Source organism: Chiroxiphia lanceolata, chromosome 15 (genome assembly GCF_009829145.1).
Source record: "Chiroxiphia lanceolata isolate bChiLan1 chromosome 15, bChiLan1.pri, whole genome shotgun sequence".
Lineage (NCBI taxonomy): Eukaryota > Metazoa > Chordata > Aves > Passeriformes > Pipridae > Chiroxiphia > Chiroxiphia lanceolata.
In genome coordinates this window covers 18,242,737-18,381,560 of record NC_045651.1, presented here as the reverse complement: position 1 = coordinate 18,381,560, position 138,824 = coordinate 18,242,737, and the positions used below count along the sequence as shown (strand labels likewise).

At 48.4% G+C, this 138,824-nt stretch overlaps 7 protein-coding genes and 1 long non-coding RNA gene across 12 annotated transcripts; 4 read left to right on the top strand and 4 right to left on the bottom strand.

Moving 5' to 3' along the window:
* The first annotated feature begins 10,026 nt into the window (after window positions 1-10,026).
* SHROOM1 (shroom family member 1) lies at window positions 10,027-21,129 on the top strand. The gene is made up of 5 exons (XM_032702975.1): window positions 10,027-10,148; window positions 16,294-16,845; window positions 17,226-17,373; window positions 18,559-18,831; window positions 20,519-21,129. Exons 2-5 carry the CDS (start codon window positions 16,526-16,528, stop codon window positions 20,771-20,773), a joined length of 996 nt encoding a protein of 331 aa, XP_032558866.1. The 5' UTR covers window positions 10,027-10,148; window positions 16,294-16,525; the 3' UTR covers window positions 20,774-21,129.
* A 1,422-nt stretch (window positions 21,130-22,551) lies between these two features.
* Window positions 22,552-36,016, top strand: LOC116794364. Of its 3 annotated transcripts, none has more exons than XM_032702977.1 (6): window positions 22,552-22,659; window positions 23,127-23,221; window positions 23,321-23,454; window positions 27,795-27,862; window positions 33,132-33,289; window positions 34,944-36,016. In XM_032702977.1, exons 1-6 carry the CDS (start codon window positions 22,577-22,579, stop codon window positions 34,997-34,999), a joined length of 594 nt encoding a protein of 197 aa, XP_032558868.1. In that variant the 5' UTR covers window positions 22,552-22,576; the 3' UTR covers window positions 35,000-36,016. The 3 variants fall into 3 exon arrangements, 2 of the variants coding, with proteins under 2 accessions (XP_032558868.1, XP_032558867.1); XM_032702976.1 differs by lacking the exon at window positions 34,944-36,016 and adding an exon at window positions 33,467-34,935; XR_004359765.1 differs by lacking the exons at window positions 22,552-22,659; window positions 23,127-23,221; window positions 23,321-23,454; window positions 27,795-27,862 and adding an exon at window positions 31,801-31,943.
* Window positions 28,291-31,532, bottom strand: SOWAHA (sosondowah ankyrin repeat domain family member A). Its single transcript, XM_032702974.1, has one exon. It carries the CDS (start codon window positions 31,472-31,474, stop codon window positions 30,062-30,064), a length of 1,413 nt encoding a protein of 470 aa, XP_032558865.1. The 5' UTR covers window positions 31,475-31,532; the 3' UTR covers window positions 28,291-30,061.
* A 1,461-nt stretch (window positions 36,017-37,477) lies between the features above and the next one.
* On the top strand, window positions 37,478-77,886 carry SEPTIN8 (septin 8). Its single transcript, XM_032702515.1, is given in 11 exon segments — window positions 37,478-37,608; window positions 54,136-54,250; window positions 56,239-56,434; window positions 57,083-57,269; window positions 60,968-61,129; window positions 62,541-62,637; window positions 62,946-63,114; window positions 63,365-63,497; window positions 64,115-64,219; window positions 64,221-64,306; window positions 77,639-77,886. Coding segments are annotated over 11 exon segments (1,446 nt in total). The 5' UTR covers window positions 37,478-37,578; the 3' UTR covers window positions 77,805-77,886.
* LOC116794143 lies at window positions 76,750-81,358 on the bottom strand. Its single transcript, XR_004359708.1, has 4 exons — window positions 80,989-81,358; window positions 78,882-79,022; window positions 77,625-77,851; window positions 76,750-76,854 (listed from the first exon to the last, which is right to left on the bottom strand). It is a non-coding gene; the product is annotated as an uncharacterized LOC116794143 (long non-coding RNA).
* Window positions 81,359-81,798: 440 nt separating this feature from the next.
* Window positions 81,799-101,971, top strand: KIF3A (kinesin family member 3A). Of its 3 annotated transcripts, XM_032702512.1 has the most exons (19): window positions 81,799-81,898; window positions 83,265-83,547; window positions 85,096-85,240; window positions 85,475-85,559; window positions 86,031-86,136; window positions 86,905-87,044; window positions 87,688-87,885; window positions 88,170-88,344; window positions 89,403-89,504; window positions 91,097-91,168; window positions 93,027-93,035; window positions 94,629-94,785; window positions 95,624-95,804; window positions 96,066-96,176; window positions 96,971-97,096; window positions 97,725-97,778; window positions 97,919-97,987; window positions 98,202-98,326; window positions 98,830-101,971. In XM_032702512.1, the coding sequence occupies exons 1-19, from the start codon at window positions 81,893-81,895 to the stop codon at window positions 98,876-98,878; spliced, it is 2,193 nt and encodes a 730-aa protein (XP_032558403.1). In that variant the 5' UTR covers window positions 81,799-81,892; the 3' UTR covers window positions 98,879-101,971. The 3 variants fall into 3 exon arrangements, with proteins under 3 accessions (XP_032558403.1, XP_032558404.1, XP_032558405.1); XM_032702513.1 differs by lacking the exon at window positions 91,097-91,168; XM_032702514.1 differs by lacking the exons at window positions 91,097-91,168; window positions 93,027-93,035.
* A 963-nt stretch (window positions 101,972-102,934) lies between these two features.
* Window positions 102,935-105,076, bottom strand: IL4 (interleukin 4). Its single transcript, XM_032703381.1, has 4 exons — window positions 104,924-105,076; window positions 104,674-104,721; window positions 103,191-103,322; window positions 102,935-103,033 (listed from the first exon to the last, which is right to left on the bottom strand). Exons 1-4 carry the CDS (start codon window positions 105,074-105,076, stop codon window positions 102,935-102,937), a joined length of 432 nt encoding a protein of 143 aa, XP_032559272.1.
* A 12,785-nt stretch (window positions 105,077-117,861) lies between these two features.
* On the bottom strand, window positions 117,862-137,584 carry RAD50 (RAD50 double strand break repair protein). The gene is made up of 26 exons (XM_032703087.1): window positions 137,569-137,584; window positions 136,202-136,381; window positions 135,721-135,804; window positions 135,325-135,476; window positions 134,344-134,532; window positions 133,987-134,191; window positions 133,480-133,608; window positions 133,072-133,237; window positions 132,199-132,392; window positions 131,445-131,651; window positions 130,386-130,568; window positions 130,034-130,191; window positions 129,320-129,495; window positions 128,980-129,217; window positions 128,294-128,483; window positions 127,297-127,423; window positions 126,332-126,525; window positions 125,928-126,038; window positions 125,271-125,363; window positions 125,077-125,190; window positions 124,206-124,333; window positions 123,190-123,414; window positions 120,996-121,081; window positions 120,427-120,569; window positions 118,975-119,108; window positions 117,862-118,630 (listed from the first exon to the last, which is right to left on the bottom strand). Exons 2-26 carry the CDS (start codon window positions 136,328-136,330, stop codon window positions 118,432-118,434), a joined length of 3,954 nt encoding a protein of 1,317 aa, XP_032558978.1. The 5' UTR covers window positions 136,331-136,381; window positions 137,569-137,584; the 3' UTR covers window positions 117,862-118,431.
* Between the last annotated feature and the right edge of the window lie 1,240 nt (window positions 137,585-138,824).

Sequence of the window (138,824 nt, the reverse complement as noted above, 5' to 3'; positions counted from 1 at the left end):
CTAAAGGTTTAGGTACCCAAGGGCAACTGAAATGAATCTCAGCTCTGTTGTTTTTACAAAATCTCTTGTTTGTTTTTACTCTTGGCCCTGTTTATTATTGTTACCGTGAGTTTATCAATATCACACCTAAGTGAGCTTTGTGGCTTGTAGATCCCCTGAGAACACTTTGGTTATTTCCTAGAGCTGATGAATGGGTGGTGGAGTGCTCGTGGCTGACACAAGAGTGAGGTTTCTGCCGTGGTTCTGCCGTGTTCTCTGACACTAATGCATTCTAGTGGTTTTAATTGCCAAGAGCAGCTGTAAATTCTCTCCTTGGGGTGTCCCCATCCCATCTCATTCAATCATTTTTAGTCATTAAACATCTTACCATGTAATTGAATCTGAGGATGGAGCAAAGGGCAATTAGTCAGCCCAAATCTACAGCACTTCGTGTGAAGTCAGTGGGAAGGTTTAATTGCTAATACTTGTAAAACATGGATTTACTGTGAGAGTAGGGCCCTAAAGGAGGGCCCAGTGTTCCATGTGTGAGTGTGGCTGCAGAGCCCTCCTGGAATGACACTCAGTGAGTCCCAGAGCCTTCCCTTGGGTTAGGAGGGGATTGTTTTCAAAGCCCCACAGTTTGTAATGGGTTTATCCTGACAGCAGTCTGGTAAGAAGAGTGCTGTTGATCCCCAGTTTACATACAGGAGACTCTTCATTTAAGGGCTCTTGAACCTGAATGTCTGCAGAGTTCTCTCACAGAGGCAGAAGTCAGGCACTGTGCTGTGTCTGGAAAAGTCTGGACACTCAATTTTGATGAGTTGAAATGGCTTTAAAAAGTCTCCCAATATAAGAGCCAAACCTTACAAAGATCTGTGTCAAATCCCAGAGCCAAACCAAAGTGTCTGCAGGGAACAGCCTTGCTGCAGGGTCAGGGAGAGGCAGGAGCTGGTGAATGAACCCTCTGAGGTGCAGGGTGGGAACACGATGGCTTTGGCTTCCCTGTTTTCTCATGTGCTGTGTTGGAACCTTGATCATTCCTGTAGGACTGAGGTTGGTTTGTGTGCAGTGCTGCACCAAACCAGCCATCCTCTGACAGACCAGTGGCAAAAGGGATGTACAGCAGTTGCTGTGCATGGAGGACACCAGGAGTGGCAGCTCTGCCCCAGAGCAGAGCTCTGCTCATCCCCTGGCAGGACGATGGCTCAGCTTTGCCTTGGTGGGCAGAATTTTTTTCCTTCTCATTTCTTGCACTGCTGGAAACGTCCCCTCACTGCCTGTGGCAGAGCAGTTGATCAGATACCAAGTCACTGCTGGGTGAAAACAGGATTTAATGCAATGACTAAACCCTGAGTGAGTTACTGAGTAACTTCCCAGGAGCCCTGTTCCATATGCAAAGTTACTGACCACCTTATGTGCTGGTGAAAAAAGACTGGGCTGAGGGAGGGCCTGTTTGTGTGCAGGATTTTGAAGAGAAGCCTGGGTGTTTGCTCACAGAAGAACCTCAAACATGGATTACATGAATCATCAGAGGATAGTGTTCCAGAGGCTCTTTGTGCACAGGAGATGTGGAGTTGAGACTTTCCCAACACAACAATCCCTGTGCTCTCCAGATTCCCTGCATTAAACCCCATTCCAAGCTCTCTGGGATGACTCTGGCGTGGCCTTGCAGGAGAGTGGGGTGAGGGCAGGCACAACCCACAGGCTCAGCCTGTCCCCCACTGGAGGCCACTTTTCTCCTTCCAGCAGATGAGAACAGCATAACCACAGGTGAGCAGATTATTTCTGTAGGAAATGTGGGAGGAATGCCCAGTTTTCCCCTGAGAGACAATACATAACAAATTACAGAGCATGGCATTATCCAGTTGGCAGCTTAGTTTGAGGGGAAAAAATAGCGGCACAAAATCGGCTTATTTTTTAAGCCCAGCTGGGAAGTAGCAGGAATTCATCTCACTGGATAAGGACATTATAAAATGTTTGTATGAGGCTTCATCACATGTATTTGGAAGCAGAAAACATTTATTGCAGAGGTTTGAGTTGGTTCAGAGTCACACGAATCAGGTGAAAGCCTCAATCTGTGTGCTTTCTGCGCTCTTTTATGAGAAAAAACACTTAAAAATAATTAAAAGGCCACACAAAAAAACCCCTGCAGTGTATAAAACACAGCTTCAGAATTGCCTTGATCTGCATTAACTTCCACTGTACAACCCTTTTTCTCTCACCCTCAGGAAGCAGGGCATAATCTTTTAAGAAAATCAAATCTAACCACTTTGTTGAATTAAATCTAACTACTTTCAGTTGAATTTAATTAGTTTTTGTTAGCAGTGCTTCCCGACTGCCCCAGAGCAAGGGCTCCTGTGCTCTGTGACCCCGGGCTGGGGACAGCACAGGCAAGGCACAGTGAGGGGGGAATGGGGCAGTGCTGTCCCGGTGGGATGGGAGGGATGCTCCTGGACTGGTGCTGTCCCATCCTGTCCCGGTGGGATGTGAGGGATATTCCTGAGGCGGTGCCGTCCCGGTGGGATGTGAGGGATGCTCCTGAGGCGGTGCTGTCCCTGTGGGATGTGAGGGATATTCCTGAGGCGGTGCTGTCCCAGTGGGACGTGAGGGATGCTCGTGAGGCGGTGCTGTCCCTGTGGGATGTGAGGGATGCTCGTGAGGCGGTGCTGTCCCTGTGGGACGTGAGGGATGCTCGTGAGGCGGTGCTGTCCCGTCCCGTCCGGGTGGGATGTGCAGGAGTGTGTTGGGTCGCAGGGACCTCACCCTCTCTCTCCTCTGTGGCCTTGGCGGCATATTCATGGAATTTTTCAGCCGTGCCCACGTGGGAGCCGTGGCCGCTGGCCAAGGGCTCGGGCAGCAGCAGCGCCGTCGTTAATGATTGACTGGTGAGATAATGGGATAGCCCAGCCCACTGTTTGCTCTCCTTCCCTCCCCGCTGCCACCGCTGCTGAGCGGACAGAGCCCCGGACAGAGCCCCGGACAGCCCAGGGCAGCTGCCCGAGGAGCCGGAGGGTGCTGTGAGTGCCCCTGGAGCTGCTCGGGGACATCCCGGCCCGGGACCAGCTGAGAGACGGGACTCGCCCCCCGCGTTCTGTGAGTGCACTGAAAACTTTGCAGGCTGTGAGACGCGAAAGTTCTGCTTCGCTGACTGTCAGATCTTTTCCGAGGGCACAGCTGCAGTCTGGAACCAGAGCATTAGCTTCTGATCTATAAAGAGAATATTGGAGGCAGAAGGTGTGCACTGTCTATGCTCGCTGTGCCCTCACACTGCCAGAGGTGACTGGTGACCTGGTCTGAGGGAGCTGTCCCTGCCCGTGGAACTGGCTGAGCTTTGAGGTCCCTTCCAGCCCAACCACTCTGTAGTTCTGTGGGTCTCACTAAACCAAACATCAGTTCAGTGTGTGTGTGTTCTAGATGCCTGTACCTGGTACATGCTGTCCCCAGCAGTTGCTGTGCTGTCTATCTTTATATTTGCTTTATGCAAGAAAAGAACGAAAAAGAACATCTGGTTACTCTGTTGCTTATGCTGTGTTTGCTGTGAGTCTGGGGAGCAGCGATTCTGCTGGTCCATGGTCTGACTGCTCCCTCAGCTGTGGATGGGGGGTGTTTGGAGGGGGGGATTCAGTGAGGCTGAGTGTGCAGAGCTCTAGGGGCTGCAGTGTCTGTCCGTGCTGTGCTGGGGGGATCTCACCACTCCATCCTGACAAGCAGATTTTCCTTCAGCTCAGCAGTGTCCCTGGAGCAGCTGGAGGACACCATGCAGGTTCTTGGACCCACAAGGTTCAGTGCAGAGTTGGTGATCCATGGGTTTGGGTGCTGGAGATGCACCAGCTGTGCCAGCTGCCCGTGGCTCTGTGCCAGCTGCCCGTGGCTCTGTGCCACACGGGCTAACCTGGGAGTGCTGTGGCATTGTGGATCTGTTCACAGGTGGCTTGGGAGGTCTCAGCAAAAGAGGAGGTGCAGAGGGTGCCCAGTCCCAGCTCAGCAGCACAGAGCAGGCACAGCCACTGGTCCCACTGGAGGGATGGTCAGATGTGCTGCAAGAGCCTGTCCAGAGCCAGGCAGGAGCTGATGGAAGAGGCAGGAGAAGAAAGCACAACCCTGGGAAACCAGGTGTCCAAGTGCTGTTTTCTATCCCTCCTTTCTGCCCAGCAAGGACTGACTCGCTCTCAGGTCCCTTGCAGAGCATGTGCTCCCAAGGTCCAGGTGCTCCCAAGGTCCAGGTGCTCCCATCTGTCTGTGTTCCCTCCTAGAACAGCCCAGAAGCAGAGGAGGGAGCAGGATGTTCCTTGGAAAATATTAAACCCACATTTTGGATTGTTTAACCTGGAGTTGAAAGCTGTCTTAGGCACATGTGATTGCACCAGGCCACCTGAACTTCAGGGATCTCTGTGGGTGAGAGATGACATTTTCACAGGGAAATGTGTGAATGTACCCAAATAATTGACAAGGGCAGAACTGAATTTGTACTAGAAAATTTATCTTTAAAATGCTAAAATGATCAGTGTGTTACAGTTTGTAAGGGACCAACCTCATCCCTGCTGTGGACAGGGACAGTCTGGAGTGTCACCTCAGCCTAATACAAACACAGGAGCTCTGCTCTATCCTTGAGTATGCAGATTAGGGGGGGTTTAGAACAAGTAAAATCTAGGTCCGTGTTAAACAGGTGGGGTGAGGGGTCTGGCAGGCAGACATTGTGACACAGGGAACAGTTCCCTTGGTACAAATACACTCAATGATCCAGCCCAGACAGTGTTTGAGGCTGATGCTGAAACGCAGGTTATGGAGGATTTGGGAACTGATTTGAGAACTCAAAAAGGAAGTTTCTGTAGAATAGATTAAATGTAGAAAGGTGGACCTGCAAAAACTCACAGCCTTTTGTTTGGGTGAGAACTAATGGGTTGGAAGTGCCACAGACAGGGAACCCCTCGGTCCCGGGTTGGGAGTGACCAGGAGCTGCTCCCAGTGAGCTGCCACTGCTCTCCCACCCCTCCCTGCTACCAGAGGGGAATTCCTGCCCTGGCACTGCTGCTTTGGCAAAGGCTCTCACTAAAGCCCTGGGTGTTGCCTTTTCCCAGCACTGAAGGAACTGATGCTTTCCCCAGACTTTTCCTCTGGCTTTCCTGTCAGTTTTGTCCGGATGGAGCTGGAGGAGGGTGGGTTTAGATGGGATATTGGGAAGGAATCCTTCCCTGTGAGGGTGGGGGGGCCCTGGCACAGGTTGCCCAGAGAAGCTGTGGCTGCCCCATCCCTGGAAGTGTCCAAGGGCAGGTTGTATCAAAGGAACAGCCTGGGATAGTGGGAGGTGTCCCTGCCCATGGCAGGGAATGGAATGAGATGCCCTTTAAGCTCCTTCCAACCCAAACCAGTCTGTGATTCTCTGATGCTCTTTGCAGACCAAGGGTTTAATTTATGCCCATCATTCCAAGTACCCCCCCATTAAACCTGCACTAATGTAACTATTGGATATTTCCAGATTATTTTTAACTACTAATCCAGTTTCTCATTGTTTGTTGTGGAAACCAGTGATATGTTTAGTGAGATTAAGCATAAACCCTTATGAATCCTGTCCAAATGAAAGCTGTGGGAAAATACTGGAATCCATTATTTGCCAAAGGAACAGAGCAGTCTGATATATTGTGTCTCGTGTATATTTGGTGTTTTCCTCTTGTTCCAGTGGAATGTTCTCTAGTAACTGGATATGACATTACTGTCTGCCCCAGCCCAAAGGCAGGCACAATTATGTTTAACATCTGGATGAATTAGACTGAAAACAGACATCCTCTAGTAAGGAATAGTTTCTGTTTCCTATGTCAAAATAAGAAAGTTAAAGAGCTAATGGATTTTTTTAAAATATCAAGTAATTGATTAACAGGACTTCATAATCCTTAATTTGTCTACAAGAAAATGGGAGTATTGTTTGCTAATGATATTTTAGACTGGGAATGTGCTTTGAAAGAATGGAAAAGTTACGTGATTTACTGAGGGTATTAAAAAGATCAATTTGTAGTTAGGAGGAGTGGTGAGGATGTGAGGGAGCTGGGTCCTCTCCTGTTCTCTGGGAGGATCTGGGTGAGCCAAACTGACCTCTGGGAAGGTCTGGTAGGACTCTCTGTGCAATGTTTTACCTGTAGCTATTCCCAAATGGGAATGACTTTGGGAATACAGTGAAGGGAATGTGTTTCTGTATCATTCATGAAGTTCATAGCACACAGTCTAAAGCTTGCCAAGCTCAGCAAAAAGCTGCTCAGTGCATTTAAGGAGCAGAGAATGAATTGTTTGATCCATCTTTTTTACATCTAAAAGCCATAATCTAAATATCCACACACAGATTTATTTATATAAATAAATAATATATGTATAATCCCACTTTATTAAGGCAAACAAAACATTACCCCTTGCCCAGCCAGTGCCTCTGGATCCATCCTTGTCCAAAACTGGAGCTGCAGCAGGAATGTTTGCTCCCATGGCAGGTTTGTCTGTGGAAAACATCACTACAGCCTGGAGGAACTGGGATCTGCAGCCTGTGCTGTCAGGGCCCCCTGGACTGCAGTGGCAGAGACATCCACAAAGCTGCTGGGAATGGTTTTATGCTGTGGCACAAGAAACCACGTGTAGCTGTCAGAAAACCACAATTCTTCAGAGATAAGATGACTTTGTGGCATTTTCCAGCCTGACAACTGTCACTCATAAACCTGAGTGAGCATCAGCTCTCCCAGAGTTCTGATGAAGCTGGGAAAGGCAGGTTCTGATCTGTGCAGTGCTGGGAATACACTGGGTTTGGGACGTGTGGCAGCTGGTGGAGCTGTCTATAATAAACACTTGGATTTTTCTAATTACAGGCTGTTAATTATGGACATGTTGTTAAAACTCTGCTTGCACAGATTGCTAACCAGCTTCTACCAACTCACAGGGTTCTGGACTCAAACCACACATCAGTGCAAGGAGATGTTGAACTGGATTTCACCTGTTTAGGGTCTGACTTGCTGCCTAAGCTGTGGGCAGCTCAGTGCAGGAGGTCAGGGGGACTTGGAGAATTTTATTTTTCTCTGATGTTTCTTGGATGGCCTTGCTGGCAAGCACACAACAGGTAGAAATGAGAAAACATCTTCATTATATATATTATTTATTCTATTAATTAATACCTATATTAATTCTAAAGGCATATGTTTAAAAATCAACAGTGTCATTAGGTTTTTTTCTTTTTGATTTTGAGTACCTTAGAGCCTGTAAGTCTTTAAAGCCCTTGGATATTTGCGGGTGTTCTTGTAGCCTGCAAAAGCAGTATGGGGTTGTATTTATGGCATCAAATGAACTTGATTAGATTGAAAAAAGAAAAAAGGAAAATTACGAGGAACTAAGGAGGAGTGAAATGGAAATGGTTGGAAAGAAAGAAACACATTTGGGATGAAACTGATTTCTGGAAAAAGCAGCTTTGAGAAGCACAGAGGTAGAAACAAAAATAAGTGTTTGGTGCTGTTTAGTAGATTAGAGACTAATGCTGATGGAAGCCAAGAGAAATTTTTGAGGCTGAATAAGAGAAGTCAGGGAATTGGAGGACAATGGGAGGTATGTGGCGGGTGACTGCTCTCATTAAAGGGTCAGGCTCTGGTGGGTGCCCAGGAAAAGTCTCTCACAGGGCTGTGAAGAATTGCCAGACCTGATCTTCCTCATTAAAACCTTGACCAGAGATCAGGCCATGGCTCCTGGGTCCAAAATTATTTCATTTGGGCCTCAGCTCTTCCTCAGCCCAGTGGGAATGACAGGGAAGTGCCCGTGGCCAGCAGGGAGGTGTCACCCCCTGACATGGGGACATGGGGAAGGGACAGGATGGACCAGTGCTGGCACTGGGGCTCCAGCAAAGCTTCCAGTCAGTCAGGATCCCTTCCTGACACACACACTTCATCCTTGCAGCCATTAGCTACCTGCATGAGTTCTGGAAATGGCATTGAATGAGAAATTTGGGGGTTAGAGTCTTCAGAAACCGTAGTAAGAAAAACACAGATGAGCAGAACGTGTGTTTTTCCAGTTGTCTAAAGGGGATGTCATCTGCTGTGTTTGGCTTCCTGTTGGAAACCTAAAGCTGAAAGTCCAAGGGGACAAAATTTTGATTATAAGCTAGAAAAAAATAATAAAGGGAAAATATCTATTAAAAAAAAAAAAGGCAACTAAGAGAGAAACAGGGACTTTCAAGGTGCTGAAAATCAGGGTGATCAGCCAGACACACTCTCCTGGATGTGGTGTCCCTCCACTTCTCTCACCCTGTCAATAGGCATGTCAAAGTGATGGAGTCTGAAGACTTCAGGCATTTGTCTGGAATTTTTGGCTCTCTCACAGTCTGGTCAAAGGAGCAGCTCTTATTTCCAGACATCTCATGTCTCAGAGATGCAGTCACTGCATCCATATTCTGCATGGGCATCAAGGTCTGTCCAGGAAGACCAGGATGGAGATCTGGGAACCTGTGCCAGATCATCAACCCATGACCTGCTGAGGGTTTCTGGGATACCAGAGACTGGACCTGACTTCCCCAGGATTTTGGACTCTCTAGGCTGCCCTGGGACAGCCCATGGGATCATCTGCTGACACCAGAGTCTCTCAGGTGATCTTTGGGGAGTAGATGGATCAGGGGCTGCAGCCTGTGCAACTGGCTGGAATTTGGAGAATGTCAGCTAATATTTACATCAGGTGTTTACCCTTGGATAAGGAACAGGTCATTCACAGGCATGAACATGACATAATGTTGGTAGGTTGGTCACAGTGTTTGCTTTGCATTTTGCACACTTGTCGCTCTCCTTGAGAACAGTTGAGTGTTGTGGTTTGATCTGGATTAATAGCTGTGGGTTTCCTCTTTATTGTCATGGAGCCATTTGTTTAAAAAGGGCAGTTCTACAGAAAGAGAGCTATGAAGGTTTGAACTCTGCTTGTCTTTATAAGGAAAATGCTCGTTCTTGCTTCCCTCAGAGAAAGGTGATGTTGGTAATTCCAGGGACCTGCACAAGGACACACATGTAGTGTGGAGTGGTTTTGGTGCCAGGGGTTGTTTTTTCTGGGTTGTTGAGGATAAATTAGAGACATCATAAAGAGAATAGCTGTGTTTCTAAAGGGTGATGGTTTGTTTGAGCAAGCATTGTATGTAACTCAGGTGAATTATGGATCAATTCTGGCACCTAGCACAGTCTAAATGAGGTCAAACAAGACCAAAGTGTAAGTAGAAGAAATCCTGCCCTTAAAAGACAGGTAACTTGTTAACTGACTGCAGTCTGGAGTCACTGGTTTTTCTCTGTACAGTTAATTTGCCAGAGACACGAGGCTTTGACCTTCTAAGTTGGTTGCAAAGAATTCCAGGTTGTGCAATGCAAACCACCTTTCCTGAGAACAGAAGAAGTTGATGTGGTGACTTGTATTTAACAGAGATCTGTGAGGGACTGGAGACTTCAGCAGGGCACAAATTGGCTCTCAGCACTTGGGGACTGTTTGATAGTATTTGGGTGAAGAGTTTTTAATGCCAGCACTGGTGTCTGAGCTGAGAAATTGTACAGCACGAGCTGCACAATGGGAACTTCCTGGCATTGCCTTGCCACTACTATTTTGTCTTGTTTTTTCTATCATTATTATGGTGGAAACTTGGAACAAATATTGTTTTGAGCCATAAGACATCATTATCTCAGCCCAGAGTCAGCCCAGCCTCGTGCACGGTGTCCTCTGGGTTTTGTTCTTCCTCAGCCACCAGGGAAGCACTGGACAGGTCCCATTCCCCACAGAACCTCTGATTCTCTTCTGTGTGTTCATCTCATCTCTCTGGTTGGTCAGATGGATAAAGCAAAGAGGGTGTGCTTTATATTTGCAAACTACTTCACACAGAGGGCTGTGCTCTGTGTGGGTCCCCGGGGCAGTACTGGGGTAAATATAATAACCCAGTGGATGGAAGTCAAGTTAACACAAGTGTTAATACACTTCCCTTCATCTTCCACTGGGTTTGGTTCTGAGAGACTTTAATTTAACATTTTTCTTCTTGCTTTCAGTGGTTTACAATGAAAATATTGCAAGCCTGTCTGGAATGTGCACGTTGTATTCCAGCCTTGCCAGAGCATTTCTGAGGCCCAGAGACAGTCCCTGAGGGAGCTCTGCCACCTCCCAGCTGAGAACAATAATGTCATTGTTCTTGTCAGGTGAGTTGTAAGTGCATTAATGATTTTCTCTTACATGGGAAAGAGAAGGCAGTTTTCACACAGTTCTTTAAATCATTGAGATCAATGATTCTGCTGCCAAGGTTTAGGAAATATCTTCTCCAAAAGAAATATGACAAGTTTTCCCTAAGGTGTGTTTCAGTGTCAGTCAGAGGTCCTTGCCTTGGTCTTCTAAAATACTGAAATTATATTTCCTCTTATTTCTGGTATCACCTGAGTCAAAAATTTTTCACTATATTGCCAAATTCACTGTAAATCACAATCAGGAGATTGAAATAAGGAGGAAAAAGAGATGCTGGGAATCACTGGAATAGGAAACCAGGAGAGAACCTTCACTGACAGACATAAACCAAACCACAACTGCTATTTCTGCAAATTGCTGTGAAAAGTTAGAGCCAAATTCTCATTGTAAATCAGGGTGGCTCCATTAACTTCTGTGGATCTGTGCCAGCACATCCCAGACAAAGACTTGGCTCTATTTATAGCACTGTCAGGAACAGAACTGCTTGGAGAGGTTCCACTGGGAGAAAAATTTGATTGAAACAAGGCAGATAAGGATGACAGAGGAATCTGCCTTCTGGGTCTGTTGTGGAATGTGGCTCCCATGGGGTTTGATCCCGGGCCCTTCCCAGCCCCTGCAGGTCCTGCTGAGCATTCCCAGCCCAGGGTGGCTGGTGGGACAGACCCCCAGGGCACTCTGTGTATCCAGTGTGGTGGAACTGTGGCACAGCTGGAGTCTGCAGGGAATGGCAGGGCAACCTTCACCTGCTTTTTTAGCTCTATGGCTTCAGAAAATCCAAGGTGTCCCTTCCACCAGGTACCTAAGGTTTTTATTTCCTTGAAGTCCTTAATGTGCCATGGTGACAAGGATGGGGAATGTCATCATCAGCCATGGATCCTTCATGTTTCCTGTGTGACCCAGTTACTCAGGGACACACAAGGAAATTTCACAGCTGTGGTTTAGATAACCTATTAAGAGGGAGAGAACTTCTCCAGACATCCTTGAGCTGATTTCTTACTGAAATTCCAAAAAAAGCCCAGCAGAAATTCCCACTGTGTGGTGTTAGGCTGTTTTCAGTTCCCAGAAACTAGTTAATTTATTTAGTGTGCCTCACCAGTCCAAGTTTCATTTATAGATTAACTTGTGTGTTTTGGCTCCTATCCAACTCTTGCTTTGGCTCAAAATGAATGATACCAGGACTGTCTTTGAAACAAGGCAGGAATGTGAAGTTTTTTCATTAAAGAGCAACATCACCCCTCAAACCTCTCTTCCTGCCAGCTTTGTGAGGTCCTGCCACAGAAATATGATATTGGAAATGGCAGATTAGGGTCTGGTGAGTTCAACCTTTGTAAAGAAATCAGACATGTAATATTCTGGAGGGCTCTGGAAAGAGTTTGTGTCTCCTCAGAAGGCCTGTCACTGGAGCAGCTTGTTTTCAAGACTGTTTGTTTGCTTTATTTAATAACAAATCAGTCTTTAGAGCTGGTTTAAATGAGATTTACTAAACAAAGTCACTTGCCAGCACCCATCTGGTGCCAGGTTCAGTCTTTTCTGAGGGGCTCGTGCTGCCTGTGGGTGTGTTGGGGGGTTGAAGCTGACAGAGGGGGTCACACTGTTGGTGGGAGCATCTCCTGTGTGTCTTCTGCTGGCTCCTTGAGGGGCTGCTTGTGGAGATCCATTTGTGAAGTAAACCTGGGGGCACCTTGCACAGCCACCAGAGGAACTGTCAAGTGCTGCTGATGAACACGGGCTGTCTTCCAGACTCTGCAGAAGTGGTGTATTTGTTGTACATGAACTCTGAGCTGGTGCTTCTTTCTAATCCATTTGCTATGTTTGCAGGGGGGTTCCTGGCTGCAGCCATAAATATTTGACTGTCTTAAAAGCTGTGACTTTTCACTGACGTCAGGATGTCTCATCAAGATGCTCTTTCAGTCTCCAGGCACTTTCTTTCTATGAGCTTCTGAGAAAAAGTGCAATGAGAATCCTCCCACTGAGTTTTTTCACATTTCTCTTTCTTTTTAGGATCTTCTAGATATTACTGGAATGTGATACAGAGAAAAATGTTCTTTTCTAACGACTCGGTTGTGGATTTTTAATGAGCCTTGGATTTCTGGGAATGCTACAATATGGCTTCAATTGGGAATGAGATAGAAAGGTGGACTCACAGGCAAGGTGGCAGAAGTGGGGAGCTGGCAGAGCCTGTGATCTCCCCTGACAGTGCTCATCATCTGTCGCCAGTGATGTCGATGGGCAGCACAGACCATGCCCTGCACCTCCCTGGGAGGGCAGACTCTGCCTACAGCTCCTTCTCAGGGGGTTCCAACGTGCCAGAGTGTCCCACCCGCTCGTGCTGTGGGGAATGTTGTCCTTTGCCCCCGGAGCAGGCACCGTACATGGACTCGGAGTACGTCAGGGGAATTTATACTCTCAGTGCTGCCCCCTCTGACCTCAGGTCCCTGCAGCCACACAAGGCACCAGCCCCGAGCATCCATCCCAGCTCTCCCAGCCCCCCTGACCGCTGTGGAACCGCTCCCACCAGAGGGACTTTAACTCAGGGACCTCCACCTCTGGCAGCACCTCCACCTTCCCCTCCCGCACGGCTCGACAGCTACAACATCACCAGACACCGGCACAATTCCAGAGGGGGACACAGCTCTGGAGGACACAGTGGGTGTAAGGTACAGCCAGCTCCTGGAGTGCAGGACAGTCAGCTGGCACACAGGGATGTGCCAGGGAGCCAACACCGGGATGAACTCACAGAGCGAGACATCAGGCCTGCCAGGGAAAAGACTCTGGAAAACAAGGGCCTTTCTTCTGATTCTACAAATGAGGCACCTATATCAAATATTCAGGGGTTAAAGACAGGGGCAAATGGAGAGTGGAGCCCACCCCAACAGCCTACAAAGAGAAGCAATCCACACATTTGCAGCAGACCTTCTTCATTCATTTTTCAAGAATATTTAAGGACAGACTCTGTGGCAAATGTGCCCAAAATACTTTCTGCTTATAATTCAGTTCATGGTTATAAAATTCCCATTGAGATGAACTCCAAGTCCTACCACCCAGCACATTCCAACCCCAGCGCTGTTAATGATACACAGGAAGTCAAACAGTGTCCCTGTGGGGTGCAGAAGCCAACTGCCAAAGCAGCTCTGCCAAGCACTGTGCCAGGACCCAGCCAGGGAAAGGGGCCCTTGCCCCATGCTCAGGACCTGCCCTGTGCCGAGTGGCATCCAGACATGGACCAGGATGTGTTTGAGGACAGCTGTGACTTACAATATATGGAGAGTGCTCTCCCAATAAAAAATGCTTCCAGGAAGCTGAACAGTTGTACAGACAAAAATCAGTGCTATGATTCTGAAGGAAAAACTGGGAGAGGTGTCAGGGAGCCAGTCCTGGATCAGCAAGCCAGAGTGCAGAGGTCACTGGGGTGCTGCAGCTGCGAGGCTGTGGGAGCAGAGCACCCTCAGCAGGAGGGGCTGGATCAGGGAAGGAAGCAGTGCTGTGATACCAGCAGCCAAGTGACTTTTTTCAGACCAAAGGAAGATTCCACATCTTGCTTAGTATGTGAATCCCAAGAAGGAAAACAGGATGATAACAGCAATCCTGACCTCAGCACGTGCCTGGAACAAGAGGATCCTCCTGTTCAGAAACACCACCCTGGATTTCAAACCCAGCTCTCCAGACAGCTTTGGGAGGACCGTGCTGGTGAACAGATAACCAGGCAGGTGACCCCCATGCTTTACTACCTTTCAGGGGGGACACCCAGCAGTGTCCCACAGCCCACCAAGCTCCCCCACAGCCAGGAGGACTCCAGGAGATCACTGAAGGAAATCCCTTCAGGCGGCTGTGCTGCCTCAGCACCGTGTGTGGGGAAGCCAAGGGAGAGCCCTCCGTGTGCAGGGCCCAGCCAGCACCCTCGGGGCAGTGCTGAGCAGCTCCAGAGCCCGGATCCCACCCTCGGGGGCCCTGCCTCATTCACAGAGGAGAGCTTCCAGAATGACTACAGAGAGAAACTTAAAGTGGCTCAGAAAAAGGTTCTTAGAGAAACCTCCTTCAAGAGAAAAGACTTACAGATGAGTTTGCCTGTCAGACTGAGACAGAAACCCTCTAAAAGGCCGTCAATTGAACACCTTCGGTCTTTCTCGTTATCCAGTGCAAACGAGGATGCCAAACCTGTCCTTTGCTCCCCTTCTCATCTAGAATCCCTGGAAAGTTTCAATAAAGATGAAGAAATACAGAAGCCACAAACAGGTCGAGTAGGGGCAAGGAAAAGGGTAACCAAAGAGGAAAAGAAACTGTGCTATTCTGAGCCTGAGAAGCTCGATCAGCTAATGGATAAGGAAGCATCTTGGAGTCAAGTTAGGAATGAAATCATTGAGCAAGATATAGTGGCAGCCAGGAGAAGGGCTCTGGAGAATGGAGAAAGAGCACTTTCCAGTTCCAGCATCTCCAGGACAGAGCTGAAACAAATCCAGCACACTGCACTGATGGAATACATGGAGCGAAAGATCAGCCAAAGGCCAGGGGGTTCACAGCACCTCCCACTGCATAAGCCACCCCTGCAGAAGAGGCTGTCACATCCCAAAGGGCCTCCTGGCAAGATTTCCAACCCAAGTGGGAGCAGGAAGATGCAAAATGATGAGGTTTTCCACCAAGTTTTCCCCAGAGAAAAATCACCTGATGTTTTTCCTGCCTCGGCTCTCGCGGCCCCGCCGGGTGTGAGCAGCAGGGCTGACCCCAGCAGGGCTGACCCCAGCAGGGCTGACCCCAGCAGAGGGGACCCCAGCAGAGGGGACCCCAGCAGAGGGGACCCCAGCAGGGCGGACCCCAGCAGGGCGGACCCCAGCAGGGCGGACCCCAGCAGAGGGGACCCCAGCAGAGGGGACCCCAGCAGAGGGGACCCCAGCAGAGCACACGGGACCTGCACCAGCACCTGTCCTGCAGCTGAAGGGTTCCCACAGGCAGGTGATCCTGCATCGGGGAGAGCTCCTGACAGATCAAAATCTACTCCTCCTTCCCCTCAGGTAAGACAGAGATCCCTAAAGGGGCCCTATGGGAAAGTCAGAGAGGGACTTCATGCTTTTTACAAGGACGTGGAGTGGCAGGAATAGAGGGAGAAAGCTTCAAACTGACAGAGGGCAGAGTTAGATTAGAGGCTGGGAATAAAATCTTCCCTATGAGGGTGGTGAGGCCCTGGCACAGATTGTCCAGGAGGCTGTGGATGCCCCATCCCTGGGAGTGTGCACGTGAGTAAGTTAAAGAGCTGCCTCTCCTGCAGTGCCCGTTGTCCCAGTGTGCTGTTTTCCCTTCCAGGACATGTGCAGATGTGCCAGTGGTGCAGCAGCACCGTCCCAGAGCTGTGAGGGCTGTGCCAGCTCCCCCAGGTAAGGCTGTGAAGTGTGACAGCCATGGCTGGCTGCTCCTGTCCTTCTCTCTCGGGATCCCTCCTTGTCCATATGGGAGCACTGCCCATTTGGGACAGTCTTTAAAGCCACTTCCACCGTGTGAAGCACAGGCTGGGAGTGCCCGGTGCCCCTGAGCTGCTATCCCTGCACAGTCAGATCTCTGGGATCACAGCTCCCTCACCCGAGCTCCAGAGAAAACAGCATCTCCAACAGCTCGGGCATTCCCAGGCCTGGAAAGAGTGTGTGATCAGCGTGGTGTGACACGGGCTTTGGGTGTGCTTTTTGAAAGGAAAAAAGAATATTGTGCCGTTTGCACCTCACTAACTAAGAAGTTTGTATTTTAACTCTCCATATTTGCTTTGCTGGTCTGAGGAGCATCAGGGGAGAAAACCATCTGAACTCTGTCTCAGCAAGGCAGTGACGCTGATTCTTGTGTAGTAAAAGAATTTCCACTGTTTCAGTCATTTAAAAATATCCCAATGGTTTCTGGAGGCTTGATTAGCTTAGAAAAAAAAAATTGTACTTTTAGCAATATTTTGAAATTTTTCTTAAATTTCCTAGTTTAGCAGTAAATTTCCAGTTCCTTGCCTGCTGACTAGGAAGTTCCAGACAGAACTGTAGCATCAGAAACATTTAATCATAGCTCATAAACAGTCTGCAAAAGTATCTATAGAAGAGGGAATGTCTCACATAAAAGGAATTGTCTTCTTTCTCATAGTTTCCGTGATCCTGAGAAAGATGGATCCAAGAATCATGGACGTAATTGCGTAACTGGACATGCACGTTTTCAGGATACTAAGGAGCTGACTCCTGAAACCTCTGTTCCTATCCCAAGAAGGGGAAGCAAGGAAGGTGCTGGAGTGGAGGAGGAAGGCAGAACTCAGTGTCCGAGTGGGAATGCTGCACTAAAGCATCCAGGGCAGCATCCTGCAGCTCCTGCAGAGCAGGGAATGTGCCCCCCCTCAGCACTGGCTCAGCCTCTCCAAGGAGACAGAAATGCAGCCAAAGGTTTGGTTGCACAGGAGGATGTTCCCCTGCAGACAGGGACACGCCTGCCCAGGAGGAGGCTGCAGCCTCCTCACCACCAGCGGGACCAGGAACTTGCTCTGGAGATCGTGGCCAAAGACAGGTCTCTGGTGGACATTCTCATGCCTCATCCTGACAGAAAAACTGCTTTGGACCTGATGGAGGGTTTGTTTCCTGTTAACATTTCCATGCTGGATAAATCACACAGGAAAAAGGGACACGTGCAGCATGTGCAGGAGAATGAGTAAGTAAACAAAACCAACTATCTAGTATTTTCCTGTTTTAGCATATGAATATCATGTATATACCAGTAGCAAGATGAAATTGAGCATGTTGTTTTATTTTTGTTTCGTTAACAAAATATTTTAGCTTTCTGACTTACATACCAAGAAATACCTGAGGCTATGGATATATGGTGGAAGAAAAGGGTTTCAATGATGCCTTGTTGAAGGGCCTATGAGAGACCTAGGCTGCAAATCTTTTACTCTGTGTTTTTTAAAAAATTAGAAAAATTCCTACTGTGAGAAGAGAGATTCTGAAGTCAAGATGGATAAAACCATGAACACAATGCTTGAGAAGAAAGCATTGTTTGCTACAGGTGTTTATTTTCTGTTCCAATGGCAGGAAAAGCCATGGAGATGGCCCAGAAGAATATCCTGAATCTGAACATGAAGCCGAGAGAAGGAGCGAAGAATCTACCTCTGAGGGACACCAAGTCCTGACCGGGAGCAGGGACAGCACAAATGACCCCGATGACATCACATCTAAGAAAGTATGTAGATGACATCAGAGGAACCATCAGGACAAAGTTATTGTTATTAATGTCATTATTGTTATGGATATTTTTATGCCAAAAATGTTTCACAGGTAACTTTGAGTCAATTTTTTCCAGAAAGTGAAGTCCTGGCAAATTGGCTTATTGGTCATGAATGGTGGTATTTAAATCCTGCCTGGTTTGATTCAGATCTCTCATCCCACATCCTTGTCTCCATCAGGTCACTGGGGATGGATGTGCCTGGAACAAGCACACAGGGTTGGTCAAAGATTTCCTTGCATGGCCAGCTCCTGACTCCCCATTTAACACTCAAATCTAATCTCAAAATCTGCAGAGTTAATTACAACTCGCAGCCTAAGTAAGAAATATTTTTACTCTAAGAACTGGCAGCAGTTTCTGCACATTCCAGTGTCCAGTTAATTCCATGCATGCAGGAATGGGGTAGGTTGGACACAGCTGAGCTGTGACAGATGTGCAGAGCTCAGAAGGGGGATGGTGCAGCTCTGCAGAGTCAGAGGGGCTTTTTCCCCTGTAGAAACCTGGCCATGCTCCTTCTCAGGTAATGACAACCTGCCTTCCTGGAGCTCCTCCTGCTGTGCACGTGGTGATGTCCTTCATTACCCCTGTCTGACTGTTGCTGCTGTCCATGGTGGTGTTGTCCAGCTTCCAAAGAACTGGTGGTGGTCTTCTCCCACTCTGGTCTCCAGGCCTTGTTCCATATCAACATTTCCCTATCAAACAGTCTCCTCTCCTTGCTTTGCTGCCCAGGCACTTGGACCTGCTTGAATCACCCATGGAACTGACTTTTTCTGTGCATGTAACAAATGAAATTCCAGTCAGTTCTTCCACAGTGTGGTACAGAGCTGTGGCTGCATGCCCTAGATGTCTCAGAGCACAACTCTGTGTAATATTGTAATCTTTGTTGCAGTTCCCTTCTGACAGATTGAAGCTGAGCTAGGGATTATATTGCCCATTAAGGTGATTTGCTTTTCAGAGTTTGAGAATTAAGTATGGCTTAGAAATACTGTATTTTTTTTTTCCCTTTTTCTTTCCTGGAGCTTAAAATTCTTTTAGAAATCAAAAATTTGGCAAAGACGAGGAGAAGCAAATCCATTCTCCAGAACTGATGTGGATTCTCTTGGGCAGTAACAGCTTTCTGGGATGGTGTTTTTCCCTTTGCAGCTGGAGCTCATGGCCAGCCTGCGGGCCAGGCTGCAGAGCCTGTGGGAGGAGCGGGAGCTGGTCCTGCAGGAATCCCGGGAATGCGCCGAGCGGGGCCAGGGGCTGCAGGACACGGTGCGGGACCTGTGCAAGCCCAACGAGTTCGAGCGCTACCTGATGTTCATCGGGGACCTGGAGAAGGTCGTGAGCCTCCTGCTGTGCCTGTCCAGCCGCCTGGCCCGCGTCCAGAACGCCATGAGCAGGATGGACGGCAGCACGGACGCCGAGGAGAGGGTGAGTGGGGACCAGCAGGTGTCTGGGTTGGTGGGTTCCCTTCTCTCCAGGGCAGGCTGTGCTCACCTCATTTGTCTGACAGCTCCCTGAGCTCCTGCTGCACTGTCCCACCCAGCCTGTCCCAGGCAGTGTCTGTGCCATGCCGGGGCTGTGTCCCCATTGAGTGCAGCAGGTCTGCTGCCAGGGCTCAGTGCTGGAGCACAGGAGTGCCCAGTGAGCTCTGCAGAGGGGATGGGGGGCAACAGCAGAACCCTGCAAGGGTCCAGGCCACAGAGGTGGCCTCTGTACCCTCGGGTTGCTCCCTGAGGAGTAGCCCCAAACCTGGGCTTCACAGGGCTTTTTGTGGGTTTGTTTTTCTCCACTGGTAATTTCACTGCAGGAATTACTGCCTTTGAAAACATACTTCACTTAATGGGCTTGTTCTGGAGAGCAGGATGTGTTCATAACTTGAGATAAAATGCCCTGTAGTTTAACTCATCTTTGCTGGAAAATGAGGAATTGTCTCATGTCACCAGGAAATCTTTTCAAGTCTGAAAAGTCTCCTTTTTGCTAGAGAAGACAAGCCAGTTTTATCCCAGGAGTGATGCTTCCCTGCTGTCCTTATTGCCTTTACACATGTTTTTATTAACACCATACCTGCTGTTATCTTTCATTTGGAAATTGGAAAAGCACAGAGCTACAAAAACTGGGATTTTCTGGAGCTGTGCTGCTGCTGACCTGTAGCTCTGGAGGTTCATCATAGTTCACCAGCAGAACTGCACTGAAAAGGTCCTTCCATGCAGTGTGACATGGAGAGTAGGATTTACCACCCCCAAAATGTCAGTTGTGTTAATGTGAATAATTTTGAGCAGCATTTCATCCAGACTTTGGCTTTGTGGTTGGCAGGGAGGGTGTTGTTTCTCTAGTGTTATATTTATACTCTTCATAGGAAATACATTTAAATCATTTATTCAAACATTTGAATAACATGCCCCATAAAGACTCGGTTATGTGCCATCATTTTCACAACCATCTCCTGCTCACTGCATTTGCCCTGATGGCAGCAAAACCAGCAGTCTCCATCTTTGACTCTGTTTTTAGGGTGTCAATAGTAATGATTGATCTGTGCTGGATTTATGGACACTGTCCTGAATTGGGACATTTTCCAGCAGTGACAATCATTGCAGCTGAAAGAGACTTTGCTAAATGTGAAAGGCATAAAAATCCTGTAGAACAAGCAAGGCCTGACTCTTGTGGGTTTGTTAACAAGCCTTTGATGAACAGTTACTCTCTACATCACAGTTATTTTATTGCACGTACCTTTTAATAGAAACCACTCTATCTTTTCAATATGTCATTGGCACTCTGGCCACATGCAACGTACAAAATACAAAGACATGTGCCTTAAAGAGCTTCTAATTGAATGAAGATGGTTACAGGATGCTTTAAAATGCCCAGAATGTTAAGTATATTGATTTCTTTTTCCTGAGGGCAGCATGGAAGAAGTGAGCCTTGCTGGGGTTTACCATGTCTTTACCTTACAAGCCACAAGAATGAGTAATTCAATCGAGAAAAAACTCAAGTGGAACACAAAGCCCACAAGAGGAAGTAATTAAATTAAATCAACTGTGGCTTCCAAATGAAGAACTAGAGCCTGCCAGGAATGCTGAGTCCTCACAGGGTGCTGCTCTGTTCTCTCACTCTGCAGCACTCGCTGAGCCAGCGGCACAAGCTCCTGTCTCGGCAGCGGGAGGACGCAAAGGACCTGAAGGAGAACCTGGATCGCAGGGAACGGGTGGTCTCTGGAATCCTGGCCAAGTACCTGACGGAGCAGCAGCTCCAGGACTATCGACACTTTGTTCAAGCCAAGACCTCCTTGTTGATCGAACAGAAGGACCTCGAAGAGCAGATTAAGTTTTTCGAAGAACAATTAGAAACTCTTGAGCAAAGTCTCCCCCTCTAACGCCCGCCCCAGACCCTGGTGTTGGTGACCTGGCCCTGGAAACCCACAGGCGCCCATGGCTCAGGGCTCACGGGGTGAGTTCTTCCAACCCTGCTGGTGCCACAGCCCTGGCAGGTGCTCAGGTGCTCTGGGGATGCTCCAGGCACACCGTGGACGTGTATCCCACTTGGACAGGCCAGCTCACAGTGTCTCACAGTGGGCAGCAAACTGCCTTGGGGACATGACTGATAGGATGTGTTGCTCCTATTAACTTGGTGTGTGTATTTACCCTTCTTGTTGTCTGTCCGTCTATTCCCAGATTGACACAATCTCAATAAAAGAACCGTACAAATATTTGCCTCCTGTGGGTGGGTTGAATGTTTGAAATGAGAAGCAATGTGGGTGCTCAGATCTGAGTGGGGGATTGCACAGAGCCCTAGGAAATGTTATGGACCATGTCGGTGAAACTCCTGCACTCACTTCTGCTGTTCAGGTGTGTGACACAGGAAAAATACCCTGCAATGCAAGAAAATAATTACTTCCTTTCTTGGCAGTTGCCATCCCTGAGTCTTTCCTGGCTCTGTGCAATCCCAGCGGGCTGTTCAGAGGAGGTCAGAAGAAGGGTGGTCCTCACTGACATCAAAGAGCTGCTCTGTGATGGAGCCAGCTCAAATGAACAGCTTTGGGAATCATAAACTCTGAGCTTATTCCTGCACAGTCATTTGCAAAGTCCTTGCTGTGCTTTTGAAGTGCTTGTTTTTCAAGCAGCACCTTCAGGAGGTTGTTTTTGGGTAGTTTTCAGTTGTCAGCGTGCACAGGAAGCCTGGATGAGGGGGAAGAGCTCTGCTGCAGCGTGGGGCAGGTGGGAACCCTGGGGGAGGTTATTTGGTTTCAGAGAGACTTTATATAAATCCCTTGGCAAACATCTTTTAAACAAATGCTGTGTGTTGAGTCAGACCAGTGATGTTGCTGTATTTAAAATCTGAGTGTGTTTTGCTTGTTTGTAAGTATTCAGAGAGAACAATATTCCATCTGAGCTACATACCTAGACCATGAATAAGGCAGCCACTAATTAAACTCAGGTTTCTTCCAGAGCCAGAATAGATGTTCATTGTCCCAGGATGTTGAGCTTTACCAAGAAATGTTTTACTAGTGGTGTGTGTCCTGACTACAGTAAGTATCATCACCACTGATAGAAGCTGTTCCTGAGGCATCTTATCCTTTGGAATTGCATTTCACTGGGCACAAGAACTCCAGGAGCACAGAGACCAAGCTGCCATGTGTGCTGTGGTGATTGCCTTAATACCTGGGGGAAAATGGCCAGACACTGTAGATCTTGTGAGTAGATCTGCTCAGTGGTTCTCAGAAGGCCCTAAAGACAGGCTTTTAATACATAAATCTGAAAGCTGCCTTTTGAAAATGGTCTTTAAAATAACAGAAGTGATGCTAACAGAGTCAGTGGAGAATTTTAAAAAATATGAGCAATGTTAAATGAGCTGTTTGCATGGTTTGAGAAGCCTGACTCAAAGGTGCAGTTCATTCTTATTATTCTTAGTTGAGGGAAAAACACCTGATTGGAAATAAATGTTGAGTAATTGAAGCTAGAGCTTGCCTTTAAGGGGAAGAACAGACCCTGTTTAGCTTCTCATCTCTTTTTGGGGGTTGGTGTCATGGGAGGGTGACTGCTGCTCCTTCCACGCCAGCATTCACAGGTATGCTTCAAAGAGCAACGTTAGAAATAACTTGTACTCTGCTTTCAAACAGTTCACATCTCTTTACTCCCTGTTACTCTGTTAGAACTGTGAATTCCAGGCAAAGTGGAAAATGGACACGGTGATGGCACCAGAACCTCTTTGCTGGCAAGCAGAGACCCCCTTTGTGAAGCAGGGGCAGATCTGGGTTGTCAGGTGGGTTCCACTGATCCTGATGGTTTGTTATTGATTTATGATGAGGGTGATGGTGATAGTTCACTCTGGGCTGCAGCCATGTGCAGCATTCCTGGCACACCAACATACTCACATGTGGCTTCTAAAATCACAGTCTGATGTGCAAATAGTGATTTACCTGCTCCCAGGTGAATGGTGAGGAGCAGCCCTGGGCACCTCTGGGACTGGTGAAACACTCCTTGGTTGCTCAATATTGCAGTCATTACCTGCAGGATAAAGACCAGCCTGTTCCTAAGGGTGGGCTGCATGTCCCTTCAGCAGCATGGAGACCTGTGCTGGCCACAAACCCCCTGTAGGGAGGCCAGTGCTCTTCTCTTGGCTGCTGGGAGACAGGACCACGTCAGGCAGGTGGTGTCCACATCCCCTGGCTGATCTTCTTGTCTTCACATCAGTTTACATTATTCACTTAAAATTTCTTCTCCATGTAGGACTTACCAACTGAACTTGTTTGTGGGGCTGGCAGGACTCTGTCCCAGTGATGGAGATGTTGAATGGTCCTGTGGCTCAGCCAGTTTTACACAGGGTAAGAGTGCCTGCTTTTGAATCCTACTGCCTTTTGCTGAAGGTTTGGTATTTAGAGCACTGATTATGTCCCCATACCAATAACCATTGTTTGTGGCAGCTTTTTCCCAACTTCAAGCCATGTGGTTTAGAAGCCAAGATGGCCAGAAACACAGAGCATCTTTGAGTTACAACACTGTGATCTCACACTGCTCCAGACAGGTTTTTCTGACCCTTTACCATCAGAAGACAAATGTAAGACCTGAACTGAAAGTAGCAGTAACTGGTGGTCTTCCTGGGGAAGCAAGTCTTGCAAATGTAAGGATTTTGGAAATGAAACCCTGTGCAGTGCTTGTACACTGTTACTGTTCATACTCCTCCTCACCAGTCTCCCATGGGTGACCTGTGCAGCAGTGACACCGAGTTACCTCTGCCCAGGGTCCTGGGCAGCTCTTGGCTTTCAGGGGCTTCTGGGCCTTGGCAACTCCCCCGTGCTGAGACCTGCTGAGCTACTTGTGTGTGAGCAAAGTCAGGTATGTGTGAGCTGGGGAATGTGAGGAATGGAGGAGCTGCCTGGCCCCTGACCCTCTGGGAGAGCAGGCAGGGAATCCCTGCTGCTGCCCAGCCCTGCAGGGTCCTGCTGCAGCCTGTGAGCTGATACTTGAACAGGCCAGGTAGGAGGTACCGTGACCCAGCACCTGAGCACTGCTACCTGAGCCCTGGGTGAGCTGAGGTGAACTGATGACAGCTGCACCCAGGGAAGAGCCAAAGAGGAGTGCTGAGGAGAAGGAAGAGGTGGCACAGGCTAAATGCAGGAGCCCGGATCTCCCCGTGGTGGGGAAGGCTGGTGGGATTCCAGGAGATCTCTGCAGCTCCTTTGGCCACCCACACACGGGCACAGTGGGGGAAGAACGGCAGCAGCTTCTGTTCTGCTGGGCAGAAGAAGTTGGGCCTGGTTTGGGATAAGGACATGACTTGTACAGCCTGAGGCAGAGCAGGAGCTGTGGCACTGGTGTGGGGTGGAGGAGCGGTCAGTGGAAGCAGAGCACATCCTGCCCATCTGTCTTGGCAGCAACTGAAAAGGTTTTAGACATTTTAGAATTTCACTTAACGCCCACTGCAATGTGTGAGAGTCACTGCTGGATCAGGAGCCGCTGTTTCAGCGTCTTGGGCACTAAATTGAAGGATCTTAATTATTTTGTTTTAAGCCCCAGTCTCATTTTTCTTCACTGGCGTGTTATGCTGAGGAACTTCTGCACATAGAACTAATTAAGGAACGGAGGGCTGCAGGAGTTAATGCAAATGTACTCTGCAAAAGATCTATTTGGTGCTTGTGAGAGCTGCATTTAATAAGTAAAAAGATGTTCTCTCTGCTTTGGGAATTCATGACAACCATCTGAATAATTTTTAAAAATAAACTCAGAGCAGAATTGCAAAACTAATCTGTGCCTGAAGGGAGCCCACGTAGACATTAAAGAATAATCAGCCTGTAGGAATCATGCAACCTCTGGGGTTCACAAAAGGCTCTCCAGAAGCAGCACATGAATTTCACTGCTAAACAAAGAGAGGCATTAAAGGTTATCAGAGAGACTCTAAAATACCACATGAGCCTTGAAGCTGAGTCATCTCAGAGATAAATCCACAGGGAGAGAATATGGACTACAGATAGTCTTGATTTAGAGAAGAAGAGACACTTCTAAAAATGTGCATGAAGAGCCAGAGGTCTTTCTAATGGGCTCAGCACATGGTGGAAGAGCAAGAACATCCCAAACTACCTCAAATGGGAACCACTTGTGAAACAATTCCTCCCGAGATCCCTGTGACAGCTCCCAGTGTGACGGCTGGTGCCTGCAGGACCCTTGTCTGGGGTGCAGCTGCTCCCTCCTGAGCACAAGGTGAGTGTCCTGCAGGGCCACAGGGGCTGCTGAGGAGGCACGAGCTGCTCCAGCCAGGGCTGACCCTGCCCGGAGTGGAGCTGCCCTGCTTTGCTGCCAAGGGGGAAACTCCTGTGGGAGAGGGATGGAAGAAAGTACAACACAAAGCCTGTGGTGAGAAGGTGTGTCTGTACCACTGCAGCTTGTCATTGTGTGTAGGGGTGAGTCTGATGCTGTGACCATCTGCCTCATGCAGGAGGCACTGGGTGAGGACAACCAGGGCAGGGCCTGGCACCCCAGTACAACCTCATGTCAAAGGCTTGTGCATTTTGGGACTCGTGTTCCACTCCGTGGAAATGAAGGTTGTTTGGTTTGTGTCAGCAGTGAGTCCACAGTACTTGTTGTGCTTCTCAGCTGGGGTCTCTTACCTTGTCTGGAGGGTCTCAAAGTGATGGGGATGGATGATTTTTCTCTTGGGAAATGGTCGTTTGGGTTTGGCTGGAAACTTGTGCTCTCAGATGAAGAAAAGGAATAACACTAACTGGGGCAAACACAGAGTAGAATTCCTACCAAGGAAGGGAAAGCTGAACACTGGCAGCATCGTTTTTGTTGTGCACATCTCTCTTTTCTTCCTCCCAGAAGGGGAAGAAGACATACTAAAGCTGTGCTAATATTGACAGTATGGATCTATTTTGCCTGGTTTGGGGTTAACACACAGTATAAGGGTTTGATGTACTTAATGACTTGCTTTGTCTTATAAATTAGTGAAACAAACCTTGGAACTGGAATAGAAATGTTCCTCATTAGGAGGCAGAGTTTTTGATCTGTGTTGTCCTGCTCTGTCCCCGTTCTCCCCCTGCAGCAAACAAACACCAGGCTGTTCGTGCCCAAGCTACACTCTGGCCAAGTCCCCGTTAACAACCTCTTAATTTGGGGGTCCCACAATAGCACAAATGACTGGAAAGAGCAAAAACTGCCATGTTGCCATTTTACTCAGATTAATATGCAAATCAGGAGACAAATGAACCAAGGAATGTAGGTCATGGTGAGACACAAGGAGTGGGAGCAAGGGATGAGCACTGGAGAACCAGGGCACTCTCGGGAGGCCTCCTCCACCTCCAGCTGGTGGCTGCAGCTCCTGTTGGTCTGTTGGAGTTACCCAGCAACTCTGCCACTGGACCTTGGGTTTGTGATGAAGCTGAAACCTCATTCAGACTCCTCTGCCGTGCAGGAGCACTTCCCAGGGCTTTCCCAGTCCAGGTGCTTCTTGCAGCACTCACAAGGGAATGGAAATGGCCAGAAATCTCTGGGAGCCTGATAAGGACTGTGCTGCCTCACACTGCTCAAACACATCCAGGAGGTCAAAGTCTGCCCCTCTGTGCAGAATCACAGCTTGAGGTTTGTTTGCAGAGCTCCTCAGAGCAGGTTTGTGAGCTGATACTCGTCAGAACAAAATGTCTGAGGAACAGACAAACCAAGTCATCCCTAGCAGACTGAGCCAGGGTCAGACAAACATTAGTTCTGCTGATCTCCAGTGCTGCTGAACTAAAATCTGAGCCGGTTTTATTTGTGTAGGCACTCCACTGAATGACACTGCTCGTGCTGCCTCCAGCTCTAAAAACCTTATCTTGATTTCAGTTAGAGTAGCAGCACTGACTGTGCTTTAAAGAAGTGACCAAGGTGATTCATTTTATAGCAGGAAAACTGAGATGTGGCAAGTAGGCAGGGTAGTAACCAAGGCAAAATGCAACCTGAGCTCCTGGGCCTTATCTGTGCCTTCCATTGCCAGCCTGCCAAAGCTGCCACCCCTCCCCACCACTAAAACCTCTCCACAGGGCAGAAGCAGAGCCCGGGGTGCTCAGGTTATTCGGTTTTTACCTTTCCTGCTATTAGCTTTGATGATGTGGAAGGCAGCTAACAGCTCTGGGCTGTGCCAGGGGTTCAGAAGGCTGCATGCCCAGCCCATGGCACACCGTGGCACAGCCCCTGCCCCAGGCCAGGCTGCTGAGGGGGCCACAGTCCTCCCTCAGCTGTTCCCTGTGAAAGCATCCTGGCTAAACTCACAGCTCTCATTCACTCAGGTGAAAATTCCACTGTGTTCAGCCAGACTTGGGCTTGACAGTGAAATTAAGGAGAATCAGTCAAGCTGAGGGATTCATAAAACAGTCCTGGCCTCAGTCTCTGGCAGGAAAACACTCCCAGGATCACTGATCATCCTGCAGAGTCCCTTCCACAGTGTAAAGGACAGCACAAGAAAGCAGAACCCAGCCAGGCTGACAGACTGGTTTTACTTCAAACCAAAGGCACTATATATATTTTTAAGATTACAGCGGTGCCTTCTCGATACCTCCCAGTACCTGTCTACACCTGAAGTTGTACTGCTCTGGGTATACTAATCCCAGCCTGCCTAGACATTATCTTTTCCTTCATCTGCTCAACAAGGAAGAGGAATGAGCTGAGTCACAGCACAAACTTGTTGGCGGAGCCTGAGCCCAGCCCACTCCACCCACAGCACCGACTGTGGAGTGCCCCACCTTTGTGTCCCAAGGCTCCTGCCAAGCCTGGGGCACTCCCTGGCACTGCTGGGAGGGCTCTTGCTGCTGGGCATTGTCCTATCACACCAGCTCATCCCACAATGCCTCTGAGGAAGGAGTAGTGCAGAATTTCCTTGATGATACATGTTGTAATGAAGCCTTATCTCAACTATGACTTCTTTGACAGAACAACACAGGAGCAATGAAACCTCCTCCCGACTTTCCTGGAGATGAAGTCACAACCACGCTTTACAGGTTAGTCAGCTGGGCTTTTTTAAACACAAAACACTCCATCCTTGAACCCTGCCTCCAGCTCAGGTAAGCTTTATTCAGAGGGAGCACTAAAAGTTCAGTGATGTTGTTTGAACAGGTATCAAGCCCACAGCCATAACCAGTGAACAAACTTCCCCATAAGACCGAGGCAAACTGTAGAGTGTTTGCAATTCCCACAGAAACAAACACTTTAACCGAGGCAGCACCAGCCCTGCCAGTGCCTCAGAGGTAACAGGAATGCACACACACACTTCTGTGTTCCAGGAAATACAGACAAAAAGTGTTCCATGTCCATACACTTAGAAAGACACTTTAAAACAGAGCCCTTTTCTACGTGGAACTCTGAGCTGACACGGTGCAGCACAAATCAAGGCTTCCAAGGACCACGCTGGCCAACAGTCACCAACAGCTACGCAGCAAATTGGATTTTATTTTTTTAAACCCTACTCCAGATATAGAAGTCATGAGGTGCTTGATCATTAACCTTTGCTTAACAACTTAATTAGTTCAATACAGAAGCAGACTGGTGCAGAATAATCCAGTCTCTTCCTAGACAGGTGCACCAGAGCTCCCTGCAAGCTCTGATCACACTCCCAACCAACTCCAAGGACTTCAGGGAGAGCATTTGAAAGCAAAGAGGGCAGTGCCTCCACCTTCAGTCCTACAACATTCCTTGTTGAGCATTTGGGACAAGCCAATTATAGCCAGTTACAAGTACTAGGCTTAATTCAAGGCAGGAAAAAAAAACACATTCCTGAAGTCACTGACTGGGACAGAAAGGTAAAGCATGCAAACAAGTGTTTCTGTGTGGAAACCAAAACCCCTGATGGGGCTGCAGAGCAGAGCCAGCACGGCACTGTTCTCACCTTCATCACCTCAGAATGATACAGGTCTCTAGTCACATTTTTTAGAGAAAACATGCTGTTTTAGCAGACTGGCCCTGGGAGCTGGACAGTTTCTGTTCACAGCTCTGCCTCTCTGCATTACCTTTAACCAAATGATAATTAAAAAATAATAATCTCACTGCAAATATACTACTTAACCTGCAGTTAGCATGCTTTTTGGAGCTACGTGTAGCTCTATACATAGAACAATTATGTCAATCATACAAAAGACGAGCTAGTTTTAGGTCAGTGAATCATGCTGTTAAAGATAAACATCGCTGCAAGAAGTCATGCAGACATTCCATCATGAAACACTTAACATAACATAAAGCCCAATGTTTATAAACATTTATTGTAAATAGGTCAAAATCAAAGGCCAAGTTTTAAACAAAAAGAATCAGACGTACAAGCCCAACTTTGTTTCCAGTTGGCTACTTAGAAACTCTGCAGGTTCCTGTTCCCAGCTTTTCACTTCAGTTTTTCACTATCAACAAGGTTTTTATTCAGATTAAGTTGATTGATCTCTAGTCACATGTTCACAGTATCATCAAGACGTGGTTAGTACCACCTGGTCAAAAACTCTTCCAGGAAGAGAAAAAAAATTAAAACGCCAACCAAGCTTCCAAACTGAGGTAGACAAGTCATGGTGACTTGAGTGCTGAAGGTTGGGTTCTGTTTTCTTTGAGTTGTTCATCTAAAGAAATGCATAAGGCAACAACTGAGATTGTTGTTAGTATTTCTGATAGTGAGAAACTTTGTTTTGAAAAAGTACACAATTTTTGTAAATAGAAATATCCCTCTTCTTCTACCAAAATAATCAGAAACATCATAGAAAACTATGTATCTTTCCTCTGATAATTTAAGCCTGCTAGATAACAAGCCCTGTTAAAGTAGCCAGCTACCAGCTTGCTGTTCACAGTGTAAAATACGCAATCCTTCACCTTTCTTCTGCTCTCCAACCCAGGAACACACATCAAGGTGGCTGTACCTCGAGCATATTCACCTGTCTACACACACAGAGGTTGTTTTAGTTTTTCAAGCATTAAGTCTGTGGTCTCCCTCCGTGCCTCTGCACGATGGTACAGACAGCATGTACAGCACTTCCTGGCAGCTCCCTTCCCACAGGCATCTGGAGCTGGGTTTCCATCCTGTGGACTTTGGATCCAGACCGTATCAACCATTTAGTCAAACATCCAAAATGACACACATGGAGAGAAGAAATCCAAACTGCTTCTGCGAGAGAAAACTGAGACAGCAGCCACGTTACTGAACAATTTTGATCACAGTAAGGCAGAGGTTAGTGGCCAAAGAACAGCTCAGAAACGGGTCTGCGTTTCACGACGACCTCCTCCTCCTCCTCCATCACCTCGGAGAGGGAGGAATATGAAGGGAAGCCCCCTCTGGTCTTTGGCTTCCTCCTCGGGCCCGTAGTGGCAGCCAGAAGCTTGTTTAAAGTCGAGGGCTTCCTTAAACCCTTGGTGAGATCGTAGAAAGCCATGTCATCGGATATGACCCCCAGGAAGGTGCTAGTGGAGCTCAAGATTGAAGCTGCAAGCTTTGTGGACTTCTTGATGGGCACGGAGTGCTCCATGTTTTGGGAAAGGCTGGGGTCCCCCAGCAGGCGCCTGATTGCAAGGGGGGTCCCTTCCCTCAGGTACTGGTGTGCCTTCTTCCCGCTGTAGTCCCTCAGGTCGGTGTTGGCGTGGTAGCTGTAGACCAGCATGGTGATGATCTTCTCCTGGCCGTGGATGGCGGCGAGGTGCAGGGCCGTGTACCCACCGTGCGACCGGGCATCCACGTTGACCCGGCCCCCCCCCTTCTCGGCCGCCCGGATGATGTTGGTCACCATGTCGCAGTTGCCGCTCTTGGCGGCCCAGTGCAGGGCGGTGAAGCCGGACACGAAGTCCCTGCGAGCCGCCAGGCTGGCATCGCCCAGCAGGAGCCCGTGGAGCTGCTGCGTCCACTGCCCGCCGGCCGCCAGCACCAGCCACTGGTGCTCCGCCTGCTCCAGCGGCACCACGGTCTCCTCGCTGCCCCGGTGGGCCTTGGTGCCCCGCCGCAGCCCCGGGGAGCGGGACCCGGCCTCGTCCTCCAGGGGCGGCGGGGACAGGGCTGCGGGCGGCTCCGACGGGGCTGCCGGAGGCTCGGACGGCGCTGCCGGAGGCTCCCCGGGCGGGCCGGGCGCGGGGACGGGCACGCAGCGCACGGGCAGCATGCAGGGCTTGGGGGGCGGCTCCCGCCGGGCCCCCCCCGCGCCGCCGGGCAGGGGCACCCCCCCGCCGCCGCCCTGGAACAGGCCCCGCAGCTCCGACACCGCCCGCGGCCCCGGCGGCTCCTCGGGGGGCGTCCCGGCGGGGCCGGGCCCCGGGCCGGGGTCAGGGACAGACACCGGGCCGGGGTCAGGGACAGACACGGGGGCCGGGCCGGCATCGCCCCCCGCCAACACCGCGCCCCCCGCAGGCGGGGCCGCGCGCAGCTCCCGCCGCAGCACCACGAACTTGGCGCCGTCGATGTCCTTCACCGTGGCCACGGCGTTCACCGCCGCCTTGAACCGCTCCCGCCGCTCCGCGCGCCCCTCCGCCGCCTCCCCGGCCCCCGCGGGCTCCAGCAGCGGCCGGAAGGCGCTCACCAGCTCGGCGTTGCGCACCCGTCCGCCGCGCTCCCGCAGGAAGCCCAGCACCGCCTCCGCGCTCAGGGCGAGCTCCGCCATCCCGCCCCACAGGTGCTGCTGCCGGACGGGCCCGCGGCGCTCGCAGGCGGCGGCACCTGCGGCGGCGGGCGCGGAGGTGCTCGGGCCGGCCCCGCAGTGCCGCCCCACGGGCGGGGCCGCGCCGGGGCCGCTCCTCTCCCCGTGCGGGCGGTACCGGGGCGGGGCGGCCCGAGCACCTCCGCGCCCGCCGCCGCAGGTGCCGCCGCCTGCGAGCAGCGAGCACCGCGCACCGCGCACCGAGCACCGCTCCGAGCCCCGGCCCCGCGGAGCGGCCGGACCGCGCGGGGCACGGGCGGGGCCGGCGGGAGCGCACCCGGAGCCGAGCCTGGCCCCGGCCGCTCGCTGCACTGATGTCCCCCTCGGGGAACGGAGCCCTGGGTGAGGGCACGGCGGTATCAGTTCTCCGGAGACTCCTCGGGCAGGGGAGAACCCTTCATCGATTTACTCGTCTTCATGCTTCCTGAAACGAGTGGGTTTTGTTTGTTTGTTTGAGTAGCAAATAAGTGGAAGCAGCTTTAGGTAGAAATCACCGCAGTTCCGTCTCCATTCCCGGAGAAGCCTCTGGTGTCCTGCGGGAGCTGCGATCCTGCTAGGTTAGGGTCTGATGCCTCAAAATGAGTCAGAAGATTGGTGGATGGGTCAGTTTTTTGAAATATCCTCACCTATATGTGATGCTATGTATTATTGTATATATATTATCATATCCCCCACCCAGTGCATCTCTCTCCCCCCTTGCTCATGCTGACCTCCCTCCTGCTTCTTCACACCTTTTACTGAGGGTGGAAGAGCCACTTCCCACAGATAGCTCAGTCTTCCTTTGGCAGTCTTTACCCTTCTCTCTTTGTGCAAATGTCTGAAAAACTATTTCATCTCTTGCTAATGAGCTGGTGCCAAGACAGTTCCTTAAAATCATTTTTCTGCTCTAATGCTCTTTCACATAATGGTGTGTAATCTTCTTGTAGTAGCTCCGTGTTTCCATGTGAATGGCACACCTCTCATTGCTGCCTGTTCCCGTGGCACACGCAGCAGCCTCGCCCTCGCTGAGCAGCCCCTCTGCTCTATGAGCACTGCTCTCAGCTCGTGGCATCGCCACAGTCTGCCCAGCCTACGTACAGACCTAATAATGAGCCTGCATCCAAATATCAGTTGTTGTGCCTTGCTTCCACTGTTCACATCCTTACTAGAATCCATTGCAGGCGTAAGAAAATCTCAGCAGTCTGGGATTTTTGCATTGCAAACTTTCAGCTCTACCCAAGGATTACAGTTCATATCTGCAAATGAGTGAGAGGAGTGAAAATAGTTTGAAAGAAGAGGCTCTTCTAAAAAACATTTTCTTATGTTACAAATGTTAAGGGAGAAGTTGCTCCTGTTGCTTGATTTGGTTCAAGTGGGCTCACTGCCCCCCATCCCTGCCTGCACAGGCATCACACCCCTGTATCCTTAACACCATGAGGGTGCACATGAGGTGTCACATCCCACTCATTGTATCCCCAGCCAGGCACCATTCCTGCACAGGGATCTCCATGCACCAGGCTCCCAGGACACCTCACTGCTCAGCAGCCAAGCCTTGGGTCCGAGGTCCCCTCACCTCCCCAGGGGCTTGCTTTGGGTCATGGTCCAGAAAAAGAGGAGTTACTGAGACTGTTCCCCACTGCAGGTCCTGGCATCCCTTTCTCATGGCTGCAGAGCAGAAGGGCACATACCCAGGAGGTCAGAGAGGAGGAGACAGGATGTCTACACGTGCACCTCGTGCCATGCTGTGTGTGAACTGGCTGCTCTCGTTTAACCACTCTGCCCAAGGACCTCTTCACCCAGGTAATGCCTCCAACCACTGTCTCACATGCATTGGTTTCATGTGCAACCTGTAGCATGTGGCTGTGCTCCTCTTCACAGTCTTTCTCTCAGTGGGTGTTAGTAACTGAACACCCACAGTAACCTTCTATACTTTCTGTAATAAAGCAAAAAACAACACTTGTGGCTAATCCTCCATAGGATTTCCAGACCACAGCATGGGGCACATCATGTTTGCCAACCTTTCCTTTTGGCTGTTAATGCCTTTTGGTTCCCCACCTATCAGGATGAGTGCCAAGTACCAGCTCCCAGTGAGCATCTTTTAGTTTGCTGGGTGCTGGTCACACTCTGATCAGATTATGCAGCAGAAATTAAACTGAATGAATTTTATTAATATAGGTAATAAAATCCTGGAGCATTATGGTTGCTATGCTTATCAGTCATCTGAAATTTCCAGCCTTAAAAAGCGTGAGAAGTTTTGCCTCATTTTCTGTGTCACCAAAAACCTACAAAGCAAGTATTTTTTTGTGGGGCTATTTAGAGAATATCGTGGGCTGTTTTGTAGGAGATTTCAAGCCAACTGTCTTGATATTTTTAATTTACTGGCTGGGACAAGAACAATGTACAGAATCCCATGATTAAATTAATTTACTACTACTTTTTTAAACACCAATATTGCAGTTTGCTAGTTCTGCATCACAGGCTATAGAGAGCTGGCCTCTATTTATAACCATGTGGCTGAGGAGAGTTACCTTTCCCGTGAAGAAGTTTCCCAAACCTTCAAGTTATCATTGTTACAGTGAAGTAAACTGCATAGTGAACCTGGGGGCTTTTCCCACCCCCTTAGGGGTGGAAGGTGAAGGTTATATGACTGTAATTATCCACACCACACAAAACCAGGAAATAAAGTGGGAGATCAAGCACAGCATCTAGTCAGAGCAAAGTTTCTACTGACCAAAACCGACAGAGATGGTATCCCGGGTCTTGCTCCTTCCCACATGATATTCTCAGAGCCCCAAGAGAGACAAAGTGCCAGGCTGGAAGCAACAGAGGAAGAAAAGGGAATGTGGGGGATAGTCCCTGCCAGACAGGATGCTGCTGCTTTGCAGAAAGGTGAAGGTCAGGTGCTGTTGACTACAGATGGGATTTTTACCTCAAGAAAAACTTACTTTCCTCCAAAATGAAATCGGGGTTCCCAGAATAAATAGAATAACAAAGCCCATGATTTTCCACTTTCCTTGTTGGTATGTTCCTCATGTGAAACAAAGAGCACACATTGTGAGGGAAAATAGCTCTTCCTTTGTTCCATGGAGAAATGCAGTAACCTTCCATAGATAAACAATTGAGCAAAAGTCTGTGAAGGGGCAGGAAGGGGGGGGGAAGATTATTTACAGATAAAAGACATTTTCTCATAAATGAGCAAGGTTCAGCTCTAACTCAAGGGCTTCAGTAACCAGTTCAGAAAAGGTTTCTTAACAGCAACCATTCAAATACAGTTTACCATGTATCTCCTATTGGCTCCTATTGGCTTTCAGCTTAGAAGGGTAGCATTTCTGTAGAAATACCTTATGAGCTCCATATATTGTCAGTATAACCAATGAAATTTTAATATAAAGTGCTCGGTGGTGCTGCTGCTAAAAGTGTAGCTATAAACCATTTGGTTTCTAGTAATCCCCAGGACACACTGTGAGGAATATAGAGCTACTAATAAGCTGCTTCCTCTGGCCTGTGTAGAAAACCCTGAAGGAGTTCTGTTTATCTGCACCACCTGGATTTGAAGATCAAGGTTTTTACTCAGCCCTGGAAGATGCAGCCATCTTCAAAAGGCCTTGATCTTGCTGCTGCACTCGTGTGGGAGGTGGGATGACCTCTTGCTCTCTGTGGCTGCCTGTGAAATCCAAGGGGCTGTTTTAGCATTTGCTTCACTTTCCTTGCCTGTTCCTGGGGTCACAACATGAAGAGGTAAAGCAACTCCTGCTGATCTCCCCACCATCAGAACTGTGCTGCTGCAGTGCCACCATCCATGCAGAGAGGGGGCATTTTCCCTCTTCTCCCCAGGACAAAGAGGTTCCAGGGACACATTTGTGCCTCTCCAGTCTTTTGTGCTCTCTGCCCCAGCTCTTTACCTGTAGGAAGTTCATAGCTGTCGTGGGTTGAGGTGGCTGAGTTTTTTGGTAGTGGGGGGGGCCACAGAGCGTGGCTTTGGTTAGAAGCTGCTGGAAGTTTCCCCCCAGTGAAGCCAATGATAGCTGGCTACAGGAGAGACTTCCTGCTGCTGGCCAAGGGAGAGCCAATAATTGCGCCTCTGTGATAACATATTCAAGAACAAGGTTGTTGTGCAGAAGAATTCCACTCTTTAGATCTTATCCTGTTAGTAATAAATTTTTGTATTAACCCCACATTGAGTCTGTTTTGCCTGTGTGACCTCTCCCAGCTCAGAGCAACTTTAGTGGGTGCCTGGAATCCGGCCAAGGTCAACCCACGACAATAGCTCACCCTAAATTCACTGTGGATTTAGCAGGTACAAATATTCCACAGAGTTTAAAAGCCTTGCAGGAGCATCCAGCACTGTAATATACTATTAATTAAGGCACTATCAGGAATAATTTGCAGAACAATTGATGCCTTAGCAGTTAAAGGAGCCACCAAATCCAATTCGCTTCTCTTGAAACAGTTTTTATGCAACTGAACCTTTTGAAATTAGCAGGGCTTCTCTTGAACTGGCATCAGAAACAGTGTGCTTTTTGAAATAACAAGGTGTTTAAAAATAATTTCGACCTTGTACACATGCTCTGCTGTCCCAGAGCTCTGCCCCACGCTGGTGGCAGTGCTGCTGGACAAAGGGACAGAGGACTCCAGCTGCAGGAGGGCTGAGCAGCACAGCTCAGAGCCAGCAGACAGCAGTGTCGGCCCTTGATCTGTTGAAATGTCTCACGATTTCCTTTATGCCCTGAATCTTTGCATCTGACCTGCAGCTCACAGAAACCAGCAGCTGTTTGGGAACCAGCTTTTGTGAGCCTTGTCTTGTTGCATTGTGCACTTTATTGTCAGGAAAAAGAGCTCTTAATGAATCAAAATCAATTACTTCTCCTAAAGTACCTGGCATTTTGTCTTAAATCAGGACTCACAAAGCTGTCCGTAAAGGGGAAAAAAAAAAAAAAAAGGAACTTTTTAGTCTTTCTATCTGTTTATTTTTGCTTCCTTGTGATATATAAAGGCAACCTGGAAAATTAACTCTGCTCCTATATAAACTGTTCTACTTGCACCTGGACCAGGTTGCTCCAAGCCCCACCCAGCCTGGTCTCGAACATTTCCAGGGCTGGGGAGTCATAACCACTGTGGATAACCTGTTCCAATGCCTCACCACCCTCACAGGAAAGAATTTCTTTCTAATACCTAATCTGAACCCATTAGGATTAGGGGTGCAAGTCTGGTCTAGGGGCCGAGAGCAGCCGTGGCTCTGGGAGCTGTGCCTGGGCTGCACTGCAGCAGAGGGCACCAGCAAGCAACAGGAACTGCTCTGAGCTACCAGCTCATGGAACACCAGTGTCTGGGCAGCTACAGAGAGCGAGGCCGTGGGGTTGGCTTTGTGCTCTCTGCGGGAAGGAATGATGAAGAAACGCTCGCCAGTCCTCTGCTGCACACTTTAACTTACACAAACACAGGCAGCGTGAGGGCCGTGGGCTCTCGTGTCCCGGCTCGAACCCACGCTGTGCCCGCAACGTCGGTGCGGCTCCCGCGTGTGACAGCGGCACCTCGGTGCGTGATGCCCTGCGGTGTGCGGTGCCCTGAGGTGTGTGGTGCCCTGCGGTGTGCGATGCCCTGCGGTGTGCGATGCCCTGCCAGCCTGATGGATGCTGGGGATCCTCCCGACACGGGGAAACCACAGAATCAGCGAGGTTGGAAAAGACCTCTGAGGTCATCGAGCCCGACCTTTAAACGGGGCTGTGTGAACCCTGCCGGGGGTGCTCGGGCCCTCCCACGGCCGCCCTCGGGCACGATTCTCCCCGCGTTGCGGTGCGGGCGCTCCCCGCGCTGCTCCCGCCGGTGCTCGGTGCTCGGTGCTCTCCGCTCATCGCCGCCCCGCGCCCGCCCCGGCTGGGCCGCGCCCCCCGGTCCCCCTGCGCGGCCGGGCTGGTCCCTCCCCGAGGGGCGGTCCCGTCCTGTCCCGCCCCGGCGGTGCCGCCCGGCCCCGGTGCCCGCGGTCGGCGGGCGGGCGGTGCCTGCGGCGGGCGGGGGGAGTTCCAGGAAGTGGCCATATTGGATCCATTCCCCGCATCCTCCCGCGCGGGCACGCACCGCCGCTCCCGGCCATGGCCGCCACCGACCTGGAGCGCTTCTCGGTGAGCACGGCCCGCTCCGCGCGGGGCACACGGCCCGGCTCGGCCTCCCCCGGGCGGGGCCGGGGATGCGGGGCCGGGGGGATGCGGGGCCGGGGGGATGCGCGGCGGGGGCTCTGCGGAGGGCGCGGGCGGGGCCGGGGTGCGGGGACAGTCCCTGCGGGAAGGTCCCGCAGCGCCGGGGGCGGGAGGGAAGGGAAGGGCGGGCGGAGGGGCCGCAGCCGGAGCCGGAGCGGTACCGCCGCGCTCGGGGGCTCCTGCCGGGATGTCCGGGATGCTCCCGGAGCGTGTCCGGTGCCTGTGCCTGCGGGCGGGCAGCACAGAAAGGGGGTCAGACCTTCCGAAACACGAGCTGTTTGCATAGCACTGGTATCCAAACACTCTGCGACGGTAACTTAGCGGGGTGTGTGTAATGCTGCGAGAGACACGGGGTTCAAAGGCGGGCAGAGCAGCCCCTCGGGGCTGGCTGGTCCCGGGGTAAGGAATGCTGTACAGCAAATATGGAGCGTGACCCGCGCTCAGCCGCCTCTCTGCAGCTCACATGTTGTATAACTGCTATCGGAAGTCAATCTGGCTAAAATCTGTGTCGGCTCTAAACTATTCTTTGTCTACCACTTGAATTTTCTGTTGTTGTTGGAAGGCTGCTCTCGTGAAATAGCTCGGTGATGCGTCTTGTAGCCTTGTAGAGCTAAAAACATTTTTACCGCATTAAGTAGCATAGCTCTCCAAAGTCAGAAAAGTCTGGTGTGATATTATTAAATAAATGGGAACAGCAGTGGTGGCTGTCTGAATTATTGGGATGCCGTTTGAGCACAAACAAGTCCCTGCTACTGTTTTCTTTGAGAGCTACTTTTTGCCAAGAATTTCAAACTCTGCTTCGTTTCTTTGAATCCTGGCCCAAAAGTTTCCAGCTCAAGAATGAATTTGCAAAACTGTAACTTAGTTAAAACTTGCATAAAGGAAAATTGATTTGAGGTTCTCATTTAAGAAAGCTAATGTTTCTAGGCTCTGGGAGGAGGGGGTTAAGGTAAAGCCAATGGCAGGGAATGGAAACACCATGACTGTCTCACTGCAATTCTTTCTGAATTGGTATCATATATAAATACCTTTAATGTTAATTTGGTGTGCCTGCTGCTGCCTGTGCAGGTTTTCATAGGTGTTACAGGAACCTAAAATATTGCCTAGTTCCGGAGAACATTAAGCTTAATTTGTGTTCTTTGGTGTGGGTAAAGAATGCTTGGAGTACTTACATCAGTATTCTGTCACTTTTCTTTTAAGAAAAGAAAGAAAAAAAAAAGAGCTCCCAAGGTGCTTGGCTCTCATTTGGGCACCAAAGGGAAATGGCTTGGCTCCAGCATGGCTTGAGTGCCCAACTCCATTAGGAGGAAATCTGCTTCCTTTGTGCAGGGAGAGTTTACAGGGATCTGCAGACCCAGTAGATCTGGTGATCTGATGGTCTTAGTTTGCCTTTCACCTGGCAGCAATGTCTCTTTTCCATTTGACATGGGGCAGAGGTCTGTCCCAGCTGCTGTTTCCTTTACCATCAGGATGTGTCTCGGCTCTGATGCTGTTCCTCCAGCAGTATCATGGAAATCTCGTGATTCGAGTGTTCCAAGCTGTTCTTTCTGCAGGGCTCACAACTTTCTCGGTGCCACTTTGTATCACTGTGCCTCAGTTTCCTGAGCATAAATTCTGCATGGGAGCAGCTCGTTACTGCCAAACAAAGTGATGATAAGTTCATTTATTTTTACCAGCTGTTTGTATCTGCAGTGGGAAGTAATGTTGAAAAAGCCTCTGAAGGAGGGTTTTGACACACAATGGGTCGTGCTATTCAGACTGTTGAAGCTATTTATAAGTGTCCAGCTGACACTGACATCCTGGAATGTAGTGACCCTTAGGTTTGGATAATGTGTTTTGAAAACTCCCCAGATGCACGCTTCCCTTGTACAGCCCTCCAGAACGCCTCCGTCTCCAGTACAATAAAGTTCCCTTCAAGTGCTGCTGTTGGAAATGACCAACAAAAGCAAATGAAAGGAAGCTCACCCATGGAAAGCTGCCTCTGAGGCAGCAGGATCACACCAGTGGTGTTCAACACCGCCTTTGTTTTTGTGAATGTAGTGTTGTGAGAGATTTGCTTCAGGCCCTGGAGACTGAAGTTCTCTGCTGATCTGCTGTGAGAACGTGGCTCAGCACTGCCTTGCTCAGGCTTGGTCTGCAGGCATCGCTTCTGGAGACCCAAGGCTACTCCCAGCAGAGTGGGGAGAAAGCTGGTAGTTGGTTCAGTTATGAAATACTTTGTCATCAGGGCTCGGAGCTTCTCCGTGGCCTGGCCTGGGTAGTGCTGAGCTGGCACAGGCAGTGACTGTGTGCTGGAGCAGACACTGGCAGCATTAGCAAGGATCTTGGGATGTTGAGTGGGACACAGCCCAAGCACCACGTGCAGGCGGAAGCCAGAAGGTGTGTGAAGTGCAGCAGGGAGATGCAGGAGCTCTGAGGGAAGCCAGAAAAGCTGGAAGGAGGAGGAGTGATGGAGAAGCGACTGGAGGTGCGTAGGAGAGTAAATGGGATAAGATGTGAGACTGAGGCTGTAAGACTGTTTTGCTTTTAAGAAGCTTTTTCAAAACTCCCAAATCTGTTGCTTTCTCTTTTTAAATAAAACCCATCGACCTCACAAAATGCTGTTCCTTAACTATCTGCATTAACCCACAGTCTGAGTTGGAGGTGCAAAGGCAGTTGCTTGGGCTCCCAGCTGAGCAGCTGCGTCCTGTGAGGAGGAGCAGGTGTCCTCAGCCTCAGGGCTGGGCTGAGATAACAGTTCAGCATGAAAAGTTGACTTTGGAAGATGTCGTGGCTGATGGCTTGGTGTGCACACTGTGGCTGCCTGCACGGACGGAGATGTGTGGACATTGATGCCCAGTGAAGAGAGCACTGGACACTTGTACGTGGCAGTGTGAGAGCTGTGGTTGTGGGGCAGCTGTCTACATGCAGTCCTGAGATCTCCCTTCATCTAAGGGATTGACATCTGGCTGGTACTGGCAGCTTTACTATAAATTAATGTCCCTTAGAAGATCTGATACAGAGGAAAGCTGAACAGCATCTTCCTCTCTGGAAATGGGCAGTGGGATTTGTTTTGTTGCAGTGAGTTGCTGAGCTTGGGATGGGTCTGGCCAGTTTGGCAGCTACGTGAGCGTTACCTGTTGAGGCAGCACTGCCTCCTTGTCACCTGCTCCCAGCTCTGTGGGAGGAGAGGGACCTTTGAATGGTGCCTGTTCCTGCCATAACTGCCTGGTTGGGATAAACTTCATGTGTTGCTGCTGTTTTCTGTAAGCTCAGGGTTTCACTTAATGACTGCACAGCCTAAACCTGCTCCTCCCTGTGAGGGACCAGTGTGACACCTTAATCTGTGAAAGATGGGCATGAGGAGTGAGCTGAGAACAGCTCTGTGTACCGTGACCAGGGCAGAGAGGTTGCCAGAAGTCTTATCACTGCAGGTCCTAAGCACAGGCTTACATTTTCTTTTAATCAGACTCTCAAGGAAAACTTTTCCATGGCTTAATTCCAGTGGAAAATGGGGTTGACTTAACTTCTGACATTCCCCTGGCTCTATTTTTTTGCCCAGCCAGAGGCACCATTTGGAAGTTCCAGGATTGAATTTTCTTGTCTGTTTTTGCCATTCAGTTACTTTACCTTTAGCCTGGAAAAACTCAAGCGATCTCCCATGCAGAGTGGAACACAAGTGACAGATTTTTCTCCAAGCTGGTAGCAAGCACCAGGAAGCAAGCCCAGCAGGAGCAGCCCTTTCCCTCCCTGCCCTGGCCAGCTCTTCTGCCTGTAGCGTATGCTTTTTTGGGAAGGAGCGATGGAGAAAATGGTCTTCCACTGCAGGGGACAAATTGGTGATTGCCTCTCCAAGCCCTGCAGTGCCTCGCTGGGAGACTTGCCTGTCCTCACACAGGAAGCCATCTCTGACTGCCTCAGCCACAGGGCCAGTAAACTCACCCACAGCCCATCACAGTTAAACACTTATTTTCTGTGTATGCACCGTGAACGAACGTTGCCCAGAATAAGATTTTTTGCATTTTTTTCCCCTTCCCTGCCATGGTGCTGTTGCTGTCGGTCTCTTCTTGCAGCAGAGATGCAACATGTTGTTGTGCGTGGGAGCTCCAGAGCTGCTCTGAACGCTCGGAACTGCAGCGAGTGCCAAGGCCGGGGGGTGGAGGGGTGGGTGGAAGGGAGGCCGAGGCCGTGGGTGGGTGGGTGGGTGGAAGGCAGGCAGGCAGAGGCCGTGGGTGGAAGGCCATGAGCTGGCAAAGGCTGAGGCCGTGTGTGCCCTCAGCATTGGCAAAACAAATGAAAGCCTGAAGAATAACTCTCTTTCAGGAGGCCAGCCCGGTGTCAGGGCTTGTTGTCAGTGCTGTGGTGGCAGCTGTCAGCCAGTCTCCAGCGTTACTGGAAGGCCAAAAGCTCCCTAAATATTATCTTGTGTGGCAGAACAGGCAGCCAGCTGCAGGGAGAGGCACAGCCCTGTCTCCGGGTGCCCCCCCTGTCCCCAGCGCTGTCGGCTCGAGGCACTGCCATGCGAGCTGAGGGCTCAGGGCTGGGCTGTTCTGCAGGAGCAGCCATGCTTCTCCACTCCTCTCCTTTCCTTCTCCTGCTCCTTTGGCTCCGAGCTTGGGAAGGGAAGAAACTGGCATGATGCTGAATTGGCTTTTCCTGGGTTGTGCAATTAGGAGGAATTTGGGAGGTGATGGGACTGAGGGAAACATGCAGGGTGTGGGCACGCTGCTTAACCCTCCTCTGTAGGGTAGGGGCACATTTATGGGATTAACTTTGATTATTCAGAATGTATCTTGGACACACTTCAGGATGTGGATGGGAGAAGCTGCCCTGTTTGTTTCAGATTAGCTGCAACCTTTAGAAATAACATTGTCCTGTCCCATATTTGTGTTTTGTTGAGGTGGACCTTGTGTTCATGTACAGCCTGCTTGTTTCTCCCCTTCCCCACATCTGCACCAAGCTCTGGGTTTGTGGCTGAAGCTTTGCATTTGTGTTCACGTATCATAGAAGTGTCAGACAGCTAACAGAGCCCATCTCTTCTCCCAGAGCAGCTCAAGTGAGAAAAAAATCCTGAAAGTGCTGCTTCTTCTCAGCTCCAACCATGTGCTTTTCTTCCAGAGCCTCTTCTCTGCCATAAGCAGCCGTGCTCACCTCCAGCTTGTGACATCTGGGTGCAGAAGGTGGAGCCAAACAGGGAGTTGCCCCCCCCCCCCCCCAAATGGAGTGACAGGAGGTTTCCAGAGGAGGATGGTGTCAGTGGGAACCGCAGGATTCTTGGATACAGCCCTGGTCGCCACTCTCGGCTTGTGGCTGACCAGGGCCCCTGGGGTCAGGGCTGTGGAGGCACCACTTTGTTTGGATGTTCAGATTCCTTTGTGAAACCCAGAAGTGTCCGTCTCCCACACACGCGAAATTCCGGAGATGTCAGACAGCCAGAGCGAGGTTCCCATGGAGCACCCTGGTTCCCATGGAGCACCCTGCCTCGGGGCTCCTGCCTCTCTGTCTCCAACTGCCTCACAGCCAGGCTGGCACAGGGAGCTGGGTTTCCATGGAGGGGCCGGGATTGTCCCATCCTCACCTCAGGGGGCACAAGGTGCTGTGATGGGGCTGTGCCACCCTGCATCCCGAGTGCTCTGGGAATGCGTCCCGAGTGCTCCGGCTGCACCAGGCAGGACACATCCCTGAGCCTCTGCTCGCCTGAGCTCCCCTCTGCCTGCAGAGCACTGCACGGGCATGCCCTTGGCTCTGGGCTGCCAGGGAGCGCGTTCCCAGCGGGAAGATGGAACCCTCCGGAGCAGCCCGCGTTGCTCAGGTGGGTGCTGGGACAGGAGATGATCCACGCTGTGCCAGACACTGGGAGTGTTCCTGGGGTGCCCGGGCTGTGGGGGCAGCTCGGGGCAGAGGGGCAGCACCGGGTCTCTGGTCCAGTCCCTGCTTACAGCAGGCTGGGCCAGGCCTTCCATCCTAATCCACGCTGATCCTGGCTGTCAGCTCGGCCACTCTGGAAGGGCTGCCTGAGGAAGGGCTGACAGTGCCTCCCAGCAATGCTCCCCTGCCCTGTCTGCTGCAGCAAAGGTGCTTCCAGTTCATCTATCCTGTTTTCATACACAGTCCTTTCAGCTTAGCTTTTTTTGCTGCATGTATTTTTTCAAATAGTGGTTTTCTCTTCTTTTTTTCCATTGCCTCGATTCTTCAGCTTAAAGGTATTCTGTGCTAATACACTTTGAGGCTTTCTGGAGGCATGTGTTAATAGGATGTATAGCAGTCAGCTTTATTAGCATGATGACTGTGGTTTAGCTCTCAGTGCTGAGTGGCTGTGGTACACTGTGGGATGTTCTCTTTCTGGTGTCTTCCAGGTACTATGACAAGGAGACTTGGTCAGTGGCTGGGAGAGCTGTTTGTGGAGATGCTGTGGGATGGTTGCATGAGGCAAACTGGGAAAAAGCATACAGTCCTGACCAAAACTCTTGGGTTCCCACTATATCTCTGTTCCCTTCTCTAAAAATATACTGAATAATACCATTTAGTGTAATTGGGCAATAAATTCTGGAAACGTATGTGGGAATTGGCCATGTTTATTTTAAGTGGTAACTAAAACAAATAATCTTGGTGGCTGATATCCAGCGTGGCTCCTTTGGCACGATGGGGATCCGGATCCTTTTTCCCCTCTTCAACACTTCTTTTAAACTGCCCCAAACCTTTTCCATTCCACTCCTTAGGGGTAGGCATTCAGTTTATCTCCTGGCTTGGTCCCACAGCCATTTGTGTTTGCCAAGTGTCTCCTCTTCCTCGTGGAAGGATGGTGGGGAAGAGGTTCTGCTGGTCAGAGCAGCTGAGGGTAAGCTGGGAATGCATCTGCTGCCTCGGGTGAACTTGGGAAAGTCTCTGCTAGATAAGGCGCTAAGATTAGCCTCTTGACAGGGTTAATTGTGAAGTCCATTAAATTCAAAACCTTAGAAGCTTCTGAATAAATAATTTTTAAGCAAAACTGACAGGGTGGTGTGGGGTGTTCCTGTTTGTCTGCATTTTAGGTTCTTTTCCTTCAGCCTGTTTAAAAAGTTATATTGTGTTTTGGACTCTGCTTGGTTTTGAATAGCATATGGGAGATGGAATTCTCAGGCTGCCAAGGAGCTGAACTTTCTCATCCTTTAAGGTCATTTTGGAGGAAATGTCTTTCATTTTTGGTTCCATAGTTTTCTCTGTTTTAACTAACTTTCCTTATTCTCAAAGGCAACATCCATGTTTGCAAAACACTGTGTGTATAATGCCTGGTAAATCCTGCTTTGCTGCTTTGTAAAATCTCATCCAGGACTTGTGATAGGGACAAAATGCATGTTTAATCCTTTCTTGATTAAGAAAGACCTCAAAATTAATTAAGTAAGCTTTATAAATGTTATAGGGAAATTGCTAAATAACAGCTTAAAGAAGCATGTGGGAATTTTGCATGTAGTGTAAAAAGTCAGAGAGGAATTCAAGCCAGAAACAGTCAGTTTGTTTGCAGAAAATTAAAACTGATGTTGCATTCACAGGTTGTGAATGGATCATCTTGGATGTGTGTGGTGTGAGAAAAGATGAGGAGCTTTACTCTGCCTTCAGACTTGGCTCTGAAAGTCAGCAAAAACTGATGTTTTAAGCCCGTGCCACTTGATGTGTAGATGTGTGTAGGATTATTTTATGTTTTGTGGTTTGTTGTGTTTTTTTGAGGGAGGAAAGGCTGCTGAGGCTGAAAGGAAGCTGAAGGCAGTGGCCTGAGTTCAGCTGTGTGCTCGCAGTGCTGGGGGAGCCGGCTGGTGCAGCAGGGGAGGAGGGCAGTGTGAGCTCCCTGCTCCTGCCCGGCTGCTGGGAGTGCCCAGCATCAGCCACAGCTGGGATACAGCACAAGGTGTGTCCCAGGAACCCAAACTCTGGCACCAGTTCCTTGGATACAGGAAAGCAGTTAAGGAGTTTGCCTAAGGAGCTCCTCCCTTCGAGGGAGTTTGGCTTTCTCACTTGAATCCCTGTGCAGCTCCTCAGGGAGGTGTCTGCAGTGTGTCCCACTGGGTTTCACGGGTGTGCAGCAGAGCCTGGGCTTCCCTGAGCCTGGCCTGGGGCACAGGGGACATCGGGAAATGTTGGCACCACACCAGGGGGGGTTGAATTTCTGTTTTCACTGGGTGCTGAGCACTGCCCTTTGCAATGCAGTCACTGGTCTTAGAGTTTATGAATAGCTCTTAAAAATGGGTTTAAAAGCTTTCAAGAAAGGCATCACGTCAGGCAACATAACCTTTAGTTAAAGGCAGGAACCTCCTCCCTTGAGCCCTCTTGCTTCTGTAATGTAAAGTGGCTTCAGTTTTTACTTGGCGTGTCTTGGTGGTGACTCCATATCTGGTTTCTTCAGGGATGTTTTTGCCTGCCTGGAGTGCAGCTGGGAGCCGGGAGGGATATGAATAAAGGCTCGAGTGTCTGGGAAAATTCTTGGCATTCTTAGAAGAGCGGTTTAAAGGGGGGCTGGGGATTGTGTTGGTTTAGCGTGAGGTTTTTTGGAGGGGACTTGAGTGTGGGCTGGGAGCCTGTTGGGAGCTTGCAGCAACTGGAGATGTCTGGCTGACACAGTGTCCTGTGTGTGGAGGGCTGGCTCAGGTGGCTGTGTTCCAGCATGTCTTGGAAAAGAAGGGAGGGAAGGCACTGGGGCTCTGCGCTGCCATTGCTGGAGGGAAGAGCAGTGTTAGGCATCACAACCTCACCTTTTACAGCTCTTTAGGGCTGCCATAGCAGGGAGAAACCACTGTTGCCCTCCCTGCACGGGCACAGTGAAGGCAGAGCTGCTCACACCATCTCTGCTGTGTCCTCTCTGACTGTCCATGTCCCACCACAGAGTGGGCAGGAGTGAGAGGCACCAGAGAGGCTGAAGCACAGTGGGTTACTATTGCAAGACAAGTGGTAAATTAACACAAAGCCTGCATCTAAAACTTTCTCTGTGGGCTTATTTTTAGTTCCTCTTTTCTTCTCCCAGCCTGTTATTAAGTGCTTCACAATGGGGATCTGAAATTTTAAGCACATGCTTTAGATTAACTGAGAACCTTCAAGGTGGAGTGTATGCTTGCACTCTGCAAATCTGAGATTAGGTGGCATTAGATATGACAACTTTAGCCTAAGAGGTGCTGAGAGCTCCCCTGGCCAGCCCCAGCTGAGAGTGCTTCATTTCATCTCCAGTGCCAAAGGCACCCATGAGGCCATGCCTACTACATCAAAGCCCTCTGTTAAAATTTACTATGCTCAAAGTTGCTCTGACTGTTGTTAGGCAGCCTAAAATCTGGTCTCATTACCTCTCTGAGGCCATCTCTTTTGGCTTAGTAGACTGCAAAGTGCAAGCTCACTCACTGGTGCTGTTATACATCTAATAGTCCTTGGCCTGTGAGTACAAGACAGATAATATTTTGATGTGTGATAGCATCTGTTTTGAATGTTGCTTGCACCATAGAGGTGTTTTTCAGACATCAGGTGTGGTGTTGCTGGTAACTGCCCCTCAGCTCTGAGCAAGCAAAAGGAATGTTTTCTTCATGGAAATGCGAGTCTACACTCGCTGCTGTCGCTTTGCAAATGTCAAGTGGCATTTGTTGAGCCAATATTCAGAGATGGAGAGGATCTCCTGAGAGAGGTGATTTGTCAGATTTTTCTGCATTGATCCAGAAGCTGGGCCAGGCCCCAGGGAGTGCCTGCTTGGACAAAGAAGCTGAATTTGGCTTCTGACACTGTTTGCCCAAAGGTTTCTAGGCAAGTACTCAACTGCTCCATGACTGCGTGTACTTGTGAAAGGATGACAGGAACAAGCACCTTTATAAGGAATCTGGCAGTGGTGGGCATTTGGGAGGTCGTAGGGTTGGGCTGGGGATCCTGCTCGTGCTGGACCCTGCAGCAGCCCCCTCTGCTCCATGGTTTGTGGAAGTGCTGCCCGGAGTGCCTGGCCTGAGAGGGGCCAGGCAGTGCCTGTGGCTGGCAGGGCAGCTGCTGGGTGCCAGCACGGGTGAGCCTGTACATGGGACCAGCTTGCTCTGCTTGGACTGAACAAACAGCCAAATCTCACTCAGTCCTTTCTCTGCTCAGCTGCAAAATGAGACTCCCTGCACCAGGACTGAATAATTTGTCGATTCCATGCACTTCCATTCAGGAGACAAGGGAGTAGCATCCTCCAAACCCCACTGGTACATGTATTAATCTCTGTATTGCACACACTGTTGAGGATTGTGGACAGGGCATGAAGAAGGTGAAGTCATTGTTTTGTGCCCAGCACAGTCCCAGCTGTGCTGGGTGCTGAGCCGGCCCCTCGGAGCGCTGCCCGCCCGTCCTGCCACGGGAGCTGTGCCAGGGTGTCCTGGCCATGCAGAGCCTTCCCTGCCCTTCCCCTCTGCTCTCCGAGTCACTGATCAGGGAGCTGTGATCTGTCTGCTGGTTTATCTTTCTCGTTTGATTTGATTGTAAATGGAGTCTGTGCTCTGTGCTTTGCCGGGTGCCTGGCCCACTGCCCCATGGCTCTGGGGTGCCTGGCCCACTGCCCCATGGCTCTGGGGTGCCTGGCCCACTGCCCCATGGCTCTGGGGTGCCTGGCCCACTGCCCCATGGCTCTGGGGTGCCTGGCCCACTGCCCCATGGCTCCAGGTCTGTGTGTGCTGCTGCAGTGGGAAGAGATGGGAATGGGAATACCCAGTGCTGGGCATTGGTGTGACACAGATACCCCCTGCACCCAGGTTGGAGGGCGACCCGTGCTGTAAGTGCTGGAGGATTTGGTGTTGTGTGAGGTCACGATGTCACCCAGGATTGAGGAATTTATAAACACAAGTGTGCCTCGGTGGTGGGAATTGAAGCACTGTGAAAAAGTGTCATGCAGACATTGTGTTGTTGCCTCTTGCTGTTTTCTGAGTGTGTGTGGAAAATGTAAATGGAAAAAGTCTGGGAAGAGAAGGACCTGAAATACATCTGCCTAGTGAGCTCTTGGAAGTCAGAAGTTCTCCTCTGAACTGCTGTGCTTCCAGCTGCATGGGGCTGGTGTTGGAGGCTGCAGCCTGGACACGCCTCAGGGAGACACCGAGTTGGCAGCACAGAGGTGCCCGAGGAAGAGTTAGGGAGCACCAGACACCTCTGGGTTGAAGGTCACTGCTCAAGGGTAAGCCCTTTTCATGTAGCAGAAAGAAGAAAGGACTGAATTTCCCTCCTGTTTCCCCTCTCCCCTTCGCTGTTTGGCCTTGGAAACAGTCATCTGTTCATCTTTCTCACTTATGTTTTGCTGTGATGTAGAAATGGGAAAGGGCACCTCAGATACAGAGAAGTGCTGTGCTGTCCCTCAGGGTAAAAGTCCAGGAGTCTTCAGTGTTTGTCAGCTAACCCATGTGATTTTTGGTTTTCCCTCGTGGTTCTGTTCACCAGTTGCTTGTATGCTGATGAGTCTGCTGGGCCCAGGGTTTACATTACAGCTCCCATCATGCCAAGTTCTTAAAAATAACTATCACCATTAAAAAAAAAATCCCCATTTATGATTGTGGCATTGGATTACACTTTTGTTTACCCATATGCTGTCACCTGCGTCACTCAGGAAAACAGACCCGAGGGTTGTCTGAGCAGGAAACACGAGCATATGTCACCAGGGAGAATTTCTGGGTGAGATTAGCTGAAAGGTGATACTCCTAGACATCTATTTTATTTTATATTTTTTAACCAACTGATGTCAGAATGGCCTTTTCTATCCAAGGTCCAGTCTGTTCATGGTGCTCCTGGTGGAATTAAGGAGAGCAGGGGCAGCACATCTAAAAGCACTGAGCTGCCCTGCTCAGGAGTACCAGTGAGGAACACCCTGCAGCTGAGGGGCAGCTGACCACGGAGCTGGTCCCACTGCTGACATCCCCCTGGGCTGTGCAGGCAGTGATAAAACCCCTTCTCCTGGAAGAAGCCACTGAAAACTGTAATGACGCAGATCGAAACTGGTGCCAATTTGGAGGTGAAGCATGAAGAGAAACTGTGAGCAGGTTTTATTTTTTGAAGAACCGTAGGCACAAGTTTGCTGCTGTAGCCTGTGCTCTTCTCCTCACAGGTTTCTTTAATCACTCTGTCTACGAGGAAGAGCCTAATTAGTACATGATACTGTGCTGACCTTCTTACAGGGATCTGGATTTGTTCTCTCTGTGTTTCTCTGCTGCCTTTTCTTGTGTGACTTGCAGTAAAGGGCCCAGTAACCTGTCATCTCTGGGGATGTGGTTTGTGGCAGCTGCCCACGGCGACGCTGCTCCGTCTGTCCCAGCCCTGCAGAGCCACCCGTGGCACAGCCAGGGAGACCCTGCTGGGGGTGGCCCTGGGAGGCTGGGCTGGGTTCCAAGTGCAGCTGTTGGTTCCCTGGGCAGCTTTGTGCTGCCAATGCCACAGGAGTGGGCCAGTGTGCCACTGTGCATCCCAAATGCACCCCCAGCCTCCAGTGCAGCATGTCTGGGGTGCTGGTGCCTTGCAGCTGGTTGGGAGCTCTGTGTTTGGAGTTTTTGGTTCAGTTCCTGGGGTGCTCAGCTAATTGTGTCCATCTGTGCTGCCAAGGGCATGTGTGTGTTTCTGCTGCGTGCCAAGAGGAGGGTTCTGTGATGTCTCTGTCAAACCAGAGCTGAAGATCGCTGTCCCTCTGGGCTGGCTGTTGTTCCTGTGGCTGTGCCCACAGGAGCCATTCATGTGCCTGTTGCCTGGACAGAGGGTCTGTGAAAACATTTAAAGGACTTTGGATTTGAAAATACATAAATTCTGCTCTGACCTTATGATGAATCTTTCATTTCCCACAAAATTCCAGATTCAAAATATGAATTATCCCCTTGGCTCTCTGCTTCAAGCCTGAAGATCAGCTCAAGGCACAGAAGTCTTTGAAGAGCACGTTCAAAGGCTGCAAGTTAAACCCTGGTAGCTGCTCATCATAGGATGCCCATCATTAGTGAGCCAAGAAGTGATGTTCAGGGCTGCAGTGGCTGTTTGTGGTGGGAGTTCCCACTCAAAACCATTGCAAACTCTTAATTACCATGTTGTGTAATGATGAAATGGGCTTCAGGAAAGGTCAGCTGCCTCGTGGTTATTTGCAGCCCCAGGATGGGCTCTTGCCTGGTAAGAAGGAGAGTGGTCTCCCCATGCCATGAGATGAGGGAGCTGGTTCTCATCAGGTGCTGGGGAGGGTGGGAATGTTGCAGGGAGCAATGCAACTGGAAAGAGCAGGGCTGTGTTCCTGCCTGGCCCTTGCCGTGGCTGATCCCATCTGGCTCTGCCACATAACCTGCCAGCTCCTGTCCTGCAGGGCAGTCTCATTGCTGGCACAAAGTGTGGAAAAACTCCCACTGAAATCCTCACCTTTTGTTTAAAACAAAACCAAGAAAAAACCCCCACATTGCTGCATTACTGCTGCCCTCATTTATTGCAGCATTTGTGCTCTGGATTGATTATTTATGCTGAGCCTTGCAGGCTGGCTGCTTCTGCTGGAAAGGATCCAGTGTGGAGGTGACCTTGTCTTTACTAGCAGGTGAACTGTGTCAAGCTGTCCTTGAGCCACCCTGGGTGTGTGGGAGCTGCCAAAAGGGCAGGTCACTTGGGGTGGCTGGTCAGGATGGTGGACAGGCTCCTCCCCAGGCAGGTCAGCACACCAAACACCACCAGTGAGCACAAGCAGTGGTTGTGTTCACAAGGCTCTCAGGTTTGTGAGCTCGATGGATTGGAGGGAAAGAATAAAACAGTGAAAACTTTTTTTCCCTTTCTTTCTTTTCTTAATCTTATTACTTCCCAGCAGCTGTTAGCATTGTTTGTCCTAACACAGCAAAATCCCCTCGGAGCTGAGTGACAGCTGAACGCCCTGCAAGCACAGCAAATGGTTTTCTGCTTTGGTATCGGCAGGGCCTTGAACCTGAACCAGATTATTATTGCTGCTTACAGAAATAGAAGGAAACTGCGTTTCAAGGTCACTGGCAGAAATGTTTCATTGAGGTCTGTCTCGTTGGTTTAGCAGCTTTGAGAGATGAGAGCAGCTTTGAGTAAGTGTATTCCTGTCCCGTAATGAACAGCAACTGAAAGCCAAAAAAAGAAGAGAAGAAGCCCTGTGTGGCCACGTTTGGGTTTCCAGCAGCCAAAGCATGACTGAGTTCTCAATGCAGCCTCGCCTGGCTGGAGCTTATTTAAATGCAGCCTTGCTGAGCTGGAGCCTATTTTAAAATCTCGAGCAGTGGTGCTGCCTGTTGCCTGGAAACCTCCTCCCAGCCTCGGGCACTTTCAGCCTAATCATAGCCATCGGCAGCCTTTATTTATTTCCCATCCAAAATGTCATCCCAGGCTTCTAGTTTGTGTTTTTGTTTGCTTGTTTTTGTTTATTATTTAAAATGAAAAGACACAAAGTGTAACCATCAAACCGGGTGACTTTCTGTGGGAACGGCTCTCGGCTGTCACCGCATTGCAGTGGTGGGAACTGGCATTTTAAGCTCTGTGTGGTGGTGGCTCAGAGGGACACGGGGAAGGGGGGGCTGAGGGAATGGGCTGAGAGCCCAAGGAAGCCCCCCGAGCTCTGCTGGTGCCTGCAGTGGCTTCCTGTGCCTTGTGACAGCCTGTTCCCTGAGGGGAAAACCAAACCTGAACAGCTCTGAGTCCCTCCCCAGCACACACGTGTGCCCAGTTCCCCTTCCCCGTGTGACTGCACCATCCCATGGCACATCCACAGCTCAGCACTGGGCTGCCTGGAGCAGCACAGGCTCACTTTTCTCCCAGTGTTCTGGGGTCTGACCTTTAGCATCTCCATGTGCTGACAGATGCGCGGAAGAAAGTTAAACCCGAAGATCTCCCTGTCTTAGGGGCCCTTTGTTATTTTTAATTCACCTAAACTCTTGGCACCTTAAAACCTTAATTGCTGCCCTCAGTTGCACAGGGACACTGTAACTGATTGCAATTTGTGCTTGGTGAGTGTGATCAATCCTGGTGGGATGAAACAGGTTGGATCACAGGAGCCCAGCTATGATTGGGTTGTGTTTCTGTCCAGGGAGTCCCTTAGGAGAGCACTGGGCTGAAATAATCTGAAAATGGGTACCAAATGCTAACCAGGACAGCCAGAAGGCTTGTTTGTGAGGCATAGGAGCTGCTTCAGCTGTTCACAAGTTGTTCTTGTGATTTAAATGGTTTATTTTACAAAACTGAGAATATTTGTTCTGCCAAAGGCAGAGCTGAAGAAGGCTTTGACTCGAGATGCAGTTGAACAAAGGTTTGTGTTTTGTTTAACAATCTTACTGCAGGCACAGAGCAATAGGCAAGGCTTATCGTGTCAGTTCTTTTATTTTCCTCTTGACTTAATTTAAAGTTTGACAGGCAGCTTAGGCTCTTCTCAGGGATGGTCCTGTCTCACAGACTTAGTGCTGAAACGTTAAGTTCCAGTTGTCAGGAAGAGACAGAAGAAGCAGAGCTAGGCCAAGGGCAGACATTTTTTCTCTCTCCATCTTCTCTGTGTGCTGGTGATTAAGGAAAACAGTCATTTACCAAAGAAACTGTGGGGGTGAGTGGCTGGTGCTCTGAAATCCCTTCTCCTTGCCTCTCCAGGGATGGGTGAGAGTGCCTGAGGGGCTGCAGGGGCTGTGGGCTGGCCCCTGGGTTCAGACAGCCTTGCTTGGTTGTGCAGAGGTGGCAAATCTGTTGATATATTTGTGCAAATCTGAACTTTCCTGTTTTTAACCACTGGAAACAGAAATTATCCTTCTGTCAGCTCCTTTTTGCTGGATTTTATAGCTGCTGGATTTTATAGCTGCTCTGCTCTGCCTTTCTGTACAGCACAGGTCACAGAGTGGCTGTCTCCTCAGATTTTATTGTCTAAGTTCCTGAGCAAAGCTTCTACAGGTGATCTGGGGGAGGGAGGAGACAGAAGGGAGAACAAAGTGCACACGGGGGAGGCAGGAACAGGAACAGCAGAAGAATGGTGGAAAACTGTGGTCACAGATGGTAAAGCAAGAGGGTTCCTCGCCCTTGCCTGCAGGAGCAGCACCCCCTGAGCAAACAGAGCACACTGTGGTGGCAACAGCAGAGGGAAGAAGATCAGTGCTTGGGGGAAATGCAGAGGCTGTCAAGCTGAATTCAGTGCTGGAAGGTTTCAGACAATCAAATCAAAAAAGCTGAGGAGAAATGGGTGCTAAAACACGCAGTGGTGGGGTGTCCTTTGCTGATCCCTCCCAGCTGCTTGGAGTTGGAGCTCACACTGGTGTTTTCTTTTCTTTGGAGCTTGGTAGCTTAGTTCTCCCAGTTCCCTCCAGAGATCAGTGCTGTACACCCCCTCTCCTGTTGTTGGTGGCTGTTTGGGGTTGTGCTGTGGTGTGCCAGAACACAAGCTCTTGAGGGCAGTGCTGGGGTTTGTGTGGGTGGCTGTGCAGTGCCCAGGAGGGTGGGTAATCCTGGTCTTGGGCCTCATCAACCTGATTTGCCATCTCAATGCAGTTTGCTAATCTGGCTTCTTCTCCCTACCAGAATGAAGAGAAGAGGAACCTTTCCCTGGGGGGCCATGTGGGCTTTGACAGCCTCCCGGATCAGCTGGTCAGCAAGTCTGTCACCCAGGGCTTCAGCTTCAACATCCTCTGTGTGGGTGAGCACAGTCCTCTGCCAGCACACACAGGCTGAGCTTGGGGCCAGGGTTTCTTGTGTGTCCTGCTGTGCCACAAGCCTTGGCAGTGACTTCAGCGAGTCAGAAATGCCAAACTCCCTTAAAATCACATTGAGTCAAAGCAGGAGAATTTCCGTAACCAGTGAGGAATTGCTCATCCCCTCCACTGCAGCAGCCTTGCAATAGGAAGGATTAAGGGAAGGCTGTGTATGGCAAGTAAAGTATTTCCATTTGCAAACTGGGGCGGCTGGCATGCAGCTCTTGGTGAATATGATGTCCAGATAGATGCAGTCAGATGCACCATGGATTAGCTGAGAGCTGCTGGTGGTAACTTGGTCATTTCTGAGTGTAAACCTGCACCCCAAATCTGGGAATAAGAGGTTTGTGTCTGAGCTGTGCCTGGTCAATGCCTTCCCAGGTGGGTCAGAGGGCTTGAAGCATGGTCACCTCTATGCTAGGAAAGGGAGGGGGAGTGTTCCTGTTCTTACTGATTGTAGTGCATTTATCTGGGAGATTGTGAGCGGGTGCAAGGGGCTGACTTTAAAATAACCTCATTATATTCGTGGTTTTAACTTTGGTATTGATGTGATCTAGCAGGCAATCATGTCTGGAGTACTGGAGACAAATTGCTTCCAGTGATGAGATGAGCATTATTTTTGATTTGGCCGGTTCTTGTATGGTGGATGAGGTCTGAAGTGTGACCTGCTAGACCAGCAAAAATACATCCAGAGGCAGCAGCTCCTGTGGCTTTGTGTCGACTGTTCAGTGGCAACCTGACAGCTTTGAGAAGGTGCCTGTGCCATACCCAAGCCACTCTGGCATATCCACACCACAAGTAAAGAGCATGGCTGGAATCACAGTCTTGAACTTCATAGACTTGTTCTTTAGCAGAAGGGTAACTGCAGAAGAGGGCAATATGGTTTTAATTAGTATCATTCTTGGGGATACCAGAATGGATACTTCTACATTCTCATCTGGCCTTTGGGGTTTTTTTTGGACAAGAAAGAAAAAGCTCCACCCTGTTTGCCAGTTCCTACTCCCAACAGTGCCCACAACTGAAGAGGAGAATGCAGTTGACATCAGTAGTGAGTTCTCCATATATCTCCTCTCAGAATAATCTGGAGCACCAGCTGGCATTATTTCCTTGCACAACTCTTAGCCACAGCTGGTAGGAAGCAGTATGTGCCTCTGCCCTGCTCTGAGCAATGTGAGGTGTTTATCCTCCTGCAAAGAGCAGAGCCTGTGGTGCTGGAAGAAGGAAAGAGTCCAAAGCCCTTGGCAGCAGGCATGGGATCTCCCTGGAACAGAACTTTGCCCCCCCTCCTGCTCTCCCAGCAGGGTATCTGCTGTAGGGCTCCTCAGCAGTGCCTGTCTCTGCTGAAGTGGTAGCAGGATGGACTGCCTGGGAAATGAGCAGGGAGTAGCAGGTTGTCTCCTTGGGTTTTGCCTCTGTTCACTGCCGTGGCCAATGGTTCTGTGTGCAGGGAATGAGCAGTTTAAATGGAGTCCCTTGTTGGCCAATCTGGAAATGATCAGAGTCTGGTTTTGTTACGAGGAGCAGCAGTTCAAAGCCTTTCTGGCTCACAAACAGCTTGTCAGCCAAATATTCTGAGATGTAGCTTTTTGTGATGCATCCCAGGCATCCTTCAATGGCTCCTAAAATTGTGCTCTCCAGAGCTTCTCTAGTGCAGAATCCCAAGCAAAGTCAGGGAACACAGAGAGGAAAATGGTGTGTTTTGCTGTGCTCTATGATACTCACTGGGAGATGAGACCCAAGTGCTCTGTGCTGGCTTTGCATTGGGCATGAGAGGCCTTCACAAAGGCAGATCCCGTGTGACAATTACCTGTCTGTCCACGAGCGATTTGTAGCCACCTTTCACAGTATAATTTACTGTGCTCTCTAATTAACGTGCTTGGAGGTACCCGTGACGAACCCATGCTGCAGTGAGACGATGACTTGTCCTTCCTAGGTGAGACTGGCATTGGGAAATCCACCCTGATGAACACCCTGTTCAACACCACGTTTGAGACGGAGGAGGCGAGTCACTACGAGAGCGCGGTGCGGCTGCGGCCCCGCACCTACGACCTGCAGGAGAGCAACGTGCACCTGAAGCTCACCATCGTGGACGCCGTCGGATTCGGGGACCAGATCAATAAAGATGAAAGGCAGGTCTCGTGCCATCTGCTCGGCCTTTCGGGGCTGCCCCTGGTGCTTCCCCATGGGTCTGCTCGCAGCACTGCAGAGCTGCTGCTGGTAGCGGGGCAGTGCTGGCTCTGGCTCTGGGGGCTGGGTGTGGAGGGGATTGGGTGAAGAGCCGAAAAGAGAGGTCATGGGAAGTCTTTGCAGCAGGGAATGGTGTCTTCCAGCGGTGTGAGCAGTTAACAAGCTGTTCTCAGTGCAGGGTCAGGAATTATCTGCTGTGACAGTGCTTGGTGTTTCTGGACTTGTCTCATTTAATTACACAAATGTCTTGTTCAAGCCCCAGGTAAAGGCTTCTGGGACTCCAAGGTCCCTCCTTGTCATGTTGCATTGCTAAGCCAGATGGCTCAGCCCTCAGATGTGGGCAGAGTTTGGTCTGGGCAAGTAGTCATCTTTCCATGCTTCACTGTCCTTAGACTTTGCAGTGCAGCCTCAGGAATCTCCAGCAACCTTTGCATTATGAGGTCTGTGTGTAAACACCACACATTTCCTGTTGAAAGGCTAAATTGTTTGAGTCTCATAACTCCACTTTAAGTGACACCATGGAATGTCCAGGAGAACTCCTTAAGCCCTTAAGCTGTTGCAGTCTCTGGTTGCTAATGGGCTGGTTTTAGTTACAGGCCGATCGTAGAGTACATTGATACGCAGTTTGAAAACTATTTGCAAGAAGAGCTGAAGATCCGCCGGTCCCTCTTCAACTACCACGACACGAGGATCCACGTCTGCCTGTACTTCATCACCCCCACGGGGCACTCGCTCAAGTCCTTGGACCTGGTGACAATGAAGAAGCTGGATAGCAAGGTAAGGCAGTGGAGACCACAGACTCTCTTTCCGGAATGCTTCTGTTGGTCCTGATTGTCACGTGGAAGGTTTTGTTCCTTTCATGTAAGTGCTGGACTCCTGCATGGCAGCTGGGCCATTTTTAGGACTCTGGTAAAGCTTTGTCTGCTGATGGTTGCTGAGGTCCTGTGCTTGTTTTCTCATAGACTTTTCTGAAGAATGTCAGGAAAAACCTTTTTTTTCAGGTTGGTTGTGTAAATTCTAGAGCATCCCTCACTGTAAGAATCTTACCCAGATTAGCTGGTATTTATAAAGCCATCAGCTGCAGCTTTATCAGCTGTGCAGATGAGGAAGCCTTCCAACTCCAGCAACTGAACTGTGGAAACTGGAGCCACCTTTGCTGTCCTGACCTGTCAGCAGGGACAGAGGGGCTGAGAGCCACCAAAACTGAAGATGTCCGAAGGTGGTGGTCAGTGCTGAGGAGAAGATTCGTGTGTGTTGGTGCACAGGGAGTGTGTGAGCTGTCACTGCTGGCAGTGCCAGGTGATCTGGATAGGAGATCACAGTGTCTTCTGAAAGTGTAAATAGGGTGAGGATTCTCAAGGTCATGGGAATCCTAAAAGTGGGTCATGAGAGGGTCTAGCTGGGGGTTGTTTCTTTGTGCATAAGCTGTTCTGCCTTGGGGGGCAGTGGTTATTTAACTGGCTACTTGCTGATGTTCCTGCAGCTCAGAGCAAGTTTCTGACACACTTTTGGGTGTTCCAGCTGGTTTCCAGGGAGCTGCAGGAGGCTTCAAAGGTCACTGGTGGCAGCAGCATCTCGTTTTCCTCACAAGAGTTTCCTGTCTTTCAGAGAAGTGTTTTGGCAGCAAGGTGGTTCCTTTCAGGTGGCAGGTGCTGATCACCCTACAGAGGGCAGGCAGGGCAGGACCTGGGGCTCCCCTGGATTGCACAGGGGGAGCACTCTCTCTTCTCTGGCTGCTGTTCCTGTGCAGCTCTGTGGGACTTTCCTGGCAGGCAGAGTTCCCCCTGCTGCGGTCCCTACTCCTTGCCCTCCCTGCCTGGGGCTCAGGCCTGCTTTTCCTTGGCCCCAGCCCAGAGCAGGCACTGGCTTCCCATTGCAGTGGGCTGTTTGTAACTGTAGTGCCTGTTACACTGACTTCATCAGGAATCCAAAAACTTTCCCTTAATAAACTCTTGTCTCTTGGTGCAGTGCCAGCATTACATGTTCCCAGAAATATGTTTGGAGGAAAGCTTTTGCACGATTCCCCTTGGTGCTGGTGGTCCCACAAAGCATTTCTCTTCTTTTCCTTCTGCATTCCCTACTTTTCACATCTCCCTGTGGCTGCCTTTAATGTGGTCCTTGGGTAGTACCAAAATAAATCCTTTGTACTTGTGCAGAGATGAAAACTTTGTGCACACGCAAGCTTTTTATATTTCTAAACTTCCATTTAAATAGAGCTCTCTGGAGTCATTTTATCCCTTCTTGCCACGGCATGAGAACATCCTGGGTTTCCTGCTGTGGTGGCTTCACACAGGCGGGCACATGGAAGTGAATGAGCAAGTAGAGCCATTGATATTTTGGGATTTATGTTGCATTTCTGCACCAGTGTCATCCCAGGTCACTGGGGTGCTTTCCAGGCACTCCCTAAAGGCTTGTGCGTGGCAGTGTGGGCAGGGGGTGCCAGCAGCCCCCAGGCAGTTCTGTCCCCTCTGGGTGGTGACAGTGAGTGGTGGCTGTGGCTGAGCAGAGGGGACATGCCCTGCTGGGTGAGCACTCCTGACCCTGGGCCTGCCTCTCGGGCAGCTTCACGTGGCTGGTGGCTCCTGTTGTACAGCTGAAGAGCAGAGCCCATGGAGGTGAAAGGTGGATCAGAGGCAATGCTTTGCCCGTGCTCTGCTGGCTCAGCCTCTGAGCCTGGTTTAACAGAGAGTTTGTAGGGCCCTGGCTCAGTTCCACCTTTGCTTTAGCCCACCAGTGGCATGGCATCAGGTGCAGGGCAGGCTCTTGAATCCGTGTGATGATTCAATAACAAATCTTACTTTTAGTGTAAAATTTACAAAATCCCTTCCTGGTGAAGCTGTTTTGTAAACAAAATCTTCCATTGTACTGTAAAACAATATCTGTTTGGCTGAGCTCATGGCCAGCTGTTGTTTGGGATATTTAGTTACAGGCGGAGAGCAGAAGCATCTTCTGAAGTGGTTGTAGGTAGATGGGATGTGTCTGGCTGGCTGCAGAGTGCCCAGCCCAGCTCCCTGGCACTGCCTGTCCCCTGGCAGATCCCACTCCAGAGCGGGGGGCACGTGAGCCCTGAGCTGACCCTTTTCTGCAGGAGATGCGGCTCCAAGCCTGCTCAGCCCTCAGCAGGCCAGTGAGGCACCCAGCTGTGGCCATGGCCCTGTTACCCTTGTAAGGAGGGCATCGACCTGCTGAGCAGTGCAGTGAGCAGCAGGCCTTGTTCTGGGGGGGTTGTGGTCCTTGGTGAAAGAGGCCAGGGCAGTGGCTGAGAAAAAGGAATTTAGTCTCTCAGATAAATTTGCAGTGAGCAAATTGAGACTATCTTCATTTGTAGCAAGTAAATGCTCTTGTGTTTCTGAGTGCTAAAGCAGAGCCGGGGGTGGGGAACCCGAGGAGAATGGAAAAAACACTGAGCTACAAAGAGAACTTGAGCTGGGAAAGTGAGGCCATTTATTTTAATGGGCACCCATTGGAGACCAGCTGGCTGCTATGAATTTCAGCTCTGTAGGACAAAAAGCGTTGGCTGTTGGGAAATGTTAGATGGCAAATCAGACTTTCCCCTTATTTGTCTGAATTCTTGTGTTTTACTGCTCTGAGTTTGGCTGCTGTTCAGACAGACGAGTTCTGTTGTTGTTTGTTTAGCAGGGGTTTGCAGTATCACACTTGGCTTTTCTGGGCACAGCAGCATTGTCTAACAGAGGTTCCTGTGACAGGTCCTGCCCTGCTGTAGCTGAGGCCACAGTGAGCCCCATCCCACCTGAGGGATGTGGGATGTGGCCCTCATTTACTCTTGATCGTAGTGGGTACTGGGGACAGGGGGACCTCCCCACCCTGCAGCTTGTGGGTGGCTTTGAAGCCTGGGCTGATGAAGCTGTGTGGGGTTTGGTGACTGCTGGCTGATGTGAAACCAAAGCTGAGCAAGAGCAGCATGAAAGCAGATCTCCAGTCTGCTGTGTGGCACTCTGCACCTTCCCTGGGTGGTCCATGTAACCCACACAGCGTGCCCGAGGTGTGATCCTCTCCCAGAGGCTCAGGGAGTCCCTGGGGAGGATCCACAGGTACTGCCAGAAACCTGAGGAGTCCCTGCTCTCTCTGCTTGAGCACGGGCAAGGCTCCATCAGCTCAGTGCAGTGTTTCAGCCTTGTGCTTGTCTGCTAAAGCAGCCTGTCAGCACAGCCAGAGTGGAGGGGTGACAGCAGGAATGTGACAGTTCCCCTGTCTCTGATGTGTGTAACACGAGAGAGCTTTGATCTGCTCTTGTGCACTTAGCTCAGGGTGGGTGGTTTGTCTGAGCCTTGTAGCCTGATCGTGCTGGAAAACCCTTCCCTCTAGTGTTCAGCTGCAGCTCCTGAGCAAACACAGCCCCGTGGTGGTTTTAGGAACTGTGAAGTGTAAATGTAAAGCAGCCAGTGGGGCAGGACCCGGGTCACTCCGACAGGGCTGCTCACCTGGGGGTGTGTCCTTCCTCCCTCCCTGCTCAGGTGAACATCATCCCCATCATTGCCAAGGCAGACACCATCTCCAAGAGCGAGCTGCACAAGTTCAAGATCAAGATCATGAGCGAGCTGGTCAGCAATGGAGTGCAGATCTACCAGTTCCCCACGGACGATGAGGCAGTGGCTGAGATCAACTCTGTGATGAATGTGAGTGATGCTGCCAAGAGCTGGGACAAATTAAATTGCTGCACAAAGATGCATTTGAAGGGCAAGTGTCTTTGGAGTGTCAGACACTGAATCTGTTGGAAAGTCGAGCTGTGAGTCTGACAGATGCCGAAGGCTGTTGCATACAGAATTAATTAAACTGTGGCTCATGTTTAATCTGGGGCTCTCTGGAGAAACTCCAGAGAATTGTTTTTACTGAATTTTGAAAAATACTTTCTTCAAAATCCATTCTGTCTGCTCTTAGGCTACTTTACATTTGAGGAAGGAGAAGTTTTGAATAAAAATTCGACAGTTAAGATTTTATATTAGCCTTCTGACTTAAGGAGGCTAAGCAGAGAAAACCCAATTTAAAGTAAAGAAGAAAATTGTTAGTTTCCATTTTGTCTTTTTTGAAATTCAAAGATCAAATTCAGACCTGGCTGAAGCACATGCAAAACACTTTCAAGCTTCCTGTCTCCCAAATTAGAGTGCAGCTATTGCAGTAGAAACAGCTGAAATGTTTCCATGTTAATTTTATAGATCAGAAACATCTTTTTTATCAAAATGAACTTTTTCCTGCATAGCTGTTTCTGATTAAATGCTTTGTCTTTTCTTTCACCCTCCCCCCCTTTTTTCCTTTTTTTTAAATTCAGTAATTCTGGGTCATCTAGATATATATTTTCATTGTAATAGTTCTGTTTGCTGAATTCATAGAAAATTTGGAGGATTCACTCTTTTTAATAATTGCAAGCTGTATACATTGGAGAGAAAAGCTGGTGTCATGCTTGCTGGCTTTTTTTCTTTTTCCTTCCTTTCCCCAATGAAAATATTTTTGGCCACTTCTCTCCCCGTTCCACCCTTCTGGATCCATTTCTTCTTCGTTGTGAAGGGTTCTGTCAGCCTTGCCCTGCCCAAGCACCCGCTCCGTGGCTCTCCCCTGCAATCCCAGGGATGATGCCCTGTTTCCTCACTGTGCCTGGTGCTCTGCAGACCTGGAGAGCAGCAGGCACACACTGTGTGCTGCACATGTCCCTTGCAGTCCCACACCCCCCGAGCTGTGCCAAGGCCCGTGTGTGGATGTCCTTGGCTGTGCTTTCAGCAGGGCAGGGAGTGCCCCACGCCTGGCACGTGCGAGAGCAGCCTGAGAAATGGAGAGAGGAGAGCAGGAGTGACCTTGGTGTCCTACAACATCTCCCCAGCCAGCACTGCTGGGGAGCTGTGCTGTGGCCCCACACTGCTCCTGGTGTGACATCCCAGGTCATGGCAGCAACTGCTCCGAGTGTCAGGGATCGGGAGGTTCGGAGGGAGGATCATGGAAGCACATCCTGTGCCTGGGGGAGGGGGGGTCTCAGGGTCAGGCTGATCTCTGGGGGGTTGCCCCATGCTCTGAGTCCCTGCCTTGGCTCTGTTTCAGGCTCATCTGCCCTTTGCCGTGGTGGGGAGCACGGAGGAGGTGAAGGTTGGGAACAAGCTGGTGCGGGCTCGGCAGTACCCGTGGGGAGTGGTGCAAGGTGAGGGTGCCCACCCCAACCCCGTGTGCTCACACACCCCACCCCAGCCCTGGCCCTGCCAGCCCCTCTGCTCTGCTCAACAGTGCAGATTCCTCCTGTGCAGCCTCCTGGGGGCTGGACAATCTTTCCTTTGAATTCCCATTCCTACCAGCAGGTAGGAAGGTCGGCAGGAATCCCTCCAGCCAAGGGGCTGTGTTGTGCCCCGAGCAGAATTCCTTGGGCTGGGAGTGTCTGGAGTCAATCTGTGCATACCTTTGTGCTCCCCCACCGTGCCTGCAGTTTGCTGACTTGTCCTCTCACTTCCTCAGTGGAGAATGAGAGTCACTGTGACTTTGTGAAGCTGCGGGAGATGCTGATTCGGGTGAACATGGAGGATCTGCGGGAGCAGACCCACACCCGCCACTACGAGCTGTACAGGAGGTGCAAACTGGAGGAGATGGGCTTCAAGGACACAGACCCAGACAGCCAGCCCTTCAGGTGAGAGGCCTTCACATCTAGCATCAGTTTAGAGCCATAGTTTGGTACTGACAGCCCCAAAAAGTGGGAGCTTTGTAGGTGGTATCCACGGTGCGGGGCTGGAAAATAGTAGCACTGGGTTTGAACTTTGCAGCTGACTTGGATATTCCCTTCTCTGACTGTCTTATAGCAACACAGACAGGCATGCATTTCCCCATCCCTCACTCATCGGTGTCCAAAGAGTCTGGATTTCATTTGCTTTCTTCCCCAGCCTCCAAGAAACGTACGAGACCAAAAGGAAAGAGTTCTTGGGCGAGCTCCAGAGGAAAGAGGAAGAAATGAGACAAATGTTTGTTAACAAAGTCAAGGAGACAGAGGCAGAGCTGAAGGAGAAGGAGAGAGAGGTGGGTGTGCCAAAACCTGTGAGGAGCCCAGAACACAGCCAGCAGGGAATCTGGGTCTGGGCAATGTCTGGGTCCTGGAAGCACAGGCAGCTGTTGAGGAGACTCCTCAGTGAGGCACAAACACACACAGTATCCCTGGTTTAGGTCCCTCAGAAACCTCTTCCCTGCCATATGCAGGAAACTTGGTGCTGTCTGGTGACAGAAAGGCAGTGGCAGATGCTTAGGGGAGCATCCATGTCAGGGAGACTTCCCCCCTGAGCCCTCTGGACAGCAGAGGTAAAGGGGCAGCTGGGACTGGGGAAGAGTTAACTGGGCCATCCTCAGAACCAGAGAGGAACAAGAGGCCACAGTGTCACCAGCCCTGTGCAGGGCTGCAGGTGAGCTGGGATCCTCAGTGCACCTTCCAGGGCTCACACTTCCTCCTGCTTTGCTGTGGGGCACCAGGTAGAGCTGAATTTATTGAGTCTTCCTGCCCTTGGTGGGTGCTGGGTGCCAGACCCTGCCAGCACCCTGGGGGCGGGGGGTTCGTGTGGGAGGTGTGACAGGGGCTCTGGGGCAGGGGGAGCACAGCCCAGTGTCTGCTGGAGGAGGTGCTGAGAGGGTCTGTCTTCTGCCAGCTGCATGAGAAATTTGAGCACTTGAAAAGGATACACCAGGAGGAGAAAAGGAAGGTGGAGGAGAAGAGGAGGGAGCTGGAGGAAGAGATGAATGCCTTCAACAGGGCGGAAAGTGGCGGTGGAAACCTTGCAGTCCCAATCCTTGCAGGCTACCTCACAGCAGCCACTGAAGAAGGACAAAGACAAGAAAAAGTAAGTGTCTGAACTGGAGTCTGCCACTGGGAAGCTGGAGGTCCGCTCAGATGCTTTAATGTTTGGTCAGTTGTTTGGACAGCACATGGAAAAGGGGATTTTGGAATCCTAATCCCCACCTTCTGACTCTTTGCTTAAAGCAGAGGAGAGACAGGGTCCTCCTGTGCCCTGGCACTGCCCAGGAGAAGCCTGGGCAGCTGCAGGTGGGAGGGGTTGCAATTTGGGGCCATTGTCTGAAGGCCAGACATTGTCTGGTTCTGTGGATTCACTCTTGCCTCTGGGACAGCCAGTCAGGTGGTCCTGCAAGCTGTCTGCTCCTGGAGACAAGTGGGAAGGGACTGGAAATAATCTGCATCTTCTGCCTAGCAGAGAGGAGTGGGGACAACCCTGACACAGCTGTAATGTCTCCTACAGGCCAGTCCCCATCACTCACTGCCTTGCTGCAGGCCGTGGGCTTCTTCAGAGAATGTGCTTACTTTATTTTTAGAGGCAGAGCTGTAAAGAAGGAAACAGCAGCTTAGCGTAAAGATGCTTTGGAAATTCATTAGGGCTCTGTGTGAAATGGGGCTCCAAGACACAGTTCTGATTACAAGAAAATTCATTTCCCCTAAAGGCAGAACTCTTATCTTAGCTTGCTGCAAGTTAATTGGCATTGCTGAAGCCAGCAGAAGTGAGGGCATATAAATATGCTGCTCAGCATTACCTGGTTGTGTAATGATAGAGCAGGAGGAGGACAGATTTTAAAAGAAAAGGTAGAGGATGTGATCCTGCTTCCATTCAAGCCAGTCTCTGAGGAACACTAGCCAGGGAGCAAAATGAGATGCACCATCATGCAAGCTGGTAATTCTGCTATTCCAGCACTTTTTGTTACTTCCCCTTGCATGAAGGAGCTCAAGAGCCTGAACTGCATTGTGTCAAACCCAGAAGAGACTGGTGACAAGGCTTTCTGAGCCTCTTAATGATGACAAGAGAAAAAAACACCATAGAGAGTAGCAACATCTGAGTTTGTGCTTGACAGCACAACGTTTGGCTTCACGTTGCTGATGAGATCTTGTGCTCTGTCAGTTCCCTGCTGTGAACTGCAGCACCAGAGGAGCTCCTTCTGTGTACTGACATCCTAGTAATTTGTTTCTGCCTGTGTTAGATAACAGGGTAGATTATTTAAGTGTTTCCTTGGAGTGTAAATGTGTTGGTGTTAAAACCAAAGCACTCTCTTCTGCAGACCTCTGACATGCTCTGGGCATGGCCCACCTCACAGAGTCCAGATGGTTTGCCAAGTAGTTTGCTGAAAATAGGGTTTAGTCCAGCTAAGCTCACTTGTGAGTTAGAGGCTGACTCCTGGGGCCCAGGGCTGCCCTGGGGAAGGTGAGCACACTGAGCCACACACTGTCACTGTGGTGGGCATGGACTGTGCAGGTGAGCCAGGAAACGCTGCAGCTCCCCCTCAGCTCCCTCTGGCTGCAGCAGAAATGGGTTTCCTGTGCTTTGCTGGGTTTAGCCCTCCTGGAGATGTGAGTCTGACCCTTCCTCTGCTGGGTGGTGGTGGACACAGGCCGTGGTCAGGAGGGAGGCAGCTCAAGGGGTGCAAAGGTGTGAGGGGCACCCACAGCATCTGCTCTGCACGGGGGGACCCTGCACAGTGCTGGGGCTCTGCAGCTGGAGGAGGTGCAGCATGGCCAGGATGGCTTTGCATTGGGGTTTTTTTTGCATTACCTGTGAGCTAGTGTGTTTTTTGGGGATTTCTGCTCAAGTTAAATAACAAAGTTTGTAATAAAACTTTCAAAGGAAGGTACCTCCCCCTTGGCTTTGCCAGTGACATGACTTCCCAGGCCCCCTCTTCGTCTGGGAAGCATCGAAGGGAGCTGAGGGTGCTGTGAGCCCTGAGTGTCCCAGCACAGCCTGAGCCCCCCCTGCAGTGCTCCAGGCAGGGGGTTGGTGACACCCACAGACCCTGCGGGCACTGAGAGGATCTGGGTGTTCCCAGGGAAGCAGCAGGAATATCTTTGCCAGGTTTCTTACCAGGATCTGTCCACCCAGCCAGCCTAGAAGCAGCTGGGATTGGTGAGCTGGTGGCTGGCAGTGCTCTCTCCAGGACCAGCAACCAAACTTCCCCCCCCGAGCCCATGGCTGGGGCTGTGTGCCCACGGCTGTGGGCAGACGAGGGGAGGGGAGGGGGACCCAGAGAGGTCCCTGGGGGGGCATCACTGCCAGAGAGTCCCCGTGCTCCTCCAGGGATGGGATGGGAATGGAGGAGCTCCAGGGTTTGGGGACAACATGTGGGGACTTCACAGGAACTGGGAATGTATTGTGAGACTGCAGGAGGGGTGTTTTTCCTTGCTTCTAAATTTAGGAGAACTAGTTGAACCTTCTGTCATCTCCTGGTTCAAGACAGTGGTTTTGACAGCTTCAATACCTGAAAGGTGGTGATGGAAGGATTGCAGGTGCTGGGGGAAAGCAGAGTGTTTGTGCTGTGCAGAGGGCCTTGGGGGATGCTCTCATCTGAAGCCTTCAGCTGCCCCAGCAGTGTTTGTCCTCCTCCTCCTCCTCCCTTGGTTTTAACATATTTTGCTACATTTTGCTTTTGTTTGATTTTCATAACTTTAATTCATGCTTTTTTTTTTTTTATGTTTTGTTTCTTTCAGTTAATCACACACAGACTTTCAGGCCAAGAGTGGACTTGGTGCTTTCATGTGTTGTTGCTTGAGTTTCCCACCCTGTGACCCTTCTCATAACACTGTGTGCGTGGACCAAAGTGACAATGAGCGTCTCCGGTGGTGGCAGTGACCCTCTGTCACCTGTGCAGAGTTATCAGGAGGTTTGCAGGAACTGACCTAACCTGTACATTTTGTTAAACAAAGCCAGCTAACCCCTCAAGTTAAGATGTTTTGTTCCAAACCCAGTGACTGAGCAGCCGAGTACGAACTGACCATAACTGTCTGAACTCATCTTACCCACCAGCTGAATAATTGCTTTCTGCATTTAGTTTTTTTAATTGGCTAAGGTGACTGCTCATGACCTTCCCCAGTACATGCACAGTGAGAGGAGTGGTATGAAAAATGCTGAAATGTTTATTTTTCTAACAAAATTCTCAAATTTTTAGAATGGATAGTAAAACACAATGCTTAGGCTTCCTGCCCTGGGAATCTTAGAGTAACCCTCGTTCCAGTAATTCTGTATTTAATCCTGAATTACTCTAAACACTTTCTACATCATTTATAATATATATATATATATATATATATATATAAGGAGAGAGAGAGAGTGGTTAATAAAATTCATGGGACAATGTTTTGAATTTTCTTAACTGCTAAAGTAGAACATTTATAGAGAAAGGTTTTCATAAGAGTTTGTTGTATAATGTGGAACTACAGGATTTGTGTAACTTTTCAGTTGTCACTTACCAGTGTATTTACTGTTGTGGAAACTATTTAAGCCATCATCTTTACTTTTACTCTTTAACCTTAAACTTGCAATGTGCCTAATAAGGAGAACCCCTGCTTCTGAGCTGTGCTCTGTGTTTATGCTGACAGGCTCTGTTCTTCTTAGAAGGGGCTTCCTTTGACACTCCTCATGCCTAGAAATCACAGCCTTGTTTTCCTGGGCAACTGAGCTTAGAGGAATAATTAGGATCAATATTAATTTTTTCCACTCAAATCATTTTGTGACTAGGCAGGACAATAACTGAACAGAGTTACTAGCTATGTTGTCATGGAAAAATAGCTGGACCCAATTCCATTTATCCATCAGATCCCAGGCTAAACAAAGGAAATATTTTATATAACCCTCACATAGTGTCTTTAGAGTTTATAAAAACACTGGCTGGCTAAGTGTTAGTTGTGAGTGTGTGTGTTTTTATTTAGTTATTAATGTTGCAGGATTTTTCTGATATGGTTTTTACTCCAGACTTGTCTTTGGGCTGTCAGCAAACTCCTGCTGTGCCGTGCAGAGGGAGGGCAGGGCCTGGGCCCCACTGTCCAGGGGCTTTGCTGCACTCTGAGGTTCTTTACCTCGCATATCCCATTAAAGCAGCTTGTTTTTCCTTTCTGAATACATGCTCAGGTGTCAAACTGTTTCCTATGGACATTGGCCTTTCATGGATATCCTGACAGTCCTGTCAGTGTTACTTGATGCTCGTAGGAAAGAACCTCACCAAGACCTCACGGTACCTTTTAGAACAGGCTGTTTGTTCAAAGAGTAAAAATTCTGCACTTGTTGGGAGTCTGCTGAAAGCTGAACATTTAATTATTAAGGCTGTGCCTCCAGGTTAGATGTGTTTTAAACAGTAACTGTCAAATGTTGGGAGGGTTAGTGTGGTTTTCTCAAACCCAGACAAGGAACCCAACCCTCTGTTTCGTGCAAGAAGACAATTCCACCTCACCTCTGACTGCAGTCCAATCATGTAGCAAATTATTTGTTATTGATTTTTGCTAATGAGAGAAACTCTGGTGCACTAATTGCCTGAGCAAGCAGCACTCTTTGGTTCAGTGTTTTGCTTCTCAAGGCCAATGCTGGCATGAAACAGTGACTGGTGGTACTGGTGTGGCCCCAGCTGCCTCACCAGTGTGTTCCCAGTCAATAGTTCTCTCCTGATCTCATGCTGCAGCCAGCAAGATCTATGCAAATGATTTCTCTCTGCCCTGGCTCATCAGAGATCAATTCTTTTTTCCTAGAATAACAGGTAGTTAATAAAAGTGATGATTACAAAGAAAGAGTAAAAACCTTCAAATCCATGGGGCATTGCAGAGAAATTTACAGCTTTTCTGAAGATGACATTCAGAATGTATGTAAGAATATTTTAATGACTATGATTATTATATTACTTTGACTTTATGTTGTGGTGGACAGCCCTTGTCCTTGTAGTTGCTTGTTTCAACATCACAATCTCCCCAGTGGGACTCAGTCATATTTTTTTCCCCAGTACTTGTTTTTTTCCTTTGGCTGAGACAAGATTTTAAATATTGTGGTATATAGGTAGTTCTATATCTTATTTTTATTTAACAAGTTACAAATATGTGGTGATTCTAATCTCATCCAGTCCGAAGACTTACATCTGGTAGGGTAGAAGAAGTGAAAGAAAACCCTTCAGAAATGACTGAAACCATTCAGTTACACATCCTTTGGCTGTTTTATACATTATCTGTAAAAGATCGGTATTAATGGGAAAAACTATCCATTTTTTTTATCATTTAAACATTTACTATCATGTATGTTGTCTGCTTTCTAATTTAATTTTGTTTTGTGGGTCTCTGAGGGGGGTTCACACCTGGCTGTGGTGGGTGCCCCAGAGTGGAGATGGGGTGGGTGGTTTGGGGCCAAGGAGGCTCCTGGGGACCTGCCTGGGGGACACAACCCTCTGGGACGTGCTGCATCCCTTTGCTTTGTCATTCCCAGCGTGTTTGGGTTCGTGGTTTGGGTTTTTTTTTTTATCTTTCATTCTTTCCACTCACTTTGTACTTTTTTTCTTTTATTAAATCTCACATGTATTTTGAGTTTTTGTGGTGTCATTTATTTGATGGTGCATTTTCTGTGCTATCCAGTCATATCTGTATTATCTGTCAAAATAATACTGTGTCATGATTGCAAATCTTACCAGTCACAGGCTTGTCTTGTGACTATTGGGAGCATTCAAAAATATAATTAGCTCATTAATTAACAACTAGCTAATCACAGAGTATGCAGTAATGCACCTCATCTTTTAATCTGGGGAGAAATTCTAAGATATTAATTCCAAAGCCATCCCTGTTGGGCAGGAGCCTTAAAGCTTGTTGGTACATCTGCTTTGTGGGGTCTGGTGGCTGAGCAGGTTCTACCAGCAGCTTTGCTGATGTGATGGTGCCCAAGAGGTGATTGAAGGGTAGGATGAGAAGGGAGCAGAGCTGGAGGGTTCCTGGGGGCACTTCCAGAGCTGTGTCCTTTTCTGAAGAGGCACATCCTGTGCTTAGGGTGAGGCCAACAAAGGAGCACAGCGTTGGTCTGGGGTTCTGCCTTCAGAGAACTGAAGCTTTACCCAAAGGCCTGTTCTCTGTTCTCTGGGCCAGTGCTTACACACAAAGTTGTGTGCAGGTGACTTTGGGCCCCCTGGGCTGTGTTTGGTGCTGGACTGAGGTGGGTGCTGTGCTCAGACACGGGGAGCTGGGCTGAGGCAGAGTCTGCTCCAATGCTGCTTCTCTGGGAGCTTGTTCTGCAGCCCCAGCTTGAGGAACAAAACCTCAGCAGTGAGGTGAGTGCTGCCCATGTGTTACAGTCCCAGAGACCAGGGCCCTGGGATGTGCTGGTGCTTTCCCTCAGGACACAACCCAAACCCTGCCTGGTCTCCTTGTCCTCGGCCGCTCCCTGGAGACTGTGCAGCTGAGAGGGATGGCTTCCAGGCAAGGGGGCTGCAAAGCCACTGCCCCAGCTCCGTGTGCCCCAGCTCCGTGTGCCCCAGCTCCGTGTGCCCCAGCTCCGTGTGCCCCAGCTCCGTGTGCCCCAGCTCCGTGTGTGCCTGGCAGTGCCTGCAGTCCTGGCTGGGCTGGGGGCAGCTCCTCAGCTCTCCCATCCCGGCTCTCCATCCCATGGGACTCCTCAGGTGTTTCATCAGCGTCTTTCCTCAGGAAACTTAAATCAGTCCTCTGGTTACTAGTTCCAAAGAAGGTGATGGCAGCTGGGAGAGCTTCTCCAAGTTCAGTGTCTGTGCCCAGCCCCAGCTACATTAGAGTGGGGCTTTGACCTTTCGTGCTGTCTTTACTCAATGTAAATAACTGAAATTTAAACACTGATTCTCTTTTGTTCTTTCTGTAGCTTCTTTAGTCTTCCCAGTGCCTACTCCATAACAACAGGAAGATATTAATTAGAAGATTTATTAAGGCCAAAACATCTCATGCAGAAGAAATTAATTGGTGCTTTCACCTTTAAGCTTGCAATACATTGCACAGAAGAGAATATGTAGCAAGGACTAAGATGCACCGTGTCTTTTGACGGGGAACAGTTTGCTTGATCAGGTTTCTGGGTAAAGTTGAAATCCAAGATATTTGCCAAAAGGTAAACTGCTAATTCAGGCTGCTGCATGGCTGGCACTAAAACCAGAATGCTAATTTTGGAGTGACAGCCCCTCCAAAGCAGTTAACACTGACTGACTCCAGGGAGATGAGGGACAAAGCTGGGGTAGTGTGAGGGGCTTTTGGCTTTGCTGCTTGAGCTGCCACAGTAACAGGGTCCCAGGGGTCCTCTCCTGTCTGGTTTTGGGGTGTAACTGGAGAACCTGATGTCCCTAACCTGACACCTATAGCCTGACTCCCTAATCTTCAGCTGGATTCTCACTTATCATAGCAATAACTCCTCTGTGCAGCTTTCTTCTGTCTGCTTACAGGTTTTGTAACCAAAACCCCCCAACCTCCCTCTGTTGAGTTTTCTGAGGGCAGCACGTGCTGCTCACACTGGAACCCCTTCCCCAGAAGCTCCCTGCCCACCCCACCTGCCTGGGCTCCACTCATCCCACTGGGACGGGAGGGTGAGAAGGGAACCCTTTTAAAGGACAACTAAATGTTACATATTAATGGAGGGGGATGGTTGAAAGCTGGATCTCAGTGTTCCTGATGTGAGTTCTGTGTTTGTTACAGACTGACTTCCCCTTACACAAATACTTGTTTAAAAAAAAAGGAAGGGGGAAAAACAAAGTGTGATGTCTGTGCCACAGTAACTTCACACAGGAACAGGGAGAGGCCCCAGTTTATCTTTGTTTTAAACAACCTTGTAAATGAATCTCAGGAATGACCTGCTTGTACCAAAGTTGGGTTTAATAAAACAAAACTGACTTGTTAACAAACATCTGTTAAAACCATGGTTTGTATGCAGGTGTAACCACTGCAACAACAACGTGCTGTGGCCAGATTCCCAACCCTCACGTGATCCCAGTGTCCCCCCCCATTAACCCTGTTGCCCTGTGACTGAAGTGAGATGTCCCCTGTGCACCCCCGTGTTGGGCAGCTGCCTGCCCCAACCTCCTGCCCTTCCCCAGGCTGCTGCTGTCCCTGGGGCTCAGGGGTGGGAGCAGCCCAAAGCCAGTCCTGAGCAGGAGGTTTGAAGGGAGCTCCCCCCTGTGCCCTGCCTCGTGTTGGAGGGTGAGGCTGCAGTGGGTGAGGAGCAGCAGGAACAGGGGTGGGTGAGTGTGGCAGGAGCCCCCCGGGCTCCCAGGGCAGTTGTGTCTGTGACCAGGAGTTTGCCAAGGTGGAGAGGCTGGTGCACTGAGTCCTGTGTCTGGGGGTGGTACTGACAGCCACTCAAACTCGGGAGGCCCTTGGCATAAATTAGAACTTGGAAATAAATCTCAGCTGTCACAGCTCCATGGCCTGAAGATGCCCAGGCTGGGCCCATGGAGAAGGTCTGGGGTCTCCTGCTACTTGCAGGCAGGAGGGACAAACCCCCTGACAAGCATGTTCCCCCAACGTTGCCCATCCCTGCCTGGCCCTGCTGCCACGGGCAGGGATGAGGCCCCACGTGTGTGCCAGGGGCAGGGGGACCGGGTGGGAAGCACCAGGCTCTGACCCAGCTGTGTCCTGGGGGCCGTGAACTCGGAGCTGCCGTACTCTTGGAGGGCTCTGTGTGTCTGCACATCTGTGGTGCCCTGCACAGAGCAGGGGGCAGCTGGAGCCCCGTGTGAGCTGAGCTGTGCCCGAAACAGCTTTGCTGCTGCTTTGATGACTGTTTTAAACTTGCCTGTGTTCTCTTTTGAGGCACACCAGTCTAATTTCTTTGGCAGAGCTTTCATCCGGTTTGGAGCTATTGTCGAGTCAGATTCCAGCTGGGTAGGTGAATTGGGATAAAAGCGTTTTGTTCTTTTTCCAAATTGCTCAGAAGGGTTGATTAAGTTCTGTTTGTCATGGCCCTGGTTCGGCCACAGCGGGGTTGCAGTTGCACACCTGCTGAGGAGGAGCAGGGGGAGCTCTGGGACCTGCCAGGAGTTAATGCCCTCGCTCCATCTCTGTGCACCCTCTGCCTTCCTGCAGAATTGAACTGTAAGTACTGTTCAAATTGAATTTAACGCACTAAAGCAATTAGGGGGAAAAAACAACCAACAACTGTATAGATGCAGCCTCAGAAATGAGGTATAACTATTGCATTACTCTTCCCTCTGCAGTTTTCTTGTCTCTTGATCAATTCTTATTGTGCAAATGGTATATGAATTTTCCTAAGCCATCACACGCCTCCCTGTGAGTAGTGACACCAAGTCTGGCTGCAGTGGGACAGCTCCACCCTCACCTGTAGTGGTTCCTGGGTGTCTGAGTGGTGACACAGTTCCTTTTTGTGGGGTTTATGAGTGGAGGACGTTGTGGTGGATGAGGGAGCTCAGAATTGCTTTGTTTTTTCTGTGGGTGGTTTAAAACCCTTCTGTAGGTGCTCACCGTAGGAGATTTCAGATTTGCAGCTTTGTTTACAAGGTGGTGGCAGCTTCAGGAATCTGGAAGTCTGGCCTGAAATGAGGCACCAGCAAGGGGAGTCTGGGTGAGGGTTAGGACTGAATATTCCCCAGAACAACAATCCTCACAGAACCAGCCATAACCACACCAGAGCTGTGCCAGCACTCACTGCCCCTGGCACGTTCTCAGCAGTAACTGGGGTGCAGCAAATGGGATCCACAGGATGGGTTCAGCTGCAGCTGGAGTCAACTTGTGTCTGTGGTGTTTGCTACACACAATCCAATGACATGGTCATTGTCACCTCTGGGGGGGCTGTTCATCTTGTCACTCCTCACTTGTCCAGGAATGGTGTTAATAGCCTGTGCCCCTGTTGTGCCAGAGAGAAGGGAATCAGTGCAGCTCCCACTATCCAAAATGCTTTTCTGTAACAAGACCAGTCCTGGTACAAGAGCAGCTCCTTCCTGTAACTGTTTTTTGGGGCCAGAAGCCCCGTTCTGAGTGCTGGCAGAACCACAAAGGTAAGTGACACTTTTAACCTGCTGAAGCTGAACCACTGGTGTTTGTTCCTTCCTGGTAACTCCAGTGCTGGAGTGGGTGTGCAGGAGGGACCTGTGCTGCCAGAAGGAAGTACAGTGTGTCCTGGGAGGCTCCAGGTGAACTGTCCCCATCCCAGTATGGCATCTTACCCCGACTGGGAACAAGGGCCCTGATGGGCCTTTCAGCACTGGCTTTGCCTTTTAGAGTCGACCCCCATTAGTGCTTGCTTTTGAATGTTGATCATAGAGATCTGCAGAGGTTTTGAAAAGCAGGTTTGTTCATGGGTTTTAAGATGCCATCCAGCTTATGGGCAAGAAACTACACCCCTAGGCTCAAAAAACATGGGGGAAAACATGAGGTTGTGGTTGTTGTGGGATAAAGTTACAGCATGTTAATTACTGTGTGTGGGATTTTTCTGCTGCATTTCCATGGGTTAACACAGCTGGTGATGATGCCTGAGACAGAGCAAAGGGATGGGAGGGAAGCAGAGCCAGTCACAGCCCTGTTTCCTTCAGCAATCTACTACGTGGACATCACCTTTTGGCGGGCTATTCCAGGTGCAGACCAAGCTTACATTTTATTTCATGGAAACTGCAAAAGACAACTTGCCTCCTTCCACAAGACAGGCAGTCAAGTCACAGCTTGTGAGAGAAAAGGAAGGTGCTGCTCAGGGGGAGGGAGGAGCCCTACCATGAAATGAAAACCTTCCCTGGTGTAGGATGAACAAATCCCATGTCCCAGACGTGGTGCTGCCTGGCCTGGGTGTGTGGGGACCTCGGGACCCTCATCTGCTCTAACCCAGCACCCCGAGTCCTGCTCCTGCAGCAGGGCCCCCTCAGTGCAGCATTCACAGCCTGCAGCACCTTGACTTGGCTGGTGGGAATTCCCTGGGTTCCACTGCTGGTTCCAGTCATGTCTCTCCACACGTGTTGTTTGCACTGTCTCCGGCACTGGATGTTTCTGGAACACTTGGCACTCTCTTGGCAGTTGGAAGAGCAGTGTGGCTTTCTCCCTGCACACACACAGAGCTCTCTGTGTTCTCAGAGGGAGCTCTGGCAGATTTAACACTCGAGAAAGCCTCAACAGCTCTCAGCAATCAGTCCTGCAAGGCTGCTGGTCAGGAATTCCTCTCCTGCAAGGTAAGACAGGGGAGGAAGGCCAGAACCTTTCTCCCTGCACTGATGAATTCTGCTGTTACACGGCATGAGGGTCTCCTTGCTCCTGTCCCATCCCTGTCCCCAAATTATTTGTCCCATGTCATTACATGAGACACCTGCCCAGTATTTAGCCTGTGCCAGTCCATATGGAACCCCTTCCCATTTTGTGACAGGGTTGCAGGTGTGGTGGTATCCATCCTCTGCTGGCTGGATTACACCTTCAAAGTAGGGTAACAACCACCTGAAAACCCTGGCCCTATTATTTAAAACAAACCAAAATCCCGTTTGTTTGAAAAGAATGTGTGAAGCTGGTTTTTAAAAGTCTAAGAGAGGTTTAATCTGACCTTTGTGAAACTGCTTTGCTATGAAGATAGCAGCTAATAAGAAATAATGTGGTTGAGGGGAATTAATTAAAGGTATTTTGTATTGCCCAGCCTGCTAAGACAGAACAAATTTAAAAAACACTGACCAGCATGTGCTGGTGGTGAGGGCCCAAGGCAATGGGGGTTGTGGATGAGAAGACATTTCATAAGGATCTGTGATTGGGTCTTTAATGGTTTAACCAGGAAGAAGCACAGATTCTAGACCCCTGATTCCAGGGTAAGGCCTTAGGAAAACTGGAGGTTTGATTGAGGCTTCTCACTGCTGACCCAAAACCTTGGTTCCACCCCAGGGCTGTTCCAGAGGCAGCAGTGGGGACTCCCTGTTCCTCGAGAGCAGCTCCTGCTCAGGCTCCCACGGGGTGAGCCAGATCAGCTCTAATGAGAGAACAATGGTGTGAGCTGGATGAAAGGCTCCATCTGTCAAACTTCATCATGGCTATTTTAAAAATAAACGGAGGCATTTGGTTCTCCCTGCAGTTTGTAGCTGCCTGCCAGCTGGAGCTCTGAGTTGAAGGATTGTGACCGAGTCCCTCCTCTCCCCAGCTCGTTGTATCTAATGACATTAAAACTGAGGGGAACACACACTGCTTAGGAGGGACATAAAAATAGACAGGTAATACCAACTGTCTTTATCCTCTGAGAAGCACAGTGATGCTTTTTCCCTGTTGTTTTGGCTGCTCTCTTTGCTGGGACCTGCCAAGGCAGTAGTTCTCCACTAGAGCCTGTGGGGTGGCTGTAAGGGAGGCCATGGGCAGCTGAGGGCACGAGCCACCCCTGCCTCCCATCCCCACTGGGCAGGGGGGGCCATCCCAGCACTCATCAGTCTCCATGGCTTCGTCAGGAATTTGGGATTAGCAGGTGGGAAAGGTGCTGAAACAGCCTGGCTTACAGTGACCCTCAACCTCCCCTGATGGGAATTCTTCCATGCAGAAGGGTGGTGGCAGGGCAGCCTTGCCTTGGGATGGCCCTGGACAGCTTGGCTGATGGGACAGAAAACACAAACAGCATTGGGTGGCTGCAGGCACGTTAGCTTCTTGATCCACAGGCTCTTTCTGGATGAATTCAGCACTGTTCACCTGTAAGGAAAGATGCAGATTTTTGTAAGTTCAGGATAAATTACTTTCTTGTCTGGCCACTGCTCCTCTCACTGTAATTAGGGGGAGGGCAGGGGCAGGCTGGATGCCCCAGTAAAGGCAAAGCAGCAATATGCTGTTGGTCCTGATGCAAAACAACCAGGAGTTACCACACAGAAGGTGGGCAAGCGCTCTCTCTCTTTAGGAGACAACAGGCAGGAGGGACAGGACAGCAGAAGGCCAGGTTATTTCACACAAATTCTAGATCACAAAATGGGTGGACAGTAAGCTGATAGTCTTCTCTGTTTTATGTGTTTTATAAAACTGGGGGAAAGCTGTAGGAAAAATCCATGAAAAAATTGATCTTGCCTTTGGTCATTAGAAGTCAAACTGATTATATTTTACCAAGCAGTGTCTCTGCTTAGACTGTACTTTTTGCAGTGTTCAGTGGGAGGCTGGGGACACTGGGCAGGTTTCTAGGTGCTCTCAGACTCTCTCATCATGGGAGAATCTCCCCTGACTCAGGATCTGTGGCCAAGAATTTGGAAACCTCCCTTCTCTGCCAAAGGGATGTCCCTCTCCCCAGTCCCACCCCTGAGTTGCAGTTTTGTTCCCTTTTGTTAGCACCAGCAGGGTCTGCAGCAAAAGCAGAACATGGACACGAGTCTCAGGAGCTGCTGAAGTGCAGTGCTGGCTGTTAACACACACGCCTTTATTCATTTACCATACAAATGCCCTCAGCATTTGTGACCAAAGGCCATTTTGCTTCCTACCTGTGCTTTTTTAGCAGGTCAGTAGTAACACAAAGCCAGCCAGGAGTCTGCCTGTCCAGCTCCAAGGTGATGATCACCAAGACCAGCGTGGAGCCCCTGAACTGCACGAGCTGGTGGGAGGCCATCCAGTGCTGCAGCTGCCTGGTGAAGAGCGCGACGTGGAGGGAAGGATTCCTCTGAGGCAGCTGGGGGGAGATGGGGCCAGCTGGACATCACATGGCCTGGGACTGGAGAGAAGAGAGAGTGTACATATATATATATATGAATATATACAAAGAAAAGCAGAGGTCAGTGGAGTTGATATGTTTTCATATGTCATCACCCAGAAGTACAGATGAATTTCATCTCATAGCAGGAAACCCGAAGGCTTCCCCCACCTTTTTCTTTGTGTTTTGTGTTTGTACTTGCCAATCATTGAACTGATAATGAATGTACGGGGTCTGTGTTTCCTAACAATCTCTGAAGTTTCTACGTTATCCAGATTGCTGCCCAGGAGATTCAGTTCAGGCCAGCAGCTCCAAATCCAGCAAAACCAGTAATTCCAACTGCACTCTGAATTTCCCGAGGAAACAAGCACCTGCAAAAGGCAGTTTTCACAATCAGCAGCCTCTAATGGCTCGATATTTGCACATAACCTTAAAAAAGGGATCCAGGATGTGTTTGTATCACATGAATTTTGCCTTACCAGCACATGATCGTTTCTTGAAGATAAAGTTTAATTGTTTCTATCAAATGTTCAGTAACTGCAATGTGAACTAAGTGCCAGATCGGGGTAGTCTCATTGCATAAATGAATAATTAGTGGGATGAAAAGGAAAATGATTTAAGGAAAAACCTGTGTGTGAAATGTAGCAAAACTCTGACAGCTTTCTATGTACAGTATTAATAGAAGGGAAATAGTTAGAAATATTTTTGCAGCGTGTATTTAAAAAAATAAAAATGGCATAGAGTTGTGCATTATGAGAATCTTTTTAATGTCCACTTTAGTTGTCCTTTAAAGACAGGAGTAAATTTTTTTCAGGAAAAAAGAAAGGTTTTAAATAGTAGAAAATTTTAAAAATTAATTTTAAAAGAAAGTTACTGTAATATTCTTTAAAAGACTTGCAGATAGGTAGGAACAGGTAGTTTGCAGAGCATCTTGGGAAGGATGTGTGTGCGTGTGTGTGTGTGTGTGTGTGTGTGTGCATCTGTGTTTTCTAGTCTTATTTGATAAGGAGTTGTTTCTTTAAAGAAAAAAGTTGTAAAACGTAGTGCTTACAATGTTTAAGAAATCCATTGGTGTTGCTGTGTAAAGATCCCGCTGAAGCTCATCCAGGATAATTCTTTCCATTCTCAAGATCTCGGCTGGAGAGCATTTACAGCTGCTCTGCACCACCAGTGTCTGCACCAATGGGATTACCTGTAAGAAAAGTTAAAAATTTAAAAAAATAAAGAAGCCAACCTCCTACACAGTGCTGTGTGTGCTTCTCTGTATGGTGAGGGGATCTGACAAGGTTAAAGGATGGAGTCACCATCCCTGGAGGCGTTGGCTGAATGGCTGGACGTGGCACTCAGTGCTCTGGTTTAGTTGTCAAGGTGGTAATTGGTCAAAGGTTGGACTTGATGATCTTGGAGGCCTCCTCCAACCTTAATGATTCTGTGATTCTACGTGCCAGTATCAATCTAAATGGAATTGAGAGCTGCAAGGCTCAGCTCAGCTCCTAACTTTGCTGTTGCTCCACTGGCAGAAAATGTCAGCCCCATAGTTTGGTTAAAAATTGTGGTTTCAAAACTAAAATATGAAAAGCAATAACATGAATGTTTTGTGTTTAGCAGAGACAACCAGATGATCATGAGTTCTTTGGACTTATCACAGCATTTGGACTCAGTTCACACAAACACTCCTGACGAGGACTATGCATCAGTGGAACCTCATCAAACACTCCAGTTCATACATGTTTATGTGTGTGCTTAAAGGCCTTCCCCAGCAACGACCCCGACTGCTCCCTAAATCTGCTGCCAGACATAGTCCCTGCTTTGTGTGTAAACTGATTACATGCTCCTTACATTCCCAGGCAATAATCTGGCCAGGGAAAAGCTGAGAGATCTCTGCCTTCACTGATGCCAACAGCCTGTTGAACATGCTGGGCAAACATTTCAGGGTAAAACGGGAACTTGGAGCTTATTTCTGCAATCCAGAGAACTGCTTTCTTGTAACTCGACACAGAGATATCTGTGCCCTGAGGGGAAGGAAAAGTTAGAAGAAAAATACGGTTAGTGCTTTGATGATTTTGTTAACAGTATCTCCAAAGGAAGACTCAAATCTTGTTAAGTGCTCTCATTAGCATTTTGGATGTCTGGAGGCTGGAAATGAAGGGAGTTGTCGGCTGTGTCTGCAGAGGCAGGGCGAGGGCACATTTCAGTGCTGTTTAAACCACCGGTTTGTGTTGCTCACCCAGTCGTGCCCAGCTGGGTGACCCAGGCCTGGTACTGGGTTGTACTGGAGCGCTCAGTGGGGAAGCACCCAGCCCTCCCAAAATGAGCAAGGTGCTGAGCGTGCTTGTTATTCCCACCCTGGGAAAACTGAAGCCTCAATGCAGCACCTGTTCCACTCAGGCAGCTTCAACAGAGAAACTGGGCTCAGGAGCAGGTTTTGATTTACTCTGCAAGAGTTTTAGCAGCCCTTGAATTTGCTGAGCATTGGGACCATAGAGCCAGGTTTGTGACTCCCCCGAGGCACCTGGAAAAATGTACTGGGTTTTTTCTTTCTTATATCTTGTTTGAAGCTGCTTTGAGGTGAGAAGAAGGCCTCTGGCTGCCATGACAATGCACACAGGACCCATGGCACACACCTGAACATTATTGTAGGAGAACTGAAAGGGCCAAGCAGCTACACAGAACAGACAACATCAACCACCAACTGGTTTAATATTAGTCATCACATTACCTTAATTCGCTTAAATTGGTAGTAAAAATACTTTGTAAAAAGTAGCATTTCTAGACTATTGCAAAAAAGAGACAAGGCTGGCAGGGCATTTCTGTGTATACATCCAGTTCTGATGCACTTACAGAAGCAGCTGAGCAAAACTGTTTCCATTGTACACAGAGGCCAAGGAGTGTTGTATCTTCCTAAGGTAGCAGCTTGGAATAGGGCTGGGTTTCTGTTAGGCCTCAATGAATTCCCTCTTCTCCCACCTTAACAGATGGAACTCACAAATAGCGTAGAGCACAATTAACTCTAAGGTGCCAAATTTATGGTTTAACCATTGATGGGCTGCTCTTACCTGCTCCACCACATTTCCCAAAACTACTTGAGTCAGAACAAAATGCAAAGCCCCTGGTTTACACAGGGCATTAATAAGATGTAAGATGTGACCAGTACAGACCCTCCTCCTCCTCCATTCCTTAAGCCTGGTCCATGTGGGATGACTTTGCATTCAGGGGGTCAGATGGCAGGACCAGCAGTACATCTCTGCAGAGTTCCTTCAGGGAATTCTAAAGGGGACAGGGGAGGATACCTTCAGGGTTAGATTCTGGAAAACTGGCACCTTCCAAATCCTAGCTTCTCTGGCTAAGGCATTTCTCAGGAAGAAGGCAAGTTGCAAGCTCTCTGTAGGTTCAGGGCACTTCATAGCAGCTCTTTGGGCCACTTTCCCTGATGGGAGCTAATGTCAAAACCAAGAAGAGAACTATAAACAACATCCCAGCTGGTTGTACTAAGTATGATTTCCTTTTCTGATGCCTTTCCAGCGCTGAGAACTGTATCGTTTATATTTAAGGCACTCTGCATTCCCTCTGTCTCAGGAGTAATTCAGAACGTTACAGTCAGGAAAAGGAGGAGATGGATTTTCTGTGTGGAGAACAGGCAGGAGCTGCAGCCCCGTCAGAGCCCCAGAAACCCGTCAGAGCTCAGTCAGAGCCAGTGAACCCCAATCAGAGCGCTCAGAGCCCAGTCTGCCCCTCGGACCCCGATCGTCCCCCTCAGAGCCCGGTCAGCCCCACCGGACCCCGACCGTCCCCCTCTGAGCCCCCTCAGAGCCCGGGCGGTGTCCGGGCCCGCCCCCCCGCCCCGCCGTTCCCATGGCGACAGGACGCTCCGCCCGCCCCCGCCGCTCCGGCCCCGTCATTGGCTGGGCCCGCTCCGGCCCCGCCTCTCCTGGCCGGCCATTGGCGGCGGGGCCCCCGCAGCGCGCGCGGATTGGGCGCGGGGCGGGGCGGCGCAGGCGCGGTGTCGTCATTGTTCCGCGGTGCCGCCGCCCGGGCGGTGCTGCCGCCGCCGCCATCGCCATCATGCCGGTGAGCCGGGGGGGGCGCGGGACGCGGGAGATGGGACACGGGACACGGGACACACACACCGCGGCCCCGCGGCTGCTGCGCACCTCGGCCCGCCGCGGGCAGGAGCCGCCGCGCCCGGGGCGGGCTGACAGGGGCTCGCAGGCCCCGCCGCTCCCGTGCGGGCGCCTGTCAGGCCGAGCGGGCCGGGGGCGGTGAGGGGCTGCGGGCGGGGGCGAGTTCCCGTGGCAGCGGGGGCTGGAGGGTTCTGCCTCTCCGGAGGGTCTCGCCCCCGTCCCGGCGGGCTCGTGGCGGCTCCCGAATCCCGCCCCTGTGTTTTGGCCGCGCGTCGTGTGCGGTCCCTGCCCCGGCCGGGTGGGGCTGAGCCGCTCCCCGCGTTCGGCAGCAGCCTCTGCTGAGGCCCGAGGGGAGCCGGGCAGGGGGGAGAGGCTTTTGTTTTCGGCTGACATCCAGCTGCGCTGCTCTAGCAGGAGGTATCTGCTCAGCCGCAGCACCTCGCGCCGAGGGGAGTGTCTGAGGCTTAACTAGAGCAAATGGGCTTTAGGTTTATTTAATCAGGAGAGCATGTGACAGAAGATTCATCAGCCGCGCTTCAAGATTTGTTTTGGTAACTGCATGAACGAGAAGGTTTGTGAGGTTTTATAATACAACATTCGGATTTTCTAAACGATTACATTTCAGCAACTACACCGAGGGTTGTAACTGAAATGAATTCCCTTCAGCAGTGCTCCCTGCTCAAACCTTTGTGAGGTTTGAGAGTGTGGTCAGTATTAATGTGAAAGAATGTCATGGCTGCACGCAGTTCCAGCAAACTGCTTGCAGGTTGCTTGCAAGCATGAAAACGTTTCCTGAAAAAACTCAGGCCACGTTGAATATGAAATGCTCAAGGATTACTCATTGAGTTTCCCTGTTGGCAAACGAACAGGTTGCAGTGGGTGATTAAATGTGTGTTATTCTCTCAGCTTTAATTATAAACCAGTTCAGGTTTTAACTCCCCAAGTTCACGATCCTGTAGAGATGTGTGCAGCTGCTTGAGCTGATTCGACAGCATTTGTGCTTAAACATACAGTGGTTTTATCCTGACAGAGGGCAGGGTTAGATGAGATACTGAGAAGAAATTGTTCTCTGTGAGAGTAGTGAGGCCCTGGCACAGGTTGCTCAGAGAAGCTGTGGCTGCCCCATCCCTGGAAGTGTCCAAGGCCAGGTTGGACGGGGCTTGGAGCAACCTGGGACATGGAAGGTGTCCCTGCCCATGGCAGGGGGTGCAATGGGTTATCTTCAAGGTCCCTTTCAACCCAAACTGTTCTATGATTCTGTGTTCACACTAGCATTACCACCTGTGTGTTTTTTGGTTTTTAAACACTTGCAGATCAACAAGCCTGAGAAGCTGGACAGGCCTGAGAGCTGTGACAATGTCAAGGTGGTGGTTCGGTGCCGGCCCCTCAACGACCGCGAGAAAGCCACGGGCTACAAAATGGCTGTGAACGTGGATGAGATGAGAGGGACCATAACTGTGCATAAAACAGACTCCTCCAACGAGCCTCCCAAGACATTTACATTTGACACAGTGTTTGGACCAGAGAGTAAACAGCTGGATGTCTATAATTTAACTGCAAGACCTATCATTGACTCTGTCCTAGAGGGATACAATGGTAAGTCCTGTGTTTTAAGTGAAGGATCCCAACCCATCTCCTATTCTTTGCCTTGTTGGAGTTCCAGCTGATCTTGTTTAAGGGAGTTTCACCTTTTGAGGGCTGTGGCCCTGTGTTGTCTCTGTTGTGGCCGTGAACTTAAAATAGCCTGGAGGTACTCGCTGTTCTGAGCGCTCAGTGTACCCACTGTGATCATTAACACTGGGAGGCTGGTGATGAACAAGATTCAACTGAGGTCAGTTAGCTCTGTGTTTTTATCCTGTATCTTCTCTTTGCAAAAATCTGCACTTTATCTTACTGTCAGAGTTCTCAGTGGCTCTTCCCTGTCCAGTGTCAGCACCCAGGCAGCTGCCACGGCTCTGCAGCACTAGGTATGCACACGGACCTCTGCAGAGAACTGCTGCACTCTGAACTCTGAACTTGGCTGTTTTGAACTAAGATGACTACTTAAACACATCTAGCCTACCTCACAGACAGTCTGTTGCTTCCTGCAGCTGGGAAGAGTATGGCCATGATTTGTGTGTGTGTCTGTTACGCATGGAAATGTATTATATAAAGGAAAGCAGATCACTGCCTTGTATAACAGTGTGCTACAAACAACAACAGTTTACAAAATTTTTCAGTGTTTGTAAAATACCTCATAAGCTCTTGTGCTAACACACATGGGTTTCAGCTGATTAAAATTTGGGGTTCAAAAATGAATGGTTCAGAGCTGTGCCTGAGGAGGTTTAGACTGGACATTGGGAAGCATTTCTTTACTGAGACACTGGAACAGGCTTCCTAGAGAGGTGGTCAATGCCCCAAGCCTGTCAGTGTTTAAGAGACATTTGGACAATGCCCTTAACAACAAGCTTAATTTTTGGTCAGCCCTGAATTGGTTGGGCAGTTGGACTAGGGGATCATTGTAGGTCCCTTCCACCTGAAATATTCTTTTCAGTTTTCCAGTCTGTAATGGCTTGACAATGAAAGCTTGAGTTTTCAGCAGTGCTAGGCTAAAACTAAGAACTGTTATATTTCTGGAGTTCCAGAGTCAGGGGTCTCAGTGACATTTCTGGATGCCTTCCTGTGAAGGCTGATTCTCTAGTCCAAACTGTAGTTGCACCTGCAGGTTCAGGGCTGGGCTTGTACTGTGTCTGTGCTGGAGAACCCTCACACCCTTTCTGCTGTGGCTTAGAGCAGTAGTTGGGTTTGCAGTTGGTGCATAATCATCTTCTGCTAATTGGCCACATTATTAATTGGGCTTGCCTGCATTCTTTGTATGTGGAACCTAAGTGTACTAGTACTCCAGACTTTAATCACTCTGCACAATTAAAACCAGCTAACTTTTTATTGGGCATCTTGCAGGCTGGATTGAACAGTGGCTCAGCCCCGTTTGCTGTGTTTGCCCAGCATTTCTGTTGCCCCAGCCTTGTACAGGAGCTACTGGAGTGGGTGGAAAGTTTCAGCTCCATAACAATAGAGGTGTTTAGTGCTATCAGGCTATGAAGGGTTGAAATAAAACTGCAGTTAGCAATTTCTCAGAGTTTGCTCATTTATCTTGTCCCCCAGGTACTATTTTTGCATATGGGCAGACTGGAACAGGCAAAACTTTCACCATGGAAGGGGTCCGAGCAGTTCCTGAGCTCAGAGGCATCATTCCCAATTCCTTTGCTCATATATTTGGTCACATTGCGAAGGCAGAGGGGGACACAAGGTAAACAGCTTCTCTTCACTGCTTCTGTCTTTTTTGTGTGTGTCCATGTGTAGCAGGAGCCTGACCTTGACAGTGACAACTGAAATGGTACCTCTGGCCCGAGCTGAAAGGCTCCCACTCAGGCAGTTCTTGAGGGGGCAGCAAGATTGTGTTGGTATTTCACTGCATTTTCACTCTGTGACAGTGTTTGTGGGACGTGAGCAAATTCTCACTAAACAAACTGTTCATGTTCAGGTTCTTGGTTCGTGTCTCTTACCTGGAGATTTACAATGAGGAAGTGCGGGACCTGCTGGGAAAGGACCAGACACAGAGGTTAGAGGTGAGCCTGCTCTTCCAAAAGTGGTGTTTGCTTGGACTCAGAGAGCAGCATTCTGCTTTTGAGACCGGAGCAGCACTTGAAGGGAAGTGGGAGGTTGGGCTCCTCAGCAGTCCTCTTTCCTTGCAGACAGAGTAGCTGGCTGTCACTCCTGGCTTCTCTGAATCCCTTCCACCTGGCCAGCTGCACAGTGAGAACCTGGCTGTTCATCCAGTCACTTTTGTGCCTGCAGTGCTACCCCACAGGCCCCTCAGCAGTTCTAGGAATTGGAGTGTGAGACTTGAAGTCATGTCTTGCCCCCAGGGGAAAACTGTGGAATGTTGTTATGCATGAGTGTTTATTCCTTATCTGCTCCGAGTGTTTTATGTGCAAACCAGAACCTGGAGGGGTGAATCACTGCACTGTTACAGTACCACTGAGAACTGCTGCTGGGGGTCTCTTAGGGATGCTCAGTCTGAACTGTTTCTCTCTTAGGTTAAAGAGAGACCTGATGTGGGAGTTTATATCAAAGACCTCTCAGCTTATGTCGTAAACAATGCAGATGATATGGACAGAATCATGACTCTGGGCCACAAGAACCGTACGTAGCCTTGCTGGGGGCAGGTTAAAGCTCAGACAGAGCAAAGGGCTGCTTAGAGAGCACAGGGAGAGACCCTGGTCCTGTTCCTGGGAAGGTTGTTCAGCTGAGTAGAACAGAAAGATTATCTTGTCCCAAACCCCTTTTGTGTAGGGGCAGGTGAAGAAGGCTGTGCCTCCCACATTGGACAGTGCCAGCAGGGGGGCAGCAAAGGCAGGATGCAGTGAGGGCAGTCAGTGTCGTCAGAACTGCTACTGTGTCTCTTGGTCCTTTTCCCTCTTCAGCTCTGATCAGGATAAGCATTAGCCCTGTGCTATGAGTGGGAGGTGGTTTATGTGTTCTGCAAGACTTCTTTGTTAAGCTCAGATTATTTAATGACTTAAAGTTCTGAGTACTGTTGCTCTTGGTGTGGATTCCTGTGCTCTTATTTTTGAAAATACAGCTGTTTTCAGGGATCAGCTGTGGACACCTTAGGCTACTGGTTTTTGTAGCCTTAAAGAAACAGATGAGGATAACTGCTGCTCTTGGGAGCCTGTGGTTGGCTTAGAGCTGCAGCAGGCTGTAACACTTCTGCTAGTCCAGGTTGGATGTGTACTGCAGCTTCAGTGCCCAGGAATACACTTTGCTGCTGAGTCTGAGCATCCCTCTGCCCTCTTCTGAAATACAGGGTGGGGTAAAGAGGTGGGGATGAGTTTCCTCTGAGAGCAGGAAGAGTTAGAGAAGCACCTGATTAATTCTGAAGGCATCACTGCTTTTTCTCTACGTGCACAGGTTCTGTTGGTGCCACAAACATGAACGAGCACAGCTCTCGCTCCCACGCCATCTTCACCATCACCATCGAGTGCAGCGAGAAGGGCGTGGATGGCAACATGCACGTGCGCATGGGCAAGCTGCACCTCGTGGATCTGGCTGTGAGTGTGCCCAGCAGGGGCTTGGGCAAGAGGGTTGGGTTGGTTTGGTGAGGTTTTTCCAGGGGACTGTGACCATGCAGTTCATCACTTGCAGGTTCCCTCCCTGTCTCACTTTGAACCAATGTAATTGTGCTGGTAAAACAAGCCTTAGCCCAGGATTTACACTGAGGCACTTTTTTTTTGGAGAAGATGCAGGAAAAGCAAGACTAAAGGCGTTCAATGTCTGCGTCTTAACTTATTTACGTGATGTGTGTATAGGATGCTCTATTAAACTCTTCAAAATAATTGCAGTGTTGCTGCTCTCCCTTGATCTGCTGATAGGAGGAACTGTAGATGGTGGTTAGCAGCTCCAGCTAAGGTGCCTTTTAACTGCTGACTGACTGCCTGTAACATTTTTGTTCATGGGGACAAAATCTCCATTTTCTCCAGCTGCATTACTTTGAGCAGTCCAGAATTTGCTGGCACTGAACGCTTGACTTGTCTGTCTGACAATGCCTGAGGTACTCACCCAGGTTCTCTAATAATAAGTGAGGTGGTTACTGACATGGCTGCTAGCAAGACTTCAGGTGTAGCTGATTCTGTTTGGAGGGAGGAGATGTATTTGGGGATTTGTTTTAACTCCTGCTTCTGGTTCCCTTTGCAGGGCTCTGAAAGACAGACAAAAACTGGAGCCACAGGGCAGCGACTGAAGGAAGCCACCAAGATCAACCTGTCCCTTTCCACCCTGGGGAATGTCATCTCTGCGCTGGTGGATGGCAAGAGCACCCACGTGCCGTACCGGAACTCCAAACTGACACGGCTCCTCCAGGACTCCCTGGGGGGCAACTCCAAAACCATGATGGTGAGCTGAGACAGCTTGGCATTTACCTCTCTATTTCTGAGCTGTTTGCAGCCTAGAGAGTCTTCTCTGTGCATCTCTTCCTTTTCCCTTGGCCTGTGTGCAGAGGTGTGTACATGCATTTGTAAGATCGAACAGAAACTGTGCTTGGGTAGCCAACAGCAGCTTCGGTGTAGAAGCAGCAGGAAAGCTTGGGAGAGAGCAGCAGTGTGAGACTCAGGGCTGGGGGGGTCCCTGCAGTGTTCTGGGCTCTGACATGTCCCCCAGTAACCCTGTCTCTGTCACAGTGTGCAAACATCGGCCCGGCAGACTACAACTACGACGAGACCATCAGCACTCTCAGGTATGCAAACAGAGCCAAGAACATCAAGAACAAGGCCAGGATTAATGAGGATCCCAAGGATGCTATGCTCCGCCAGTTCCAAAAAGAAATCGAAGAGCTTAAGAAAAAACTGGAGGAAGGTGAGCCTGTCCTTCCCCCTGGGGTCCCTCTGTGCACCAGTGCTCCTTCTGTGCTGCTCCAACGTGTGTCACAGGAGGGTGGCCGCTGGGCAGCGCGGTGTCCTGGGTTGTTTGTCGTGCTGGGTGCCCGGAGGGGTGTCTGAGGGTACTGGGGGGGGGCTGGCTCTGCCCACTAGGTGGCACTTGGCACTAGGGTGAGTGGTGGCCTCGGGACTGGGATCGGTGTGCCTGGGGCTGGGATCGGTGTGCCTGGGGCTGGGATCGGTGTGCCTGGGGCTGGGATCGGTGTGCCTGGGGCTGGGATCGGTGTGCCCGGGCTCCCTGGCACTGGGCAGGGGGGCTCTGGCACAGTGTAGGGAGTTGAAAGGGACTGTAACAGCAGGTCAGACGTTTTCCCTGATTGAGGAGGAAGGATGCACTTAGCGGGAGGAAAACTGAATTAAATTTGTGGAGCTAGAACTGGGGCTGACTTTCAAACACTGTGTAGAGAAACAAGAAACTTCTTTAAGCCCTGTAAGTTCATAGTCTTGTGTCACTGTGAGTCTGTCAACATGGAGTGACCCTGCCAAAGGGATGCTTGCTAAACAGTGACCTTGGCACATCTCTCTCCAGAGATACAGCACAGAACAGCTGTAGCAGTAACTCCAACATGGCTTGCTGTTTGGCATCTGCCCCATTCAGGAGAAACAGGAAATAGTAATGCTTCTTTCTCTTTCGTCTGAGAGAGAAGTCTGAGATGGAAGAGAAGGTGTGGTGGGATGCTGCTAGGGAAACTTTGTAGCTTCAGCTGTGGAAAGATGCTTTATTTTCCATGAAAAGCAGCCTCTTGAGCTCTAACACGTACACACTGACATCACAGCATTCAATTGCTTATCTTGATTGTCCTTAAGTTTCCTGAGTCACTGCAAACTGTCTGTCTGCCCAGCAGTTAAGGACTTCTGCAGGAGCTCCTAAGCTGATGTCAGGCACTGCTGGGTTTGGACAAATGCTGCTGTCAGAGTAACAAGCTGATAGGAGATGAAGGAAAGCACATCTCAAAGCACACTCTTCTGTTCCAGGGGAAGAGATATCTGGTTCTGAGACCAGTGATTCTGAAGAGGAGGATGAAGATGACGATGGGGAGATTGGAGAGGACGGGGAGAAGCGGAAGAAACGGCGGGGTAAGGCTGCAGAGATTCCTGCCAGGGCCCCCACTCTGCTCTCCTGCAGGAGCTGGGGGAGGAACTGTAGGCAGAGCCAGGCAGGGACCAGTGCAGTTGTAGAGCTGCCCTATGCCGCTGCAATTATCATGCCTGTCCTAGAAACCAAGCCCTTTGGTGCCCTCTCTGGAGGTGGACAGCTCCAAACCTGTGTAGTATCTGCTTCCACTCGGGTCGCTGTGCTTGTGGTGACATCCTCCTTTGTGGTGGCTCCCTGGTGGCCGCAAGGTGGCTGTGGATGGCTTCTGACTGGTGGTGTGGAACTTCCCCTGCTCACAGACGTGGGAGGAAGGAGACACCAAAGATCATTTGTAGGCAGATGTGGTTTTTATAACCATGGGTATGGTTGGAGGGGAATTTTGGCTGTGGTTTAGGCAAAGGATTCATCTGTCTTATGGACAGTAACTTCAGTAACTGACTCTTCTAGTGTCCTATTTTATGTTGGTAGAGGGAAAACTTAACCTTTGGGTATCTTCATGCTAGCTGAAAAGGGAGCTGCATATCCCTTGTTTGGGAGCACTCTGGAAATCCCATGGTGAAGTCTTCTTGCCCCTACATCAGTGTTAAACTACTGTATAACATCTGAACCCCCAGGGGAGTGGCTGAACCTGGAACTGCAGGTCACTGTGTACCATGGCATGCTGTGGCTTCCTGGGAGCTTGCCATGCTCCTGGAACCTGGCTGATGATTCCTCACAGGCAGAGAGAATTCAAGCCCAGTGCTACACCTCAAATTCCAGCTTCTCTAGTACACTCATTTTGGCAAACTGCCTTCCTGTCCTGAGGCACCCACATCTGTTGAAAAAATTCCTCTTAAAGTATTCCTGCTTTTAGATGCACTCTCTTCGTTTTGGTGCCTGTCCAAACAATCATAAATGACCTTTGTCATGCCTTTGGTGATAATTGTAACAAATTCTACTTCATTTTTCACCTTTTGGTTATTTCTAGAAGTGAACAGATTGACCATTGTGTCCAAGAACCAAGTCACGCCCAAATCCCCTCCCAAGAGGAGACCACCTTCCAAAAGGAGTAGAGGACAAATAACTGACTGACTCAACTCCCAAACAAGCTGCTCTAGTTAAGTTTTCTAAGGGAGCTGCTTAACAGGAGTATGTAGTGACTGACCCTGTGTGAGCTGAGTCTGCCTTCCAGAGGGAGAAGTGCACATTGCCATGTACATAACACTGGAAAGGATTCCTTGTCACAGAATCCTCAGCTATGGCAGATATCCACAGCCTTCTCCACTATGATCTGGTGTTCTGTGCTGTTGTTGCTTGAAATGGAAGCTGCCTTAGCATGTGGTTTTAAGCTATAGTCTGGTTAAGATGGGTTTTAACTGAAGTGTCTTTCTGAGCATGCAGTTTTGTGCTGGGAAATGGTGGCTTTGCGAGCTGAGTCTGGGAGGGGTCCTAGCAAATGCTTCCTAATGGGAACTTGTGCTTTTTTTGAACTAGGTTGCTGGCTCTTCTGGGTTTCTTTCCTTTAGAACTAACTTCCCATCTGCATGTTTCTTCCTCTCTGGGTGTTTCTGTGGGACGCATTTCTGTTTTCCAGGCAGTAGCAGCAGCAGTAGTTCAGACTCCACATGCTCTGTCATAGAGAAACCTCTGGATAAGTCCTTCACTAGTGAGTGGGAGCTCTTAAGTCCTTTAAGCTTTGGCCTTTCCATAATCTGCACACTCCATTCTGCAATGTTGCACTCTTCCCTGCTTTGTCTGTTGGAAAGATAAACGTGAGGCTGTAACTCTGTTAAAGCATGCTTTTCCTTTGCTGCTTCCATGCTTGAAACAGTTGTTCAATGTGCACATTGTTAGCCAGTTATGTGAGAGAATGGGAAGCTGCTTGAGCAAGATTTAAAGACAATTGAGAAATAATAAGTAACCCAGTTTGCAACTTGTGTTAAATGTGCCTTCTAAAACATGGGGGAAAAAAATCTAAGCTATTTTTTTAATGGGAATTGCTACAGTATGAGTTCATCAAAAGGACAGCTAGAGGTGTGAAATGTGCTGCGCTGTGTTATATTGGACTCTGCCTTCTCCAAATTAGTTTTGGAGAAAATGAATGAAACAGTTAACAGTCAAACAGCACGAAGTTTATACTTGCGAAGAAAATGTGCCAACACTTGGTTGATTTGCTGTATTTTTGCAGATACTTAAAAAAATATCCTTGGTGGTTGGGGGTTTAACTGCCCCATGATATCAAGTTCTTGATGTCTGTTCAGAGAGTTCAGAGGAACAAGAGATCCAAATTTTGATCTAGTGAGGAGGCAAACCTGGGCTGCTCCTGGTCAGAGAGGCCTCTGCCTGTAAAAACCCTACAGTCAGTGAAGACTGAAGAAACAAATCACATCTCAGGACTCGGCTCGTGGGGACTTCCCCCACTGTTGTGGTTATCCTGGAGGCATCAGTCCCCTCTCTTCCTGTGTGGGGAGAGTGTGGAAGGTGTTGCTGTACAGTTCACTCACATTTGTCCTAGTGATGGTAGTGGAAAGCATCAGCTCAGAGAAGGGTGGCAGCAGGTTTAGAAGGACCACAACTGCAGGGACAAGTGGGTCATACGATGGTAGCCTGGGAATCTGCTTGCTTCAGTCTTGCTTTCTCAAAGCTTGCTTGGAACCAGAGTGTTTTATTTGGATGAGGACAGTTAATAGCAAACTGCTGGTTTGTCAGCAGGTGGATGAGTCCATCTCCTGCAGGTTTGGAGGCTGCTCTGTTGGGGAAGTTGTGCTGGGCTTTTGGCAATTAGGATAAACGTGACTTTCTGTGGTTTTGGATATTAACTGTCCTCAAGCGTGACCCTTCTGCATGTGGTGTCTTTTGTTATCCCTCTCCTGCCCTGCCTTTTTTGCTGTACTTGCTTGAATAACAAGTGGCTCTATACCTCTATGGAAGCACCAGTTACTGCAAATTAACCTACTAATCCCCTGTGTAATTAAATGGAGAAATCTTGTGCTGAGACTCCCTGTGTGCAACTGTTCATGTACCTTGCAAAGAATTGGCTTGGAAACTTGGTTAAAACTTAGAACATGTATTCTGTATGATAACATTTTACAGGTAACATAACAGAATTGGCTCTCCTGAGTTGGGGGGAAGCATTAAGTTTCTGATGGAAGGAGAATCTGCCCCCTTTGACTGTTTCTTAGGGCATGATCCTTGCGGCAGGCTCCCAGTGTTGTGTTTAGATCCAGCATTGCACTGAATGGGCAGAAGAATGCCAGAGTGAGATGCAAAGCACTCTGAAGTACACAAACCTTCTCTGCTTTAGCATAAGAACATGTACATTAGCTATTGCTCTAATGGAGGGGTTTTTAGTGATGATTATCCTGTGTTTTCTAGTGCAGAAATATGCATACAAAATTAATGTTTGTTCTGCTGCTAATGATCTTTGTCCAAAATGATCAAAGCAATAACATATTTTCTTTCCTCCTCTTTTCATGTGTTTGCTGCCTCTCTGCGATTTGCTTTCTACTTCCTCTTAATGCAAGATCAAGCAGGTTGGTCTAATTGATTTTCACCTCCTTAGAGTACAATTGCAGAGCTTGTGAAAGGATCATACAGCTTGCTTCAGTTCACCTTTTTCTCCTGAACTGAGAATATATAGAGCTATGTCCTAACAGTAAGAAGCCTTTATCTGGATTATCTCTTATGATGAGCTCTGTACAGCACTTCCAGAAAGCTTCTTACTCAAAGACTAATTAGTGAGATTTTTGCACCACAAACCCAGAAAGAAGTGCTTATTATCTGATTCTGAAGTTTAGCAGATGGAAATGAAGATGGTTTGCTGTAGTGCTAGAGTCCTTACCTTGCCACAACAGTAATTACTGCTCTTGTGCACATGAGCAAACACGAGTACAGGTGTGTGCATGTGCACTGCATTTTGTCTGCTGGAGTATATCTGTATTTAATATAATGTAATTGTAAATAAAATGCATGTCATGTATTTGTACAAATGAAGCTGAATGCCATGAAGACTGAAGGGAGAGAAGCCTTTTACTGCACAGCTTCCTTGAGCACATTCTGACCATGTGCCCTGTGTGACTGAGAGAACCAGTGCTGTGGCAGTCAGGGGCCCCCGGGAGTGTCAGGGCAGCTGGGTTCTACAGGGTGGGCTTTTTCATGTCTGGAGAAGAACAAAGCAACAAAATGAAGGATTTACCTGTGAATAAAGGGAGATTTAGGACTTGTGGATTTGAGGAAATGCATGTAGGCTGGGCATTCTCACTCCACATAACCCCCAAGGATCTCTGTTTACCTGCCTCGAGTGCTCCTGGGATTACAGTGAAAGTTGGCTCAGGACTTGCAGAATGACCTCAAGAGCAGCAGCCTCACACTTTGTTTCAAACTTGGTGTATTTGGGACAGACCCTTGAGGCCAGTGGGTTCAGGGAGTTGCTGTGGCCACTGACTGTTACCCTGTATGAACTGGCCCATGTGTGCTGCTGTAGGACCATGGTAAACACACAAACCTTGGTACTTTCCAGTCTGTGGGTAGTCACTGTGCCATAGACAAATACCATCAAGAAGTTTCTTTTAATTGCCTGGTTTTCATAGGATTGTTCTGAATTTCTCTGGTCTCTCTGTTTTCATAGTAGTGTGTTCTTAAAAATATCTCTGTGCCCACTTTGGCACAGGTAAACCTGTAAGGAGGGCAGTGACCAAGGGGGGTGGTGGAGATGCTAATCTGAAATTTGAGTATGTGACTCTTGGTAACTGAGCTCTTGTAGGTCAAGGCAGTCTTCTGTTTTCCTTCCTCTGGCCTAATCTGCATTGTTAGAACATCTGAGTTTCCAGCTCAGGCTTCTCTTTAGGCAGTGTTCCTTCTCCAGGTGTTCTTTATGTTTTCTATTTTGGGGGCATTATATTCCAGTGTCAGTTATGTAGCATTGCTTCTCTGTAGGAACTGGTGGCAGCTGGTCAATGTTAAAATGGAGTTAGACTGAGTTGTGCCCATCACAATCTAATCTAATCAAATGTAATTAAATTTTTGTTAAATGCCGGTATTGAATCTGAACTTGGAAAAAATGCTCTTACAAAGAGGCTGTCTTATTTTTCAGTGAACTCATTTATTTTCTTCATCTCTTCCAAAAGGCAAAAAAAAAGTTTCCCCTGATAAGATGGTAGAGATGCAAGCAAAGATTGAAGAGGAGAGAAAAGCTCTTGAAACTAAGCTTGATATGGAAGAAGAAGAAAGAAATAAAGCCAGAGCTGAACTGGAGAAGAGAGAAAAAGACTTGCTTAAAGCTCAGTGAGTACTGTGCTCTCAGCAGTTTGTGTGGTTGTGTGGATTTTTCCTTCCTTAATCATTTGAATATCTGGAGATGCATGGTGAGGTGTCTGTCAAACTGTAGAAAGGGAACATCATCCCTTGCTGCTGTCAAGGTGAAAGTGGAGCTTAGTCTGCTTTCAGAGTTTAGGGCAGATGGAAAAGACAGACTTTTATCCTTTTACCACTTCTTTCTTTTCTTAACTTTACCTAGTTGTGCAAGGTAGCCTAGAAACATAAATGAATGAGCCAAGAGCTGTGAGGAGCAGCAGTACTGCTGTGTAGCAGGCCAGGTTTCCTGCAGCACAGCCACAAGCATGTCACCTTGGGTGCAGGGCTTCTCCTCTCTGAGGCCAAAGAGCTGCTGAGGTCCCACTGCCCCAGCAGATAGGACAGTCCTGCTGCCGAGGGCTGCTCCAGCATTCCTGGTTTGCATCTCAGCTGCTCTGCCTTGGTCTCTGTTCACTCCCCTCCATTTCAGCATCTCCCTCTGGGCACTGCTGTGATGGCAGGGCCCCTTTGGGCAGGGGTGCCTCAAGTAGCCTGGTGGTGTCCCTGGGGCCTTGCAGCCCCCTCAGAGGTGTTACACAGCAGGACACATTTCTCTGTTGACCTGGTTTTGCTTGAGAGAAAGCCATGGGATCTGGGGCTCGGGGAACTCCCTGTGCTCCTGTGCACTGCCTCACCCCCACTTAAACCCTAAACAGCAAGACAAGTTTTTCCAGCCCTGTGAGTGCTGTCTGGGCTATAAAACCAAGCTGGACCTGCTGCCTGGTGAACACTGGAGTGTAGGAAGTCTCACACCTACTTCTCTGTCTAGGCAAGAGCACCAGTCCCTGTTGGAGAAACTGTCTGCATTGGAGAAGAAGGTGATTGTGGGAGGAGTGGACTTGCTGGCAAAAGCAGAGGAGCAAGAAAAGCTTCTGGAAGAATCAAACATGGAACTTGAAGAACGGAGGAAGAGAGCAGAGCAGCTTCGCAAGGAGCTCGAGGAGAAGGAGGTGGGGCTCTGTGCTGTAGCTGTCTGCACACAGCATGGCAGGACAGCCCTGCTGTGTCCCTTGGCCTGGCTCTGCTCTGCAAACAACCCCTCCAGAGGCCACTGGGACCACTGTGGGGCTGAGCCAGCCTGGCTGAGCCAGGGCTCCGCTCCTGGCAAATACTTTGTTTGTTCAGGTAGTTTCTCCTTTTGTTCATGCTGTTGCAGAGAGTTTCTTTGGTTGTGTTAATGTGTGGGTGTCTGTGCTAAATGTTGCATACAGCAAGAGCGCTTGGACATTGAGGAGAAGTACACCAACCTCCAGGAGGAAGCACAGGGGAAAACCAAAAAGCTGAAGAAAGTCTGGACCATGCTCATGGCTGCAAAATCAGAGGTTAGTGTCTGAAGTTCTCAGCCAGTGATCCCTGATGGACTGGAGCTGGGAATGGTAAACCATCAGCTTTGTAATGCTGGAAAAAGTGCCATATATTTAGAAATGTCTTTCTGTGCTGTCCATTTGGGTCACATAATTCAAAAATATCTAATGAAGTCTGGTGCTGGAGTTTCACAGTGGCACATTGTAGACCTTTTCCCCAGGCCAGGGTGAGAAGGGTTGTGTGAGACCCTGAGATATCCAGAACTTCAAAGAAAACGTTTGGTTATTTCTGAAATAAAATGCAGTTTTATTGTTTGAAATCTTTTGCTGGCAGCCCCATCTTCTGCTCTGCTGCAGCCTAAAGGCTCCTCTGCTCTGAGCTGTCTGTCCTTTCTGAGTGGTGCCCTCATTACCCCTTCCTCAGTCACTGGATGAATGTGTCCTTTGGCTGGTGGCTGGAGTTCCTGTTCCATGAAAAATGCATTTGGTCTTGGAGATGAGAGATTTTCCTTGAAACCTTGCCAGGGATATAACTTGTCTGCATGCTTTTCATCTGCTCATAGCTGGAGCTTGGATTGGCAGGAGGCCAGTTTTGGGTTTATGAAACTGAGAACTTAATGCTGTTTTCAACCCTCTCCGAGCTGGAATATTTCAGAGGGTTTATCCTTCAGAGATAAATATTCTAGTACTTATAACCAGAGTTTGCTTTTGTTTCCCCAAAACCTTGTACAGACCGAGGACTGTTCTCTTTTAGGCTGTTACCATGTCTTAAGCTAAGTCTGATGCCTCTCAAACACCTGGTTTGTTTTCAGATGGCAGATCTGCAACAAGAGCATCAGAGGGAGATTGAAGGGTTGCTGGAGAACATTCGGCAGCTGAGCAGGGAGCTCCGTCTGCAGATGCTCATCATAGACAACTTCATTCCTCAGGACTACCAGGTAAAGGCAAAGCACCTGAGCCTGGCACAGGGGTGTGCTGATCTCTGTTCTCTTGCAGCCTATTTTCCTTGTCATTTAAAAAATATTATCACATTCACCATGTATTTAACTGGTGTATTCACTGTGTACCCGTGTCCTGGATCTGTTCAAAATCTTTTTTCACTGTGCTTGAAGTTGTACTTGCTAATGTCTGGTACTATCACAAAGTAGTAAAACTGAATTTGGAACTCTTCACGTCTTGTTTTCTTAGACTCCAATATACAGAAAAATCATGAGCTTAAATATAATGCACACTAATAAAAAATATAAAAACAATTCCTCTTAATTTTTTTCTCATGTTACAGTGTGTGTTTATTGCTGTCCTGATGGTGTTGGCATAGTGGAGACACCAGGCTTTAGTGGGCTCTCCAATATATACAATTTGGGAGTGGTATTTTGTCTTCTGTAGTCTTCAGAGTATAAATAGTGTTTTCTGCACATGGTGTAGCTGTCCTGATTAAAAACAACTTGGAATGGTTAAGACTGTTCCTAAGCAGCTTGTGCAGGCCTTAGAGATGCATGTTCTGGAAAGTGCACCTCGGGGGTAAATTGTGCAAGTCTAACAGCTACTGTCTGGATTTCTTTCTAGGAAATGATTGAAAACTACGTTCACTGGAATGAAGACATAGGAGAGTGGCAGCTGGTAAGAGTGGCTGTGTACCAGCTAATGTTACCATGAGTTTCTGAGGAGTTTAACTGAGCCCAGCAAGAAGCTGATAAAGCTGTAGACAGTTTTACTGTGTACAGTAGACTTTAGTAACAGACCTTTCTTTCATCTTACAGAAATGTGTGGCATATACAGGAAACAATATGAGGAAACAGACACCTGTCCTGGATAAAAAAGAGAAAGATGTGAGTTGCTCTTGCATTGATTGATGTATTGAACTGCACAGGTCCAAGTCCTGCTGCCTGTGCCTGCCACTCACTATTTACAGCCAATAAAGTTCAGTTCAGTTTGCTTTGCTTTTGAAGAGATGAGTCTCTCTAGTGTTACAGAAGCACCACTGATCAGTATATGAAATGATTCTGATGGTTTTGTCTTGTGGGTTTCTTTGGTTTTTTTTAGCCCTTTGAAGTGGACCTTTCCCATGTTTACTTAGCTTACACTGAAGAAAGCTTGAGGCAATCCCTGATGAAGCTGGAGAGGCCGAGGACTTCAAAAGGAAGATCCAGGCCCAAGACGGGTAGAAGGTGAAGAACTCTGGGGTATCTGAATGTAATGAGGGATTTACCCAGGGGAAGGCTGAAGTTTGTTTATGCAAACTTACCACAAGTCTTCAAACATTTGCTTAATGAGAAGGCAAAGTACTAAAATTTTGCATGGTGTTGTTTACTGGTGCAACAGAACTAAGCTGAGATCTCTTTTACTGCAGTAAATCTTGTCCAGAAAGACTTGTCTGGGGATTTTTCTGATGCTCTGTTGCTACATTCCCCTCTTGCAGCTTCTTGCTCTATGTGACTGTTCCAGTTTAGCACAGTCTGACAGTGCAGACGGGTGTTGCTGGAGAGGAGAGCACTGCCAGGGGAGATCTCAGCCTGGGCTTTCCTGGTGAATCCTGTTTGGTTGCTTTTGCTTGTGAAAGAGTAACACTGTAGTTCTTGACTTGAAATGTGGCTGGTCCCTGTCTTTCCTAGACAGCATAATGATGTGTGTGTGGTGTTGTTTTTCCCTTTCCTTTCTGCTCTCCAAACAGAAAACGTTCGGCCAAGCCAGGAGCTGTCATTGACTCCCTGCTGCAGTAGTGTGACCTGGTCAGAATTCCTGTAAAAATCAGTGAGTGTATATGGTTTGGCCAGAACATGGAGTTCAAGAGATGGCACAGTTTAACATGGCTATAATTTTTTATTTAAAAAAATGTATTTTTCCTTAGTTGCCTGTATATTGTATGTTATATTAACATAATATTAAACTGGTATATATGATGGTTGTGAAATTCCATGTGTTAAACGTGTTGTGCAGGGAAACTTGTTGGCAATCCTTGTTGAAATGTATAGAAATAAGGGTTCTAGATGTGTGTTTAAGTGCTAGACATGTTAGTTCTAAACAGTTAATGAAATCCTAAAATTAAGGCTGGTAGATCTGATTTATGCCCTGCTTTGCACATAACTGGCAGCTTTCACTATTGTCCCCTGTTGCACTGATCTGTGTTTGAATGTGGTTGCTGCAAACCTTTAAGAGCATCAAATCTTTTTATTTAATATTCCTCACTGTGGCTGTTAACCTGATAGTATCGTGTATCAAATACACAGTCCTTTTTTACTGTCTTGCTGTACAGAGGAAGTAACTGGATAGGAAAAACATGAACTACAAAAGTCTGAGACATCTGAGAAGGGACCATACTCTGTTGAAGTGCAGCAGAAATCAAGTGTGTCTAGTAATGCTTGTATTTTTATCAGTTTGTGTGGGATCTGCTGGCACTGTGGAGAATGAGACCTTGGATATGAAGGCAAAAGAGAGCTTTTTTCCTTCTTTTAAGGCTGCGTTGCAGCATTGCTTTGGCTGCTTTTTGTGCTTGGAGGCTGGAATTTTGAAATGTATGTGAACAGTTTTGCAGTCTGAGCAGCAGAGGTGATTTCAGGGGGTGCTGTAGCCCCAGGACTGGGTGTCAGCAGAGGGGGTTTCAGGGGTGCTGTGACCCCAGGACCGGGTGCCAGTTGTGGGGCTGTGAGCACTGTGGCTCCCTTCTTTCATCCCTGGCTACACGGCTCTAGGCCAGTGCTCTGCACTGAGGATGAATTTGACTCTTCTGCAGTCAAACAGAACGAATTGCCCAGTTTTCCCAGAGCAGTAACATCCCCTGAAATAGCTGCTGCTGTCTGTGCTCCTGTGTAGGCTGTGCTGGGTCTCTGGCTATGCTCTGATGAGAGGAGAAAAATTCTGGTCTCTGATAATAACCATTTATTTGTGATGGCTGCTCTTTTTCTTTGATATTTATGCTGCTAATAGACACATATCACTTTGATACGTTGCTTTTGTGTCACAGAGAAAATGTATCTCCTTTTGACTGTGTGTGCTCTATAACTCGTCACATCAGCTCGTGGGCACCTCAGCAACTCCTGTGCCATGGAGGGAGCTGTGACCTCCCTGGCATCTTAGGGTTACCTGGAGGATGAAAAGCTGTGATTGCTGACAGGAGAAATGGAATCCTTCAGTGTGACAGAGCACAAGACAGCTCCTCAGGTGTCCTGGGTCCTTGCTCTGCAGTTACCAGTGTGTTCTTGTGAAGTACTGAGAGTAGTTAAAAGCCCTGATGCCTTGGGGCTCTGTAACAGGTCTGTGACAGGATCTGGAATAGTTAAAACTGGTCTTGAAAGGGCATATTTTACTCTGAATGATATCTTCAGTGCTATTCTAAACGAGTTGTAAGGTTTTCCCTGGTTTTTTAATGTGTTTTTTCGGGATCATGACCTAGAAGAACGTACTGCTCTCTTTTAGGGGAGGAGGTGTCACCTAAGTTCATAAAACATACAGACACTGGCATTTGTTTTCTCTAGCCTAGCCCTTAGAGGTAAATGCTCAGTCTTTCTTAATCTGAACTGCAGTTGGTCTTGCTTGTGAAGAGCTGGCTGTATTTCGAACATCCTTGAGTAGAGTTGGGTTATCTTGTGTTTCTCATCAAACAAAACAGACTGAAATTCCTTCAATGCTCTTTGAAGCCTCCTGTCAGTTCTGAGTCCAAGCAGATAAATGCACAGCTGTGACCTGTACCAGTTCTCAGGACCAGGGACAACTTGTGTTTCCTTTTTGTGTTACCTCTTGTGCTAAGATCTATTGAATGATCTGGTCTTAAAGGGAGTTTCTCCTGAACTGTGCTTTCAAAAAGACCATTGAAAATTCTTTTACCTGGCAGACATCAGTGGCTTCAAGATACCACTGTGGACCATGGCATTGCATTTAAAATATTTAAAACTTAACTATAAGGGCATATGCTTTACAATTAATGTTACAGTCCTGCTGCTAAAAACAATAGTATTCTGCATATTTAAGTGAGCCTTGAGACAGAAAAAACAATAAATAATTGCTTGCATGCCTTTAATTGGCAGATTGGAGAAACTGGTTGTTATCTCCTGTTACAGAGGCTTGGAGAACAAATTAGCTACTCTTTAAGAGGACTTTATTTAAAGTGGAACACTGTCATGGTCGTGTGCTTCTATCAGCTTGGCTTCCTTTTTAACTGGTGTGTTTTGCTGAAGTTCTGGGAAGTTTTCTGTAAGACCAAGGAGTCTGGCTTGCAAGGTTTACCACTTGGGCCTTCTCTGTAGCCCTGGGCCATCTGTGAATGTCTAATGGACCCATAATGTATTTTAATGAGGAAGGGATTTGGTTTGTATGGGGTTTTTTAAGAGCTTAATACCACCATTGCCATCCCAGGTCGGTACATGCTCTATAGTATTTATCAAAACTCACATTACATAATAAATACTGTGTGCTCATCTTTGCATCTTGCTACCAGAAGGTTTCCCTCGTTCCAGAACATTGACTTTAACATTGAGGTTTCTGCTTTATGTTGTTTGATGTCATGTAAATGAATTATTTCATATTTAACTTGTTCCTGATCCTTTAAGAGGAGGGGAAATGGTCCTTAGTGCCTTTCACTGACTACACTGTCTGCACATGTCCAGCTTTCACCTTTCTCCGCAGTTCTGCTTAGCCAGGCCTGTATAGAGGGAAAACCTGCTAGTCTGTATAACCTGTCTTCCTATTTATTGGTTTTCTAACTGTTTATTTTTGCATATTCTTTGGTTTATGTTTAAAGTTAATTCATTATACTGTAAATATCAGTATTGTGTCCCTGGAGCATGTTCATACCATGAAATAAAATTCTCGATTCCTAATTCCACCTCTATGCATGGTTTTTTTTTCCTAATAACATTATACACACAACATCTTTCTAACTCGGTGGTGTCAGAAGGTGGGTGAGGAAAGGTCTGTATAGCTCTGAGACACAGCACTCTGGGGAGGCTGAGCCGTGAGTTTGGTGAGGCGGGAGAGGTGAAGCGGGAGAGGCCGGAGCGGGAGCGGGGAGTGTGGGAGAGGCCGGAGCGGTGAGTTGGGTGAGGCAGCAGAGGCCGGAGCGGTGAGTGTGTGTGTGTGTCCCGGGGGTGCAGCTGGGGGCAGAAGGCCTTGCAGGCTGTCCTGGCTGTGTCCTGTGCTGCACAACCCCCCCCAGCCCGTGCTGTGCCCGGGGTTAGTTCACCTGCGGGAACAGCCCCTGTCCCACTGTGCTCCCCTTGTGCTGGGCTCAGTGCCTGGAGCCCCCATGCTGTGCCTGCAAACGCTGCAGCTCCTCAGCACAGACCAAGCCCTGCACAGCCCTGGCACTGCCCAGTGCCCTCCCATGCGGTGCCAAAACTAGTTGCCAAGTGGTGGACACCTAAATACCTGCCCGGCTCCAGTCCCGGTGCTGGAGGGACTTTAACCACCCCCAGGTAAAGTGCAAGGAGAATTAAGGGCTTGCTTAGCTCCAGACCTGGCATCTTTCTGGGTTCACAGCTTTCAGTGCAGGTCCCATTTGTGACCTGGCTTCTCCCATCTGCCTTCTCTTGGTCTCCCTCTGCTTAGACCTGTGTTCCTCATGTTAGCATGAGCCTTAATCCCACAGCAGGACAGATTCTTTGGCAACTCCTTACAGCATCACCCCAGTGCCTGTGAACTTGGAACTCTCTTAACTGTTGCCTTCTGTAGCATCCTATGCAATGCCAGAAAATTTAGTCCAAAAATACATTTATTTAAAGAATTATTATAAATAATCTTTGAAAAATAGACTCATAGCTTATAAACGAACAGTTTGTGCTTTTTCACTTCTGACTCTTGTATTGTTCTTGAAGGACTTGGTGTAATTCCTTGAGGAAATTTTTCAGTGAGGTGGTGCTGCCTGCTGCCACAGGACACGGCGCCTGGAATGGGAAGAAGGGGCTGTTAGGAAGCTTGCTGGGGAGGGATTGGGTTCTGCAGCCTGGGCTGAGCCCTTAATGGTGGTGGGAGAGTAAAACAAAAGCAGTGACCGAGGGAGAAGCTGGAGAGTGGGAGCAGTGCAGGGGGACTGTGCCTCACCTTGTGCTCCATCCTGTTCCCCCGGAGCAGGCCCAGCAGGTTGTCATAAATGCCCTCGAGGGACCTGTGGCAGCTCCGACCTTGCCAAGCCACTGTGGCAGCTTTGCACAAGATCTCCATGGTGTCACCTGCCTGGGGAGAAAGAAACTTTAGTACAGTTACAGTTTCATTAGTGAAAAAAACCACAACAAAACGCCATCCTGCAAATAATATATTTCTGTTCTACAGGTGCAAAGTGCAGTTTGAGATGCCAAAACCTCCCTGAAGCTTCCTGGCCCCATCTGTGCACAGCAGGCTCTGCTCCCATCCCTGTCCTGCTGAGGGTGCCGTCAGCCCCTGGCAGAAGCTGTGACGGAGGGTGGCACAGCAGTGACCACTGCTCCTGCTGCAGGTGTGGGATCCTGAGCTCGGGGAGCTGCTCCCTGGGAATTCCCTGGAAGTGAAGCTGGTTTGAGCAGGCAGAGGTGCTACAGGAATAACAGAAGTGCCTGGGAAGAGGTTGCCTTCACTGGGGGCTTAGAGAAGTCCTGTAGCAGAGACACGTGGAAGATGAGGAGCTAAAAAGTGAGGTGCTGGTGGCAATAAGAAAAATACTTGACTTTCTTCCCTGGGGGATGATCCCAGTGCTCCCTCACGGGCATGTCCCTGAGAGCTCTGCCTGCTCCATCTCCTCAGCTTTCACCCCAACAGCAGCTTCAGACCAGTGACCAAACCGGCCCTCTGGGCAGCGACAGGTCTGGGGACGTGGTGCTGTGCAGCATTTTGGGCACCTCTCCTCACTCCCAGGGCCAGTCCCTGTGGCAGGAGGGGTGTGGGGACCCCCTGAGGGGTGCTCAGCCCCAGCCCCCAGGGAAGGAAGGCAGCTGCAGCCCTTGGATCCCACCCGCCGGTGCAGCACGAGGTGAGGCCATGGGCTTGCTGTGAAAACAGGAACTCTGGGGCTGGGAGCTGGGCTTAGGCAGCAGTTTTCAGAGCACAAAGAGGCTCTACTATCTGCTATTAAATCTCATGCTGACTGAAGAGCTGTCCCCAGATAAGGGGCTCAGGAGGGACAGTGTGTGTGACCAGTGCTCAGGGGTGTCTGGGCAGGGACAGCACTCCAAGGCACAGGGACACGACCCTCTCTTCCTTTTGGAAAAGCTGAAGCCCCCAAGCCTGCTCAAGCACAGGCCCATCCCTCCCCCTGGCCCAGACCAGAAGCCGATGCTGCTTTGGGGAGGTAGAGATGGGTTGGGAAGATGAGGGCACCTGTGCAGGGCACCAGGAGCAGTGAGGACCAACTGGGTGGCCCAGCACTGATCCTGGGGGCTCACAGTGGGCTCCTTGCTCCTCCACAGCACCACACCAGAACAGGGGCGATCCTGGGCTTCCCACCTGCCTCTGACTGCCCTGTGCTGTCCTCTGCCCCCAGCATCCTCTCCCAGTACCCATCAGGGCTGTATGATTATTTTTGAACAAGGACAAGTTAGCTTTTCTTTCTTACCTTATTGTCTGCAAAAATATTTGTCACTTTCATCTCGTTACAGGAAACCTTTACCAAGACACAAAGGAGAGGAGCAGTCAGGCTGGAGGCAGTGCTGCCCTGGCCCATCCTGACACGTGCACACACAGACACACTGCCAGCACTGCCAGCCCCGTGCTCAGCACCTCCCTCAGAGTCCTCATCACTCTCCCCGAGCCTGCTGAACCTCCCTGTCCCTCCCCTCGGCAGGTAAAGCCCCAACCAGCCCTACCTCTGTCTGCTGGAGCTGGTGCAGCAGCCTGATGCTCTCCTTCAGCATGTTGGTCCGCAGTGTGTGTGTCCATGAAGTCACCACGTCACCCTGGCAGGCCAACAGCGCCAGGAGGGGGAGCAGGACCCGGCCCAGGATGCTCATGGCCTGCATTGTCTCAGCTCACAGTCTCTGGATATTTTGGTGATCTGTACCTGTGTGTGTATTTTTGGAGGGAGCACCTCAATTTATGGCTGTACAGATTGCTGAATCGGAGGGAAAAACTTATTTTCACTTATCTGCACTTTCCAAAGTTGCTCCCAATTAGGACAACAGGTCTTTTTTGTGCAAGTCAAAATTTTCTTCTGATCTTGCATGATGTTTCAATGTAGGAAATTTCCACGGTGAGATAAGGGTGGTGGGAGTCAGGTCACACACAAGAGTGTGTAAAGCTGCCTGCTCTGGGGATTCTCCATTTCTCCATATCCCAAGGCTTTCTCTACATCACGAGTTGGAAGTGGCTGAACTGGGGAGCCCATTACACTCTAGTAAGGGAGCTTTGCTTTTTGTTTTCCTCTCAGTATCCTCTAAGTCCTTCCATCACATTTCATTTGAATATCTCCAGAGCGTGCAAAGCATCCTTCATCTGCAGGATATTTGTCACTGGGTTTCTTAATCCAGGAAGGAACAGAAAGTGTGGCAGAGCCATGGAGGGACAAAACCCACCCGGGCAGGAGCAGGGCATCACCCAGGGGGGGTGGTGGGGAGCTGGGGGCCCTCCTGAGCAGACAGGGCCCCTAAAACAGCGTGACCCCCTGTGAGGGTGTGGGCAAGGGACAGGGAGCTGACGAGGGTAGTTCTGGGGTGTCAGTGCTGGGGAAACGTTGTGTGGCTCTGCTCCAGCTCCAGCATCCCGGGGAGCTGGAGGCTGCCCTGTCCATCCTGCCCTGCTCAGGGAACAGCCTGAGCCTTTGGCTGATGGGCTCCACCAGCCCCCCAGTGCTACCCCAGAAATCACCCTGAGAGACTCAGCTGGGAAACTTTGGAGTTTTGTAATAACTAATAGGGCTTTTTCTAACTCAAACAGCAACTCGCCATCAGATGCTTGATAAGCATCTTGTGAGCACTCGATGAATCCAGGAGCAGCCACACTGAGAGTGATGTTGTTTGTTTAATTCTGACAGGTCCCAGATGAAGTGAGATGAAGCCACTGACTCAGAAAGACCTTTGTGAGGGATTTGCCCATGGAGCTGGGCCATTTCCTACCTGCCCTACTTGTGTTGGAGAGCAGATGAGGGAGCTCTGGCTGCAGCACTGCATCCCTGGCCTCCATAGATGGTGAGTCCTCACCAGGGTGCCCAGAGAGATCCCACTGCTCTGGGATGAGTGGTGGTGGGAGAATCCCTGCCTGACAGTGATGCTGGAGAAGGGGATGGAGGCAGTAGCCCCATTCTGCAAACACAGTGATTTCCCCAGTGATCATGGTGGGGTGCTCTAAACCGGAGTAAGTGAACAGAAAATGCTCAAATCACAGAAAAATTTAACCTTTGAGCTACTCAGGCTGAATCATGGTGGAAAACTGCATCACTGTGTGATGGGAAAGTCACCAGCCGTGCTGGGTTTGTGTGGCAGGGTTTTGGAAGTGGGAGGCTACAGAGATGGGTTCTGTGAGAAGCTGCTGGAAGCTTCCCTGTGCCTGGTGGAGCCAATGCCAGTGGCTCCAAGAGGGACCCACTGCTGGACAAGGCTGAACCCATGGGAAACATTGGCAGTGCCTCAGGGATAACGTTTTTTGGAATGGGAAAAACCCTGTAAAACACAGCTAGAGAAACTGTGAGAGGAGGAGGGAGAGAAAATCAGGGGTGAAGTTAAGCCTGGGAAGAAGTGGGACGAAGGTGTTTTAAGATTCAGTTTTTATTTCTCATTGTCCTACTCTGATTTGATTGGCAATAATTTTAATTAATTATTTTTTACCCAGGTTGAATCTGTTCTGCCTGTGACAGTAAGTGCTGAGTGTTCTCTCTCTGTCCTTATCCCAACCCACAAGCCTTTCATTGTATTCTCCCCACTGCCCAGCTGAGGGTGACACAGTGGCTTTGGTGGGACTCTGATGTCCATCAAGGGTCAATCCAACATAGAAGTGAAGGAAAAAATTCCCATGCCCTTTCCCTAGGGTGGGATGCAGCCGATGGCAGTGATGGCCCCATCACTCACTGCAGGGACAGCTCCAGCCCCAGGGGGGTCCCCACTGTTTCTGGAGTCCTGGCTGTGCCTCTGTCCCAGCCACCATCCAGGGATGAACGTGCCCATTTTCCCACCAAAGGAAGGTGCTTGATTCAGAAATGTGTCCTCAGCTTTCCTCCTTCACCTTTCTCTCCTTGGGCTCTGATTTGGAGCATTTCCCATCCCACGACGATCCTGCCCAGGCCCCCAGCACCAGACCCCTGTGCTGGAGCCCAGGCCCAGCAAAAGCCACAGCCAGGAGCTCAGCTTTGCCCTCGCTGGCCTGCACTGGAGTGAGTGTGGGGCAGCCCTGAGACAGGGCTGGGGGGGGTTGCCAGGCTGTCAGGGGGGACTGCTGGCACCAGGGATGTTCTGCTCTGCCCATGCATTCCTGCTGCTGTGCCTGCTGCTCATAGTGCTGGGATTTACTCACAGCAAATCCCAAGGATGCTGTTGAGCCCCCATCACACACATTTAGAGCCATTTCCTACATTTATAACAATTTCCAGCAGTTATTTTGTGGATTTATTTCTCACATGTGTTCCTGTGCTGCTGGCCCCAGGCAGGCTCTGGTCCATGAGCCAGCCCCATCCCTTCCATGGCCCATCAGACAAACCTTTCCCTGCCTGCAGCTCCACTTTGCACCCACTGGCTCCTCTTCCAGCCCCCCCTGCCCCCAGACCACAGCCTGCCCCCAACACACCCCCTCCACCGTGGCCCTCTTCCCAAACAAGGGCTCCCATCCTTCCTCCTCCAGCCCTTCCCTTCCCTCTGGATTTCCTGTACCACAAGTCAGGTGGGTTCTTTGATGCTTTTTGCTTTCTTGAAGCCTTTTTCTCAGTGGCAGACTGGGGAAATTTGCTGCACATTGCCCCAAACAGGCCAGCATTCCCCACCCCATCCCCCTGTGCTGACTGACCCAGGAGGCAGCACCTCCCAGTGCTCATTATCTGCTGAAGGTAAGAGGGAATCAACACATAAACCACGGGCACCGAGAGGTCCTTTTTCAGTCATTTATTGCTTAAGCCCTGAGACACTTTAAGAACATCAGTGCACAGTTGGTATGAAAAAAATAATAAAATGAAGACATTCTAATACGTGATAATTTGTATATATTAACTCTCATAATACAAATGTTTTAAATAGAGAGAAGAAAAATAAATTATGAATCAGCACATGTTTATTTGTTGCTGTTCCCTAAAATGAGGTAGCAGTATTTTAAATATGACTATTCCCCAGAACTATAAATTACCTGAAAGCCTGAATACTGCTTTTCCTTTTTATTTTGGGTTCCAAGCAAAGAAAAGCTTTAAACAAACAGGACTTTTTGGTCTTGAATCTTTAAATTACACATTATAAAAATAAGTTATTTAAATAACATATAATAATAAATAAAATCCCGAAATATGATGCTGATGAGCACCCATTAGATCCAAAGTTCTGCTACAGACTCTCCTGTCTTCACTATTAATAACTTAAAAGCCACTGACAATAGAAGAGACACACTGAAGTTGCAGTAACAGTTCCAACCCCCCCCCCCCGTTTCCCCTCCCAGCTTTTGCTCTCGAAAGCTGCACTTCCCCGGCTCTGCTCCCAGGAGTCGTCCCCCCCTCAGCTGTTGTAGCAACACGTTAGTGAAAAATGCATCATTTCAGATTAGATTTTGATCTTTTTAGGAAGAGAAGATGATTGTGAAGAAACCTCTCTTCATTAAGGGGAACAGGAAGCAGATAATCTGGTTTTGGTTTTGGTAGGTGCTGCAGGAGAAGATGAATGAGTTAAGAGCTCGGGCTCCCGGCAGCCGGTCCAGGATGCTCTCCAGGATGCTCTGCTCCTCCGCGCTGGGCAAACGCTCCCACATCCCTCCCAGGTGATCACACCCCTCCCGGGGACGGAGGGTCCATCCCAGCGGGACGAGCCGCGGGGCTGCCAGGGAGGGCAAAGGGCAGCCTCGTCCAAACGAGACCTCTCCTGCTGAGGCTGAGTGACATCGAACACGGGGCACTGGGGTGGGAAGTTTGGGACGTGTCAGGTGCCTGCCGGGCAGGGCACATTTCCCACGGCAGCCGAGCGGCCCCGGGTGCCCGGCGGACACTCCGGGAGGTGCTGTGAGGGTTGGGTTGGGTTGGGTTTAGGAGGGCTGGGGCAGGGCTGAGGAAGTGCATGCAACGAGGAGCAAAATAACAAACCGCTCTGCAAACCCTATTTTCGAGCTCCCAGCAGCGGCAGCCCTGGGGTGGCAGCGGTGCCGTGTCGCTGCGCAGCCGATGCTCTGAAACGCCGGTACACCCCCTGCGTGAAGTTCCCCAGCGCTGGCAAGAAGTGGCGCAGGTAGATCTCGGTGTCAATGCTCAGGCGGCAGTTCTGGGGAAGGAAAAGTGTAAATACATTAGAGCTGGCAGCGGGATTTGGCAGCAGGGACTGTGGGTAGCCAGGCTTCCAGCCCAGGCAGGCGGTTTGCTTGCCTCCATCGCCACATAAATCATTCAGAGCGGCGAGGATGCTGCCCCGGGAGATTGGGGGTTTGTCCTTTGCTCAGAACACGTGCCCCGCGGTGTGACCGCCCTTGGCCACCGGTGTGACCGCCCTTGGCCACCGATGTGACCCCCACGGCCACTGCTCGGGGTGGCGGGGCTGGCGGGGACTGTCACCCTCCTCCCGTGGAGGCAGAGGAGGTTATCCTGCAGTGCCCGCTCTGGCCCCACCCAGGAGAGGCAGTGCCGGTGTGATGAGCCCTCGGGACCCCGGGAGCGGGCCCTGGGCCGGGGTGCAGCCCCTCCTTACCTTCCTGCCCTGCAGCCCCCGCAGGTTGGTGACCAGCGGCTCGTAGTCCTTGCAGCGGGTGACCCTGGCGAGCGCCTCGGCAGCCTGGCACAGCAGCTCCCCCTCCGACAGCTGCGGGACACGGAGGGGAACGGCTCAAGCCACCAAGCTGGTTTAAGTTGAAGCTACTTATCCAGGACTGGCAGGAGGTTTCACAGCGACTTCCCAACCTGCTCCCATGTCACAGCTGCAGTCGCAGCCCCTGCAGTGACCCGGGCCCTGGGCTGTGCCCCGGGGCGGGGGACAGAGCTGTGGGATGGAGGCACAGCCTCGCCCCAGTGCTGGCACCCGAGCAGCTCTCGGGTGACCAACAAAGCTGCCCCAGCTGCACGGGCTGTGTCCCGTGGGGAGGGGGGCACTGCCTGTGTCTGGGTTTATTATAACTGCCTTTTCTGCCTGTCTCTCCATGGGTGTTTTACCTTTGGGCTGGTGAAGGAGACCTGTGCCACTCGGGTGTCATTGCAGGGGACCTGGAGAGGTGACACAAGAGAGAATCGTCATTACAAGACCATCATGATGAGACCATCCCCGAGGAGTCACCAGCTGTGCCCTCCACCAGGAAGGGCACTGTGTCTCCATCCCTCTCCAGCACCCTTGGTGGTACCACCACTGAGCTCCATCTTTCAGCAAATAGTTCCAAACAGGCTCCTGCACACAGGACCTGGGCTGGCACAGCACTTGCCAGCAGCTATTTGGGAAGGAGCAGGAGGGTCCCTGGGTGCTCAGTGGGAGCAGAGCAGGGACTTCCTGGGAGCTCACACTGCCCCAGGCCACCATGCCCACATCCCAGGCTGCCTCGGTCACCCTGCCACAGCAGTTTTCTTGTTCCTCAACGTTTTTTCCTGCAATGTGCCAAATGTCAGGTGGAAAACTTCAGCTGACCTGACCCCAGCAGCTGCTTGTGCCACCAAGTCAAGTGCTGATCACACCAAGTCTTGGCTGAGATGGGCCAGGGTGCCCCAGGCTGGAGGTGGAATGGAGTGGACTGGGGGAATGGGAAGGGCTCCTGCAGGCCCAGGCAGGAGTGCCTGGCCTTGGACACCGTGGGACATCGAGGACCATCATCATCATCATCACCGGGGAAGCTCCCGTGGTGGGTGAGCAGAGCAAGGGCAGCAGGGGCAGCATATTTACCTTCACTGCTCTGTTGAAGTGTTGCACTTGGTTGATGATCTCCAGCAGCATCTGCTTGCGCGGGTGAGTCACAGACGTGGAAGAGATGAGCTGGAGCAGGGACAGGAGAGCAACAGCTGCCTTCAGTGAGGGGAGCATCCTGTCACCGCTGTCCGAGCGCTGCCTGGGCTGGCTGGCCACGGCCTCTGCCTCCTGCTCGACACAGACCCATTTTTATAGTGTGGAGAAGGACCCGTGTCTCCATTGACTGCCAAATATAGGTGTCTTCCTGTGCTGCTGGCAGTGGAAAGTGACACCCCAAAGAAGGACATTACGTAATGATGGGACACTTCTCTATCCGTTGAATAATGTTATCTGTTATTCAGCTACATGCAGATTTTAATCACCTCACTGATGGATGAGGAGATACTGGGATGAGAAGTCAAGAATTTCTCTTTGATGTCAGAGGATCTATTTACTATCGAGTGTGTTTGTGACATGCTGCTTGTGGGAAACCATGAACAGGGGCAGGACTGAACCAGGCCCATTGCAAGCTGTGGGTAAAGTCAAGGCATAATCTTATGTGCAGAGAAATACCCAGGGGGGCTTTCCTGGTCTCCACGATGATCAAGACAAACAGTTATGCTGAGGGCTGGCTCTGGGATGTGCATGGCTGGATGCCTGCCAGGCTCCTGCCCTGGGTGTTGGTGTCTCAAGGGAGTTGATGTGAACCCAGCAAGTACCTGGATCTCTCCTCCTGCAAGGCCCCTTCTTCCCTGAGCTGGCACATGGCTGCTCTTGGAGAGGAAGAGCTGAACTGTTTGTCAGAAGAATTCGTGTCCTTTGGCCACCAGGGCAGGAGCCCCAGCAAGCTCACACAGCCAAAGATTGGAAAGAAAAGAAAACCTCAAAACTTTTATCAAGATGTTAAACATCTGCAAAGATAAAAAAAAATGCTCTTGCATGTAAAGGAAGAAGTAGCTGGGGGGTTTTCTGGCATGTGGGTGTTTGGTTTCAACCAGGACTTCCTCGGCTCTGTCGCACAAATCCCAGTGTGCAAGGACGGCTCCTGCGGTGCCCAGCTCAGGGTCCCACACCACCCCTTGCCACCCCATACCATCCCACACCACCCCATGCCATCCCACACCACCCCATGCCATCCCACACCACCCCTTGCCATCCCAGGGGACATCAGAAAACCAACAGTAGCTCAGGAATTCAAACCACCACTTTCTTGGGCAGAACAGACACAAACCCATAATGATTTCCCACCATGGCTGAACTGTGTGGTCAGTGGGAATTTGACAAATGACAATTGTCAGATTGTCCTTTTGCCATGTGCTCCTGCACACACAGGTGAAGCAGCACCTCGTGGTTCTGCTGGCACCAGCTCCCCCCTGGTCCTGCAAACCCCTTGCAGGGGAGCCTGACTTCACCTGGTACCTGCTTAGGGGCTTATAAATAGTGTAAATTGTTGAATTTAAATGTTTCTACATTTTATAAATTAATATTTTTTTTCCAAATTTTCAGTGAAGTCGACGTGTCACAGAGCCCGAGGAAGTCTGAACTTCGTATTTCAAACAAACCTCTTCCTACTTCCCTGCATTCTTTCCGTATGGGATGACCACTGACCTAAGGTACAGTGACAGGACTGCAGCACTTGCCATTCATGGCTTGTATTAGCCTGAAAAAATTGGTTTTCCTGGGGAAAAAAAGATGGTGATGGTTCCCAGTCACTGAATTCAAAAGGCTGGGTCAGAGCCAGGCAGGAGGCTGGAGGATTCCCATGGCATCAGAAGGGAGGTGGAGGGGCTGGTGTGTGCCCGGGGCAGCTCAGCACAGTGTGTGTGTGCCTGCCTGTCCCAAAGCCCGTGTCCCCTGAGCCAAACTGCTGGAGCAGGAGGCACCATGGCCCCAGGAAAGGTTCCACTGCTGTGCTTTGGGGTCTGGCAATGGCACCGTGGTCCCAGCAGGGTCACAGGGCTGTGGGGGCTGTGAGGAGTGGGGACCCCATGGCTGGGAACACCCCACCTGCAAACTGTGCATGGAGAGCTTGTGTCACCTCCCCCAGGGAGATCCCATCGTTCCCCAAACTGTTGATGTGGGGTCAGGAGCCTGCTGGGGGGAAAAGCTGACCTGTGTCATTGGGGTTGTGGGGTGGGAAATGGTGGCTAGAAAGTGGAGACCAGTTCTGAGAAACAGTGCTGAGAGGGGACTGGGAGAGGGGACAGAGCCATCGGTGTCACCCCTGCGGGAACCAGAGGAACTCCTGCTGAGGCTCCTGCTCGGCCCAGCTGTCCTTCCCAGGGGGACTGGGACACACAGAGCTGGGACACCACATCCCTGAGCCCAGGCTGCTGGCCAGGGTGGGCACAGAGCCCCGGGTGTGTGAGCCCAGCCTGAACTGGGTCTCCTTGTCATGGAAGGGCTGGTTTTGCTTCCAGCTGCAGCCAGAGGTGTGTGCCCACAGTGCTTCACCACCCCGTGTCCTTCATGACTGATTTAAGCCACCCCACGTTGGTCCCAACCAATTCAGAAGAATGATCCAAGTGGTTAATTCAGGTGTCTCACCCTCCTCTTGCCTCCATGAGCAGGAGAGCCTGGAGGGTGATGCTGCACACTGGGCTGGTGTTGGCTGGGACTTTCCATTCCTCCATCTGTGGATGATGACACCAGAAAATGGAGAAGCCAGCTGAAAAGACCCTCAGTGCTATCAAACCAAGAAATTGTGGAATTTGTTCTATGTCCAAAGTCATGGCTTTCTTCCTTCTTTTTTTTTTTTTTCTTTTTTCCTTTTTTTTTTTCCCCCAGCAGCAGAGCCAAGGTTGGATGCCACAATCATCACACACAAATGGAGAGCAGTGGGGTTGGCTGGAGCCCTGACCACCACCAGCATGGGATGGCCTTGGTGGACATGGATGGAATTGATGAAATCAGTGGAAAGAAAGAGGTATGACCAACTGTTGTCAGATTTGAGGGGCACAGCTCCCTGTGGCAGCCTCCCCTTCTCTTCCCTGGCTCTGTAGGAAATAGGGGAATGCCAGTCCATAACTTCAACTGGGCTGAATCTGTGCCTCCCCAGTTAAACAGGCAGTAGCTTTATCTTGGTGCTGGGCCATCACTGTGGCAGTTGGCAGTTCCCCCTCTGGCTGCTTTGGCCACCCCAGCTCAGGGTGGGGACAGGACCTGGCACTGCTGGCAGGAAGGGCATCTGCTCCTCCCGGGTGCCTTTCCTTCCCTCACAGCCTCCTGGTGCTCAGCTGCCCCTCCCTGGCAGTCTGAGCAGAGGGAGGCAACTGCGTCACCTCCCCACCTTTGCTCTGGCAGCCAAATTCACCCCTGTGGCAGGGGGAGGGTTTGTGGAGAGGCAGGATGGAATCATGGCATTAGAAACAATGTCAGAACTCAGGAGGTCCTGTGGATGCTTTAACTGAGGTGATATAAATAACTTCAGGTTCTTCTTGAGGGTCTGATTTTTAGATGACCCTTCTAACCATTTTCTCATTTCCAACACTATTCCAGCTGCCTCTTTTACCAAATGTTCATGGAGAAACCACCACATGTTTTCCAGGCCATTTGTGCTGTTCCTTACTTTCAGAAGGTGACAGAGAAATTAAATAAGACATAACATGAAAAAAAGCCCAAATGTGGGTCACAGTGCAGTGTGTAGCATCAGCACATGCAGTATCTCTTGAATCAGTGGTTGGGTTCACAAATAGTGGATGCTGCCCTGTGCTGGAGCCATCCCCCTTCCTTCAGCCACTGCAGCTGGAGGGAAAGGCACACTCCAGCAATTCGCTTTTCCTGCAAAAATCAAACTACACAGATAGGATGGAGCCAGGTGAAGGAGAATTTGCAAGTTGCATCACATTTCCCAAAGGTGGGATGGTGCAGTGAGTGCTGGCTCCTGGCAGCTGGCCCGGGGGGCAGCCAACCCTGTCATACTGAGATAGATGAGATGATACTTGGTGTGACATTTAAATGCAAAGTTGCAGGGAGACAGCAAATGATTAAGCTTTTGGAAGCATCATCTATACTTATTGCTTTGGTTTGTGGTGTTTATTTGTAGATAATCACATCTGTTTGGGCTTCTTAATGTAATTTTTAGGGCATGCAAAAGCTTTTGGCTTAAAACATGCCATGTAGGAGGAAACTGTGGGGAGAAGTGAGTTACATGTTCTGTAAGTCAGTTTTTTACTTCAGGGAGATCAGAGAGCAGTTTTGGTTTAAAAACATTTAAAATTTTTAAAAAAAACCTAAAATTCTCCTTTGATTAAAAAGTCTTTTTGGAAGTTTTTAAACTCAAAGTGCTCTGGGGCAGGTGTTGCAGCAGCCTGCAAGCAGAGCTGTACTGCAGAAGTAATGCTGAAGGAAGCATCAGAAAATCAAAGTATTGGATTTCTATTGCTAATCTAAATTCCACTTAGAAACAAGGTGTTCATACAGGAATGTCTTGGGGGCCTCTGGGTTTTTTTCCTAGTGAAAGTTGTTGGCAGATAAACTGAAAATAAGCCGTGGCACTGAAGCAGTGGGTGCTGGGGCACAGGGAGGGAGGAAGGTCTCTTACGTGAGCAGTGCATGCCAGAGCCCTCCACCTCCTGCAGATCCCAACTCCAAAAGCATTTGCCAGGGCTGAGGCTGCAGCCAGACTCAAATCCCTTGGAAGGGATTTACACCCAACCAGCCCTTCCAGGGCAAGATGTAGGGGCACGGGAAGCATTTGGTGCTCTCAGAGAGGTGCTGGGTGCCTGCCTGCTTTGCAAGCACCATCCCAGGCAACTGCCTGATTCTCAACTCCTGATCCTGTGGCAATTCCACTCATTACTGTTGTTATTTTTGTAGTTGTTACTTTTGGCTCTTAGTCACAGTGTATCTGGGCGTGTGCTGTTCCTGTGGAGTTGTGTGCACGGGTTGCTGTGCAGAGCATCCTATGCTGGGATCCCTCTGCTGGAAACCCACCCCCAATCCAACCACCATGGCAAGTGGACGCTCAGGTTCGTCACCACTTAATCATCTGCCCCATGAGTTAACCCAGTAAATCTGTGCCTTGTTTGCCTTAAGATGTCTGCTTGGTTCTGTACTTTGTGTAGCATCTTGTAGGGGCAACAACCTCTCTCCTGGGACATCCTCCTCCTCTTGCTGCCCTCACCTCCACCTGTGTGCCAGGGCAGGGAGTTGTGGCAGGGCAGGGGTGGCACTGGGGTGGCTGAGGTGGCACTGGGGTGGCTGAGGTGGCACTGGGGTCCCTGAGGTGGCACTGGGGTCCCTGAGGTGGCACTGGGGTGGCTGAGGCCCCTCAGCACAGCCCAGCTCCCCACAGGCCCCAGGGAAGTGTGGCACAGCCAGACCTCTCTGTCCCCATGAGCAGATCACAAGAAGTGTTTAAAGTTTTTCCTACACTTCATTCACATAAACACCTTTTTTTTGTTTTCCAGTCCACATGAAAACCATGGGGCAGGTGGAGTCGTCTCTTTTCCATGCTCTTAGCTACCTACACTATTCAAATCATTAAGGGGATTATTTTTTGTTGTTTTAATGGACTTGATATAGGAGAGGTTGGTTTCCCATCATGTTTTCTGTATTTTTTTCCAAGTTATGGTAAATTGTTTAATACATATGTGAGGATAAACTTTGCAACTGGGGAGCTGAGAAAGGCTGGTTTAGGCAAAAATGTGCCTGAAGTACTTCATAGCCAAACTGCAAGTCATGGTTTTAGCTTGGGGGAAAGAGCAGTACAGAATACACAAAGGTTGGGGAGTTCCTTCTGAAGACAGTGCAGAGCTGGGGTGTACATGTCATGCTAAAATAAACAGGTTGCACAGGAAAACTTGAAATTTCAAAGTAGTTTTTTTTTTTTTTTTCTGTTGATTGTATCTTTAAGAAAATTTCCCTTCAGGAAGTAGTACTAGAGTCAGTGATGTTTCTTGTTTAAAACTGCAAACATGATGCCCGTCAGTAGCATTTTCCTTTGCCTACCCTCCCCACCTCCCTCCCCAGTTGTGTGTTCATTGCTTTTTTGGGGAATTGGTGAAAACGTAATTGCTAGGAAGTCCCATTCACTCACTTATCTTTGAGTGGTTTCCCATGACTGGGGCCACGCTGACCCTGGTGGCTTTCAGAAAACTGAGGTGGAAATAATCCATAGTTGAAGGGTTTGGGTTCTGCCATTACTCTTTAAGGGGTGCCCCTCATCCCTGCCCACAGGTGCCAGGTCTGTCCACACCCCCACCCCTGTCAGCTGCTCCTCACCCTGCAAAATAAAGGCATTCTTGCACCCTGGAGGAGGAGGAAGACAGCAGGCAATGTTCTCAGCCAGAGAGAAACATCCCCATGTTACAGCTTTGGTCACAGTTTGCTGAGGAGCTTCAGCTGGTCACTGCTGACTGCAAGGATTTAAAGAATTAAAGTGCAGCTTCTGCTTGTGGACTCCTACCAAGAGCTCAAGGCAGGAGTGGTGACTCCTACCTGCTTACAAATAGAGACAGGTAGGTCCCTTCCCTCAGGGCTTTGGAGGCAGCAAGGCTCATTGTGAGAACTGTCTGCAGCCTCGGGACTCGGGGCCATCAGGCCCTTTGCATTTTGGGACAGGCCAGCCCCTGGCTTTCCACTGTCACCCCAAGTGAGCAGCAGGTTCCCTGGGGCTGCCATGCCAAGGAAACCCACAGCTGGGCAGGTGAAGCTCAGCATCCACACACATCAACTGTCTGAGGCACTTCTGTACCATTTTCACATTCACAATCACTGCCATGAAGAATCAGAACACAACTCCCTGAGCAAAGAGAATTCACTCATTCCTCTCATTAGAGACAGGGCTTTGCTTTATTCTCAAACAAGCTGTTAGACTTGGGGAAGACTGTGTCTTTGAGCAGCCAGAGTTAGGTTATCTTGTACAGACAGTAGTAAAAGTTCCCTCTGAAGCTTGTGAATTTTGGGTAGAGCAGGGGGGTGGCTATGAACACGAGATACCCACCCATGCTGACCTTGCCAGAGAGGGAGGGCAGGCCCTATTCCAGTGACAGAGCTGCAGCTGGTCCAGAGAATCTGCAGTGGATCTCCCCAGCGGGACATACACAAAGAAGTCACAACTTTATTTTCCCTTTTAAAGCACAGAACACACCTTAATTAAACTGCCTGGAATTCATTGAAATTTCATTTAAATTCTTTCAAATCATGGCGATTCCTAAGAAATTACAGAAATATGTAGAAAGAGATTAAGTTTAAAAGTCTTACAGTTTTAGACTCTGGCTAAAATTGTGACAAATCTTCAAGAGATTACAATACAAAGGAACAATATTTTCAGGCACCTTCGCCTGAGCTCTGTCAAGCCAGGCAGTGTCTAATGGATCAGTCAGGCTGCCTGTAATGTGTCCTCACTGGAGGTTCGAATGAACATACGGGCCCAGGGAGCTGACACTGCATTTCATGATCTCAGAGCACTGGTCAACGTTCTTCCTGATCCTGTAGAAGGTTTCCATGTACTCAGAACGGCCCAGAAGTTCAACGAAATCTTCATCGTGAGTTATCACCAGGAGCTGGAAGTTCCGCTGCTGGGAGCGGCTTTTTATGATCCTGCAAGGAGATATTATTGACTGTGTGTTTATCTAAAGCATGTGCTGCTTTTAGAGAACTTGTAAACACATAGCCCAAAAATTCAGCTGTCCATAACGAGTGACATGAACCATCGACCAACCTAATGCTGATTAGCCACTATTTTTACCCATATTAACAAAACCCCTCAAATTATTTAAGAAATACTTTTTCTTTTCCAGATAGAGGGAATTTAAGGCTGCTGCTTTGCATGAGTGTTTGCAGATGCCAAGATGTGCCATCTTAAAATGTAATTCACTGCTGCCAACTACTCTGACCACTTGAGAAATACCCATCTTTGAGTGTCCCAAGGAGAGCTCACTTACTCCACCAGGGCCTGTGCCAGAGACTCAATGTTTTCTCGGTCGAGGTTGGTCGTGGGCTCATCCAGGGCCAGGATGCCACAGTTGAGACAGAATGTTTCTGCCAGAGCAAGGCGAATAATAAGAGAAGCAAGCACCTAATGGAAAGAAATAAAAAAACAACATGAAAACCCCTCACTCTCCAAAGTGTTTAAAGAGGTTCTACATGTGATGAACTATTTTTAATTCCATTGCAATCTGTGACTGAAGCTTACAGAACAATGTGCTGATAGTTCACAAAATGACAATAACTAATTAATTACTGAAAAACTACATCACAACTTCCAAGTTTGAATTGAAAGATGGACTCTACAAAGAAGTCAAGTACTCAAAATTCAGGAGATAGGAAGAAAGGATTCTAATCTGAGGTAAGGGAGCTACAAACTGCCACCTGCATTACCTCCACTCTGTGCAAGCCCATCCTACTGCACAGGGAGGGTGGAAATTTGCCTGCATCACTAAGTTTGAGTTACTGAACTCCTGACTACTTACTAAAACTGAAGACAGCAGGGTTTGCCACTGTACATGTTAGTTTTGCATCAACATGCCTAATCATACCTGTAAGATCTCCTGAACCAGTGCAAATTACAGGTCACTCGATGGAAACTGTGCTGCCAAAAATATTTTCCAATTATCACGACTGCTGGCACCTCAGTTCATGATCAAAGAATTCTCAGAATATCGGCTCAGAAACTTGTTCAGGTTTCACTCTCATTTACATAGGACTGCAACGCAACATCTGAACTGCTCTAGGAGACAACACACCAGGCAGGTGGAAACAACTCTGCAGCCCCAACGTGTGGGGGGGTGGCTGTGAGGAACCTCTGACCACAGGGACTGTCATGGCTGGTGACATCAGGCCACTTGGCCAGTGTGTTATTAAAGCACTGGGACAGAAGAATGGGCAGAGCACAGAGCTGTGAGCTGACAGCACAGAAGGAAAGGCAATACCTGGAAGGATGGCTTGGTGTGATATTGGTGACATGAACTGAAAGCAGTAGGAGAGAAACAAAATGTGGAGGGAAAGAGGTCCTGTCAACTTAAGAGGTAGATGTAAAAAGAAGACCAAAGGCTCAGGAAGATAAAAAACATGAGAACAAATCGACTGACCTAAAGCTGTGGTAATCTCAGACTGGGAGGAGCTGAACTTGAGGAGAGAGGGAAGTCAAAGCCTTCACCCCTGAAAGGAACCAGTCTGGTGCCCAACTGAAACAATGCAGGGTTCAGATGTTCAGAATCACATATTGCAGAATAATATATTGACAGCAACACCCAGACAGTGGAGGGAAGCTGTACACAACTGTAAATCAGAGCTGGAGCCGCCTGTGCTTCAGTCCCTTCTGAACACAAGACTCCTCTGCATCCCCCTGGGTCTGCTCCCAGAACCCCTGGGGACTCAACACAAAAAGCCACCACCTTCTGCCCAGCACTGCATCTCCCTCGCATGTCCAGGGCCGTGTCTCCCTTCACCATCACCACCCTGTAATTGTAGTTTCTTCTCTTATCAGCGGCTGAGACGTTCTCGTCGGCATCAGAACGAATCTCTATATATTCAATATCTGAAAACGGGAAGGAAACAGTTTTTACATTATCAAAAATCTTTAAAAATAACACAGGATTAAAGGGAGATGAGGTGTAATATCCAGTAACAACCAAAATTCGGTTCAGAGCTCCCACTAACAGATACATCTTTGAAATTAATTTTTCTGAAATGGAAAGAATGAACTCCTGCATTTCCTCTGCCTCCAGGAAACCTTACCTTTGGAAAACACAGAAAAGGGAAAAGTAATTCTATTTATCCTGCAATTTACTATATAATGTGTAATAAAAAGATTACAGTGGTGAAGAACAGATGTAGCCTTTACAATGAAACCAACTATTTTCAGATGCCAGGTTTTCCATCTTGAGAACAAACACTGTTCCATATGCAGTGCTCGATATCAAATGGATACACACGGGATAAACTAATAAAAAACATTACAAACCTTGTCCTCTGTAAATGCTTCGCCAGAGGTCACGAATTATTTTGTTGATTTCTTCCATCTTCATGCTATGAAATGTCATTATTGCTCTAAAGAACAGCAACAAAACCCACAAAATGTTAGAGATGCAACCATGGACTGCTATGGACTACAGGGGCTTTAGGGCAGGCAGCGGCTCCCTTTCCATTCCCTAAACACTTTTACTAAAAATAGAAGAAATACCAGTTCATTTTGAATGCAGAAGCATTTAAAGACTAATGACACACTATTGTGTAAATAATTCTATTGTCAGAAACACCTCAGTCTCAAGAAGTAGGAAAGTAATGCAGATAAAGTTATTTCCACTTGTTCCACTTTACCTGACTTTTCAAGAGAATTATAATTTATGTGTGAGGTGTATTTTCAAACTGACACCAAGAAGATGAATCTCATGGTAAGCCTTCCAGAACAACAGTGTTACTCTTCAGCACAGTCCCCCAACAGTGCCATCAGCAATAGGAAAGGAGAAACTGAAGCCTCCCTCCCCGGAGCAGAGAATTTTTATCAAGGATGTAATTTTATAATTACCCAAACAGGCATTATGACTAGAACTGCCTTTCTCTTCAGCAGCAAGAGTAACACAGAATGTCATTAATAATTTTGAATTTAATTTCCCTGGTGAATATATCAGCATGATTTTAGTTCATTAACAGATGAAGTCCTACACAGTGTTCAGGAAAGGACAGGACGCTGCATTTCTGACTTGTTTTTTAAAGAAAAACTACTCTACAATAAAAAAAAAAGCTTGCTCAATTTATGGCAAGTGAACATAGCACAAAAAAACATAGCAGAAATAAAATAATCCTTCTGAAATGCACTTTTACATATACTTTTCCCACCTCTGCTCTTCCACCTGCTCTGGGGAATATTGAGGTATCAAGTCTAATAGGAATTTGTTAAGTTAAAACCGAAGCGTTTTCAACAATTTACTAAATTAACCCCAAGAATGCATTCCTCATCAATATTTATCACAACCTCTAAATATTAAGTCAATAAAGATCAGCTGATAGCACAGAACACCCACAGTGTTGGCTTTCCCAGCCCCATCCCCAGCTCTGGCCACTGGAGGTAGAATTTCGTCTCACCGATTTTTCAGACGATTACCCATAAGTGATGCTTATCTATTTTTCTTGAAATTACAAGCCTGTTTTCCTGTTTAGCCTTAAATAGAAACAATAGATGACTTGATAGCATACAAAATGAGCCTAATTCTAAAAAGGAAATTCTTGGAGTGCATTTGCATTGCAGCTGAAAGGGAAGAATTACACATAGCTCGGTGCTATTCCACCATTACAACTGAACAAACGGGGTTTGAGGGAGCCACATGTTTTACTTTGTACATGGTCACAAATTCAGAGATGCCCTTTTTGGCCAGTCAGTCCAAGACTAGCAAATAAGCTTCCAGAGGAAACAGAAACAATCACAAAGTTTGCTACACTTTCCATCAAATGCCAGACGTGTTTCTTATGATCTTGCCTTCTTTGATATAGGCACAAAACCACCCACACTGGAAAAGGGCAAAAAGCACCTCCATATTGTAATAATCAAAAACACAATAGATTACCTCAGCAGATGATCATGGGAAACAAAAAATCTACCTGGCATATCTTATTCATGCTAAGATACGACCAGAAGGTGCTAAAAGACAGTGCTATAGAAATGAAAGTAGAAAGACCCAGATTAATAATGAAGGATTTAAAAATGGATTTCACCTTTCCTTATCTCTCTCCAACTGTTGCACTCCAAATATGAGTCCTAACATGTACAACCATAAAAATAAGTCCTACAGAGAACTGGGAATGAAATTATAACGATCATCAGACTTATCTATGACTGTATTAAAATCCAATCATTACCATCAATGTATTTACTATTTGTACATTACAGACATTAACTTAGAGATATCCTACATCATCCCACTCCTGTGCAGTTTCTAGTGTGGTTGCATCAATTTACTTTAAAAGTTGTACCTTGTTATGCTATCCTAATATTTAAATGCCAGGATTTGTAAAGGCAAATTGTTATATATATTAAAGAATTGTATCCATTTACCATTTCTAGGTTATCCTGGAAGCCCAGAATTGAAAGCTGCTTTTGCATCAAGGTTATTGATAAAGATGAAAACATTTCAGAATGACCCTCACATGACAGTACTTACTTATCAAGAGCCTTGTAGTAAAGGTCCAGATCTTTGTTCACCAGCTCTGTTGTTCTCATGACAATCATCATGTCCCTGTATTTGTCCTCTGCACCTTTGAACTGTGGCTCTCGAAGCTCCTTCCTGAACCGAACAATCTCTTCCTCGAACCCACGCTGGCGGCCAAGGGCGACGTGATGGTTCCTTTTCAGAGATTCTATTCTCTCCTCCAAATGCTTTTGTTCACTGTGAAACCATAATTGATACACAACTCTTCTGTATTTAGTGTTACACAATTTTTTAATCAGGGTTCTCATTCATGCTAGACAGTAGCTCATTATATTGTATCTTTAAAGTCTGTAATAGTTAAAATTATAGCACTAATGCCACTGAAACAAAGACATTATTGAAATAAAAACATTTTAAAGTTTGTTAAGAACATATTTAAACCACTGTTCTGAGTGGGAGAAGCAGGGTGTCAAGTTCAAATGCTAAAGTGCTATTAACAGATTTATAAAAAATAATTAATTTCATAGGTGGAATTTAACTAGGATACCAAGCAAAGTAAGAAAAATTATTGGGTAAGCTCTAGTAAGCTAAATAAATCTTTCACATGCAAGAACCAGCAGAGGGATAATTACTTTTCAAAAGTGTTTATTATCTGAGCAATTATTATTAAACTACTGAGGTAAACATAGAATTTGCTGCTGGGATCTAAGTGAGCAGACTGAAAATGAAAACTAAATATTCTTATCCAGAAGTACGAATTATTTAAATGTGGATTTAGCAGTGAACATCATGAAAAAGGATTAGGTTGGAACAGGTATGAGCACATATTTCTAGCCAGAAGCACTACTTAATTTCACTGAGTCATTTATGTTGTTGTCATGGGGATGTGAAGCAAATACAGGTGTGAAGGAAGTGGTCTACATGTCTGGGGAGAAAAGAGGACCAGGACACACGAAAACACAGTGAGTACAACATTCAGATATTGCCTGAATTCTTCTGCAGAGCCATTCTGTTTTCAAGGTGCTTACTTTTTCATTTGGGGTACATTCATTTCTCCCATCTCCTTCATAAGTTGTTTTATCTTGTCTTCAACTTTTTTTAGCTCCTCGTTCCGGCTCCTCAAAGTCAGATTATCCTCCAGCCACCTTTCCTGTACCTGCCTCCCCAGAAAGCAAGGAGGTGTACAATGTTTTAGTATATTGGTTCTCAATTACAATGTATGAGTTCTGCAAACATAAAATAATTGACAACAACCAAAATTATCACAGTGAACACTTGTCTTGTGCTAGAAATGGAGCACAATGGAAATCAGCAGTATTATTTCATCTTTCAAACTGGAGTAACACTTACAGTATTTACTTTCACAGGTGAACACAAGTGATTCTGTGTGTGAATATTAATCAATGTTTCAAATGGGGTAAGTAGTTTAGGATGAGACTTAACCAAGCCCCCTATCTCACTTCTACAAGTTAGAAAGTAAGTGGAGGGGTAGAATGGGTAAGACATTTCCTACGAAGAACATAAGCTGTATTTGAAATATATACACAGGAATTTAAAGTACATGATAAAATCTGGAGTAACTAGCAACTTCTGGTATTTTACTTAAAAAGGCACATTTTCTCCACACAAAGATACTCCTGAAAATGTTGGCTACTATCCCAACAGACTTAACCCTTTTGGAAATACCATAAGATGACAGTTAAATGTTTTTTGGTTTTGCATACACAAATCTCAAGATTTTTTTCAGCCTAATGCAGGGATAGAAGCTATTTTGACTAACAGCTTGTTAAATAAATTAGAAGGAATTAAAATTTTGCACCGCTACAGACCCAGGCAGATTTAAACCAAAACCAGGAGTTATTTCAACCACAGAAAGTACACTTGAAGCAATGCATCCACCTTTTGAGTGTCAATGTCTTGTCGAGTCACTTCCATCTCTTTATTTATCTTTTCCTTCTGTTTCTCACAGGCAGCCAAATGAGAATTTACTTCATCAAGTTCAGACTCCTTTTGCTAAGGAAATAAAATGGTATATGATTTAAGTACAGAAATACTTTCTATGCAAACTTTTTATTGTCTGGTTTTTAGATTACCTTTTTATAGTCTTCTTTTCCTTGTTGAATATAGTTTTCAATTTCTTTCATGTACTTGTTTATATCTTTAACTTTCTCATTTATGCCATTTATCTGCAGAGAAAAGATTTCAAATGAAATGTGGTCTTAAGTCCAAGAGCAGATGTGCCCTGCATCAAAGATGAGATGCTGGATAACTCTACTGCCAAAGTACAATCACTTATCATAACTCTCTTTAATTATCTAATAAAGCCTTCAGCTTTTGAGATCCAAATGCTCCTCATAACTATGAAAATGTCTCAAAACAAATGGTGAATGACTCGTTTGTGCTTACACAAGAGAGCTCCTTCACCTGGGAAAAGCAAGTGTGTCTCTTGGCAAGGACAGGTGATGGCCACCCTTGCCATTCCTCTTAGGTCTATCAGGAAGGGCTTTTCAACCCATTGGCCAATAAATATTGCCAAATGTCCCAAGAAACCGTTTGTCAAGACTGCCAAAGGTTAATTACAATTGAGTTCATGTCCTGACTGACTTATGTTCCTTTTCTTCCCTAAAAGCTCCACCAATCTCTGCTGAAGTTACTGCCCTTTCCTGAAAATAAACTCATTACCAGTTTCCATATATGCCTGAAAAACAGTATCTAATCCTGTCTCCCAGCTATGCCAAGAGCAAACAAACCTTCTCTTGTGTTTCTTTATTACTTGTAGTCCTTTTATTCACTAGATCCTCCTTCTCCTGCTGCAGTTTTTCTAAAGTTGCATCCAAAGGAAATACTTGTTCTTTTGCTTCCTGAAAAGCGGTTGGAAAAAGTCCTTTTTATTTTCACATTCTGTTAAAAATCAGTAATTTTTCAATTGGTAAAAACAGCAACGTGGTTACTTTTCTTTTTTGGGTGTATTAAAAAAAAAAAATATTAATAAAGTTCTGGATATTGCCCAAGATACACAATAGCAGTACAGGACAAACACTTAAAAACACATCTCACTGGCCAGGATTAGAGACAATGTTAACATACCAAGATTATTATTTTTTATTTCAACGACGACATGGCCAAGGGTTAAATAATGAAGGGTATTTCTTACCCTGATCTCCCTGCCCAGGGACTGCACCTCGGTGCTGAGCTCCACGCTCTGCTCCTCCAGCTGCCGCCGGCGCTGCATGCTGCTCACAATCTGCAGCCTCTCTGCCCTCAGCTCGTTCACTGTGCTCTTCAGCTGCTGAATCTGACTCTGCTGGTCTTGCTTGAGCTTCTGATTTAACTCAATTTTACCAGTAACTGCAGATGAAAACACAGTGAACTGGTCAATCTGTTCTTAAAACCACTGCTGTCTTTCTTTTACTCTAAATCAGGCTGGTACGACTGGACTCAGCACTGGTGAGGCCACCCCTGCAGTGCTGTGTCCATTCTGGGCCCTCAGCTCAGGAAGGACATGGAGATCCTGGAGCAGGTCCAGAGGAGAGCAGCGAGGCTGGGGAAGGGACTGGAGCACAAGTGCTGTGAGGAGAGGCTGAGGGAGCTGGGGCTGTTCAGCCTGGAGAAGAGGAGGCTCAGGGGAGACCTCCTCACTCTCTGCAACTCCCTGCCAGGAGGGGGGAGCCGGGGGGGGTTGGTCTCTTTTCCCAGGCAACCATCAGCAAGACAAGAGGGCTCGGTCTTCAGCTGTGCCAGGGGAGGTTTAGGTTGGATATTAGGAAGAATTTCTTTCCAGAGAGGGTGCTCAGCCATTGGAATGGGCTGCCCAGGGAAGTGGGGGATTCTCCGTCCCTGGAGGTGTTGAAGGTGAGACTGGATGTGGCATCAGTGCCATGGGCTGGGAACCACAGGGGGGTTGGATCAAGGGTTGGACTGGATGATCTCGGAGGTCCCTTCCAACCCAGCTGATTCTATGATTCTATGATGATTCTATGACTCCAAAAACCCGTAACAACAAACTAGGGGAATACAGTTACTTCAGAACGTAAAATAAGCAAACTAAAATGTTAATGGCAGGAAGTTTGGAACATTATTTCCAGTATAAAAATTAAATACCAGTTTTGTAAGGCCTACCTGTATCCCACAAGTGTTTTTTCTCCTGTTTTTCTTGGCTTACTTGTAGAACAGTTCTACTTAAATCTACCCCCAGCAGTTTAGCCTCCTGCTGAGCAATTTTTCGTTCCATATCCCTAATATCAGTCTGAAAGTATATGGAAAAATACTATTACTATTGTATTAGTGTTCAACAATGTATTTTTTAGTCTTTGGCACATAAGAATAAGCTCAGGGCATGAGGCAGCTTCAAATTTCCCCTCTCTTCTGGAGCAATGTCACGTCATTACCAGTTGGGTTGTGTCAGCCACAGGCTGCTAGAAATTGGAATTCCTAACTGTGGAGGAAATCAGTCAGTATGGATGGATGGGCTTTTGGCATTCTCAGCCCCCCTAAGGACAGGTACATGTACAGCTTGTCCCTGGGACAGTGGAACTGCTGGAGCCTCGGGAGCTGCTGCCACCTCCCACCTGGGAAATGCTCTCAGTCCTTTGCCTGGCCCCACATCCTCTGTGTCATTGTTCCAAGATGATTCTCAGTCAAGCAAAGATTTTGTGTTGATATTAAGGTGTGAAAACTGTTCAAAACAGTCTTCTATGCCAGAATAACAAAAAGTGTAGGATTCCTCTTTCCCTTTACCATATATTCAGAGGGCACAGAACCATGGGAATGGAAGCACATGTGAAGTGCTGAGAATACACTGAACTATAACGACTATAAGGACTGAGAAACACCTTGGTGTACTTGTGGTCCTGCTCATGTTCTGCATTATATCTTTTTTCCCAGTTACTAGCACAGAATTGAATCAGAACTCAAGGTACTCAGTGGTCCTTAAAAGAAAAAACCATTACGTAAACCATGAATTTTATTAGTACCAAGATCATCTGTGTTATACTGTCTTTTAAAGTATTTTAAAATAAAGACCTTAAAGTTATGTCATATTACTGAATAACTACATATTGAAATCCTAGCAAGTGAATATAATTTTATATATTAAAAAAAAATAACCAAAGCATACCTGGTACCTTTCCATCAGTGTTATATCCTGTAAACACACTTTGGCACCTCCCTCCTCAGACAAAGCTGTCTGCAGGAATGATTCCTGTTCTTCTATCTCACCCCTCAGGCCTGTTAAATCTCTGTTTGCATTCTGGATCTTGTTCCTCAGGTCTGGAATTTCCTTTTCTTCGAGTTCAACTACAGTTTGCCTTAAATAAGATATAAATCCCTAAAATTTCTTCTGTCAAAACCAGCAGTATAAATTGAAGACATTCAAGATCATAAAATCTGTGATATGATTTAATAGTGAAAGATTAAATTTAACCAAAATAGTAACCCCTTAACCTTGCCCACATTTAACTAAGCTTATGTTACATACCCAGCTAAGGAACACATCCCTCATTTTAGACAGGTGAGATGAAACAAAACAAGATAATCTCTTTTGGTTTTTAACTTAATTACAGCAAGTGCCCATCAGAAGGTATAATCCACTGTACAAGAGTGCCCTCTTGTGAAGAAAAGCTCTACCCTCATATATTCTCAAATGCTCTCAAAATATCTCAACAGAATAAATTAACTAGACAAATTAACAATGAGATGAATTAACTAGTCCTAAAATAAAGCCTCCTTGATAGTTTTAACAATCAGAAAACGAGCATTGGCAAGAAAACAGCTTGCAACAATCTGGTTTGCTTTGCAGCTCACCTCAGTGGTTTCAGGCTCATCATTTCATCCCGTTTTTTCTCCTTCCTTTTAAGCTCAGTCTCTGTTGACTTCAGCTTGTCTGGGGCCAGGCGCAGCTTGGACTGCAGGTCACTGATGACATCCTGCAGCTCAGCCTCCGTCTGGAAAACTCGCTGGCACACTGGGCAACAAGACTGGCTCTCCTCTGTCAGTTGGGTAATGAACTGGGAATAGACTGCAGTGGCTCCAGCAAGCACAGCTGGCACAAAAGCAAACAGAAGACTTATGTTGAATAAACAGTTCATAAGCAGAGCTAAATCAGTGCTTTAGGGAGAAAGAGCAGAGCTGTGCATGAATTTACCTCGCTGTTTGGAACTTTTTTCAATTTCATCTTGAAGTTTGTTCAGATCACTGTCAAAATCTTGACTTCCACAAACATCAAAAAGTTTTGCTTCATGCTGGGACAACTGTACTTCCTTTTTTTTCAGCTCGTTACTGGCGTAAGTTTTGTCATTTTCTACCAGTGCCAGTCGCTTGCTGAAACATCAGTGAAGAAACTCTTTTATTACCCAAAACCAAAGATTTAAACTGTTTAAGCAAAACCAAAACCATGGGAAGTTAACCTAAAATTGGTATTCCAGAGCTGTTCACCACTTCTTCTTTAATGATTTTTCAGCCAATCTATAGCATCAACTGTGCTATAGATAAAGTGTTTCATTTTAAATCCCTTTAGTTTTCCATATGCTTATGATGAGAAACTAATTTCTAACAAATAAAACCCTACAAAACTTTACAGAATAGGATCATCTACTGCTGCTTATGAGATATTATTGAATCTCTCAAGCAAAGGTTGTTATCACTCTTTGACACACTACAACCATTGTGATTTTAACAACTAGCACAAACTGTATCAGCCCTACATTACAGGAACACTGTAGGATGCTTTCTCTGATTTTGCAGATACCTAAATAAACAATAACGAATTTAGGTTAAAACTATGTTGAGCATATTAAACTTTCCAACATTTAAAAACACAAATACTTATGGAGACATAAACAATTAAATTAATACCTACTTAAGGTTAGCAAGTGTATCCCTTGTCTGATTAATCTTTTTATTTTTACCATGAAGCCAGTCTTCAAGTTGTTTTTTATTTGGGAAGTATCCCAACAGGGACGTTAGTTCCTCAGAATGTCTTGATTTTACTTTTCTAATCTGCTCTTCTTTCTCTGCCTGGGGAAATGAAGCATTTTAAATTAAAGTTTTCATATCTTCAAGTTTATAACAGTCAATGCATTAATAAAGGTAATGGCTTCTATGAAGGCTTTACATCTGATTGGTGATAGACATCTGAAAAATACACAAATCTTGGAGGGACTGTATCAATTTTATGTCCCTCTCTTATGAGATATTGATTTAAAAATTACTTTGTCTTTCTTCAGCATCTCCATTTGGGTAATTGTGGTGGTGTGTAGATTCAACTGCTCCATCTCTTGATCCAACCTCCTGAGAGCTTTGTCCAGGCTTATTTTCTCACTTTGCAGAGTCTGTACCTCCCGTTCCAGCGTTTCTACATTGCTGTTCCTCTCAGCCTTCTCCAGCTCATGTTCCTATACAAAAAACAAATGGCCAGAAAACACAAATAATGACACAAATCAATGAAGTTCTAACTAAAGGAAAGAGAAGAAAGCTCTTCAGCTCATCAGCTGCTACAGGAATGGCACAAGATTTGTAAAGAATCCATGTAAAAGCCCAAGGCTGTGATGGTGGCGTGGGGCAAGGCAAGCCCCAGGCAGAGGCTGGATGCACTGTTCTGGAATGCAGTGCTGCCCCAAGTCACTCATGCTTTTGCCAGAAGCCATAACCACATGACATAGCTCCAGGAAGCTCCCTCATATTTAGTTTGATTTTCTGTATTTTAGCATCTACTGTATATTAAATTTGGAGTTACCCTAGAGAGGAGGCTAGAAAAAACACTGCCAAGCACTGAATTCATATACTGCTAACAAACATAAAATATTTGCCTACAAAGGCATAACCAGCTGTTCAGCTGGAACATAAAATGCTTGTAACTTTACAATATTTTGTCAGCTAAAACACTTATAACCAAATAGTCCATCTCACAGACAAGTTATCTTGACAAATGTAGGTAGTGTGGCACTTCAATTCAACGTTTCTGGTCCACTGATTTAAAGGTGACTAATCTCCTATCACAAGCTGTGGCTTTTATTTACAACTCACCAAGCAGCAGCAGAATATTCTATGTGTGCACTGACCAAAAACAAAGCAGTGAACAGGCCCTGCCCCAAAGAATGCACTATCTAAAAAGACAAAGCACAGTGGGTATTAAAAGGCAAAACTGCAGCTGACAGAGTAAAGATCAAGGGGGGTTTAAGTTTTTTCGTTTTTATCAATTTTTTTTAATGATAAAGCCCAAAGTTTTTACTTCAAACTTCTATAATTTTATCAGTTCCACATTAACTTACCGTTTTGCCAATCTCCTCATCCAGCTCACTAATTCTGTCTGAAAACCCCTCCAACTGCTGCAATTCACATTTGACTTTCTTCAGCTCATCATGTTTCCTATTTTGAATGTCTGACTTCAGGTCAATGGTTCTTTCTAATCCAGTTTTCCTGTCTCTTATGTCTTCTATCTGTTTTTGTTTCATTGCTTCTTTTCGTGCAAAGTCTCTCTGAAAGAAATCAGTGACAATATACTTATTATTTTTTTCACAGGAAAATATTTAAAAATACTTTTCCCCACTAGTTTGCAAATAGTCACCACTGTAACACAAGACACTGAAATACTGAGAAAACTAGAACCTGCCCAAAGTTTTCTGCTGCAATGTTTTTGACAGGAAAATGCAGATGCATCATACCACTAGTGTTCTGTGAGAGGAATTCCATTTTTAACATGACTTCAACAGAAAGTTGCTTATTTTTAAACTTATTTTTGTAATTCTTCCTCAGGCTTTTGAGCCTGTCAGTGATCCACCTGCATGAGGGCTGCTAGAAAAACCTGTGTGACAAACTGCCTGTCCAACAGCCTTCATGAGCACTCCTAGTTCCAAAACTAACTTCCATGGAAAGATTCAGGCAACCCACAAGCAAGGATTCTAGAAGCAAAATGGCTTCAGTTCCCCCCCCAACACTTCCTCCCAGCACCTTAAGGACACATCTGGACCAACAACACACTAACTGGCAATACTGATGGCACTACTAAAATAACCAAGTGCTTACCATCAAATGATTTGCAGCTTCTGTGTCTCTCTCCTGTCTCTCCTTCACCAATCTGTGAAAACTGGTGATGTGCCTTTCACTGAAAGGTGCTCGCTCAAAACCATCCAGCTCCAGCTGTGCTGCCATGGACTGAATTAAGGAATCCCTGGTCATGATGTGCTCCTGGTGACGATCTGCCTGCAGCTGCAGACGACCTCCACAGAGAGAGAGAGAGTGACAGGGATGTTCAAAACCCCAAGATACATTTAGGATTCAAAGTCAGTTGCAACTATTAAAGCCTTTGAAATGAAAGTAATTTTAAATAAAACAAAAAGCTACAGAGTAAAAACAAGCTGTAGCTAGAGACTGTTATTTCAGGTAGCTAAATTTTTATTAATGTAATAAATCAATAACTTAAAAGCAAGCCTCTTAAAACACTAAAAATATTACTCTGATAAAAAACCAAACCCCAAACTTATTTTATGTAAGCATATATCCTGTGCCTCAACTACTACAGCTCTGCTGAAGTTCCCATAATCCATCAAAAAGAGAATACAATATATGAAAGAACACTACCTGACTCACCCCCATTCCCCATGTGAACAGAGAATGCTGGGCTTTCAGCTTTCATGTTTTTCTCAGTTCTAACACAAGATGTACCACATGTTGCAATTAGAGCTCAGAACAAGGGCACATCAGAAACTCTGGGAGCAGAACACCCAGACCTGGCCCCCTGCAAGGTGCCCACACCCCACTGTGCAGCTGAGCCCAAACTGATGCACATGGTAGGAGTTCTGTCCAGTTCAGATCCCTTCAGTTAGTATCAGTAGTTCCACTTCAGATCTGAGTTACATTAAAAAATAAAGACAAGGTTATAGATGAAGTCTAAAATACCTCGTTCCACAAGCAGCTCAGATTTCTCACTGTTGAACCTCTGACATTCTTTAGAGGCTCTGTCCAAGTCACGTTTATAGTCCAACAATTTCTTCTCCTTCTCCTTCACTATTCTCTGGTGGTTCTGGTACCTATCCCTTAGTTGTTCATCTGTTCCTTGGAAAACCTGTACACCAAATACAGAAAGCTAACTTATTCTGTATTAATTAAATTTATAAGTCAATTATTGATGCTTTTAAAATGTACAGTTTTTATAACAGAATTCAAGAAATAAAAGACAAACACCTCCCATGCAGAATTTCTACACTAACACATGTAAGGGGAAAATTTGCTACAAGTAAAACTGGAAAAGATATTTTTCTTAGGCTGATAAAACAAATTAATCTCAATTTTTGTCACACAGGAAACCTTTTCCATCTTCTGTTGCAAATCTTGATTATCTTTCTCCATTTGCTGCCTCCTGCTCTCGAGGGCCTTCACATCATTGTCCAGCCTCATTACTTTTGTGAGATTCTGTTCAACTGCTGCCAGAGAACTCTGCAAAAGAAAGAATGCTGGAAGTAAAATATCTCACCAGCTTATGAATCCCATAATCAATTATTTTAAGTGTAAAACCTTCAGCATTATAAAATACTTGTAAAAAATAGGGAGGGCTAAGTTTTAGATTAGTTTTCATTTTAGTTTCAGATACCAGCTAAATTTCAGAGGTTTAAAATCAAGCAACAAAAAAACCCAATGCTGCTACAAGAATTCTATGCTCTTAAATCTTCAGTGACTGTTTACAGGTTAGAGCAGCATCTCTCAGGCAAGCTGAGGTGTGCTTGATTCTGCTTCAGGGCAAAGGATTAGACATAAAAGTGTAAGATTTTTGACTGTTTGGTATTAAAGTATTAACACAATCATCATGCAAGTTACCTTCAGAGGTTCAAGCTGGCTCTCAATTGTTTTTATATTCTCCTTAGAAGCAGCCAGTTGAGCCTCTCTGTTGTTAAGATGATCCTGGATTTCCTGGGCTTTCTCTTTATTTTGTTTTAGATATTTCAGTTCTGTCTGACACTCTTTTACCTTCAAGCTTTGTTTCAGCCGTACCTGACGCAGAGCTTCGAGTGCTTTAATATACCTTTAAAAAAAAGACAAAGAATTTCAGATCTTTTGGCAATGTAGCATTGCTGCTGTGTGAAACAATGCCTTAGACATTTTCATCAACACCTACATTATTAGAGAACACATTTTCTTACTTAGTTTTTATTTAATTACAGTAAAGAGAAATACCTTGTTGCGGAAAAGATCTCATCAAATTTTTGTTTGAGGGTCTTCCCTTCACTTAATGGCCAGTTGGATTCTTCTTGGTGGCAGAAGATGACATTGTTGAGCACGGATTTGGAAACCCCGAGGGCACTGATCATCTCCTTATCTATCTCTGCACACTTGGAACTCAGGCTGCTGATCTTCTCGCCGTTCCTGCCCGAGCACAGGGAAAGAAAATCCCCAGAGAGGTTACCAGTAAGTGCTTTGAAAAGTAAACTGCATTTTTAACGGTGCAATCTCGTTGTAACACAATTATTCGAAAGTTTAACAAGTAACAACTTTTAAGCCCATAATTACCATGTTCGACAGGTGCTTTTAACACTATCAATATTTGTAGTCTGACTGTTACATGTTTTAAAACTCAGTGGAAACACCAGAGGGAGCAAAAACGCTCTGGAGTAAAAGAAATACAATGAAACAGTGGAGATGGGAGTTAAACACGGGCCAAAAAGGATCTGAAACTGAAAAAGGAAGTAAAGCCTACATAATCCATGCAATGTTAAACTGTATCATACAATCAGAGAACCATGGAATAGTTTGGGTTGGAAGGAACCTCAAAGCTCATCTTGTTCCAAACCTCTGCCGTGGTCAGGGATGCCACTATCCCAGGTTGCTCCAAGCCCATCTAACCTGGCCTTGGACACTTCCAGGGATGGAGCAGCCACAGCTCCTCTGGGCAACCTGGGCCAGGGCCTCCCCACTACCCTTACTAAGACAATTTTCACATAAATTCAAGCTGACAGATTTCTTAACACAGAGGCTATCAAATGTAGGATTTTTCAATCACCTAACAGATAAAGCGGTGAAACTACACACCTTTAATCTAAAAGCTCTGGTAGCTTTTAGGAATACATTATGGAGTTTTCTCTAATCTTATCCATAAAGATATCCCAAAACCAAACAGATCTTCATGCCAAAGCAAGAAAAAAGCACTTGACAACTTACTTTGTCCTAGTAATGACAGATTCCAGCGTTCTAAATTCCGGAGTCTTGCCCTTCTGGGTGCAGACCATGGAGCGCTGGACGGCCACGAGCTCTCCGTTGACATCCCGGAACCGCAGCCGGATCTGAGCTCTCACATCTGTCTCATCGGCAATCTCGGCAGAAGCAAAAACAAACCCCAGTTACGGAAAATTCTCCTCAAGGTCCAAATGAATATGTGCCTCCCCAGCTGTGGGGAATGCTCTGTTCTCCCCCAGCTCTCTGCTTTCCCTGAAACAACACAGTCAGCCCACGCCTGCCAACACCCTGAGCATCCCCGTTTCACTCACAACCCCGAGTGCAGGGAAGTGTTTTATTTAGGAGTAAATATAGGTCAAATTCAGTCACTATAACTCTTACCTTTGGATCGTGAACAAATGTTTTTCCTTTGGTTCCAGGAGGAAAATCTCCAGTGCATATATATTTAAGACATTCAATGATAGTCTAAGAAAACAAAAATAAATATATACTTTTAATGGCAATTCAGAGTAACCAAGATGGACCACAAATAAAAGCACAGTAACAGCCCAAATATTTACAAATGAGTAAAATATGCGAGGAGAGAGAAATAAGAAATAACATCTTATTTTTTTGAGTATCATGAAAACATGTTACTTTGAAATCTGTTTTAATCAGGATATGGATCCATCTTCTAGAAAAAATCTGTACAATCCAGGTAAGAAAGCCTGGATTATTAGATCTCTAATAATACTAAACAACAGTGCAGTGGACAGCACAACTTCTGCAATATTATTAATACCTTTCAGTAGAGATTATTATTCAAATGTTGAGGCCTTTCAGACCTTTTACAGCTCAAGCCCAAACATATAGCAAGCCTTACCGTTTTTCCTGCGCCATTTGGTCCCACCAAAATAGTTAATGGACTAAAGAAAGTGATAATTTGTTTGTCTTTATCCTCCACCCCAAAACTCCTCACTCCAAGGATACTCATTTTCTCAATCTTGGACATTTTTGCTGAACTTCTTCTCTTCCAAAGTCAGAGGCGTAAATGTCATAAATCCTGTAAAACAGAGCTTTGTGAAAAATCCAGTGGGCAGAAATCACAGTAGACCACTGAAAGCTGACTAAATACCTATACGAGCATAACATATGATGAATATACCTAAAAACACAGTTAAGGCTCCTCAGTTACTGTTCAAGGTAAAAAACATATGAATGCAAACCCCATATTTGTTTTAAACTCAGAAATTAGTCAACTCCAAGTGAAGTGGAGTATAAATCAGTGCAGTTAAGAGAGTATATATCATTAAATCAAATACAATGGCCCAAAATTACCCTTTATCCACATCACAAACCCCATGCACGTGCTTTTAGAATACCCCAAACACAACAGAAGTCCCAATATTTTTCTCTGTGATAACCCACTGCTGTACTGCAACACCCAACACCGTTCACCACTGCCTGTTTCCCACAGGTACATCCAGCATCACTTTGTCGTGATTCCTGCTGGGAAGGGGAAGACACTGGAGCCTTCCCAGGCCATGGGGTGGGAGCTGCCCCTGCCGGGAGGAGGCAACTCCGACTCCAAGGCCCAGCAAACACAAGGTGCCATGTGTGTATGGCTGTGTATTCCAGGGGTGTTCCAGGGGTATTCCTGTGGTGTTCTAGGGGTGTATGGCTGTGTATTCCAGGGGTGTTCCACAACAGTATGGATGAGTATTGCATGGGTGTTCCAGGGGTGTGCGTAGCTGTGTACTGCACCCCTGTTCCAGGGATGTGTATGGCTGTGTATTCCAGGGGTGTATGGCTGTGTATCGCACCCCTGTTCCAGGGGTATGTATGGCTGTGTATTCCAGGGGTGTTCCAGGGCTGTTTGGCTGTGTATTCCAGGGATGTACAGCTGTGTATTCCACCCCTGTTCCAGGGGCCCATGCTCAGCGCGCTGCCCTCAGGGCTTCCCCCGTCCCTCTCCCTGAGGTTCGGCCCTCCCGGGTCGGCTCGGGGGTGCCCGGCGGGGTTCGGCCCCAGCGCGGGCATTTCCTGCCGGGGTAGAGGTGGCAGCGGGGCTTTCCCGCCCGGAGCTCCGCGCTGCGCCGGGGGCGGGCGCTTTCCAGAGGGAGGCCATGAGGCGGCTCTTCCCCTGCCCCTGTCCCTGTCCCTTCCCCTGTCCCTGCCCCCCCGCGCCCGGTCCCCCCCGGCCGTGCCCCCCGTCCCCCCTGTCCCCCGGTCCCTCCCGGTCCCCGGTACCTCCCGCCGCCGCCGCGCTCCCGGCCCGGCAGCCCCCGCGCCCGCCCCGCCCCGCCATGGCGGCCCCGCCCCCGCCGCCTGAGGGCCCGCGGCCAGCGGCGCCGCGCGGGGGCTGAGATGAGAAGAGTTTAATAACTGAGAACGAAGTCAAATACACTAACAATGGTAAATAACAATGATGATGGTAATAAAAAGGAAAAGAAAGAACCCAAAGAACCGATGCGCAATACCGATGTCAAACCCCCTTCCCAAAGCCCGCTGGCCCCCCTTTCCGGGTAATTCCCCGGTTTATGTGCCGGGCATGGAGTTCCAGGGGGTGGAATGTCCCTTTGGCCGGCTCGGGGCACCGCTCCCGGCTCTGCTCCCTCCCGGTTTCCCTTCGGTCCCTCCTCGCTGCCAGAGCGTGAGACACACACAGAAAACGTCCTTGGCGCTTGGGATAAACGCGACTTATTAAAACCCAAAATATCAGTCTCTAATGCACATTATCCTCATTGTGAATCCAAAACACGGCGCTGTGCCAGATACTGAGCAGCAATGACCTCTGCCAGCCAGGGCGGGCGGGTTTGGGGTGCAGGAGGGTCCCAGGCGAGGGGGCGGGACAGGGGATCGCTCCCTTGGGCTGCTCAGGTTCTCCCCTGGGGCCAACAGACCTCCTCACCCCTCGTACCAGGCTTTTTCCTCTTCCTCTTTGCTCCATAGCTACTATTAATCTTCCAGTTAGAAAAAAAGCCTGAGCCAGAGGACTGCCCCTTCCTCCCCCTTTTCTGGAGCTTTCTCATCCTGCTCCTGAGGACCAGGCTTCCCCAACAGGACCAAGTGTAGGACCAGACCGCAGATGCCATGAACACCCTCACCTCGACCCGGCAGCCTCCGACCAGGCGGGAGCCGTCTCAGGTTCACTGTATGAGCTGACAGTCTTGGGAATCTAATTTGTTTAGATTTTCAGCCTACTCCAAAACTGATTAATAACTATACCAGCATATTTTAGTGCTTGCTGTATTTCCTCTGTGAAGGGAAACAACACTTCTAGTCTTGTGTCAGATCAAGTTCACGGTTAGGTAACAGAGGCAAACTTTGGAAACAGCCCTTTGTGCTCAATCTCAGCATCATCTGTAATTAAACTGAGTAACAGAGATGATAGGTGAAGTAAGTCTGGACCTTATTAAAAACTGGCAGCCAGTAGGTGGTTTTGCAGCCAACAGTTCAGGCTTTCACTCTGCAATTGTGCTCTGGTGATAATCCAGCTTTTTATG

Coding starts and splice junctions, on each gene's coding strand:
- SHROOM1 (XM_032702975.1), top strand. CDS start 16,526: ATGTGCCCCCCCTCAGCACTGGCTCAGCCTCTCCAAGGAGACAGAAAT. Junction 16,846..17,225: donor CAGCATGTGCAGGAGAATGA/GTAAGTAAACAA, acceptor TTCCAATGGCAG/GAAAAGCCATGGAGATGGCC. Junction 17,374..18,558: donor ATGACATCACATCTAAGAAA/GTATGTAGATGA, acceptor TTCCCTTTGCAG/CTGGAGCTCATGGCCAGCCT.
- SOWAHA (XM_032702974.1), bottom strand. CDS start 31,474: ATGGCGGAGCTCGCCCTGAGCGCGGAGGCGGTGCTGGGCTTCCTGCGG.
- RAD50 (XM_032703087.1), bottom strand. CDS start 136,330: ATGTCCAAGATTGAGAAAATGAGTATCCTTGGAGTGAGGAGTTTTGGG. Junction 134,533..135,324: donor TCTGTCATTACTAGGACAAA/GTAAGTTGTCAA, acceptor GTGCTCGGGCAG/GAACGGCGAGAAGATCAGCA. Junction 132,393..133,071: donor TGAGCTGCTTGTGGAACGAG/GTATTTTAGACT, acceptor CTCTCTGTGGAG/GTCGTCTGCAGCTGCAGGCA.
- IL4 (XM_032703381.1), bottom strand. CDS start 105,076: ATGCAGGCCATGAGCATCCTGGGCCGGGTCCTGCTCCCCCTCCTGGCG. Junction 104,722..104,923: donor ACCAGCTCCAGCAGACAGAG/GTAGGGCTGGTT, acceptor GTCTTGGTAAAG/GTTTCCTGTAACGAGATGAA. Junction 103,323..104,673: donor ATATTTTTGCAGACAATAAG/GTAAGAAAGAAA, acceptor CTTTCTCCCCAG/GCAGGTGACACCATGGAGAT.
- KIF3A (XM_032702512.1), top strand. Junction 87,045..87,687: donor TGCACCTCGTGGATCTGGCT/GTGAGTGTGCCC, acceptor TTCCCTTTGCAG/GGCTCTGAAAGACAGACAAA. Junction 89,505..91,096: donor GAAGCGGAAGAAACGGCGGG/GTAAGGCTGCAG, acceptor TCTGTTTTCCAG/GCAGTAGCAGCAGCAGTAGT.
- LOC116794364 (XM_032702976.1), top strand. CDS start 22,577: ATGGACACGGTGATGGCACCAGAACCTCTTTGCTGGCAAGCAGAGACC. Junction 27,863..33,131: donor GTCACAACCACGCTTTACAG/GTTAGTCAGCTG, acceptor TCCCCACTGCAG/GTCCTGGCATCCCTTTCTCA. Junction 33,290..33,466: donor CCAAGGACCTCTTCACCCAG/GTAATGCCTCCA, acceptor AATCCTCCATAG/GATTTCCAGACCACAGCATG.